Source organism: Triturus cristatus, chromosome 4_1 (assembly GCF_964204655.1).
Source record: "Triturus cristatus chromosome 4_1, aTriCri1.1, whole genome shotgun sequence".
Lineage (NCBI taxonomy): Eukaryota > Metazoa > Chordata > Amphibia > Caudata > Salamandridae > Triturus > Triturus cristatus.
Window position 1 is genome coordinate 492,991,948 of NC_140585.1, and position 144,179 is coordinate 493,136,126.

Here is a 144,179-nt window from a genome sequence, read left to right on the forward strand (position 1 = left end):
CCCTACATAATGTGCATCCCTGCCAGACGGCGCAGCGGGCTGGCGCAGCGGGCGCGCCGGATGCGCGCCAAAGCCGCGCCAAAGCCAAGCCCGTCTGCGCCCGTCCGCGACCGGACACGGCCCAGGGCCCCAACCCCTGGCCCTGATCGTAAGCTGACCTGGAGTAGGAGTGACTTAGTTAGTTTATCCTCGATCGTGTGCACCCGAGGCCACCATAGTGTAAGGGTAGGGGAGAATGAAGGGTGTAGCTATTGTCAATTCCGCTTTAGCTCAGCCCTACCAGACACCAGGGCAAGCAATCCCTCGCTGTCCTGCGGCCTCGTTAATGTTAGGTCGCTTAGCCGTCACAAACATGACGTATATGACCTCCTCACTGATAAACATTATGATCTGCTGTTTATTACCGAAACGTGGCTAGACGCCAATTCTGATCCTGATACCATTCAGGCTTTACCTGATGACTATCAGCTGGTGCGCCTGGACAGACCGATAGGCAGAGGAGGCGGGATTGCGATCGCCTTTAAACAACAATGGCCATGCAAACTAGAACTAGTTGACCTGGCGGGATGCGAAGCGGGTGTTTTCACCATAGCAATTGATGGGAGCATGACTATAAAGGGCCTGATAATTTATCGCCCACCGGGACCTGTGGCCAGTTTTAAAAGAAACCTCCTAGAGTGGGTCACAGAAACAGCGATCAGGAGGGACAAGTTTTTGCTGTTGGGAGATTTAAATATACACCTGCAAGACGCACTAGACAAAGGAGCAGTGGAGTTCCGGGAAGAACTTCACACCCTACAGCTAGAGCTAAAAGGTCAGCTGCCAACACACAACCGTGGGCACCTGCTCGACCCAATATTCGCCAATTGGGAGGGTGTTTTAGCCGCTCCCCCAGTGCCCTTGCCCTGGACAGATCATTTTCTCGTTCCGTTTACTATTTACTTGTCTAAGCATATAGCTAGCGCTCCCACCCCTCTTAACTACCCTCGACGTAGGTGGGCAAGATTCTCCCTGCGAGAGTTTAATAAGGCTCTTACCGTGGAAGGGCCCCCAGGAGGAAATGACGTGACAGCGGCAAATAAATTGCTGAATGACCGTATCACGGCTGCTCTGGACCACACAGCCCCATTGGGTTGGTCTAATAAAGCTGTCCACAGACAAAGAACTGCTCCCTGGTTCAGCGCGGTGCTGCGCTGTGCCAAAAGGGACTGCAAATGAGCAGAAAGACAATGGAGAATGGCTTATGATGATCGGATGAAAGAGGCTTACCTCACAAAACGACGATCCTATCATAATAAAATCCGTATAGAAAAAGCCACCTACTATGCAGATAAAATTCACGTGGCTGAAAACTCGGCTAGGGAATTGTTTAGCATATATAAATCCCTTTCCACCCCAATAACCGTTACTCGAGATGAAGATCACTCAGTAACAGCATGCAATCGCATTGCTAACTACTTCGGAGACAAAGTGCGCAAGATTTACTCTGCTTTTCCCGACACGCCACCCTTAGCGGAACAACCCGCAGATTTAGCAGGAGATGAAGCTGACTCAGATCTGCTACTTCATTTCACCACTCCTCTATCGGAGGATCTCGTTAAAATCTGCAGATCCGTCAGATCTGGCTCCCCACGCGATCCTGCTTCCCCAAAAAGGCTGAGTGACAGCATAGAGACACTGGAACCTTACATCAGGCATTTGCTAGATGTCTCCTTTCTTTCCAGTTCTCTACCCGTGGACTGGAAACAGGCTGTGGTGCTTCCCCTCCGCAAGAAGCCTAACATTGGCTTCGATAAGCTGGATAACTTACGCCCCATCTCTCTCCTGCCTTATTTTTCGAAGGTAGCAGAGAAGGTGGTAAATAAGCAGCTAATGAAATATGTGGAGGACAGTAACCTTCTTCATCCGACTCAATTCGGGTTTCGGCCACGCCACTCCACCGAGTCTGCCCTTCTTAGGGCCTCCGAAACTATCAGGCAGGGTGCTGACGAGGGTCAAACCATGGCTCTCATCCTTTTAGACCTTAGCGCGGCGTTCGACACTGTGGCACATTCCATCTTGCTACAGTGTCTGAGCAAAGGTGGGGTGAGAGGGGCAGCGTTGAAATGGATTTATTCATTTCTCGCAGGCCGAGGCTTCCAAGTGAGGCAGGGTGACTATTACTCTGAGCGAATTGCTCTGGACCAGGGGGTGCCGCAGGGCTCGTCCCTGAGCCCAACACTTTTTAATCTCTACGTAGCCCCGATTGCCTCCTTGGTAGAGAGCTACGGCCTCCGAATGGTTTCTTATGCCGACGACACGCAGTTGGTGATCTCCCTGTCGCGCGCACCCGATCTTTCGGCGGACATCTTCAGAGCCTGTATGCAAGACCTAGCTGCCTGGATGTCCGCACACTGCCTTAAGCTTAACGGAAATAAGACCGAGGTGCTTGTCGTAGGGGGAGACCGATCGGCGTGGACGTCGGCATGGTGGCCTCCATGCCTTGGCTCAACACCTATCCCATGCCTTAAAGCAAAGAACTTGGGCATTTGGTTCGACTCCGACCTGACCTTCAGCCCTCAGATCAACCGGGTGGTCGGATCATGCTTTGAGACCCTCAAAAGTCTCAGGAAGGGATTGAAGTTTTTACCTGTAAAGGCCCGTCAAACCCTTGTGCATGCACTAGTCACCTCAAAGATGGACTATGGCAACCTCCTCTATCTAGTGACTCCGAAGAAGAATCTGAGCCGTTTACAGGTCCTACAGAATGCCGCTGCCAGGCTAGTACTTAGACTACCCAGAAGAGCCGCATCCTCGGTGGCCCTTCGGTCCTTGCACTGGCTCCCGATCAGAAGTAGGGTTGATTTCAAAGCACTCTGCATGTGCCATCAGATCATCAACGGGAGGTCTCCTCTCCCTTTGAAAGGACTGTTGACGCCTTATGAACCGTCCCGCTCCCTCAGATCCTCTGGCTCGGGACGCCTTGTTGTCCCCAAGGTGTCCAGAGCACGGATGGGCGGAAGATCCTTTAGGTACCTTGCAGCCGTCAGATGGAACACATTACCCTTAATATTGCGTCTCGAACCATCTGAACAAATCTTTAGAGCCAAGCTCAAAACTACACTATTCGAACGGTAAAGTATTCCACTTCTGTAGGTTCCAGTTAGCAGCCGCTCCTTAGCGCGGGGACACGCCGCTGTGCGTCACCAAGCGCTTTACAAAACTCCCTAAATAGAAATAGAAATAGGTGTCAGAAATGTACGCAGGTGTGGATGACAAAGTAGACGCATATTATTTGGCAGACACCTTAGTCGCTCGCTTATCTGACAATACAAGGATTCAAAATAACATTGTGTCACATCCACATTACATTACTGCCTCAATTTTGGATCCACGTTACAAATTATTGCTGCGCAGTAATGAAGTAATTCCTTTTTCAGAAGTGGATGTTGCCCAGTACAAAACTTTGATAGCTGAGGAAGCCACTGACTTTGAAAACAAAAGGATCTTAATTAGAGGCCCGCCCCCCCCGGGGCAGAAAAAGTACTGCAGGGCACCCAAAGTCAAGTTCTACTTCAGAGGCCGAGAGCAGTGCGTTTGCCTCCCAGCAGTCAACAACACTGCCAGCAATAACATCAACAGCACCAACAGGATCATCAGGCACATTTAAAAAAACGGCAGGTGATTGGTTTCTACGGAAAGGGTTTTGTACGTCCATGACTGATGCAAAGGCAAAAGAGGCCAAGCAAATCGGAGCACCCCTGAACATTGAGCGGATGGTTCAGGCCTATCTAGATGACACAACAGAGGTCTTCATGGAGCAAAGCCCATTGGTGTATTGGTATGGGAAAAGAAGCCAATGGCTAGTGCTCAGCAGGCTGGCGATAAAGTATGTGGCTTGCCCTGTTGCAAGTGTCTCTTCAGAGCGTGTTTTCAGTGCTGCTGGTGCCATTGTTACTGTCAAAAGGACCAGTCTTTCGCCCAAAAGCGTTGAGTGGTTAACCATGATCAAAATGAATCAACACTTTATACCACCGGAGTACAAAATACGTGAATCACAGCAGGAAGAGGAGAGCGACTTCGATGACATAAGTAGTGGGTTGTTAGACGTACTTCTGTCCGAACCACCAGAGTTTGAGGACAAGCTCCTCTTCCCTGACAACTAGGCTTTCAAATTGTTCTCCCTTCCTTTATTTGTGTGTGACTGTGTATCTGTTTTTCTGGTTCAAAATCTAATCACAACAAATCCATCAACAGTCTCCTCTTTTTATTTCCCTATTGGAGTTGCACGTCTGTGCATAACTGTCCACTCCACTCCTCAGCTCCATCTTCCTTACTCTCCCTAAGTACATATCAAGCAAGCCAGACATTGGATGGAGATGGAGAATAGTACAATACATGTTGCCTCTAACAGTCCCTCCATAAGAAGTGAAACATGACTCCAGCTATATTCTATTTTGTTTCCAAGCCGAAAGAAACTCATCACTGACTGCCAGAAGGCTAGGCAGGCATCAGATCAGACAGCCAAAGAGAACACCAAGACAGGTAATGAGTGATTATTGTGAATGATGGTGGCATGCATTGCATTGGATGCTGGCTGACTACGAATAATTGTGCATGAAGTAGAACTATACTAGTTTATCAACAAAGTAAAAGTGACTCAGGTGTGGTGACAGTTAATGTTTCCTTGTTGTTTAATAATAACCACATTGTACTCCTACCACTGCAGGTGCCGGACAATATCCGTTGCAATTTTGTAATATGGAATATATTATAAACTTAATCAGTCACTACAGACTGAGTTGGTGTTGGAGAATACGTACCACACGGTCATCATCATGATGCTGCTGAGCATACTATCTTTGCACACAGTCAGTTGGATCGGAGAAAATTGATGGAATAACTGCGTTTCATGGGCTGACTTAAAAGGTAAACAGTTTGAACAAGAACCACAGCAGACCTAGGCTAGATGTCCGTGTAGGGGTGTGGACTGGAGTAGAGTGTAGTGGTATGAGGGACAGTGGCGCATTGATTTAGTCACTTCATTTGGAAAATGCTAGGTTGCTGCAGTGCATGATATGACATTTCTCTGGCTCGGTCAAAATGTAAGTAAGGGGTAGGGTGCCTGGCCTGTGCCGCGGTTCTCCGGTTCTGTGGCTGTGCTGGCTTCTGAGTCCTGTCCCGTTGTTGTTGTACCTTAATGCTGTAGAGTAGACACTATGTATCCTATCCAAGCTGCGTCAGTCTGAAAGTGTTCTCTCCAGAGTGTTGTCTTCTCGTCTTGCACTCCACTGTAATTGAGTTTATTATTTTAAATGCAGTAATTTTTCAATACCCTGTTTGTTTTTCCATCTACACTTACAGGCCGGCCTTTAACCTGTGCTATAGTGGGAGAAATGACTCACACTCCGGCGGAGCAGCTGGCGGCGAAATGCCCTGCAGTTACATGCAGGGTGGGGGGCAGCAGGGCTTGAAATCAAGGCGCGGCGGCGGGCGGATGCCAGACCACGGCGCCGTGAAAGTGGAGGTAGGGCCTGACTGGGGCCCGGGGCATTGGAGGAGGCTGTAGCTGCAGCCGCCTCCTCCTCCTCCTCCTCCGCCTGAGCCACCAGCCGGTGATGATGTTCGCAGATGGCCTCCAGTTTCCGGCGCCGGGCACTAGCGGCCAACTCCTTCCTTGATGGTTTAGTGGATGTGGAAGGAGTATCTATATCAAGAAAGAAAAAGTACATGTTGTAGCCAATACTCTTAGCAAAACAGAAACACTAAAATCATTCAACACATAGTGTCACAGTATCACTAGCAAGCACAGTTCATAACATTTGTGATTTGGTGTTAAGTATCTCTAATCCTACTTCCTTGGACTCTAACATTTGTGGGAGTTTCCGACATTATAAATATAATCTTGCACCCAAGAGAAACAGATATGAGCCACATGATGCAGACTCACGTTAGTTTTATTTACTACTACTGTCTGCAGGTGGGGAAGCTCATATTTTTGTATGACGCCTTACGGCCGTTGGCACTGGTCATACTCTGTTACATGAGGGCAAATGGCATGCACAATTTCACTTACACCCTGCCATGGGTACTACAAAAAGGCTGATTATGTATCTGATCCAATGATCATTGCTTATATTCATATTATAGATGCTAATACGATACGACATCAGGTCGGTAGCGGTTGGTGGTGGGAGTGCTGCCGGGCGGTGAGTCGGTGACGTGGGAAGGTGCAGGGTGGGGATAGTAAACTATGGATTAAGGACAATCACAGGTAATTAAACAATACATTAAAAAAAAAAAATTGTTGCACGCACTGCACCGCATTCGGCGGTGCAGTGCGCACATTGAAAATAATTTTATTTATTTTTATGTTGATTACCTGTCTTTGGCCGTAATACACAGTTTACTTGCCAGTGCCACCTACCCTCCCCATGTCACCGCCCGCCAACACTCCCACCACCAACCACTACTGCAGAGGGTACTTTGCTTTCATTGATTGTGTAACCAATAACCATAAACAACAGATAGGCCACCCTTTTCAGGCTGGCTGCCCCAATTGAAAATACATTAATAATAATAGGTAGGGAGTGGTCCCCAGAGTGGGAGGAAGGGGCTTCCGCTTGATAATATAGATATATATAAATATATATGACGTGCTTGCAAACTACTGCAAGTGTACTGTATTCTGATAATACTACCTATATTCCCCTAGGCTTTGCTACTGTCGCGCAGTTTCTTTTACATTTTCTTCAAAGTAAGAATCTCCAGTGACACTTTCCACCTATACTGTCTCTTGATGAAAGTACATCCAGGCATACATCCATTAAAGTAAACGTTTATCCTTCTTTTTTATATCTCTCATACTTAGTTGGATTCACCAACAACCAACCATGCTTCCGCTCCTTTCTTGCTTGCCTTGGCTTTGAATTTGAATCAAACAACGCTGATTTTTGCTATCTAGCACTATCCACCCATACTGTTTCGCCCACCCAGGCAGGCATTGTTTCACTTTCCACCCATCCTTCAACAACCCATGCATCTGATCTGATTACTATCAGCCACCTATGCATGCTTCCAACAACATATCCTTCTCTGCCAGTCAGTCATATTATTTACCTCGCCCGTCCTTCCACCCTTAGTTCTTTCCCTCTTTGTTCAACACATCCATCAAGGCCATCTGATCTGAGTTTGTCTTCTCCACAAAACTTTCACAGCTGATTTTGGAGTCAAATAGAAGAGGCCATTGGTTACTCTACTCACACTGCTAATGCTAAGTAAAGGGTGTCTTCTTCAACCGTTGTATAATAATAAGTCGCACAGTACAGTGAAATAGTGAACACACTTCCATCTAGCTGTAATGTCAAGAAGTAATGAATATAACTTACCGCCGCCGGCCACTGCTGCTGGATACCCCCCTGTCTCTCCTGCAGGTGCCGCCAGTTCGCCTGCCCCCTCCGGAATGGCCGCATCGCTGGCCCCGACGGCACTGGTGGATGGTAGTGTGCCTAGAAAAAAACATCACAAATTATTAGATGCCTGGAAACCTCCCCCTATTTTAAGTGTTCACTTGGAACATTGAAAAAAAAGTTAATGCAACATACATCAACACTAGACAGTAAGTACAGTCAGTAGACAGACACAAGTAGTGATATGGTTTCACTTCCTAGGGTCATCTAGTCCTACTCTACTCTTTTGAAAGTTAGCCTGAGCCATGTGTAACCCTTTTAGATTTATCATGTCTACTATTACTCTTTTGGCGCATATTTAATTATACCTGCCAGCTTATTGACATGTGCAGTAGATGCCTTTGAGGCCACTTGACTGTTGCGTACAAGTGAAGAGGTCTAAAAACAACCACTTATTGAGTTTGTTTAGTTTATATTGCTTAGCCATCACATACATGTTACACTTTTTGCCATGACTGCAAAATGCTTGCATTCACCAGTATTCTATCTAACGGCTAACTCGCAGCATTTTTCTCATATAATAGGCGGAAGATTCCCTTCTACAAACCAGAGATTTACAGAACATATTATGATGCAAGATGATGTAACCAGTATTTCTACGTTCTACGGTGAGGGGTCTTCCAGAATTCTGAAGATCTTGGCTCTTGTTCTTGTTGTCATGCACTTGTAAATGTTTACTGTTTTAATCTTAGACTTTTTGCTGGCTTATTGACTATGGCTGTAGTAAACTAAATTTCATATTAACGATGTACAGAGTTTGATACTTGTTTCAAATAAACCTTTTGAACTTACACATAGACTCTGTGGTATTTGGTGTGGTGGGGTGGACTTACACAAGTGAGTGAGCAAAATGGTGTTATTATGTTCTGGGTTGTCTGTCTCAGTCATCATCAACATTGTGTATCTTCTTCGTGGGGGGGTCGGGAGTGGGACCCTAATGTGAGACACTATAGCTAGTCGGTCAGGGGATCCTGGGTTCTTCGGACTGAGGTGTGATCAGTAAGGTCCAACCTCCCATCAGCAACATCCTATTTTGTTGTGCATAGTTCTGTATGTGACTCTGCAGAATCACTAGACAATAAAAGTATCATGTACTATCCGATCAAAAATACTAGTCAAAATACTAGTCAAATATCTGGTTGGCCATTTTGTTTGTGGTAATTGTCAAAGCTTCAGGACACAGTGGCTAGAGCTATTGGTCAATCAGAGTTTTATTATTCCAAAGAAAACCTTCTATAAAGAGTGGACAACTGTGCAAGCTTCGCTACACACAGAGTAATAATAGTAATAGTAGTAGTAGTAGTAGTAGTACAGAGAGTCATAGCAGAGGCAGTTAGAAGCAACTTAGTTAGAGGCAGGGATAAACAGAATTTGGAAACAGATAGTCAAGGTCAAAGAAGTAAGCTTTTGTAAAAAATAGAATTAGAAAGTGGAACCATAATTTATAGTTCGGAAAAAAAAGATGCAATAAAATTTAGGGAAATATAAATGTCAATATGACCACTGGAGGACTTACTGGGGCCAGCAGCAGGAGCCTCGGTAGAGGAGCGGTCCTGTGGTTCCCCCGCCGACTCCGACCCCGTCTTCTTGCCCCTGGGTGGTGCTGATGATCATGTAAAATATAATAAAGAAAGAGACAAACATTAAGGAGTGCTGTGAAACAAATAATAATAAATCATTTGGAAAAATAAGTTAAACACCATTTTAGGAAACAAACAACAATTGCAATAAAATTGACCTATCTAATCAGATGGATCGACTACTGGCTTCTTCCTGCATTCACGGATCATCTACTTATTTATGAACACTCCAGTGTTCCATAATCATTCTAATTACAATACGAAGCCTAGTAAGTACCACCTGACCTACACCACCTATTCCAGACGGGCCAATTGTTCACTAAGTCTGCATTTCCATTTTTTTCAGCCATCAAATGCATAGATGAGATGGAGGACACATGCATACATTAGTGCATACATACATACAACAAATTGTGGGTTGGTTGCATGATTCTGATCTAGTTTTGCTACTGACTGACCATGCTAAGCCTACCACTCACTAAACAAAGTACAAAAGGTTCGACGGGGTACTGGGGTAAGCAGCACTCAGTGACAGAGGAGGCGTCACGCAGACCGCATAAAACAATTATTAACTACTACTAACAAACTAAACCTAGTATCCAATATCCATCCACCACTATTTCACAGTAGGACAATGGAAGGACTAGAGTCTCTCTAGCAAATCGCATTACCTAACTTCAGTTCTTTAAAATAAACTCTTACATAATCAGCATCAGCACAAGCTAGCTCAAACTAAGTTGCAAACAAGTAAGAGTACCACCGAGCACCTGGGTCCTTAAATCAAAGAACATTTTGCTTTTTGGAACGTAATTTACCAGCAACGCTTGGCACGCAGCAGTAATCTTGTTGTTCATCAAATTTAATATACACAATCAGTTACTCACCAAGCCCGACGACCTCGACACCTAGCAGGTCCAACAGGTCCTGCTCCCGGTCCAGGATGTCAGACCACCGGTGGGCTAGCTGGTTGTGGGTGCGCTGGACCCCAGAGCACCGGAACACGGCTCGGCGCACCTTCGCCCACCGACGGTGCCGCTCCTGGGTAGCGTACCCGGAGCCGGGCCTGCCGCCTGCTGCCAAGGTCAAGGGGAGGAGGCTCTGGATGAAGAAAACAAGGGCCGCCACCTCCTCCTCCCCAAACAGTTGCCGGGCCTGCACCCCTGCAGGACGCATTCTGCCGCAAGGCAGGCGGCCCTTCTCTGCTCCTGCAGGTCCCTTGCCCTTGGCACTCGGTGTGCCCTTGGCCATGGTTCTGGGGTGGGTGGGAGGCGAAAAAGAAAAGTTAGAAGGGTAAAAAAAAGTTAGGGGGAAGAAGATAGAAAGAACTTTATAAAAGTAACAAAAGCACAGTAAAAGTAGTAATAAAATGCAAAAGATAAACTTAGGCAAAGAGAGAGATAGATAATAACTAAAAAAAGTCAGAAAAAATGCTTTAAAGACAAAGGATTGCAAAGATAAAGGGAGGATACAAAAGTAGGCCCAGAACCATAGCATAGTGTGAAAAACAAGGTGGCCGCGCCCATTCGCGACCGCGTGGGTAAGTTTGCGCCATATTTCTCGCCGATATTTCTCGCGAACATGTACTATTCATCGCGAACAAGTAAAATGCGCTCCCGAACACGTCAATGCACATCGCGAACACGCTATCCGCGACCCGGAACAGGAAATAAGGCATCGCGAGCGGGCAGGACAATTGAAAAACAAGATGGCCGCGCCTGTTGGCGACCGCATGGGTAAGATCGCGAGATATATCCCCCGAGCATGCAAACAACTCCCCGAACACGCTCACCGCGCTCCCGAACAAGAAAAAGCCATCGCGAACGGGCGCACCAAGCAACTACGCAAGCTTGCGAAGCTACGCGAAGGTCGCGTAGTGCAAGTACATCTTCATGAAGCTTCGCGGAGCGCGGCTACGCGAACTACGCCCAGGGTTAAACATAACATAACATAACTTTACCTTAGTATCAAGTCTATTAAATCTCACATTATGATAATAAGTCCTAGAAACACTAAAAGCAGAACCCATGATTTCAAGGGCCTCACACTTACCATAGTCAAAACTTTTCCATGTCCTAGCATTATGTTTGAGTCTCCCATCACCTGCTCCCCATTGATTAGGGAAAGGAGGCACTTTTGCCAGAAGCATTGCCATGGTTTTAGACTTTGTTGCAAGGTTAGGGCATACTTCGTTGGGAGCTATGCTTGAGATTTACAGAGCAAAATGTGTGCCGATAGTGTCTTCTGGTTATGACATTTGGGGTTATGCCAATATCACCTCTTAACAATTTGTTGAGAGCATGTTTTTGAGAAGGCTCCTTGCACTCCTCAGTAGCACATCTACCTTTATCATCCATGACGAGCTGGGGCGGGGCTTTTTGGATGATATGATTCGACTGAGACCCCCTCTTTCTATGGCTGTCCATCTGGCTAAAGTCAGAGCTAGAACTCAATAGGACGTTTTTAAAGGACTGTGAGGGTTGGATCATGTTGTTTGTATACTGTGAATTTCTTACTTTAGGTAATGTTTAATAAAACTAGGCTGATCCTCTCTATTCAGCAATCCTGAGAGCATCATGAAAGCAGATCTCATCTGGGTAAAGGACCGTTTCCTTAGCCAGTTATGTGAAGAGAAGGAATCTCTTGCTTTATCAAAGGTTTCAGATATGTTGCATGCTCTCGTGCAGACTAGTCTATATATAGAAGCATATCTTTTATATGATATGTCTAATTCTCGTTATTTATTAACACGTTTTAGTTTAAATATAGTTCATCCTTATTGAGCACTGCCAAGGGTTGGTGTTGTGATGTGGATTACCCATCCTGTGCTTATGAGTCTATATCTAATCAAGACACTATGCACTTGACCTTATTCTGTCCCATTTATAAGCATAAGCATCTCAGATCTCATTTCCTTAGGCCACTTTTAGTTGGAAGAATCTTTACTTAGGCTAGGCCTGCTTTCCTGCTTTTACAGTTATTAAGTGCTCCTTTAATTTGCTGGTCTGCTGCTCGTTTTTTAAACTGTGCTGTCAGAATATAGTTATTACGTTTGGAGTCTACAGAAAGATGCTTCAGAGGGAGGCTTTTCTGCTAATGTTTGTTCTCGATTGCCATATGAGTACACAATGTATGTGCCAAACACAAGGAGATGATGGACAGAGCGCTGAAACGATTCAGGCACTCACCCCCAGTCACAGATCTGGGTTGAATCCATCATCGTTCTTTACTCACTTTGCCACCTCAGTTCAGACACAGCCAAGTGCAAATCAGTCTTGACACTGTGCCTTGAGGGAACAGTCCAATCCGAACTGCTAAGCCTGGTCTTCCCTCAACCAGAAACAAGCATCCTGGGACCGATTTCGGACTTACAGCCCTAAGCAGCAAGGCTAGCTTGAATTCAGTGGCAAAGTGAGCAAGGGACCCACGTCTGGGCATACCCTGCCAACTTAAGGCGAACAAAGCAAACACAAGGGGATGATGGACGGAGCCCTGAATCTTTTCAGACACACAACCCCTGCCACAGATCTGGTTTGCATCCATCATCGTTCGTTAGCTTACTTTGCCACCTTAGTTCAGACCCAGCCATATGCAAATCAGTCTTGACACTGTGCCTCATGGGACCAGTCCAGCCCGAACTGCCAAGCCAGGTCGTCCCAGAACAGGAAAGAAGCATCCTGGTACCGGTTTCGGGCTAACAGCCCTCATCAGCCAGGCTAGCTTGAAACCAGTGACAAAGTGAGCAAGGGACCCACGTCTAGGCATACCCTGCCAACTTAGGGCGAACAATGCAAACACAAGGAGATGATGGACGGAGCGCTGAAACTTTTCAGACACTCACCCCCAGTCACAGATCTGGGTTGAATCCATCATCATTCATTAGCTCACTTTGCCACCTAAGTTAAGACCCAGCCATATGCAAATCAGTCTTGACACTGTGCCTCATGCGAACAGTCAAGCCCGAACTGCCAAGCCAGGTCTACCCTGAACTGGAAACAAGCATCCTGGGACCAGTTTCAGGCTAACAGCCCTCATCAGCCGGGCTAGATTGAACCCAGTGGCAAAGTAAGCAAGGGACAAACGTCTGGGCATACCCTGCCAACTTAGGGTGCACAAAGCAAACACAAGGAGATGATGGACAGAGCGCTGAAACTTTTCAGACACTCACCCCCAATTTGGCAGGTTATGCCCTGACGTGTTTGCATTGTTCGCCCTAAGTTGGCAGGGTATGCCTAGACGTGGGTCCCTTGCTCACTTTGTCACTGGTTTCAAGCTAGCCTGGCTGATGAGGGCTGTTAGCCGAAACCGGTACCATGATGCTTGTTTCCGGTCCAGGAAAGACATGTCTTTCCAGTATTTGTGTTTGTTTATATCCAAAAAACTTGCTGATAAATTAAATATTGAACCTCTGTCTGGCTGGATAAGTTAACCAATACTGCACTGATTGGGTCTGTATTCATTTGTTACTTCCTATCCCTACCTCCCTAGGGACCATTGTAGCACAAAATAAGTACTATTCCCATGAGGCACAGGGTCAAAACTGATTTGCACATAGCTGTGTCTGAACTGGGGTGGCGAAGTGAGCTAAAGAATGATGATGGATTCAACTCAGATCTTTCACTGGGGGTGAGTGTCTGAAAACTTTCACCGCTCAGTCCATCATCTCCTTGCGTTTGCTTTGTTCGCAGCAAGTTGGCAGGGTAAGCCCAGACGTGGGTCCCTTGCCCACTTTGCCACTGGATTCAAGCTAGCCTGGCTGATGAGGGCTATTAGCCCGAAACCGGTCCCATGAGGCATGTTTCCGGTCAAGGGAAGGCATGGCTTGGCAATTCAGGCTGGACTGTTCCCATGAGGCACAGGGTCAACAATGATTTGCATATAGCTGTGTCTGAACTGGGGTGGCGAAACGAGCTAAAGAACTATGATGGATTCAACTTACATCTGTGTCTGGGGGTGAGTGTCTGAAAACTCTCAGCACTCTGTCCATCATCTCCTTGTGTTTGCTTTATTCACCTGAAGTTGGCATGCTATGCCCAGACGTGGGTCCCTTGTTCACTTTGCCACTGGATTCAAGCTAGCCTGGCTGATGAGGGCTGTTAGCCCAAAACCGGTCCCAGGATGCTTGTTTCTGGTCCAGGGAAGGCATGGCTTGGCAATTCAGGCTGGACTGTTCCCATGAGGCACAGGGTCAACAATGATTTGCATATAGCTGTGTCTGAACTCGGGTGGCGAAGCGAGCTAAAGAACTATGATGGATTCAAGTCAGATCTGTGACTGGGGGTGAGTGTCTGAAAAGTTTCAGCCCTCCCTCCATCATCTCCTTGTGTTTGCTTTGTTCTCCCTAAGTTGGCAAGGTTTGCCCAGACATGGGTCCCTTGCTCATTTTGCCGCTCGATTCAAGCTGTACAAAAGGGGGTGGTAATGGACGGAGCATCAGAACCAATCAAACACTCACACCCAGTCAACAGATCTGGGTTTGATCCATCACCGTTCTTTAGCCCACTCTGCCACCCCAGTTCAGACATGGCCATATGCAAATCAGTCTGACCCTGTGCCTCATGGGAACAGTCCAGCCCGAACTGCCAAGCCATGCCTTCCCTGGACCGGAAACAAGCTTCCTAGGACCGGTTTCTGGCATTTCAGCCGTCTTCAGCCAGGCTTGCTTGAATCCAGTGGCAAACTGAGCAAGGGACTCACGTCTGAGCATACCCTGCCAACTTATGGCGAACAAAGCGGTACAAAAGGGGGTGGTGATGGACGGAGCATCAGAACCAATCAAACACTCACACCCAGTCAACAGATCTTGGTTTGATCCATCACCGTTCTTTAGCCCACTCTGCCACTCCAGTTCAGACATGGCCATATGCAAATCAGTCTGACCCTGTGCCTCATGGGAACAGTCCAGCCCGAACTGCCAAGCCATGCCTTCCCTGGACCGGAAACAAGCTTCCTAGGGCCGGTTTCTGGCATTTCAGCCGTCTTCAGCCAGGCTTGCTTGAATCCAGTGGCAAAGTGAGCAAGTGACTTACGTCTGAGCATACCCTGCCAACTTATGGGGAACAAAGCGGTACAAAAGGGGGTGGTGATGGACGGAGCATCAGAACCAATCAAACACTCACACCCAGTCAACAGATCTGGGTTTGATCCATCACCGTTCTTTAGCCCACTCTGCCACCCCAGTTCAGACATGGCCATATGCAAATCAGTCTGACCCTGTGCCTCATGGGAACAGTCCAGCCCGAACTGCCAAGCCATGCCTTCCCTGGACCGGAAACAAGCTTCCTAGGACCGGTTTCTGGCATTTCAGCCGTCTTCAGCCAGGCTTGCTTGAATCCAGTGGCAAAGATTGCATATGGCCATGTCTGAACTGGGGTGGCAGAGTGGGCTAAAAAACGGTGATGGATCAAACCCAGATCTGCTGACTGGGTGTGAGTGTTTGATTGGTTCTGATGCTCCGTCCATCACCACCCCCTTTTGTACTGCTTTGTTCGCCATAAGTTGGCAGGGTATGCTCAGACGTGAGTCCCTTGCTCACTTTGCCACTGGATTCAAGCAAGCCTGGCTGAAGACGGCTGAAATGCCAGAAACCGGTCCTAGGAAGCTTGTTTCCGGTCCAGGGAAGGCATGGCTTGGCAGTTCGGGCTGGACTGTTCCCATGAGGCACAGGGTCAGACTGATCTGCATATGGCCATGTCTGAACTGGGGTGGCAGAGTGGGCTAAAGAACGGTGATGGATCAAACCTAGATCTGTTGACTGGGTGTGAGTGTTTGATTGGTTCTGATGCTCCGTCCATCACCACCCCCTTTTGTACCGCTTTGTTCGCCATAAGTTGGCAGGGTATGCTCAGACGTGAGTCCCTTGCTCACTTTGCCACTGGATTCAAGCAAGCCTGGCTGAAGAAGGCTGAAATGCCAGAAACCAGTCCTAGGAAGCTTGTTTCTGGTCCAGGGAAGGCATGGCTTGGCAGTTCGGGCTGGACTGTTCCCATGAGGCACAGGGTCAGACTGATTTGCATATGGCCATGTCTGAACTAGGGTGGCAGAGTGGGCTTAAGAACGGTGATGGATCAAACCCAGATCTGCTGACTGGGTGTGAGTGTTTGATTGGTTCTGATACTCCGTCCATCACCATCCCCTTTTGTACTGCTTTGTTCGCCATAAGTTGGCAGGGTATGCTCAGACGTGAGTCCCTTGCTCACTTTGCCACTGGATTCAAGCAAGCCTGGCTGAAGATGGCTGAAATGCCAGAAACCGGTCCTAGGAAGCTTGTTTCCGGTCCAGGGAAGGCATGGCTCGGCAGTTCGGGCTGGACTGTTCCCATAAGGCACATGGTCAGACTGATTTGCATATGGCCATGTCTGAACTAGGGTGGCAGAGTGGGCTAAAGAACGGTGATGGATCAAACCCAGATCTGCTGACTGGGTTTGAGTGTTTCATTGGTTCTGATGCTCCGTCCATCACCACCCCCTTTTGTACTGCTTTGTTCGCCATAAGTTGGCAGGGTATTCTCAGACGTGAGTCCCTTGCTCACTTTGCCACTGGATTCAAGCAAGCCTGGCTGAAGATGGCTGAAATGCCAGAAACCAGTCCTAGGAAGCTTGTTTCCGGTCCAGGGAAGGCATGGCTTGGCAGTTCGGGCTGGACTGTTCCCATGAGGCACAGGGTCAGACTGATTTGCATATGGCCATGTCTGAACTAGGGTGGCAGAGTGGGCTAAAGAACAGTGATGGTTCAAACCCAGATCTGCTGACTGGGTGTGAGTGTTTGATTGGTTCTGATGCTCCGTCCATCACCACCCCCTTTTGTACTGCTTTGTTCGCCATAAGTTGGCAGGGTATGCTCAGACGTGAGTCCCTTGCTCACTTTGCCACTGGATTCAAGCAAGCCTGGCTGAAGACGGCTGAAATGCCAGAAACCGGTCCTAGGAAGCTTGTTTCCGGTCCAGGGAAGGCATGGCTTGGCAGTTCGGGCAGGACTGTTCCCATGAGGCACAGGGTCAGACTGATTTGCATATGGCCATGTCTGAACTAGGGTGGCAGAGTGGGCTAAAGAACGGTGATGGATCAAACCCAGATCTGCTGACTGGGTGTGAGTGTTTGATTGGTTCTGATGTCTGTCCATCACCACCCACTTTTGACCTGCTTTGTTCGCCATAAGTTGGCAGGGTATGCTCAGACGTGAGTCCCTTGCTCACTTTGCCACTGGATTCAAGCAAGCCTGGCTGAAGACGGCTGAAATGCCAGAAACCGGTCCTAGGAAGCTTGTTTCCGGTCCAGGGAAGGCATGGCTTGGCAGTTCGGGCTAGACTGTTCCCATGAGGCACAGGGTCAGACTGATTTGCATATGCCCATGTCTGAACTAGGGTGGCAGAGTGGGCTAAAGAACGGTGATGGATCAAACCCAGATCTGCTGACTGGGTTTGAGTGTTTCATTGGTTCTGATGCTCCGTCCATCACCACCCCCTTTTGTACTGCTTTGTTCGCCATAAGTTGGCAGGGTATTCTCAGACGTGAGTCCCTTGCTCACTTTGCCACTGGATTCAAGCAAGCCTGGCTGAAGATGGCTGAAATGCCAGAAACCAGTCCTAGGAAGCTTGTTTCCGGTCCAGGGAAGGCATGGCTTGGCAGTTCGGGCTGGACTGTTCCCATGAGGCACAGGGTCAGACTGATTTGCATATGGCCATGTCTGAACTAGGGTGGCAGAGTGGGCTAAAGAACAGTGATGGTTCAAACCCAGATCTGCTGACTGGGTGTGAGTGTTTGATTGGTTCTGATGCTCCGTCCATCACCACCCCCTTTTGTACTGCTTTGTTCGCCATAAGTTGGCAGGGTATGCTCAGACGTGAGTCCCTTGCTCACTTTGCCACTGGATTCAAGCAAGCCTGGCTGAAGACGGCTGAAATGCCAGAAACCGGTCCTAGGAAGCTTGTTTCCGGTCCAGGGAAGGCATGGCTTGGCAGTTCGGGCAGGACTGTTCCCATGAGGCACAGGGTCAGACTGATTTGCATATGGCCATGTCTGAACTAGGGTGGCAGAGTGGGCTAAAGAACGGTGATGGATCAAACCCAGATCTGCTGACTGGGTGTGAGTGTTTGATTGGTTCTGATGTCTGTCCATCACCACCCACTTTTGACCTGCTTTGTTCGCCATAAGTTGGCAGGGTATGCTCAGACGTGAGTCCCTTGCTCACTTTGCCACTGGATTCAAGCAAGCCTGGCTGAAGACGGCTGAAATGCCAGAAACCGGTCCTAGGAAGCTTGTTTCCGGTCCAGGGAAGGCATGGCTTGGCAGTTCGGGCTAGACTGTTCCCATGAGGCACAGGGTCAGACTGATTTGCATATGCCCATGTCTGAACTAGGGTGGCAGAGTGGGCTAAAGAACGGTGATGGATCAAACCCAGATCTGCTGACTGGGTGTGAGTGTTTGATTGGTTCTGATGCTACGTCCATCACCACCCCCTTTTTGTACTACTCGATTGAAGCTAGCATGGCTGATGAGGGCCGTTATCCCAAAACCGGTCACAGGATGCTTGTTTCTGGCCCAGGAAAGACATTGCATGTCAGTTTGGGCTGGACTGTTCCCATGAGGCACAGGGTCAACACGGATTTGCATTTAGCTGTGTCTGAACTGGGGTGGCGAAGTGAGCTAAAGAACAATGATGGATTCAACTCTTATCCGTGACTGAGGGTGAGGATCTGAAAAGATTTAGCGCTCCGTCCATCATCTCCTTGTATTTGCTTAGTTCGCCCTAAGTAGGCAGGGTATGCCCAAACGTGTGTCCTTGTTCATTTTGCCACTGCATTCAAGCTAGCCTGGCTGATGTGGGCTGTTAGCCTGAAACCAGTCCCAGGATGCTTGTTTCCTGTCCAGGGAAGACATGGCTTTGCAGATCGGGCTGGACTGTTCCCATGAAGCACAGGGTCAAGACTGATTTCCATATAGCTGTGTCTCAACAGGGGTAGAGAAGTTAGCTAAAGAACGATGATGGATTCAACTCAGATCTGTGTCTGGGGGTAAGTGTCTGAAAAGTTTCAGTGCTCTGTCCATCATCTTCTTGTGTTTGCTGTGTTTGCCCTAATTTGGCAGGGTATGCCCTGAAGTGGGTCCCTTGCTCACTTTGCCACTGTATTCAAGCTAGCATGGCTGATGAGGGATGTTTGCCTGAAACTAGTCCCAGGATGCTGGTTTCCGGTCCCTGGAAAAAATGGCTTGGCAGTTCGGGCTGGACTGTTTCCATGAGGCATAGGGTCAAGACTGATTTGCATATAGCTGTGTCTGAATTGGGGTGGTGAAGTGAGCTAAAGAACAATGATGGATTCAACTCAGATCTGTTACTGGGGGTGAATGTCTGAAAAGTGTCAGTGCTACGTCCATCATCTCCTTGTGTTTGCTTTGTTCGCCCAAGTTGGTAGGGTATACACAGACGTGGATCCCTTGCTCATTTTGCCACTGGATTCAAGCTAGTCTAGCTGATGATGACTGTTAGACTGAAAATGGTCCCTGGATGCTAGTTTCCGGTCCAGGGAAGACATGGTTTGGCAGTTCGGGCTGGACTGTTCACATGAGGCAAAGTGTCAAGACTGATTTGCATATAGCTGTGTCTGAACATGGGTGGCAAAGTGGGCTAAAGAACGATGATGGACACAACTCAGATCTGTGACTGGTAGTGAGTGTCTGAAAACTTTTAGCGCTCTGTCCATCATGTCCATGTGTTTACTGTGTTCGCCCTAAGTTGGCTGGGAATGCCCAGACGTGGGTCCCTTCCTCACTTTGCCACTGGATTCAAGCTAGCCTGGCTGATGAGGGCTGTTAGCCCGAAACCAGTCCCAGGATCCTTGTTTCCTGTCCAGGGAAGACATGGCTTGCCAATTCGGACTGGACTGTTCCCATGTTGCACAGGGTCTAGACTGATTTGCACATAGCTGTGTCTTCACTGCGGTAGCAAAGTGAGCAAAAGAATGATGCTTGGTTCAATTCAGATCTGTGACTGGGGGTGAGTGTCTGAAAAGTTTCAGAGCTCTGTCCATCATCTTCTTGTGTTTGCTGTGTTCGCCCTAAGTTGGCAGGGTATGCCCAGACGTGGGTCCCTTGCTCAGTTTGCCAATGGATTCAAGCTAGCCTGATGATGGCTGTTAGCCTGAAACCGGTGCCAAGGATGCTTGTGTCCGGTCCAGGGAAGGCATGGCCTGGCAGTTCAGGCTGGTCTGTTCGCATGATGTACAGGGTCAAGACTGATTTGCATATAGCTTTTTCTGAACTGGGGTGGCGAAGAGAGCTAAAGAACGATGATGGATTCAACTCAGATCTGTGACTGGGGGTGAGTGTCTGAACAGTTTCAGGGCTCCGTCCATCATCTCCTTGTGTTTGCTTTGTTCGCCCTAAGTTGGCAGGGTATGCTCAGACGTGAGTCCCTTGCTCACTTTGCCACTGGATTCAAGCAAGCCTGGCTGAAGACGGCTGAAATGCCAGAAACCAGTCCTAGGAAGCTTGTTTCTGGTCCAGGGAAGGCATGGCTTGGCAGTTCGGGCTGGACTGTTCCCATGAGGCACAGGGTCAGACTGATTTGCATATGGCCATGTCTGAACTAGGGTGGCAGAGTGGGCTTAAGAACGGTGATGGATCAAACCCAGATCTGCTGACTGGGTGTGAGTGTTTGATTGGTTCTGATACTCCGTCCATCACCATCCCCTTTTGTACTGCTTTGTTCGCCATAAGTTGGCAGGGTATGCTCAGACGTGAGTCCCTTGCTCACTTTGCCACTGGATTCAAGCAAGCCTGGCTGAAGATGGCTGAAATGCCAGAAACCGGTCCTAGGAAGCTTGTTTCCGGTCCAGGGAAGGCATGGCTTGGCAGTTCGGGCTGGACTGTTCCCATAAGGCACATGGTCAGACTGATTTGCATATGGCCATGTCTGAACTAGGGTGGCAGAGTGGGCTAAAGAACGGTGATGGATCAAACCCAGATCTGCTGACTGGGTTTGAGTGTTTGATTGGTTCTGATGCTCCGTCCATCACCACCCCCTTTTGTACTGCTTTGTTCGCCATAAGTTGGCAGGGTATTCTCAGACGTGAGTCCCTTGCTCACTTTGCCACTGGATTCAAGCAAGCCTGGCTGAAGATGGCTGAAATGCCAGAAACCAGTCCTAGGAAGCTTGTTTCCGGTCCAGGGAAGGCATGGCTTGGCAGTTCGGGCTGGACTGTTCCCATGAGGCACAGGGTCAGACTGATTTGCATATGGCCATGTCTGAACTAGGGTGGCAGAGTGGGCTAAAGAACAGTGATGGTTCAAACCCAGATCTGCTGACTGGGTGTGAGTGTTTGATTGGTTCTGATGCTCCGTCCATCACCACCCCCTTTTGTACTACTTTGTTCGCCATAAGTTGGCAGGGTATGCTCAGACGTGAGTCCCTTGCTCACTTTGCCACTGGATTCAAGCAAGCCTGGCTGAAGACGGCTGAAATGCCAGAAACCGGTCCTAGGAAGCTTGTTTCCGGTCCAGGGAAGGCATGGCTTGGCAGTTCGGGCAGGACTGTTCCCATGAGGCACAGGGTCAGACTGATTTGCATATGGCCATGTCTGAACTAGGGTGGCAGAGTGGGCTAAAGAACGGTGATGGATCAAACCCAGATCTGCTGACTGGGTGTGAGTGTTTGATTGGTTCTGATGTCTGTCCATCACCACCCACTTTTGACCTGCTTTGTTCGCCATAAGTTGGCAGGGTATGCTCAGACGTGAGTCCCTTGCTCACTTTGCCACTGGATTCAAGCAAGCCTGGCTGAAGACGGCTGAAATGCCAGAAACCGGTCCTAGGAAGCTTGTTTCCGGTCCAGGGAAGGCATGGCTTGGCAGTTCGGGCTAGACTGTTCCCATGAGGCACAGGGTCAGACTGATTTGCATATGCCCATGTCTGAACTAGGGTGGCAGAGTGGGCTAAAGAACGGTGATGGATCAAACCCAGATCTGCTGACTGGGTGTGAGTGTTTGATTGGTTCTGATGCTCCGTCCATCACCACCCCCTTTTGTACTGCTTTGTTCGCCATAAGTTGGCAGGGTATTCTCAGACGTGAGTCCCTTGCTCACTTTGCCACTGGATTCAAGCAAGCCTGGCTGAAGATGGCTGAAATGCCAGAAACCAGTCCTAGGAAGCTTGTTTCCGGTCCAGGGAAGGCATGGCTTGGCAGTTCGGGCTGGACTGTTCCCATGAGGCACAGGGTCAGACTGATTTGCATATGGCCATGTCTGAACTAGGGTGGCAGAGTGGGCTAAAGAACAGTGATGGTTCAAACCCAGATCTGCTGACTGGGTGTGAGTGTTTGATTGGTTCTGATGCTCCGTCCATCACCACCCCCTTTTGTACTACTTTGTTCGCCATAAGTTGGCAGGGTATGCTCAGACGTGAGTCCCTTGCTCACTTTGCCACTGGATTCAAGCAAGCCTGGCTGAAGACGGCTGAAATGCCAGAAACCGGTCCTAGGAAGCTTGTTTCCGGTCCAGGGAAGGCATGGCTTGGCAGTTCGGGCAGGACTGTTCCCATGAGGCACAGGGTCAGACTGATTTGCATATGGCCATGTCTGAACTAGGGTGGCAGAGTGGGCTAAAGAACGGTGATGGATCAAACCCAGATCTGCTGACTGGGTGTGAGTGTTTGATTGGTTCTGATGTCTGTCCATCACCACCCACTTTTGACCTGCTTTGTTCGCCATAAGTTGGCAGGGTATGCTCAGACGTGAGTCCCTTGCTCACTTTGCCACTGGATTCAAGCAAGCCTGGCTGAAGACGGCTGAAATGCCAGAAACCGGTCCTAGGAAGCTTGTTTCCGGTCCAGGGAAGGCATGGCTTGGCAGTTCGGGCTAGACTGTTCCCATGAGGCACAGGGTCAGACTGATTTGCATATGCCCATGTCTGAACTAGGGTGGCAGAGTGGGCTAAAGAACGGTGATGGATCAAACCCAGATCTGCTGACTGGGTGTGAGTGTTTGATTGGTTCTGATGCTACGTCCATCACCACCCCCTTTTTGTACTACTCGATTGAAGCTAGCATGGCTGATGAGGGCCGTTATCCCAAAACCGGTCACAGGATGCTTGTTTCTGGCCCAGGAAAGACATTGCATGTCAGTTTGGGCTGGACTGTTCCCATGAGGCACAGGGTCAACACGGATTTGCATTTAGCTGTGTCTGAACTGGGGTGGCGAAGTGAGCTAAAGAACAATGATGGATTCAACTCTTATCCGTGACTGAGGGTGAGGGTCTGAAAAGATTTAGCGCTCCGTCCATCATCTCCTTGTATTTGCTTAGTTCGCCCTAAGTAGGCAGGGTATGCCCAAACGTGTGTCCTTGTTCATTTTGCCACTGCATTCAAGCTAGCCTGGCTGATGTGGGCTGTTAGCCTGAAACCAGTCCCAGGATGCTTGTTTCCTGTCCAGGGAAGACATGGCTTTGCAGATCGGGCTGGACTGTTCCCATGAAGCACAGGGTCAAGACTGATTTCCATATAGCTGTGTCTCAACAGGGGTAGAGAAGTTAGCTAAAGAACGATGATGGATTCAACTCAGATCTGTGTCTGGGGGTAAGTGTCTGAAAAGTTTCAGTGCTCTGTCCATCATCTTCTTGTGTTTGCTGTGTTTGCCCTAATTTGGCAGGGTATGCCCTGAAGTGGGTCCCTTGCTCACTTTGCCACTGTATTCAAGCTAGCATGGCTGATGAGGGCTGTTTGCCTGAAACTAGTCCCAGGATGCTGGTTTCCGGTCCCTGGAAAAAATGGCTTGGCAGTTCGGGCTGGACTGTTTCCATGAGGCATAGGGTCAAGACTGATTTGCATATAGCTGTGTCTGAATTGGGGTGGTGAAGTGAGCTAAAGAACAATGATGGATTCAACTCAGATCTGTTACTGGGGGTGAATGTCTGAAAAGTGTCAGTGCTACGTCCATCATCTCCTTGTGTTTGCTTTGTTCGCCCAAGTTGGTAGGGTATACACAGACGTGGATCCCTTGCTCATTTTGCCACTGGATTCAAGCTAGTCTAGCTGATGATGACTGTTAGACTGAAAATGGTCCCTGGATGCTATTTTCCGGTCCAGGGAAGACATGGTTTGGCAGTTCGGGCTGGACTGTTCACATGAGGCAAAGTGTCAAGACTGATTTGCATATAGCTGTGTCTGAACATGGGTGGCAAAGTGGGCTAAAGAACGATGATGGACACAACTCAGATCTGTGACTGGTAGTGAGTGTCTGAAAACTTTTAGCGCTCTGTCCATCATGTCCATGTGTTTACTGTGTTCGCCCTAAGTTGGCTGGGAATGCCCAGACGTGGGTCCCTTCCTCACTTTGCCACTGGATTCAAGCTAGCCTGGCTGATGAGGGCTGTTAGCCCGAAACCAGTCCCAGGATCCTTGTTTCCTGTCCAGGGAAGACATGGCTTGCCAATTCGGACTGGACTGTTCCCATGTTGCACAGGGTCTAGACTGATTTGCACATAGCTGTGTCTTCACTGCGGTAGCAAAGTGAGCAAAAGAATGATGCTTGGTTCAATTCAGATCTGTGACTGGGGGTGAGTGTCTGAAAAGTTTCAGAGCTCTGTCCATCATCTTCTTGTGTTTGCTGTGTTCGCCCTAAGTTGGCAGGGTATGCCCAGACGTGGGTCCCTTGCTCAGTTTGCCAATGGATTCAAGCTAGCCTGATGATGGCTGTTAGCCTGAAACCGGTGCCAAGGATGCTTGTGTCCGGTCCAGGGAAGGCATGGCCTGGCAGTTCAGGCTGGTCTGTTCGCATGATGTACAGGGTCAAGACTGATTTGCATATAGCTTTTTCTGAACTGGGGTGGCGAAGAGAGCTAAAGAACGATGATGGATTCAACTCAGATCTGTGACTGGGGGTGAGTGTCTGAACAGTTTCAGGGCTCCGTCCATCATCTCCTTGTGTTTGCTTTGTTCGCCCTAAGTTGGCAGGGTATGCCCAAACGTGGGTCCCTTGCTCACTTTGCCACTGGATTAAAGCTAGCCTGACTGATGAGGGCTGTTAGCCTAAAACCGGTCTCAGGATGCTTGATTCCGGTCCAGGGAAGACATAGCGTGGCAGTTCTGGCTGGACTGTTCCCATGAGGCACAGGGTCAAGACTGATTTGCATATAGCTGTATCTGAACTGGGCTGGCAAAGTGAGCTAAAGAACGATGATGGATTCAACTCAGAACTGTGACTGGGGTTGAGTGTCTGAAAAATTTCAGCGCTCTGTCCGTCATCTTCTTGTGTTTGCTTTGTTCGCCCCAAGTTGGCAGGGCATGCCCAGACGTGGGTCCCTTGCTCAGTTTGCCAATGGATTCAAGCTAGCCTGATGAAGGCTGTTAGCCCGAAACCGGTGCCAAGGATGCTTGTGTCCGATCCAGGGAAGGCATGACTTGGCAGTTCAGGCTGGACTGTTCCCATGATGTACAGGTTCAAGACTGATTTGTATATAGCTTTGTCTGAACTGGGGTGGCGAAGTGAGCTAAATAACGATGATGGATTCAACTCAGATCTGTGACTGGGGGTGAGTGTCTGAAAAGTTTCAGGGCTCCGTCCATCATTTCCTTGTGTTTGCTTTGTTTGCCCTAAGTTGGCAGGGTATGCCCAAACGTAGGTCCCTTGCTCACTTTGCCACTGGATTCAAGCTAGCCTGGCTGATGATGGCTGTTAGCCTGAAAATGGCCCCAGGGTGCTAGTTTCCGGTCCAGGGAAGAATGGTTTGGCAGTTCGGGCTGGACTGTTCACATGAGGCAAAGTGTCAAGACTGATTTGCATATAGCTGTGTCTGAAATGGGATGGCAAAGTGAGCTAAAGGAAGATGATGGACTCAACGTAGATTTGTGACCGGTGGTGAGTGTCTGAAAAATGTCAGCGCTCTGTCCGTCATCTTCTTGCGTTTGCTTTGTTCGCCCCAAGTTGGCAGGGCATGCCCAGACGTGGGTCCTTTGAACACTCATTCACTGGATTCAAGCTAGCCGGGCTGATGATGGCTGTTAGCCAGAAAAGGTCCCAGGATGCTAGTTTCCGGTCCAGGGATGACATGGCGTGGCAGTTTGGGCTGGACTGTTCACATAAGGCAAAGTGTCAAGACTGATTTGCATATAGCTGTGTCTGAACTGAGGTGGGAAAGTGAGCTAAAGAACGATGACGGACTCAACTCAGATCTGTGACCGGTGGTGAGTGTCTGAAAACCTTTAGCGCTCCGTCCATCATCTCCTTATGTTTACTTTGTTCGCCCTAAGTTGGCTGGGTATGCCAAGACGTGGGTCCCTTCCTCACTTTGCCACTGCATTCAAGCTAGCCTGGCTGATGAGGGCTGTTAGCCCGAAACCAGCCCCAGGATCCTTGTTTCCTGTCCAGGGAAGACTTTGGCTTGCCAATTCGGGCTGGATTGTTCCCATGAGGCACAGGGTCTAGACTGATTTGCACATAGCTGTGTCTTCACTGGGGTAGCGAAGTGCGCTAAAGAATGATGATGGCTTCAACTCAGATCTGTGACTGGGGGTGAGTGTCTGAAAAGTTTCAGAGCTCTGTCCATCATCTTCTTGTGTTTACTGTGTTCGCCCTAAGTTAGCAGGGTATGCCCTGATGTGGCTCCCTTGCTCGCTTTGCTACTGGATTAAAGCTAGCCTGACTGATGAGGGCTGTTAGCCTGAAACCGGTACCAGGATGCTTGATTCCGGTCCAGGGAAAACATAGCGTGGCAGTTCGGGCTGGACTGTTCCCATGAGGCACAGGGTCACGACTGATTTGCATATAGCTGTGTCTGAACTGGGCTAGCAAAGTGAGCTAAAGAACGATGATGGATTCAACTCAGATCTGTGACTGGGGGTGAGTGTCTGAAAAATTTCAGCGCTCCGTCCGTCATCTTCTTGTGTTTGCTTTGTTCGCCCCAAGTTGGCAGGGTATGCCCAGACGTGGGTCCCTTGCTCAGTTTGCCACTGGATTCAAGCTAGCCTGATGATGGCTGTTAGCCCGAAACCGGTGCCAAGGATGCTTGTGTCCGGTCCAGGGAAGGCATGACATGGCAGTTCAGGCTTTACTGTTCCCATGATGTACAGGGTCAAGATTGATTTGCATATAGCTTTGTCTGAACTGGGGTGGCGAAGTGAGCTAAAGAACCATGATGGATTCAACTCAGATCTGTGACTGCGGGTGAGTGTCTGAAAAGTTTCAGGGATCCGTCCATCAACTCCTTGTGTTTGCTTTGTTCGCCCCAAGTTGGCAGGGTATGCCTAGACGTGGGTCCCTTGCTCAGTTTGCCACTGGATTCAAGCTAGCCTGATGATGGCTGTTAGCCCGAAACCGGTGCCAAGGATGCTTGTGTCCGGTCCAGGGAAGGCATGACTTGGCAGTTCAGGCTTTACTGTTCCCATGATGAACAGGGTCAAGATTGATTTGCATATAGCTTTGTCTGAACTGGGGTGGCGAAGTGAGCTAAAGAACCTTGATGGATTCAACTCAGATCTGTGACTGGGGGTGAGTGTCTGAAAAGTTTCAGGGCTCCGTCCATCTTCTCCTTGTGTTTGCTTTGTTCTCCCTAAGTTGGCAGGGTATGCCCAAACGTGGGTCCCTTGCTCACTTTGCCACTTGATTCAAGCTAGCCTGGCTGATGATGGCTGTTAGCCTGAAAATGGTCCCAGGGTGCTAGTTTCCGGTCCAGGGAAGACATGGTTTGGCAGTTCGGGCTGGACTGTTCACATGAGGCAAAGTGTCAAGACTGATTTGCATATAGCTGTGTCTGAACTGGGGTGGCGAAGTGAGCTAAAGAACGATGATGGACTCAACTCAGAGCTGTGACCGGTGGCGAGTGTCTGAAAAGGTTCAAAGATCCAACCATCATCTCCTTGTGTTTACTGTGTTCGCCCTAAGTTGGCTGGGTATGCCCAGACGTGGGTCCCTTCCTCACTTTGCCACTGGATTCAAGCTAGCCTGGCTGATGAGGGCTGTTAGCCCGAAACCAGCCCCAGGATGCTTGTTTCCTGTCCAGGGAAGACATGGCTTGCAGGTTCGGGCTGACTGTTCCCATGAGGCACAGGGTCTAGACTGATTTGCACATAGCTGTGTCATAACTGGGGTAGCGAAGTGAGCTAAAGAACGATGATGGATTAAACTCAGATCTGTGACTGTGGGTGAGAGTCTGAAATTTTCAGCACTCTGTCCATCATCTCCTTGTGTTTGCTGTGTTCGCCCTAAGTTGGCAGGGTATGCCTTGACGTGGGTCCCTTGCTCACTTTGACACTGGATTCAAGATAGTCTGGCTGATGAGGGCTGTTAGCCCAAAACCAGTCCCAGGATGCTTGTTTCCGGTCCCTGGAAGACATGGCTTGGCAGTTCGGGCTGGACTGTTTCCATGAGGCACAGGGTCAAGACTGATTTGCATATAGCTGTGTCTGAACTGGGGTGGTGAAGTGAGCAGAAGAACAATGATGGATTGAACTCAGATCTGTTACTGGGGGTGAATGTCTTAAAAGTTTCAGTGCTACGTCCATCATCTCCTTGTGTTTGCTTTGTTCGCCCAATTTGGTAGGGTATGCACAGACGTGGGTCCCTTGCTTACTTTGCCACTGGATTCAAGCTAGCCTTGCTGATGATGGCTGTTAGCCCAAAAATGGTCCCTGGATGCTAGTTTCCGGTCCAGGGAAGACATGGTTTGGCAGTTCGGGCTGGACAGTTCACATGAGGCAAAGTGTCAAGACTGATTTGCATATAGCTGTGTCTGAACTGGGGTGGCGAAGTGAGCTAAAGAACGTTGATGGACTCAACTCAGATCTGTGACCGGTGGTGAGTGTCTGAAAACTTTTAGCGCTCTGTCCATCATCTCCATGTGTTTACTGTGTTCGCCCTATGTTGGCCGGGAATGCCCAGACGTGGGTCCCTTCCTCACTTTGCCACTGGATTCAAGCTAGCCTGGCTGATGAGGGCTGTTAGCCCGAAACCAGTCCCAGGATCCTTGTTTCCTGTCCAGGGAAGACATGGCTTGCCAATTCGGACTGGACTGTTCCAATGAGGCACAGGGTCTAGACTGATTTGCACATAGCTGTGTCTTCACTGGGGTAGCAAAGTGAGCAAAAGAATGATGATTGGTTCAACTCAGATCTGTGACTGGGGGTGAGTGTCTGAAAAGTTACAGAGCTCTGTCCATCATCTTCTTGTGTTTGCTGTGTTCGCCCTAAGTTGGCAGGGTATGCCCAGATGTGGGTCCCTTGGTCAGTTTTCCACTGGATTCAAGCTAGCCTGATGATGGCTGTTAGCCCGAAACCAGTGCCAAGGATGCTTGTGTCCGGTCCAGGGAAGGCATGGACTGGCAGTTCAGGCTGGTCTGTTCGCATGATGTACAGGGTCAAGACTGATTTGCATATAGCTTTGTCTGAACTAGGGTGGCAAAGAGAGCGAAAGAATGATGATGGACTCAACTCAGATCTGTGACCGGTGGCGAGTGTCTGAAAAGTTCAACGCTCCAACCATCATCTCCTTGTGTTTACTGTGTTCGCCCTAAGTTGGCTGGGTATGCCCAGACGTGGGTCCCTTCCTCACTTTGCCACTGCATTCAATCTAGCCTGGCTGATGAGGGCTGTTAGCCCAAAACTAGACCCGGGATGCTTGTTTCCTGTCCAGGGAAGACATGCTTGCCAGTTTGGGCTGGAGTGTACCCATGAAGGCAGACGGTATAGACTGATTTGCACATAGATGTGCCTTAACTGAGGTAGCGAAGTGAGCTAAAGAACGATGATGGATTGAACTCAGATCTGTGACTGGGGGTGAGTGTCTGAAATTTTCAGCGCTCTGTCCATCATCTCCTTGTGTTTGCTGTGTTCGCCCTAAGTTGGCAGGGTATGCCTTGACGTGGGTCCCTTCCTCACTTTGCCACTGCATTCAAGCTAGCCTGGCTGATGAGGGCTGTTAGCCCGAAACCAGTCCCAGGATCCTTGTTTCCTGTCCAGGGAAGACTTTGGCTTGCCAATTCGGGCTGGATTGTTCCCATGAGGCACAGGGTCTAGACTGATTTGCACATAGCTGTGTCTTCACTGGGGTAGCGAAGTGCGCTAAAGAATGATGATGGCTTCAACTCAGATCTGTGACTGGGGGTGAGTGTCTGAAAAGTTTCAGAGATCTGTCCATCATCTTCTTGTGTTTACTGTGTTCGCCCTAAGTTAGCAGGGTATGCCCTGATGTGGCTCCCTTGCTCGCTTTGCTACTGGTTTAAAGCTAGCCTGACTGATGAGGGCTGTTAGCCTGAAACCGGTACCAGGATGCTTGATTCCGGTCCAGGGAAGACATAGCGTGGCAGTTCGGGCTGGACTTTTCCCATGAGGCACAGGGTCACGACTGATTTGCATATAGCTGTGTCTGAACTGGGCTAGCAAAGTGAGCTAAAGAACGATGATGGATTCAACTCAGATCTGTGACTGGGGGTGAGTGTCTGAAAAATGTCAGCGCTCCGTCCGTCATCTTCTTGTGTTTGCTTTGTTCGCCCCAAGTTGGCAGGGTATGCCCAGACGTGGGTCCCTTGCTCAGTTTGCCACTGGATTCAAGCTAGCCTGATGATGGCTGTTAGCCCGAAACCGGTGCCAAGGATGCTTGTGTCCGTTCCAGGGAAGGCATGACATGGCAGTTCAGGCTTTACTGTTCCCATGATGTACAGGGTCAAGATTTATTTGCATATAGCTTTGTCTGAACTGGGGTGGCGAAGTGAGCTAAAGAACCATGATGGATTCAACTCAGATCTGTGACTGCGGGTGAGTGTCTGAAAAGTTTCAGGGATCCGTCCATCATCTCCTTGTGTTTGCTTTGTTCGCCCCAAGTTGGCAGGGTATGCCCAGACGTGGGTCCCTTGCTCAGTTTGCCACTGGATTCAAGCTAGCCTGATGATGGCTGTTAGCCCGAAACCGGTGCCAAGGATGCTTGTGTCCGGTCCAGGGAAGGCATGACTTGGCAGTTCAGGCTTTACTGTTCCCATGATGAACAGGGTCAAGATTGATTTGCATATAGCTTTGTCTAAACTGGGGTGGCGAAGTGAGCTAAAGAACCATGATGGATTCAACTCAGATCTGTGACTGGGGGTGAGTGTCTGAAAAGTTGCAGGGCTCCGTCCATCATCTCCTTGTGTTTGCTTTGTTCTCCCTAGGTTGGCAGGGTATGCCCAAACGTAGGTCCCTTGCTCACTTTGCCACTTGATTCAAGCTAGCCTGGCTGATGATGGCTGTTAGCCTGAAAATGGTCCCAGGGTGCTAGTTTCCGGTCCAGGGAAGACATGGTTTGGCAGTTCGGGCTGGACTGTTCACATGAGGCAAAGTGTCAAGACTGATTTGCATATAGCTGTGTCTGAACTGGGGTGGCGAAGTGAGCTAAAGAACGATGATGGACTCAACTCAGAGCTGTGACCGGTGGCGAGTGTCTGAAAAGGTTCAACGCTCCAACCATCATCTCCTTGTGTTTACTGTGTTCGCCCTAAATGGCTGGGTATGCCCAGACGTGGGTCCCTTCCTCACTTTGCCACTGGATTCAAGCTAGCCTGGCTGATGAGGGCTGTTAGCCCGAAACCAGCCGCGGGATGCTTGTTTCCTGTCCAGGGAAGTCATGGCTTGCAGGTTCGGGCTGACTGTTCCCATGAGGCACAGGGTCTAGACTGATTTGCACATAGCTGTGTAATACCTGGGGTAGCGAAGTGAGCTAAAGAACGATGATGGATTAAACTCAGATCTGTGACTGGGGGTGAGTGTCTGAAATTTTCAGCACTCTGTCCATCATCTCCTTGTGTTTGCTGTGTTCGCCCTAAGTTGGCAGGGTATGCCTTGACGTGGGTCCCTTGCTCACTTTGACACTGGATTCAAGATAGTCTGGCTGATGAGGGCTGTTAGCCCAAAACCAGTCCCAGGATGCTTGTTTCCGGTCCCTGGAAGACATGGCTTGGCAGTTCCGGCTGGACTGTTTCCATGAGGCACAGGGTCAAGACTGATTTGCATATAGCTGTGTCTGAACTGGGGTGGTGAAGTGAGCTAAAGAACAATGATGGATTCAACTCAGATCTGTTACTGGGGGTGAATGTCTTAAAAGTTTCAGTGCTACGTCCATCATCTCCTTGTGTTTGCTTTGTTCGCCCAATTTGGTAGGGTATGCACTGACGTGGGTCCCTTGCTTACTTTGCCACTGGATTCAAGCTAGCCTTGCTGATGATGGCTGTTAGCCCAAAAATGGTCCCTGGATGCTAGTTTCCGGTCCAGGGAAGACATGGTTTGGCAGTTCGGGCTGGACAGTTCACATGAGGCAAAGTGTCAAGACTGATTTGCATATAGCTGTGTCTGAACTGGGGTGGCGAAGTGAGCTAAAGAACGATGATGGACTCAACTCAGATCTGTGACCGGTGGTGAGTGTCTGAAAACTTTTAGCGCTCTGTCCATCATCTCCATGTGTTTACTGTGTTCGCCCTATGTTGGCTGGGTATGCCCAGACGTGGGTCCCTTCCTCACTTTGCCACTGGATTCAAGCTAGCCTGGCTGATGAGGGCTGTTAGCCCGAAACCAGTCCCAGGATCCTTGTCTCCTGTCCAGGGAAGACATGGCTTGCCAATTCGGACTGGACTGTTCCCATGAGGCACAGGGTCTAGACTGATTTGCACATAGCTGTGTCTTCACTGGGGTAGCAAAGTGAGCAAAAGAATGATGATTGGTTCAACTCAGATCTGTGACTGGGGGTGAGTGTCTGAAAAGTTTCAGAGCTCTGTCCATCATCTTCTTGTGTTTGCTGTGTTCGCCCTAAGTTGGCAGGGTATGCCCAGATGTGGGTCCCTTGGTCAGTTTTCCACTGGATTCAAGCTAGCCTGATGATGGCTGTTAGCCTGAAACCAGTGCCAAGGATGCTTGTGTCCGGTCCAGGGAAGGCATGGACTGGCAGTTCAGGCTGGTCTGTTCGCATGATGTACAGGGTCAAGACTGATTTGCATATAGCTTTGTCTGAACTGGGGTGGCAAAGAGAGCGAAAGAACGATGATGGATTCAACTCAGATCTGTGACTGGGTGTGAGTGTCTGAACAGTTTCAGGGCTCCGTCCATCATCTCCTTGTGTTTGCTTTGTTCGCCCTAAGTTGGCAGGGTATGCCCAAACGTGGGTCCCTTGCTCACTTTGCCACTGGATTCAAGCTAGCCTGGCTGATGAAATGGTCCCAGGGTGCTAGTTTCCGGTCCAAGGAAGACATGGTTTGGCAGTTCGGGCTGTACTGGTCACATGAGGCAAAGTGTCAAGACTGATTTGCATATAGCTGTTTCTGAACTGGGGTGGTGAAGTGAGCTAAAGAATGATGATGGACTCAACTCAGATCTGTGACCGGTGGCGAGTGTCTGAAAAGTTCAACGCTCCAACCATCATCTCCTTGTGTTTACTGTGTTCGCCCTAAGTTGGCTGGGTATGCCCAGACGTGGGTCCCTTCCTCACTTTGCCACTGCATTCAATCTAGCCTGGCTGATGAGGGCTGTTAGCCCAAAACCAGACCCGGGATGCTTGTTTCCTGTCCAGGGAAGACATGGCTTGCCAGTTTGGGCTGGAGTGTTCCCATGAGGCACACGGTATAGACTGATTTGCACATAGATGTGTCTTAACTGAGGTAGCGAAGTGAGCTAAAGAACGATGATGGATTGAACTCAGATCTGTGACTGGGGGTGAGTGTCTGAAATTTTCAGCTCTCTGTCCATCATCTCCTTGTGTTTGCTGTGTTCGCCCTAAGTTGGCAGGGTATGCCTTGACGTGGGTCCCTTGCTCACTGTGACACTCGATTCAAGATAGTCTGGCTGATGAGGGCTGTTAGCCCAAAACCTTTCCCAGTATGCTTGTTTCCAGTCCAGGGAAGACATGGCTTGGCAGTTCATCTGGACTGTTCCGTGATGCACAGGGTCAAGACTGATTTTCATATAGCTGTGTCTGAACTGGGGTGGCAAAGTGAACTAAAGAATGATGATGGATTCAACTCAGATCTGTGACTGGGGGTGAGTGTCTGAAAAGTTTCAGTGCTCTGTCCATCATCTCCTTGTGTTTGCTTTACACAATGTATGTCTTCATTTGCCTGCCTTGGTAGCTGAAGGAGTCACTTATATTCATATTTCACTTTCTTATGGCATCACTTGTAGTATTTTGCTCAATCTTCTATATTGACAGGTACTCCTTGAATATTATTATTTGAATTTTGATACAATACTCTCTGAAGAGCCTGACCCCACATTCTGAGGCAGATGAGATAGATACTGCTTGGTATTTCTTTCGACCCCATCCTAATATAGACACTGATCATGCCCATAGATTGAATCGACTGCACCTGTTGTGATTACCCGTTATAGTGTAGCAGTACTGCTGTGAAGGCTATAATACAATATTCTGTCACGTTTAATTTATTATGCCCGATAGGGTTATTCCGACTTATTCTGAGGAGTATATTGCAAGAATCAAAAGTGGTCCTTCATTATTAGGACTATCCAGTAGCTCCCAAGTTATGAGTGAGGCTCAGGCATGATATTATGAATGGGAGAAACATCACAAAAAGCATGTGTGCACTACACTCCATCCATTGATGATGACATAATATCTGAGGTCTGATACAATTCCATTAGGATTACCAGTACGTAATGCACCTGTGATTTTCACTAATGACCTGAGGTTCCGTGAAGGCTTTCGTCATATTGCTGTCACATGCTCTCGTCATTGGCTAGTTTTAGGCACTGAAACAGCACTGGAACATGGCAAGAAGGAAATAGAGATTATTGTTGAATTAGAAAAAAACATTTTGGAAGGCAATATAATAGCTGATGCTAAATCTGCGATTGAGAAATTGAACAAGACTATTTATAGTTTGAGATATTAGAACAAAATATAAAGATCAACAGAATTCAGAAGGACATCAATAATGTTAGCCAGGAAAAGCTTCACCCTTACCTGCTAGACAAATGTTTACCCCACCCAAACAGCAATACTTTGACAACCCTAGGCCGTGGGTTAGATTTAATGAACAAAAAGCAATCACTTTCTCTGAATCCTCCGGAAACTCTGTGGAGGACCCTGAAAGAAGGCACTAGTGCTAGTCATCAACAGACACCTGGATGACCCTGTTTTTCAGGCAACTGATGGAGGGGGAGTGGTAGGGGCAGAGACTGGGCCCAACATTGGAATTTCCAACCAGGGGAGAGACACACAAAGAGAAAGTTTTACCAATGAGGACATCCCCAATACTTGATGATTATGTTTCTGAGCTTCTTACTATTTTTAATTTGTCAGGTCATGTTTTGTCTTCTGCTGGTGTCTCTTTATTAAGCAAGGTTTTGAGTTTTGTACCAACAGAAGAGACCCTTTTCTTAACATCGAACTTGAGTTACTCCAGTTTTTCTGTAAACTCAGACTGAAATCTATTTTAATCCTACTAAATTGAGGCCCCCCTATCTACTTTCAATCCCCCTAGTAGCAAAATGCCTGTAGTACTTCTGCCATTTGAAACCATGGTTCTTAAAAAGGTAACTAGTGTAAAGGAAAAACATGATTATATTCCAGACAACATAACTTGGGAGGAGAGGCAGGTGTTATTGGCTCTGCGAGAAAAGAAGACCCTAATAATAAAACCTGTTGACAAGGGTGGGGGTCATAGTCATCCAGAAAGTGGCTACCTATAAAGAGAAGAGCCAATGTAAGCTAGCTAATCCAAACCACTACTTACTTCTTAGGGGCAGTCCCTTGTCGGACATTCAGAAAAGAATAAAAGGTATCACTCTGAAACAAAAAGATAATGGCTTTCTAAGTTCTCTAGAGTTTGGCTATCTCAACTCAAAATATCAGAGGAGACTGATTTTGAACACCCCTAATATTCATTAGTATCAGCAACGCCCACCTGGAAGACCTGTTGTATATGAGTGCGGCTCGATCCTTGAACCCCAAGAGAAATATATAGATTTTTTTTATCAAGGATTTTGTTGAACATACCAGGAGTGATGCTCGTGACAATGGCGACATGATTAATCAAATAGAGGACACAGGTTTTATCCTGATAATGAATTATAGGTATGTTTAGATATTTAATCTTTATATACCAACATTCCACAGGTAGAAGGTTTCAGGGTGATAAGAGATGCCCTGTATAGCTGTCCCAACCCGGTGATTGTCGCTGCGGAATTTATAATTGACCTGCTAAATATTCCTCTCACGCATAAATATTTTGAATTTGATTGGCAGTTTTACATGCAGATAAAGGGCACATATATGGGGGCTTCTTATGGCCCCCAACTTTGCAATTCTGTTTGTTGATGATTTAGAAAGGAATCTATAATCCGGGCACCAATTCTTTTTGGGAGAATATACACTTGCAGAAATGTTACACAGATGATATTTTCTTTATTTGGATTGGCAACCATTTTTTGCTTGCTGATTGCTCAGTGTCTAAACTCTTTCTCTATGGACCTCAAATTTACATCACATTTTATCAACAGCTCCATTGACTTTCTAGACCTCACTATTGCTGCCTATGAAGGTGAATTGGCCACAAGGTTATACAGCAAACCTACTTCTCATAACCCCTTGCTCAGTACACGAGCCATCACCCAAGGGCTCTTGAGGATGGCCTGCCATTTGGTCTGTTTTTCTGCATCCAACAGGGCAGCCTTTGACCTCCATGGTCACTGATCACCGCTCTCCCGCTGCTGCTCACATCTGCTTTGGCTCCCTGGGATAGTGACTGTGCTGCAGTCCCTGATCCTCCAGATCAATTCGGTTGTGGGAACCTTGACTGCCCATAATTATTTACTTTATTGCTTTCTTTTGCCCTTAATTCTATTTTCTCCACTTTAGCAGCTACTCTACTTTATTGGTACTTTTAACTTTGCAGATTGCTATTTTTTTGGACTCCATTTTCTCCCGACATTTACCTGATTCCCTCTTCCGCCTCCCTGGACTACTCATGGAGGCCACTTCGCGACCCATGTGAGCAGCCCTTGACCTCCGTGGACCTGGTCGCTGCTCTCTTGCTGCTGCTCACATCTGCTTTGGCTCCCTGAAATAGTGACTGCACGGCAGTCCCTGAGCCCCTGGATCGATCCCACCATGGAGACCTTGACTACCCATAATTATCTACTTTATTGGTTTGTTTTGCCCTTAACTCTATTTTCTCCACCTTAGCTTTTACTCTACTTTATTGGTACTTTTTCTTTTGCTGGTTGCTATTTTGTCTGGGCACTGTTTTCTCCCACCATTTCCCACACTTTCCTCCCTCCTGCCTCCCTGCTGGCCACTCCTACTTCCCTGTCGGCCCCTCCCACCTCCCAGGACTACTTAGGCCGCACAGTAGCCACACAGTGGCCATGCATAGCAGGCATGCTACCGGCACATCAAAGGAAAGCCTGTCTATGCACATCCATGCCTGCACCACATCCAGTGCCAGGATCCCTGGCTCTTGCACCGCCGCAGACCTTCGAGCCCTCGACTCCGGATGCACCAACAATCTCTGCTGCCGCACATCCCCATGGACCACCAATGGACCATTCTCCTGCTGGCATTGCCACCTCAGCTTCAGCACTGAAGCAACCAACATCACCAGCAACACTGCTAATGCAACTGCACCCACTAAATCAACTGAGACCCCCACAACAACATTCCAGTGCATCCTACGCAATGCACAGTCTCTCAGGAAACACACCATGAAGATCTGAGACACGATCTCCTCCCTCACCCCGGACATCATCTTCCTCACTGCACTTCTCCTGAAGGGACTCCAAACAATACAGAACTCCGTGGCAAGATCCATACTCGACCTCCCCAGAAGGACCACCATCACACTCCATATCAAGAAAGTACACTGCCTTCCGATTCAGAAGATACGCAAGTTCAAAATGCTGCCCCATGCCTACAGGATCCTGCACAACGAAGGAACAGCATACATCAACAAACATCTAACCTTCCACCAACCATCCAGACACTTCTGATCAGCCTCCCTCTCCATTGCAGACACCCCACAGATCCATCGAGCCAAAAGCGGAAAACAATTATTCTCGCACCAGGCAGTCAAGGCTTGGAACAACCTACCCCTGCACCTCAGGAACGCACCGTCACATCAACAATCCAGAAGAGATCTAAAGACCTGATTGTTTGAATAATCAACCTCCACAGAGCAGTGAACAGTTCCAGTGCCTCGAGACTCTCACAGGTGATTTGCCACACTCTATAAATGATTGATTAATTGAATTGTAAATTTAAGGATGATTGCTTCCTGGAAACCAATATTTTGGCTAAGAAACTAGAGGCTCGAGGTTATCAGGGTAAACATCCTTTAAAACGACTGCGTTGCCCGCATTTTTTACTCTGCAAAATCTTTTACAACGCAGAGCTTTACACCGCAAACCAACGCATTCCCCATTACAACGCCCCGGCGGAGATAGAAAAGTTAATTTCATTGTAATGGACAATTTGTTGTAATGAATTGCGTTGTAAAGCCCTGCGTTGTAAAAGATTTTGCGGAGTAAAAAATGTGGGGTAATGGCACGCGTTGTAAACGCGTGCGCAGTATAGTGTCATATTCGCTTATCACATCAGATTTCTAAAGCACTCCCTGAAACACGCTTGATTTTACCATAGAGAATTCATATTGACCCCTAAGCCTAAGAAAAATATGAATACAATTGTATTTGTCACTACTTTCTGTACACAGAGTAATGCTATTACCAGGATTGTGAAAAAACATCGGTCATTGATTAGATCTATTAGCAGTTCAAATGACTTACCCGTGTTTTCCTTTAACAATGAAAATAACCTTAGGGAACATTTGGTCCATGCTGATATTTCCAAAGCATCATCTTCTGATCTAGCCTCATTGTGGGTCCAGAATAAAATTGTGGGCCACTTCAAGTGTGGTAAGTGTACAATGTGTTCATCGGCTAACAATAGTAAACAGTTAATTCATGGTGATGCTACATACAACTTGAGAAATCACACCAATTGTAAATCAGAAAATGTTGTATATGCTATTTGGTGTACGTGTAATCTGATTTATGTTGGTCAAATAACACAGAAGCTGAAATCACGTCTACCACAACATAAAAGGAGAATCCGCTGCAAGCCATTTCAGCACCATTGGTTTCCCATTTTCTGGAACTAACTAAGCCTGGGCATTGAACTACGCTCCGTTCGCGGAGCTTGCGAAGTTTAGGTAACTTTGCGATTCACGTAGAGCGCGAAGTTGCAGATTGCGTCGCAATCTAGCGCGTAGTGTAGTAGTTTTGCTTCCTCGCGTGCTCAATATTCATTCTCGCACGCGCGGTAACGTCTTACCGTGATTCTGCGATCGCCAACTTGCTTTTCTGTCCGTTCGCGAGCGCCACGAGATTTGTAATATGGCTGCCCAAGCCCGCGAGAGTGTGCGATCGCGAACACGTCATTCGGGCGCGCGAGCTGGCTTCCGGCGGCTGTCTTGGTAAGATCGCGATCCCGAACATGCAAAAACTACAATCTGGTGAAGAATATCTCGCGAGCTTCATAAAACCTTCTCTAAAATGATCATTTTGCTCAGAAAAACTCCTCAGATTGTGATTTTGCTGTAGTCTTTTGTGTAAGGAGGAGTTCTTTAATTTGTTTAACTCTTTTTTTCAAGAGAAAGGAAGTGCCCCTGAGTCTACAACTTCCTGTTCCTGTCCAGCAGGCTCCTCCCAGTGCTTTGTGCATGTGCTGTTCACTTTCATTTGGATTTGGAGCTGGAAGGTTCACTTTTTGTGTCTGTCTGCTGCATCATACAATTGGATTGGATTTGAGGACTTTTTGATTTGAGATTAATTTACTACAAGTAAGTTGGAGAATTGGTGTGTTTGTTTCATTGGGGCTTGTTTGTGTACCTACATTTTTCTGGGATTTTCATTGTTTTTTAAAATTATTGTTGTGGTGGGTGGCCTGTACTTTCAATAGGGGCCTAGTTGTTTTTCTCTGCAATTTCTGCCAGTAGGGTACCCATGGGTCCATGTTTCGTGGTGTCTGTAGAATTTTCAACATCATGTAAGGCATGGATGGCATAGGATTGAAATGCTAAATATGGCTGTGGTGTATTTGACTGTTGGTGTGTGTATGTGTGTGTGTGTGAAATACCTTTGTTGGATGTGTGTGCTTGATGTGTAACTTCTTTCCAATCCTTTCGTAGACCTGTTGATTTTCATTTTTGTATTAAAGCTGTGTTGTTTAGCAGACCTCCTTTGTCCCGTCATCTATTATAGGCCTGCTTCAGTTAATTTTTTTCCATGGCCTGTTGTGACTGTGAGTGCCCATGTGGCTTGTGGCAATTTTGTGGTGGTAGTTTAGTAGTGTGTGCTTCTTTTTCCATAAAGGCCTGCATTTCTTTTCTTTGTTCCCCTTGGCTTATGCTTGTTGTTGTTGTGTCCTCCTGGCCATGTGTGTGGCGGCCATTTTGTGAAGGCAGGCATTGTGCTTTTGCCGTAGGCTTACATTGACTGTTCCAAGCTTGTGGCCTAGTCTGCCAGTAGGCCCAGTGTTAGTAAGCCTCAAATCTTGGGGCGTTATTTAAATTTACAGTTTGTGTTGTCTGGGGTGGGATAGCAGTTTTTGGGTGTGTGTTAAATAAATAGAGCTTTTCAGCCAGTAGGTAACACTCGGGATTCAGCTCGCGTACTTTCGATAACTCTGCACAGCGCGGCAACGCGGACTTACAGTTTTCGGCATTTTCGCGCTCTCAATATGCGTGTTCGCGCACGCGATAAAGCATTTTTGTACAGTTCGCGATCCCGAACACGCAGCATTTGCAATCTGGCAAACAATATCTCGCGAGCAACATAAATCCCTCCTGAAAACGCTGATTTTGTGCATTTTGCTAAAAGACTCCTCAGGTTGTCATTCAGCTGTAGTTTTGGAGCACGGAGAAGCTTTTACTTTTTAAAAAATATTTTTTATGAGAGTAAGTAAGTTCCACTGACACTACAACTTCCGGTTCCTGTCCTTTGTAATCACTTTTTGGTTATTATTGTGGTGGGTGGCCTGAGCATGTGTGGCGGCCATTTTGTGGAGGCAGGCATTGTGCTTTTGCAATAGGCCTGCATTGTCTGTCTTGTATTCCTGACCTTTTCTTGTTTTTGTGAGTGGCCTGGCCATGTGGTGGTGGCCATTTAGTGGTACCAGCCACTGTGCTTTTTCCATAGGCCTCCAAGCTTGTGGCCTAGTTGTACAGTAGGCCCAAGGGTACTACTCATCAATCATTGGAGCATGGAATTTAAACAACTGTTTTTGTGTTGTGCGTTAAATTTCAACATCATGTATGGCTTTGGATGGAATTGTAAAATGTGGCCTTTACTTTTTTTCGGGGGTAGATTTTACTTTTTGGGTGTTGTAAATAAATGCCTTTAGTTTTTATGTGTATATGTTCGCTGTTGTTGCTCCCTGATGCTGCATCCATCCCATAAGATGCACACATTTTTATTTAGGGCAACCAGGTTAGACTACATTTATGTTTTTGTTCTTTGCTATTCTTCTTCCTGAGTGTACACAGTACAAATACACCAGGATCCCTGGCCTTGTCAGTCTCTTTAATGGCTGGCTATACTGTTGTTGTTCACTGACTTCACAAAATGTACTAATTGTGACCACCCACCAGACACTAAGAAGTTATTTATTATATTATTGATCTTTTGACTGGTGTTCTTCTGGCTTTTTTGCTTTTAGGTGCACAAAAGACAGAGGAGGTGTGTCATCATCATCGACCGTTGTGGTGCCAGACCGACGTCCTGCTGCTGTACACGAGTCACACGACGTGACGTGTGAGTGACCTGACCAGGCATCTCTGCAACTTGTGCAACTGAGTACTGTTTTGACATCTGAAGAAGATGCCCCCAAAGAAAGCAGGTAGCAGGTCCTCCGGTACCAAGAAAGTTGCCATGGAGAAGAAGGAACAGAAGAAGAAGGAAGTGTTACTTAAGTCTGGTGTGCCTCCCAAAACCTTTTTTGGGACACCAAAAATGACGCCTGCAGCAGCGGTGTCGGGGGGCCAAGCTGGGGGCAGCACCTCCACATCATTGGGCCCAACCCACCAACCCAGGCCCAAGCAGATGAGTTTGGAAGAGGTAGCCAGCCTTATGGTGGAAAGCAGTGATGTTGAGCCTGAACTAAACTTATCGCTATCTCAAAGTAGTACACAATCAACGCAGAAGGGGATACAGCAGATAAGTGGTCAACAGCCGCAACCACTGCCTGCAATAGTACCTGTAGTTCCTCCCGAAGTAGGGGCAGTTCAGGAAATTGAGCCTCATGCGGAGGAAGAAGAGGAAGCCACTCCTTTAGAAGTTCCATTGGCTTCCAAATCACCAGCAAGGAAAAGGAGGGTTAGTACATCAAGTTCTTCACCAAACCTCCTTCTGATGATCTAGATGCCACTTGGAAGCCACAAACTGAGTCTGAGAGGGAAACACGTCACAAGAGCAGGCATGGGAAAAGGAAGGTTCCAGAAAGCCTTACACTTATGGAGGTTGATGTAGAAGAGCAGGAGGATGATGATGATGATGATGATGATGAGCCAGTCATCACGAACATCACGCCTGAGGAGATGGAGACCAACATTTTTACACTATCCAAAATGGCTGCGAGGGATGTAGCACGCATACCTCCAACACAGGTAACACCAACACGACCTCCAGCTTCCATATTTACATTAGCAAAGGGCCGGCAGCGTCCTACATCCAGCACAAGCACCACCTCAGCAGAAGTAGGTAGTGGTACTGCACAGAGTCAAATTCAACACACACCCTCCAGTTCATCCGGCATTGGAAGTGGGAGTGGCACCTCCAGCAGGAGACGAAAGTTAAGCTCCCCAGTGTGGGACTTCTTTACGGTTAGCGGAAAGGAGGAGAACATTGCTATATGCTCCGTTTGTCATACCTCTGTTAGTCGTGGTAAGCTTGGTACAAACTATGGTACCAGAGGCCAAATGACCCATCTGAAAAAACACCACGCAATCCAGTGGAAGGAGCACCTTAGTCGCATGAAAAAAACTGGAACCATTGCTGTTGGGCATAAACGAGTAGAAAGTCAGCTCACGGTGGAACAGGAAGAAGAGAGAGACATTCTCTGTGCTAGTGGTACACAGAGTAGCCCTGTCCCCAGCACTGCAGTGGTAATGCCCACATCCTCAGCCACATCTCATTGGCACAAGAGTAAGAGTCAGCCTGAGACACCAAGGAGTACTGCTGGCCCAAAAAGTGCGACGTTGAACACAGGAAGGAATACCATGCAGCCTACCATTCTTAGCATGTTTAGTAGGCCGGAGGGGCAGTACGAACGCAACCACCCAATAGCACGTTTTGTACAATGCGAAGCAGGCTAAAATGTTAGCACTGGACCTTCTCCCTTTTTCTTTTGTTGAAGGGGTGGGTTTTCTTGAATTTGTGACCACCATCTGCCCAAAATGGAAAGTTCCCAGCCGCTACTATTTCGCAAGAGTTGCTGTTCTAGCACTACATCACGACGTGCTGGAATTGCTTGGAAAAACCTTAAAACAGAGTGCTGTTCAGAGTATACACTTGACAACAGACATGTGGACCAGTTGCCAAGCCACTGATTACATGTGCCTCACTGCACACTGGGTCTCTTTTTCGGGTGTTAAAGATAAGATATCTGACGGTCTTGTTGACACCGCTGAGATTTTTAAAGACACTCGCAAACATGCAACTGTAGCCATGTTTGCCATGGAGAAATCATATACTGCTGCAAACATTTTGGATGAGTTTAACAGCAAGGTGTTTGAGTGGCTGCGACCAAGAGGGCTTACCATTGGTTTTGTTGCCACGGACAATGGCAGTAATGTAGTTAGGGCCATGAAAGATGGTGGCTATTTCAGGGTCCCATGTTTGGCACACTGCATTAACATTGTTGTTCAAGACTTTCTGAAAAATGAAAGCAAAGTCAGCAGCTTACTGACCACCTGCAGAAGAATATGCACACATTTCAACCATTCTTTTAAAGTCCGGAAGCAGCTGAAGGTCATTCAACGTGAGCATAAAATGCCAGTCAAAGCACTCATCCAGGAGGTGCCAACACGTTGGAACTCAACGTATTACATGCTTGAGCGTCTGTTTGAGCAGTACATACCACTTAATGCTTATGTCATGAAAAGGTCAGGGGATCCTACTGTGAAAGGCATGAGAGTTGAGATGGCCCAATGGGACCTCGTCAAATGCCTGACAGAGATGCTACTTCCTTTTGAAGTCTTCACACGTGAAGTGAGCAGGGAGGACTGTACTATGGGCCATGCTATCCCATTGTTGTACATGCTAGAGCAAGAGCTGAAGGAGGTGTCAGAAATGTACGCAGGTGTGGATGACAAAGTAGACGCATATTATTTGGCAGACACCTTAGTCGCTTGCTTATCTCACAATACAAGGATTCAAAATACCATTGTGTCACATCCACATTACATTACTGCCTCAATTTTGGATCCACGTTACAAATTATTGCTGCGCAGTAATGAAGTAATTCCTTTTTCAGAAGTGGATGTTGCCCAGTACAAAACTTTGATAGCTGAGGAAGCCACTGACTTTGAAAACGAAAGGATCTTAATTAGAGGCCCGCCCCCCCAGGGCAGAAAAAGTACTGCAGGGCACCCAGAGTCAAGTTCTATTTCAGAGGCCGAGAGCAGTGTATTTGCCTCCCAGCAGTCAACAACACTGCCAGCAATAACATCAACAGCACCAACAGGATCATCAGGCACATTAAAAAAAACTGCAGGTGATTGGTTTCTACGGAAAGGGTTTTGTACGTCCATGACTGATGCAAAGGCAAAAGAGGCCAAGCAAATCGGAGCACCCCTGAACATTGAGCGGATGGTTCAGGCCTATCTAGATGACAAAACAGAGGTCTTCATGGAGCAAAGCCCATTGGTGTATTGGTATGGGAAAAGAAGCCAATGGCCAGTGCTCAGCAGGCTGGTGATAAAGTATGTGGCTTGCCCTGTTGCAAGTGTCTCTTCAGAGCGTGTTTTCAGTGCTGCTGGTGCCATTGTTACTGTCAAAAGGACCAGTCTCTCGCCCAAAAGCATTGAGAGGTTAACCATGATCAAAATGAATCAACACTTTATACCACCGGAGTACAAAATACCTGAATCACAGCAGGAAGAGGAGAGCGACTTTGATGACATAAGTAGTGGGTTGTTAGATGTACTTCTGTCCGAACCACCAGAGTTTGAGAACGAGCTCCTCTTCCCTGACAACTAGGCTTTCAAATTGTTCTCCCTTCCTTTATTTGTGTGAGACTGTGTATCTGTTTTTCTGGTTCAAAATCTAATCACAACAAATCCATCAACAGTCTCCTCTTTTTATTTCCCTATTGGAGTTGCATGTCTGTGCATAACTGTCCACTCCACTCCTCAGGGTCCTGCTCCATCTTCCTTACTCTCCCTAAGTACATTTCAAGCAAGCCAGACATTGGATGGAGATGGAGAATAGTACAATACATGTTGCCTCTAACAGTCCCTCCATAAGAAGTGAAACGTGACTCCAGCTATATTCCATTTTGTTTCCAAGCCGAAAGAAACTCATCACTGACTGCCAGAAGGCTAGGCAGGCATCAGATCAGACAGTCAAAGAGAACACCAAGACAGCTAATGAGTGATTATTGTGAATGATGGTGGCATGCATTGCATTGGATGCTGGCTGACTACGAATAATTGTGCATGAAGTAGAACTATACTAGTTTATCGACAAAGTAAAAGTGACTCAGGTGTGGTGACAGTTAATGTTTCCTTGTTGTTTAATAATAACCACATTGCACTCCTACCACTGCAGGTGCCGGCCAATATCCGTTGCAATTTTGTAATATGGAATATATTATAAGCTTAATCAGTCACTACAGACTGAGTTGGTGTTGGAGAATACGTACCACACGGTCATCATCATGATGCTGCTGAGCTTACTATCTTTGCACACAGTCAGTTGGATCGGAGAAAATTGATGGAATAACTGCGTTTCATGGGCTGATTTAAAAGGTAAACAGTTTGAACAAGAACCACAGCAGACCTAGGCTAGATGTCCGTGTAGTGGTGTGGACTGGAGTAGGGTGTAGTGGTATGAGGGACAGTGGCGCATTGATTTAGTCACTTCATTTGGAAAATGCTAGGTTGCTGCAGTGCATAATATGACATTTCTCTGGCTCGGTCAAAATGTAAGTAAGGGGTAGGGTGCCTGGCCTGTGCCGCGGTTCTCCGATTCTGTGGCTGTGCTGGCTCCTGAGTCCTGTCCCGTTGTTGTTGTACCTTAATGCTGTAGAGTAGACACTATGTATCCTATCCAAGCTGCCTCAGTCTGAAAGTGTTCTCTCCAGAGTGTTGTCTTCTCATCTTGCACTCCACTGTAATTGAGTTTATTGTTTTAAATGCAGTAATTTTTCAATACCCCGTTTGTTTTTCCATCTACACTTACAGGCCGGCCTTTAACCTGTGCTATAGTGGGAGAAACGACTCACACTTACCTTACCAATCCACATCTGGCAGGCAGTGGTACCCAAGATTGATGTGCGGAGTGTCCATGGAAGGGAGGACCAAGAGGAATGACGAGAATGATGCAACTTCACATTTGGACCAGGATAATACAATAACTTTAGTATCATTCATCATTCGACTTTAAATTTATTTGATTGCTTTTTTCTCTTCAATCATTACGACTGTGTGTTGTGGTTTGTTTGGTAATTGATCCCTACAACTATTTTTTCATTTCCTTTGCTAGCTTGAAAAATAAAAGTAAGCCCGGTACAGCATGTAATTGGGTTCGGTCTGCGCTCTGAGGGCGGCAGACAGGCAAGGCAAATTTCAATTTCTTCCCTGACTGTACTGTCTCATTGGGTAATAGTAGTTATAGTAAGTACAACTCATTATCATTAACCATCAAGTTCTCTTCCTCAGCATGCATGCATTTGCTTTTTCTCACTTTATACTTTGATTTCTTTGATAATGGATCATGGTCGTCTTACAAGATTGTGTTTTACTTTTGTTGTGTCCATGCATACTGTCTGTTTTTCTTTCTCAAACCTTTCCCAAAACCCCACTTCCCATCCATTCATCAATCCCTAACCCTCTTTCCCCGGGCTGTGTGATTTATATTGAGGTGTGATGTGATGACTACATTAAATGTACACCAATTGATCACACGCTTGCTGGGGCAGATGTGGTGAAAGCAACACTAATTGGATTTCAACTAAGGCAGGGCAAGGATCTTCTTCTGCTTGCCCACCCATGCTGTAGTTTACTTTGTGTTCTGTTCCACAGTCTCTCAGTCAAGTGACTTTCTATTTCTTTTTTCAAATGCTATTGCCAGTGTCTACTACTACCACCACAATAATGGCATCTTGTCCGTTAATTTGGGAAACCAACCATGCAGCCATCAGTGTGCCGAACTTCATCATCAATCACAGGTAAGATAAGTTTGGTGGGAGGTATGGACTAGGAGGAGAGACTGACAGTACTATTATGACAATTAAAAATAACTCAGTGAGGGGTACTGCAACTATCGGTTTGTGTGTTACAAAATCGGCAGATCTTTTAAATCAAACACTGGCTGTGGGCATGCAGCAGCACGGAAACAAAGTAACAAACCATGTAACTTAGATTGAATTCGGAAAACTGTAACCCACCACAAAACATTAACTTCGTATAAGTAAATAGTAAATAGTATATAATTTAATATCCCCTAACAAAAATAAACTAACCCACTCTGACCAAACCCACCCCCCTCCCTAACCCCAACCAATGTCCAAAAAGAAACGAAAGTTGAAGAGTCCCAATGTCCGAATCCCCAACGCCCAAAAACCCACCCACCAACAAAAGGAATTAAAAAAGGGGCAAATGTGACGAGGTCCTCTATTGTCGGCGGGCCTTAAGGTGTTTGTCCACCAGGATCTTTTCCCGCTCCTCCATGTTCTCCTCTAAGCGGGCCATCCGGCGGAGCAGCTGGCGGCAAAATGCCCTGCAGTTACATGCAGGGTGGGGGGCAGCAGTGCTTGAAATCGAGGCACGGCGGCGGGCCGATGCCGGACCACGGCGCCGTGAAAGTGGAGGCAGGGTCTGACTGGGGCCTGGGGCATTGGAGGAGGCTGCAGCTGCAGCCGCCTCCTCATCCTCCTCCGCCTGAGCCACCAGCCGGCGGTAATGTTTGCAGATGGAAGGAGTATCTATATCAAGAAAGAAAAAGAACATGTTATAGCCAATACTCTTAGAAAAACAGAAACACTAAAATCATTCAACACATAGTGTCACAGTATCACTAGCAAGCACAGTTCATAACATTTGTGATTTGGTGGTAAGTATCTCTAATCCTACTTCCTTGGACTCTATCATTTGTGGGAGTTTCCGACATTATAAATATAATCGTACTATGTACTCCGGTACACCAGTCGTGTTGTTCTTATCTGTAGTTTAGCCCAATTACATAACCTTGTTGTAGCCGGAATGCCAGCTCCGTCAGCTAAGCTTGCACCCAAGAGAAACAGATATGAGCCACATGATGCAGACTCACGTTAGTTTTATTTACTACTACTGTCTGCAGGTGGGGAAGCTCATATTTGTGTATGACGCCCTCCGGCCGTTGGCACTGGTCATACTCTGTTACATGAGGGCAAATTGCATGTACAATTTCACTTACACCCTGCCATGGGTACTACAAAAAGGCTGATTATTTATCTGATCCAATGATCATTGCTTATATTCATATTATAGATGCTAATACGATACGACATCAGGTCGGTAGCGGTCGGTGTTGGGAGTGCTGCCGGGCGGTGAGTCGGTGACGTGGGAAGGTGCAGGGTGGGGATAGTAAACTATGGATTAAGGACAATCACAGGTAATTAAACAATACATTAAAAAAAACAATTGTTGCACGCACTGCATCGCATTCGGCGGTGCAGTGCGCACATTGAAAATAATTGTATTTATTTTTATGTTGATTACCTGTATTTGGCCGTAATACACAGTTTACTCGCCAGTGCCACCCAACTGTCCCCTCCCCATGTCACCACCCGCCAACACTCCCACCACCAACCGCTACCGCAGAGGGTACTTTGCTTTCATTGATTGTGTAACCAATAACCATAAACAACAGATAGGCCACCATTTGCAGGCTGGCTGCCCCAATCGAAAATACATTAATAATAATAGGTAGGGAGTGGTCCCCAGAGTGGGAGGAAGGGGCTTCCGCTTGATAATATAGATATATATAAATATATATGACGTGCTTGCAAACTACTGCAAGTGTACTGTATTCTGATAATACTACCTATATTCCCCTAGGCTTTGCTACTGTCGCGCAGTTTCTTTTACATTTTCTTCAAAGTAAGAATCTCCAGTGATACTTTCCACCTATACTGTCTCTTGATGATAGTACATCCAGGCATACATCCATTAAAGTAAACATTTATCCTTCTTTTTTATATCTCTCATACTTAGTTGGTTTCACCAACAACCACCCATGCTTCCGCTACTTCCTTGCTTGCCTTGGCTTTGAATTTGAACCAAACAACGCTGATTTATGCTATCTAGCACTATCCACCCATACTGTTTCACCCACCCAGGCAGGCATTTTTTCACCTTCCACCCATCCTTCAACAACCCATGCATCTGATCTGATTACTATCAGCCACCTATGCATGCTTCCAACAACATATCCTTATCTGCCAGACAGTCATATTATTTATCTCGCCCGTCCTTCCACCCTTAGTTCTTTCCCTCTTTGTTCAACACATCCATCAAGGTCATCTGATCTGAGTTTGTCTTCTCCATAAAAAATTCACAGCTGATTTTGGAGTCAAATAGAAGAGGCTGTTGGTTACTCTACTCACGCTGCTAATGCTAAGTAAAGGGTGTCTTCTTCAACCGTTGTATAATAATAAGTCACACAGTACAGTGAAATAGTGAACACACTTCCATCTAGCTGTAATGTCAAGAAGTAATGAATATAACTTACCGCCGCTGGCCACTGCTGCTGGATCCCCCCCTGTCTCTCCTGCAGGTGCAGCCAGTTCACCTGCCCCCTCCGGAATGGCTGCATCGCTGGCCCCGACAGCACTGGTGGATGGTAGTGTGCCTAGAAAAAAACATCACAAATTTTTAGATGCCTGGAAACCTCCCCCTATTTTAAGTGTTCACTTGGAACATTGAATAAAAAGTTAATGCAACATACATCAGCACTAGACAGTAAGTACAGTCAGTAGACAGACACTAGTAGTGATATGGTTCCACTTCCTAGGGTCATCTAGTCCTACTCTACCCTTTTGAAAGTTAGCCTGAGCCATTTGTAACCCTTTTAGATTCATCATGTCGACTACTACTCTTTTGGCGCATATTTAATTATACCTGCCAGCTTATTGACATGTGCAGTAGATGCCTTTGAGGCCACTTGACTGTTGCGTACAAGTGAAGAGGTCGGAAAAAAAAACACTTATTGAGTTTGTTTAGTTCATATTGCTTAGCCTTCACATACATGTTACACTTTTTGCCATGACTGCAAAATGCTTGCATTCACCAGTATACTATCTAACGGCTAACTCGCAGCATTTTTCTCATAAAATAGGCGGAAGATTCCCTTCTACAAACCAGAGATTTACAGAACATATTATGATGCAAGATGATGTAACCAGTATTTCTACCTTCTACGGTGAGGGGTCTTCCAGAGTTCTAAAGATCTTGGCTCTTGTTCTTGTTGTCATGCACTTGTAAATGACTATGGCTGTAGTAAATTACATTTCATATTAACGATGTACAGAGTTTGATACTTGTTTCAAATAAACCTTTTGAACTTACACATAGACTCTGTGGTATTTGGTGTGGTGGGGTGGACTTACACAAGTGAGTGAGCAAAATGGTGTTATTATGTTCTGGGTTGTCTGTCTCAGTCATCATCAACATTGTGTATCTTCTTCGTGGGGGGGGTCGGGAGTGGGACCCTAATGTGAGACACTATAGCTAGTCGGTCAGGGGATCCTGGGTTCTTCGGACTGAGGTGTGATCAGTAAGGTCCAACCTCCCATCAGCAACATCCTATTTTGTTGTGCATAGTTCTGTATGTGGCTCTGCAGAATCACTAGACAATAGTAGTATCATGTACTATCCGATCAAAAATACTAGTCAAATATCTTGTTGGCCATTTTGTTTGTGGTAATTGTCAAAGCCTCAACATTGAGAAGACTTGAAGAGGACAACCCAAAGGACAGGACACAGTGGCTAGAGCTATTGGTCAATCAGAGTTTTATTATTCCAAAGAAAACCTTCTATAAAGAGTGGGCAACTGTGCAAGCTTCGCTACACACAGAGTAATAATAGTAATAGTAGTAGTAGTAGTAGTAGTACAGAGAGTCATAGCAGAGGCAGTTAGAAGTAACTTAGTTAGAGGCAGGGATAAACAGAATTTGGAAACAGATAGTCAAGGTCAAAGAAGTAAGCTTTTGTAAAAAATAGAATTAGAAAGTGGAACCATAATTTATGGTTTGGAAAAAAAAGATGCAGTAAAATTTAGGGAAATATAAATGTCAATATGACCACTGGAGGACTTACTGGGGCCAGCAGCAGGAGCCTCGGTAGAGGAGCGGTCCTGTGGTTCCCCCACCGACTCCGACCCCGTCTTCTTGTCCCTGGATGGTGCTGATGATCATGTAAAATATAATAAAGAAAGAGACAAACGTTAAGGAGTGCTGTGAAACAAATAATAATAAATCATTTGGAAAAATAAGTCAAACAACATTTTAGGAAACAAACAACAATTGCAATAAAATTGACCTATCTAATCAGATGGATCGACTACTGGCTTCTTCCTGCATTCACAGATCATCTACTTATTTATGAACACTCCTGTGTTCCATAATCATTCTAATTACAATACGAAGCCTAGTAAGTACCACCTGACCTACACTACCTATTCCAGACGGGCCAGTTGTTCACTAAGTCTGCATTTCCATTTTTTCAGCCATCAAATGCATAGATGAGATGGAAGCCACATGCATACATTAGTGCATACATACATACAATAAATTGTGGGTTGGTTGCATGATTCTGATCTAGTTCTGCTACTGACTGACCATGCTAAGCCTACCACTCACTAAACAAAGTACAACAGGTTCGACGGAGGACTGGGGTAAGCAGCACTCAGTGACAGAGGAGGCGTCACACAGACCGCATAAAACAATTATTAACTACTACTAACAAACTAAACCTAGTATCCAATATCCATCCACCACTATTTCACAGTAGGACAATGGAAGGACTAGAGTCTCTCTAGCAAATCGCATTACCTAACTTCAGTTCTGTAAAATAAACTCTTACATAATCAGCATCAGCACAACTAGCGCAAACTAAGTTGCAAATAAGTAAGAGTACCACCGAGCACCTGGGTCCTTAAATCAAAGAACATTTTGATTTTTGGAACGTAATTTACCAGCAACGCTTGGCACGCAGCAGTAATCTTGTTGTTCATCAAATTTAATATACACAATCAGTTACTCACCAAGCCCGACGACCTCGACACCTAGCAGGTCCAACAGGTCCTGCTCCCGGTCCAAGATGTCGGACCACCGGTGGGCTAGCTGGTTGTGGGTGCGCCGGACCCCAGAGCACCGGAACACAGCCCAGCGCACCTTCGCCCACCGACGGTGCCGCTCCTGGGTAGCGTACCCGGAGCCGCGCCTGCCGCCTGCTGCCAAGGTCAAGGGGAGGAGGCGCTGGATGAAGAAAACAAGGGCCTCCACCTCCTCCTCCCCAAACAGTTGCCGGGCCTGCACCCCTGCAGGACGCATTCTGCCACAAGGCAGGCGGCCCTTCACTGCTCCTGCAGGTCCCTTGCCCTTGGCATTCGGTGTGTTCTTGGCCATGGTTCTGGGGTGGGTGGGAGGTGGAACAGAAAAGTTAGAAGGGGAAAAAAAAGTTAGGGGGAAGAAGATAGAAAGAACTTTATAAAAGTAACAAAAATACAGTAAAAGTAGAAATAAAATGCAAAATATTAACTTAGGCAAAGAGAGAGATAGAGAATAACTAAAAAAAAGTCAGAAAAAATGCTTTAAAGACAAAGGATTGCAAAGATAAAGGGAGGATACAAAAGTAGGCCCAGAACCATAGCATAGAGTGAAAAACAAGACAGCGTGGGTAAGTTCGCCCGATATTTCTCGCGAACATGTACTATTCATCGCAAACAAGTAAAATGCGCTCCCGAACACGTCAATGCACATCGCGAACACGCTATCCGCGACCCGGAACAGGAAATAAGGCATCGCGAGCGGGCGGGACAATTGAAAAACAAGATGGCCGCGCCCGTTGGCGACCACATGGGTAAGATCGTGAGATACATCCCCCGAGCATGCAAACAGCTCCCCGAACACGCTCACCGCGCTCCCGAACAAGAAAAAGCCATCACGAATGGGCGCACCAAGCAACTACGCAAGCTCGCGAAGCTAAGCGAAGGTCTCGTAGTGCAAGTACATCTTCGCGAAGCTTCGCGAAGCGCGGCTACGTGAACTACGCCCAGGGTTAGAACTAACCCATTGGGCAAATGAAATCAACTGACAAATCATTGAACTGATAAAGAGACCTCCACAACGTGGTGAAACCCAAACTATTCTCAATCGGCTGAATGTCGCTGGGTCCTGAGGTATGATGGCATTCTACAGGGACTCCATACAATGGCAGAATGTAATTCTGTGACGCTGCTATGATGCATATGCTTCTCCATACTTCTGCACCGATTCCTATTATTGCATGAAGGCTTTACATTGAGCAATTTATTGTTGCTAGTTGATGGCACTTTCATTCAGATAATGACATTCACTGAAATACTTAAGTTTCAATTTGAATATTTACATTGTCATAACTACACGGGACTGCGAGTTTGACGCTGTTATCAAATCTATGTTTTCCACATTTGCATCCATCTTGATCAGTATATGCGGTTCTTACACTACGCCACCATTTTCGGTATCTCTGCATGACTTCAGCTTTAATATTAATTATAATATGAATATTGATTGTTCAAAAAGGATGTACGAAATGTGTTTTTCATGATTAGAACGATTTAAGAATAGTGTAATTTTGCGATTTTTTCCTTTCTTTTTCCTTTTTCCTTTCTTCTCTTTTCTTCTTTTCTTTTGTACGTGTTTTGTTAATCACCATAATGGAACATGATAATTAAGTAATTTTGTAAAGAGTATTATTTCTTGCCAGGGCAGACGCTGTTAGGATGGGTATATTTCAGGCATGACCTCTCTGAAAAAGAGGAATTTTCACGTTTGCCATGGCCCAATGCTTTGAGGCTTTTCTAACTTGGTAAGCAGTTGTTTAGGTTGAGCATCAGCGATGACCTGTTGTATCTCTCTTTGTGGCTTTGTCAAATTCACCGATTGCTATTGGCTGTTAGCTCCAGCATTCAGAAATGCTGTTTTCTTATTGGTGCATTTCTGTTAAAGTCCCTCCTTGCTCTCTTTCCAGAGATATCACTGAGAGAACCTTTTTGGTTGGCCATCACACTGAACAGCTGTGATGGCCCCTCCTCTTCCCTCTCCCATTGGGTGTCTTCCTGTCACATGACATTGTGAAAACCTATCAGCGATGATGTTTGTTGATGTGCATTTCCCCCCACAGCAATGTTGGTTACGTCGCATCAAGTACTGTTGCGGTCGACTGTTTATTTAAATTTAAATGAATAGTTAAAGAAGACTTGTTTGTATGGGAGACTTGAATTAGGACACCCTGAAAGGTGCCAGCATCAAGTACTACGTGTCTTACTTAGCCCTGGTGAGCTTGTCAAGATGGCGCAGCGATCACCAGCCATTCTGCTCCGTTGCCGTTTATCACGGTTGATTGATTGATGGTTTAAAGGAATAAAGCAAGAAAGGTCAGCTTCAGGGTTCAAGGCAGATCACTTGCACCGTGAGTAATTAAGATGAGTGTGTGAGCATAATTCATAGCCCCTTACTGGTATCCAGTTCTTAAAACAGGACGGAAGCAGATGATAATAAATAAAAATACAAAAAACACCCCCACGTCTATCACAAATCCACCTTTAAAAAAACTGAAATTAGAACGCATTTTGGTACTACTTCATAGATATAGGTATCCCCACCTCCGTGTCAGAGCATGCCCAACTTAATTCGCCTTCCAGATATCTGGAGCCTGCATGTAAATGGCATCAATCCGTCATTGTTTACCATGGCATTTTATGCTGCATTTCATGAATGCCTAAGCCAGACAAGGTTCACGGGAGTCTTTTGATGACCACCCACATGCCCTCCTGGCTGCCATGTGACTGGCACTGCTGAGGGATAAGCCCCGGCATTTCTGGAGACAGGTGTCAGAATGGTGCAGCAGGCAACCGTCAGCGGTGCTAATTTCAGATGTGCGCTGTGTTTTACAATCAGAGTGTATGCACTCCTCACAACCAAATAACTGTATTTTGTGGAACATTTGATATTACCACTACATGAAAGGGCTCCGTTTATTATTAAACTGTTATCGACAACATCAAAACACAAATGCGCTTCATGAGCAGATTTAAATGGTTGTAGTTGCGAGTGGCAGCGCAAAAGAACACAGGCCAGTTTAGATAATGCACAACAGACTGCAAGCCACATGCTTTCCAATATCAACCTACAGAAAGTACCCAGACCACAACTTTCCAGTGATGGAGCAAGGACTCATATATAAGAGACTTGCTTGGAAGCAATCTTCTAAGATAACTCGTAATACCGTAATAATAGTGTTCGTAAAAAACTAATAATGCATCATAAAATTCGTACACTTAAGCTTAGGGGAAGCTTGCCTATGTGTCGTACTAACAAGTAACCGGAGAGTGATTAAAATGGCTGCTAACGCAGGAATCTTTACTGCGCACGTGGTAATGACGTTCCTATGCTTTTGAGATAAATCTTTGCAGCTGCGCATTCGCTTTCAAAATGGCCGCTTGGAACTCACATGTTAATGCGCATGCTTATGCTGAAACTAATCCCTGCAAATTTAATAAAATGCTAATGCGAAATATTTATATAAGTAAACGGGGTTAGAGGAGAGATAGGTGGTATACAGTGAAATCATTTTATTTTGAATTTAATATGTTTCTTTCTGACTTCTTTATTAGTTCGTATTTTGCGCCTCAAAGGATGACAGATGTCCATGGCCCTGTGTCTCCTGCACATGCGTATTTGTAACCCACCAGGAACCAAGACGAATTAATTGAAACTCATCCAAGGCCACGACTTGTGTTTGTCCTGGAAACAGAATCCTCTTCCTGACCAGTGAATGGAGAAGTTATTAAATTGTATATTTTTGATTGATAAAAATGTGAACTCGGGTGGGATATAAAGCATGGGAAAATACATTAAGGGGCGGGAACATAGAAAAATGAGCTTAAAGAAAAATATTAAACTTAGCATGGTGTGATAATCATCTCCCCTTTTCCTGCCCAATCAGAGTTAGAAGTTTCATAAACTTGAAATATTTAGGGGTGGTACATGCCATTAGAAAGTTATAATTGAGGTAATTTAGTTAGTTCAGTTACCCACAGCGAGACGGAGAATGCTGAGAGACCGAGATGCTGTCCGAGAATTAAGAGAATACTGAAGAAGATCCATTTCCAGAATTGGAACTTTTGAGCCAATTAATTAGAAGAACATCACAGAAGAATCGAGGAGGCAAATAATAGAAGAAGTTCAAGGAAGAATCGAGGAGGAACAGAAGTTAGTGTCAGAGAGGGGTGCGACGCAGGCGTCGTATCTAGAAGAGGTCATCCATCCTGTCCTGAATCCTGTCCTGAGTTTTTGTCACCTGATCTGTCCCAGGGGACCATTTCCAATTCCTTGGCCAAGGAGTTGGTTTCCACACCATTCTAGGTAACTAAAATTCTGTGTAGTATGTCATTGTACTGCTCTCTCTGTTTCCTCCCTATTCAGGTTCTGTCATTGTGATAACTTTGTTTAACGATTATTCTAATTAAATTTCATTCCCTTCCTCTCCTTGGAGAAAACTGTGTTCTAACTGTGTCTTGGTTCTTGGCTCACATGAATTTACAAGATACACTTTTAAAACTCTCCAGAGTCTGTGGTTATTTAAAGAAGGTTTATTCTATGTAACTTTCACCTATTCAGTTAGCTAAAAGGTCCAGTAGCTGAGGTTGGTAACCCGCTGGGTCACCAGCACCAAGTGAGTGAAGGCAATACAGACCACAACCTTTTGCAGTAGCAACCAAGCTGAGGCACTGTAGGTCACGAACTCCCTAGTGCAAACTGAGAGTAGGCACTGCAGGCCACAGACCTTACAATACTAGCCCAAGGAAGCATTATATACCACTGACACAACAATATCAGCTTAAAGAGCGCTTTGCTTATCTCATTAAGTCACACTGCATTTTCTTGCTGGGCGCCTCGGGTCACTAAGAGTTGAAAAGAATCATGCAAAGGTTTGAACACAATATAAAACGGTATGGCATATACACCGCACATACCTTAATTTACTGTAGCAGTGCACACTATGTAAGAGGCAAAAAAATATAGGTACCTTGTTTTTTTTCTCCAAAAATATTTTTATTGAAATGTAATTATAAGCAAAGACAGGACAGCCCATCACAGATCGTATCACAACTGCCCAGCACAGCGTCACCAGCTCTGCTATCTCAACAGCTGTGTGCAAATCCACCACATATGAAGTAACAGCCCCAAACAAAAAGCCCCTTCATTGTGAGTAGCCGCAGGCCTCGCTTTTCTTTCTGCATAAATCTCCCCTCCCGTCCACCTGCCTCCTCCAGTTGCATGTTATCTGCATAACATGCAGTGTCTACCTGTTATATCACTTCTTACCACGAAAACTCCCACCGGCAACAAGAACCTGTTTATTCCTCAGGTCCACTACCCTTTCCACCCATCCTCCTTACCTGCTGCCTTCACCCTAGGCTTCTATACTCTACCTTTCCCTTTCTAGTTGGCTGTGGTGTACATTGGCAAATATTCCAGCTTCTAGTTTTGCACGCATAAAATAATACCTTTCCCGTAGGTACCTCAAGCGCGCCCTTTAACCCTACATATGCCTTTCCTCTATTGCTCTCATTCCTACATCTCTCGTGCTTCCTAGCTCTCACATCCTTATCGGCCTTTCTTCTATTCTCCTCATACATGACCCCCCTTTTTTCCCTAATGATTACCTTCTGTCGTGCTCCCATATCTGCTTCTCTTCTGATGTGCCCCATACCTAGCTTTTGTTTCCCTCATTTGTCTCTCTTCTGTCATGACCCCTTAGCTGCTCTCCCTCTGTGGCCCTATATATGCCCCTGCTGTTGCTGTCATATCTGTCTTTCATTTGTGTCCCTCTGGGGCACTAATATCTGCTTTTCTTCTGCTCCATATATGCCTCTTCCTACATACACCTGCCTGCTTCTCCGCTGCTGCCCCTGTCTGAGCCCTCTATTCCTGGTGCCAAACCTTCTCACTACCTATGGTGCATGCAGGCTCGCCCTACGTGCCCTGAAGTGTATTATCCTGGGGAATTAACCTTTCTGACACCTTTTTAACATCCATATCCCTCTTTCATTGTATAGAAATATATAATTGGCATTGGCGTACTGCACTGTATGTCAGTACAATGGGCTTCCAGCACATTTGGTTGTGTGAAATTCAGGACACTATTCTGAGATATCCATCGCAGACTGCATTTAATTAGGTTTCCAGATGTGTTTAAATTGTAATGTAATTGCATTATACAGTGCTTACTACCCCTGACGAGGCGTCGAAGCCCTGTTTCGGTGAGTAGCCTGCTACTCCAGAAGCACTAAAGGACTGGTGATGAATTAGTATAGTGAAATATGGAAGTAATTTGAGTGGTGGATATGTTAGTCAGTTATTTGGATTAAGAAAGATAGCGGAGGGATAGAAGAGGAAAAAAGATTATAATTTATATAGCACTTGCTACCCCTGATGAGGTGTTGAAGCGCTTTTTTATTGAGTAGTACGCTACTCCAGACCTGAACCCATAAAGGATTAGTGTTGAATTAGTATAGTGAAAATGAAATTTATGTGAGAGGTGGACATGTTAGTCTGTTATTTGGCTATATAGTTGGCTGAGGGGCAGAGTTGATATATTGCACTATTTCAGTAGCACTTTACTACTTCTCATTTTGTTTTAATGTGCAACTGTTTGAATACCAGCCTGTATTTTAGGCGTCTATCTTTTGTTGCCGATTAGCTATGATTACCTTGCAAGTTCTTGGTATTTCTTCTGTGCCATGTGGCTGTTTTTTGGTATTCACTGTGGGTTCTCTCCTAGAACATCATTCTCTGCATTTTCAGCTCTAATGCAAGCAAGGAAAATAAAATGGCCCCTGACAGCAGGGTCGGACTGGCCTACAGGGAAATCAGCCAGTGGCAGAAATAACGGCCAAGCTCCTGTGTGACATCACCAATGCCCTTGTCACTGCTAGAAGCAAATGCAAAGGGCTACAACTCAACAATACACATTTCCATTCCACACCACATAATTTGACAACAAACCACATATTTCAAATCAACAACACAATTACACAACACACCACATGCATCCGAACTACACTACAGATTTCCACACTATGCCACAAAATTCAACAGCACACCACACAGTTATGCTCCACTACATACAAATCTACAACACAAAATGCCATTCTGTAAAATTACACTCTATGACACACAATCCCACTCCACATAATTGGAGTACACTCAATACACATATTTCCACTGCACACCATCCCACACAATTCAACTACACAAATCCACTCCAGGCAACACATTTCCACCTAACACAATGCCACAAATAACAATTCCAATCCAACCCACACAATTCCACTCCACACCACATACATCCACTCCACTCTCCTCTAATCCAAAATACATGGGTAAAAGACATTCAGGCACATGCATCGAAAGAAAAACCGGTCGCAAACGGGCAGATTCTTGCCCCTTTGTGAACTGTATTTTTGCATTTTGGATGCATCATCTCAAATGAAAAATCGCAATTAAAGTAATCTCTAAATTGCGATTACTTAAATTGCGATTGCATTTAAGGAATTGCAAATTGAGATTCCTTAAATGCAAAGCATTAAAGAAAAAAAATCGCGATTTCGCTAATATGGGGCGCAAATTACCATGAAGTTGAACTTCATGGTATTTTGCAAAACCTTTGAAAAAGGCACTTATGTGCATTATTCAAAGTTTCATGTTGCGCACACACATGTCCTTAGGGCATGTGTGTGCGCAACATATGTGCACAGATCAATTTCAGGGGTGCAACAGGGTGTCCTTTTGACACCCTTGCACCCTGAAATTGCATGAGCAATTTGCGAGGACCTATTGGTACGTCCCTGAAACCTACGTTTTTTTCAGTGAATTTCTAAGGTTTTTTAAATGCTAATTTCTAACTATAACGTGCCTGAAACCTATGGTTTTTTCAGTGAATTTCTAAGGTTTTTTAAATGCTTATTTCTAACTATAACGTGCCTGAAACCTATGGTTTTTTCAGTGAATTTCAAAGGTTTTTTCAAATGCAAATTTCTAATTATAATGTTCATAAAACCTATGTTTTTCTCAGTAATTTTGAAAAAAAAATGTGATTTTTGTAACTTTAATATCCTTGTATTTTTTTTTTATTATTTAATGTCTTCTTGATTTTTAAATATTAAACAACCACATACAGTATGAAAGGGAGCCCAGCCCAGAACCACATCTGAAGACCAACACATGTCATAGACCTACTGATGAAGCAGCTCCGACCCCCAAGAACGCCACAACACCCACCACCACCCCCAGGACCACCCCCCTCTACCACCGAGGCAGCGCAGAGCAAGACAGCGAACGTTCCGAAAACACATGCCACAGCCACACAATAGCTAAATATTGGGACAGGTGTGAACAAACTATATGTGAAGGAAGCAATTCACCCACGAATAACAATGCACTCAATGCAAAGTGTAGCGGTGATGTGCTGGGCACATCTCAGTATGCAGAACACACACCTCTCCATGTGCACAAATACTACTGGTGCTCGTAGTGTTGTGGACAGTGGACCCAACCATGTTACATCAAACACTAGTGACGATCTCAGTCATATAGCTGTATCATCCCTCCCTGTAAGCATAAGGGCATCCAGAGTGGGCTGGTCTGACGTATGCCACTTCAGTGCAGGAGTGTGAATAAATAGGCCGGGGCTCTGGGCGTGGTTCACTTGTGAACTGCGAAGACCAACGACTGTGCCAGAGCAGCGGGCCTCACCCTGCCACGAGGCTGCTGCCATGACCGCAGGTCTCCTCAACACTGGCCCCCTGTGAACCCAGCGGCACAGCACCGCAGACTTATGTCTGTACAGACTACTGCATTCGATCTACACTGCGGACAGCAGGCCTCACAAGTCAGATGGAGTAGCGATTGCAGATGACGCAGTGCAGTACGCAAGATACATTGCTCCCAGTGTGGCCCTCTCGGACCACACATCATCGCAGGGTGTGCCCACGCCGAATACTTCAGATGCCACTAACTCAGGACACCACAAGTTTTCGCCACGTGGCCTTACCGGGGCAGAATTCAATAGACAAAAGACATTGGTCCAAGTGCGGCCGGACAACGCATCATCGCAGGGTACGTACACGCTGAGCGTCAAAGGTACTACTAACTCAGTGCACCACAAGACATTGACACGTCGCCTTACTGAGGCAGAATTAAATAGACAAAAGACATTGCTGCGAATGCAGCCCTCCTGGACAACGAATCATCGCAGGGTACGTACACACTGAGCGCCAAAGGTACTACTAACTCAGCGCAACACAAGACATCGACATGTCGCCTTACTGCGGCAGAATTCAATAGACAAAAGACATTGCTCCGAATGCGGCCCTCCCAGCCAACGCATCATCGCAGGGTACGTACAGGCTGAGTGCCAAAGGTACTACTAAGTCACTGCACCATAAGTCATCGCAAGGAAGAGTGAACAGTTTTATGTCAGCAGTGAGGCATACTATCACTCGAAAATCACCCAAAAATACTTTTAATATAAAAAGAACAGAAGAATCAAAGTACATTAATGATTACAATATAGTAATTTTGAAGATGTAGAATGCAAATATGGACATACAATATGTTGCAGATAACTCAATTCCTGTTCCTCGCATACTATCCAAATAGAAGTCCATACCTGGAAAACATATGTCTATATGAAATACTGCAACATTATAGTTTTAGAAAAAATGTTACAGAGAAAATAAATAAAGGGAAATATGCTGTAATTGGATCTGATGAATGTTTCTTAAAGAATGTCAAAGGAAATTTGATTAATCACAGAAATTAACTTGTGATACTCCAGATAAGAGAGAGTTTTTCTATTTAGCTCTTCTCCAACTCTTCTAACCTTGGAGGACTGAAATGGAACTACTTGGAGATTTTGACTGCTATGAAGATTCTTTCAAAGCATGTAAAGACATTGCTACCAGTTAGGCCCGCCCGGACCACGCATCATCGCAGGGTGCGCACACGCTGAGTGCTTCTGGTGGCACTAACTCACTGCACCGCAACTCATCACCACGTGGACTTATTCAGGCAGAATTCAACGCAAGCCGCAACACATAGTGCCACTAACCCTGTTCAACACAATCCGGCGAAATGTGGTGCCACTAACCCTGTTCAACACAAGCCATACGATCCCACATGTGTAACTGTGTCCTGAGTCCTGAATGGCAGTGACCCCAAGTACATGGTAGTGACCACATCACCAGACTTCCTCTGATTAGTTAGGCATATTTCCTTTTTCAAGGCCGGCGACATGTGGTGCCACTAACCCTGTACAACTCAAGGTGTGACACGTGGTGCCACCAACCCTGTTAAACACAAGCCGATCCCATATGTGTAACTGTGTCCTGAGTCCTGAATAGCAGTGACCCCAAGTCTGTGGCAGCGACCACAGCAGCATACTCCCTTTGATCAGTTAGGCATATTTCCATATGCAAGGCCGGCGACACGTGGTGCCACTAACCCTGTTCAACACAAGCCGATCCCACATGTATAACTGTGTCCAGAGTCGTGAAGGGCAGTGACCCCAAGTCCGTGGCAGCAACCACAGCAGCATACTCCCTTTGATCAGTTTTGCATATTTCCATTTGCAAGGACGGCAACACGTGCTGCCACTAACCCTGTTCAACACAGACCAATCCCACATGTGTAACTGTGTCCTGAGTCCTGAATGGCAGTGACCCCAAGTCCGTGGCAGGGACCACAGCAGCATACTCCCTTTGATCAGTTAGGCATATTTCCATATGCAAGGCGGGCGGCACGTGGTGCCACTAACCCTGTTCAACACAAGCCAATCCCACATGTGTAACTGTGTCCTGAGTCCTGAATGGCAGTGACACCAAGTCTGTGGCAGCGACCACAGCAGCATACTCCCTTTGCTCAGTTAGGCATATTTCCATATGCAAGGCCGGCGACACATGGTGCCACTAACCCTGTTCTACACAAGCCGATCCCACATGTGTAACTGTGTCCTGAGTCCTGAATTGCAGTGACCCCAAGTCCGTGACAGCGACCACAGCAGCATACTCCCTTTGATCAGTGAAGCATATTTCCATATGCAAGGCCGGCGACACATGGTGCCAGTAACCCTGTTCAACACAAGCTGATCCCACATGTGTTACTGTGTCCTGAGTCCTGAACGGCAGTGACCCCAAGTCTGTGGCAGCGACCACAGCAGCATACTCCCTTTGATCAGTTAGGCCTATTTCCATATGCAAGGCCAGCAAAACGTGGTGCCACTAACCGTGTTCAACACAAACCGATCCCACATGTCGAACTGTGTCCTGAATCCTGAATGGCAGTGACCCCAAGTCCGTGGCCGCAACCACCAACCTATGCATGTGGCTGTGGGCCCTTGCTCACCACTACATCTGGCCTACACTGCAGTCAGCAGGACTCACAGTTTACATACAGTCACGATTGCAGATGACGCAGTAGGCAAGAAACATAGCTCCCACTGCGGTCCATCCGCACCAAGCAGCATCACAGGCTCACACACTTCGACAGTGTATTCTATATATATTTAATCTTTTCATGGTAAGCCTACACTGCGGTCAGGGCTCACAATTAAAACTAAATCTTGATTCATTAATTACAGAGTCCACTAGGCAAATAACTATCACAGGCCTTAAACCTACAGAATATGCTTTTAGTATCCTTGCTTCAAGAACTTTTTTTATATCAGTTATACCTTTAGTACAATCAACAAATTCATCTTCAAGTGCAAACAAACACTCAACAACAGTGTACACAGTAGGCAACAGAGCTCGCAATTTGAAATTCTGGCACGTGGTGCCACTAACCCTGTTCAACACAAGCCGCGACACGTGGTGCCACTAACCCTGTTCAACACAAGCCGATCCTACATGTGCAACTATGTCCTGAGTCCTGAATGGCAGTGACCCCAAGTCCGAGGCAGCGACCACAGCACCAGACTCCCTTCGATATGATTGGCATATTTCCATATGCAAGGCCGACGACACGAGGTGCCACTAACCCTGTTCAACACAAGCCGGCAACACAGCACCAGACTCCCTTCAGTTTTATTTGTTGTTGTTTTCTTTAAATAAAATGTTTGATATGTAAACCTATACAAGACTAAGATTCTTATTTGTCCAACTGCACAGGGACACTTCTGGGCCCAAGAAGGTTGTTGGGGGTATGTTGGTAATGTGGGAAGAGGGTGCGTTACCTGCTGATTTGGGAAGAGGCAGCGTGAAAGGGGTATCTCTCACAGAAAGACCTCCGATATGTTTTCAGAAATGCTTCAGACAGATGCCAGCTGACGGACTGATTCACAAAATGGTTTTTCAATGCTTATGTAGTGGGAGTTATGAACAGTTCGCACCCAGACTCGCCGAGGAACAACTGCTGCCCGTCCGCTCGACTCACAAGACGCAGTACTACGAGCCGTCCGCTCCCAAAGGAACAGCACCGTAGTAGTTCGCAGAGGTACAGGCACAGTAGCGTACTAGCTCACAAAGGTAGGGAGCTACTAGCCGACGGACTGGCTTCTAACGGCATAGCTGCAAAGTGGTGATGTTGGGCAGAGGCAGCGTGAAAGTGTTATCTTGCAGAAACAGAGCTCCGGTATATTAAATTGCCACCGAGACCTTTCTTTCACTCGATGCGAGAAAGCCCGCTTTCTGGATCAAGACCTTGCTCCCTGCCAAATTTGGAGTAATTCCGTTCAGCAGTTTGACCTGTAGCCTTGTCCAAAGTTTCCTATGGAAAATCCATTGAGAAAACACGTTTTCACCCCCCCACATAGCTACCTGACGCAGGGGTACTTGCTGTTGGTGTGCAGGTCAGTGCTCTAGTTGTCAACATGTCACGGTCACTTCCTGAGGGCAGGTTTGCACACACACCACAACCATCCAGCACATGCGTCGCAGGTCATGTGACCACACAAATATAATGCATCGACAATGTCACATCCTTTATTACTGGTGGTGACTGGATGGCAGACACTCCACGAGTCTGAATCATAAATAGTCCAGTTGCGAAGAGGGTTAGTCGCACCCTGAGCTGCATGGCCATCAGGGGCCTACTACCATGTGGCGCGGACTTGACTTGCACAGGGTTAGTGCCACCTGAAGCTGATAGGGCCGTCAGGGGCCTACCACCACTTGAGTTGCACAGGGTTAGTCGCACCCTAAGTTGTATTGCCATCAGCGGCCTACCACCACGTGGCGCTGACTTGCGTTGCACAGGGTTACCGGTCCCAAAAGCTGATGTGGTTTCCGCCATTGATGACTCAGGACTCAGCGACATGTGTAAGATCTGTCGGGCCGCAGAGAAGCTGATGTGGTCTCCATCATTCATGACTCAGGACTCAGTGACATCTGTGAGATCTGCCGGGCCGTGAAGCTTTGACGGGCACGTGGAGTGCCCACTGGTAGACACTCCGTTGGCAGCAGGTAATTATTTGGTCATGGATGCGCAGGGACGGCAGTATCTCTCTCTCTCACTTTCCTCTCTTCACTCTCTCTCTCACTCTCTTCCTTCCTTTCCTTCTATCTTTCTCTCTCTCTCTCTCTCTCTTCCTTCTCCCTTTCTCACTCCCTTTCTTTCCTTCCCTCTCGTTTTCTCTCTGCCTTTTTTCCGTTCTCTCTTTCTCTGTGGCTCACTCCTCTGATATGCGCATTACACACGTCCTTGTTTTGTGCTTTATTTTCCAGGCTGTGTCATCGACATTGATGGACCCGACAGGAGTCTTCCGCCTTGTTGTTTTGTATTGAATTTGTTAAATTTCAATAAAGTTTTTGGTTGTTACTTATGTGCTGTGTCACTCTTTCTCGTTCTTATTACTGTTATTTGGCGGTGTCCACCATGGTGTTAAATTTTGGGGCAGTTATCGCGGAAATACTGGTGATGTCTGCAGTTTGCACCAGCTTCTGAATAGTGTGTTAGATTTATCTCAGCTTTAGTTGCATTAAAGTGCTGATAATGAGATGCAGAGTAGTCGTTCCCGTGCAAAAACACACGAGGTGCACCTTTGCGATATATTCTAATTACTAAAATCCTGTATTGAATTCCACTGTGGTAGTGGGTGCATTTACAGTGTACACACAAAATAAATAAAGAAATCTCATTGTATTTATATTGATTGGGAATAGTGGGTCAGGTGCTGGATCTTGACAGGATACACTGCCCAGTTCGTTTATTTTTCTGTACACGAAAAAACCACACCACAACTTTCACACCGAAAGCCAAAAAGTTCGAAGCGAAACAAATTCCGTCGATAAGCCACGTTAGCACCAGAGATTTTACACCCGCTTTCTGCTGGTATTAAGTAGGACGACTACCTGCAGCATGAAAAGGAACACAGCCAAGAGCCACACCTGAACACCCACAGGTGCCATAGAGTCAATGAGCATGATACATGGATACCCATGAGGGCCATAACACTCCTCGCAACAACCCCAGGACCGCCAACGCCCCCGAACCTGCATCTGAGCAAGTATGTCCGTGTGGTCATTGTGTTAGCATGATAGGCATCGGCCCTGCAACATCACACTGTGCTGTCTTCAGCGGACGTTACCATGTCACCCCAGCATTGGCAGTGAGCCTGGAGATGTAGCTACGCACGCATCCTCCTGCATTCACAAGCGGCAAAGGGAACGGGGTGTCTCACACATGTCTGTGTGCAAGAAGTGCAGTAAGTGTGTCTCTGTGTTCTGCTGTGGCCGCCACAAGGGCCGCAGCAGTCGATGTTGTAAAGTGGCATGCACCACCTCCAATTAGCAGTGTCTCAATGTGATTGGAATGCCTCAGGACATGTGTCAATAGGCATTACAAAGGTGTGCCGTAGGAGTGCACAAGATACAACAGCGCAGCGCACAAAAGTGTGGGGACTTGTTGGAGGGAGGAGGAGCTGTTTAGCAATGTAACACACAGTGAACCCGCCCATGTGCCATATGCTGGGCATCTCATCCATGATGACCAGGTTCGCAGACATCCCACAACACTCACCACCGGTCTTTGTACGCATCCTGTATGAATGCACCTGGAGAAGTTACTGTAAGGATGAAAGGTTTTTTGTCTGAGCTATCTTGCGCTAACACATCAGCTGCTCTGAGAAGGAACTTGCAAGTAGCCAGACTCCCCTGACAGATACAATAATATTTGCATCTGTCTCCCACACTACCCACTGCCCAATTTGAGAACAACAAGTGGACATCCCACACTCAAAAGTCCTTTGTCATAGTTAGCGTGCGTGAAATGGCCTTCACACGTACTTCCACCACAACCCTGCCCTGCACCCATTGCACACAACCCGGCTCATTGCACCAAGATGTGCCCTTTCATCCACAAGACTGGCACACAGCAAGCCAGTGCTGCTACAAGCCGAGCCAATGACGCATAGCAGGGCATCCCGAACACATGGTCGACTCCATTCACGTCCACCTATACCTTGCACGTCTGCTGCATGTCCTGGGTGCACTGCCTTTGCAAGTGCTGAGGATCACTTACCAGCACCATATACAAGTTACCGTGTTCCAAACCCAGAGAACATGACTTCACAGCATAGGACACACAGTTTGGGCTTACGGTTTCATCCCCGAGTCCAGCAGCAGCTCAATTTAGCAGCATAATACTAGGCAATACCTCACTTAATTTCTGTACAGTGCACTTTCAGACCGGTAGGAGTCAGTAGTTCAGTGCCTTTATCCCCGAGTCCGGCAGCAGCTCAGCTTATGCCCTTAGCGCCATCAGACCCGTACGAGTGAGTAGTTGGCACTTTCCATATACCGAATTGATTTGATACGCGTGAATTTCCCTTCGCACTCACTGTATAACACCCCCTAAACACCATACACAACTTACAATATTTGAAACAAAAGTTCCTCCGAGTAGGTATAACTACATGCTGACACCTCTTGCACAGATGTAGCACGGCAGCCAGAGCACATGACTCAACAGCATATGAACCACAGTTTGGACTCACGCTTTCATCCCCGAGTCCGGCAGCAGCTTAGCAGCATGAGACTCTAGACAATACCTCACATATTTCCCGTACCCCAGCACTTTCAGACCAGTAGGGGTCAGTAGTTCGTCCTAGTAGGTATAAACACATGCTGACAATACTTCCACGGGTGTGGTGCAATGGTGAGGGCACCTGACTTCACAGCATAAGACACACAGTTTGGGCTCATGCTTTGATCCCCGAGTCCCGCAGCAGCTCACCTTAGCAGCATCAGACTCTAGGCAATACCTCACCTAATTTCCGCAGCCCAGCACTTTCAGCCTGGTAGGGATGAGTAGTTCACTTCGCACCCCTGTATAGCACACCCTAAACACCCCACAGAGGTTACAGTGCTCCTACCCTGCTCTTTCCTCTTTTTTGCCCTCATTTCCCCTTACTCACTTCAACAGAATCACAAAATGGCTGCCAACACTTCTTAGTTGCAACCGCTCGCACCGCTTGCAACCAATAAGCAGCAAGCTCGTGCTCGTAATGCCTCAGCCAATTAGATGTCAGAATTCCCAAATATCGATATCTGTAAATTTTGATATTTCTCCAAAACTACTGAACGGATTTACACCAAATAAACAAAGGGGTGCTTTCTAGACCAAGCCCCTACTCCCTGCCAATTTTGGGGTAATTCCATTCACCCGTTCGACCTGTAGCCTTGTCTAAATATTTCTTTGGAAATTGCATGGAGAAAACACATTTTGGGACACCCCCTATTTTCTCGGCCCCCCCCTTGACAAATCACCCCCAAACATTCAACATAGGAGCTGATATGAACAAAGAATTAGTTAGGAACATTTCATGAAGGTTCATCAAACAACGCCAAAGTTATAAGCAAAACAAAAAATTGCTCTTCCTATGGAAACTTGGTCCTAACTATAACTACCTACTGGCGGCCGCCCGTAGGTAATATATATATATATATATATATATATATATATATATATATATATATATATATATATATTCACTGAAAAACCATGGGTTTCACACACGTTATAGTTAGGAATTAGCATTTAAAAAACCTTAGAAATTCAATGAAAAAACTAAAGGTTTCACACATGTTATAGTTAGCTGGACATTTCACTCGTAAAAAACCATTGAAATTCCCCCGTTATAGTTAGTTCAGCTAACTATAACTCGCGCGCCCGCAATGCACTGCTGATGACGTCACATATTACATCACTCATGACATGGTCAGTGACATCACTCATGACATCACTGATGACATCTCAAATGACATCACTGATGACATCACTGATGACGTCATCCATGTGATAGAGTGGCAGACCTCCTCTCACCCTAATATAACCTTTGATACACACATTCAAAAATAGAAACTAAAATTTTCAAAACAATGGACATACCAATACCAGTTACAACAACCTCTTCAGTAATTCTAAGAACCACATACATATCCACTCATTCACCAACAGTCCTATACAGTCACTCATACATGTACTCACTCATCATATGTACTCATACACCTATACATCCTGTTACACAATGCCACTCATCCATAGAGTTACTCACACACATAGTCACTCATGCTAATAAAGAATCAAACATACATTTACTTGCATATACAGTTATACACACACCACCACACTTACTTCTACGGAAACTTACACATACTTTGTCTTTTAAACAATCACTTATAGAAACACATACTTATTCATAGAGGGACTCTTTCAATCTCTCACTCTCACATATACTCGCTTATATACACCAATAGTCACATATACTAGTTTAAAACATATGTAGTTACTCATAAAGACACTATTGAGACAGTCATTCACTCACTAACACACGCATACACTCACTCATCCACCCATAGAGTCCTGCACACATGCTGTCTTCAACACATACAAAGAGTGAGTCACTCATTCATGCACCTATGCACTACGTAATACCCCCACTGAACCATGCAGACACTCATACTGATACTCATAAAACCAACTAATAACCTATATAGACACCCATGTAGCTACTCTCCAACCCATGCAGCCACTTATACACAAAGTGAGAGACTGATACAGATATTTACATATTAAAACATTACTCACTAAGCCATGTATTCACTATGATACACTTAATCAGTCAGTTACACAATCAATTTTTCAAAAACAAATCATCCATTTAGACACTTATATACCCATTTATTCTTCCATCGACCTTGAGATATACATATATAAAACATACTTAATTGTCAGAAAAACACACATTCACTGGATGATGTCATCAGTGATGTCATCAGTGATGTCATTTGAGATGTCATAAGTGATGTCATGAGTGATGTCACTGACCATGTCATGAGTGATGTAATATGTGACGTCATCAGCAGTGCATTGCGGGCGCGCGAGTTATAGTTAGCTGAACTAACTATAACGGGGGAATTTCAATGGTTTTTTACGAGTGAAATGTCCAGCTAACTATAACATGTGTGAAACCTTTGGTTTTTTCATTGAATTTCTAAGGTTTTTTAAATGGTAATTCCTAACTATAACGTGTGTGAAACCCATGGTTTTTTCAGTGAATTTGCAAGGTTTTTTAAATGCTAATTCTTTTTTTTTTTTTTTTTTTTTTTGCAATATTTTTTACATATTTTTATTTTAAATTTATATCCTCTTTAAAGATTATGTTTAAATTTTAAAAATTCTACAATATATTTTTTATTTTTACCTTTTTTTTAATCTAAACAGCTAAGATTTAGTAGTATAACATAGTGAATCTTTTTTTCCTTTTTTTTTAGTATTTTTTTAACGTGCGCTTACCGTACGCGCACGTCTTGCTTTTATTACGTTAGATTTCTACGCTGTTTGCGTACAGTTACGCAATTTGCGTAGACGTGCATCACGCGCACGCGGCGCGTAACGCGTACGCTGCACGCGCATGTTACGTGGAAGTGAAGGGGCGTGCCTGTTTTGCGCATGCGCGCGTGCGCGTGTCTTTTTTACGCGCATGCGTACTTTTACCGTAAGCGCTCCGTAAGCGCACCGTAAGCGTAACGTACGCGCACGTTGGGTCATGTGATCAAGAAACAACACTTTTGATTGGTTTAAACTACTTTCAGTTCTAGAACTCTCCTACACCACACCCATTCCCCTCATTTCTGCTTGTGATCCCTTAGGAGAAGGAGTTGAGTTGTCTTTGTGATACGATGGCAGAACAGCAGACCTCTTCAGAGAGTGAGGCTAGCAGCACTACCTTGAGGCAGAGAAGGAGGAAACAAAAGAGCTCTTTCATATGGGAGTATTTTTCTTTTCCAGAGGGCAAGAAAAAGGTAAATGCACCTTAAGTGACTTGTAAGCTTTGTGACCGTGTACTTTCAAGAGGGAATCCTAACAAGAAGTATTCCTTCGGGAATCACACTATGTTGAGACACCTTCATGATGTACACGGTAGGACATATGCTCGACATACTGGAGGAAACCCTTCAGTAAGTCAACCAAGCACATCCACAGCAGCTCAGCCTGGTCCATCATCTGCAGGGCCGAGTCCATCTTCGGCAGGTCAGCTGAGCCCTTCATCTGTGGGGGGAGCATCTCCTTTTTCTGGTCCTCTGGAAACCAACCATCGGTTTGCGAGGGTTACAATGCGGTGTGCCACTTGTTATGGTCTAATTTGTCACAGGGAGACCAGTGTTGCCCTAGTTAACAATAAAATAGACCAGCACATTTGTCCTACCGACTAATATTCCCATTCTTTCTTTCCTCTGTCCCTGTACGAAAAAAACGGCTCTTTTAAGAGCCAACCTTACCTTTCAACTTTTTTTTATATATTTTTTTAAACTTTGTTTTGATTTTTTTTTTACCGTACGCGTACGGTACGCGTAATTTTTTTTTTTTTTTTTAAAAACACTAAAAATCAATTATCACATTACAAGGTCCTTGAGACATTACAATGAAAAACTGAAAATGTGATTGTGGAGAAGTGGAAAAAAGGGACCATGAAATTTCTGACTTACCATACCCACTCAAAAAATGATTTGTTAATTAAAAATTAATTTTAATTGCTATAAAAATGGTTCAAGTTTTCGAAAATTTTCTTTCTCAATCTGAAAAAAAAGAAAAAAGTATTAATATTTAATAAAACATTTTATAATACAGTACACATATTTACATATTTTCCAAAAACAATTTTTTGCCTTTTTTTTGCTGTTTTCAGAATATATTGCATTTCACTATAAATCGTGAAAGCAATTGCATTCATCACTTAACAGCGGGCAAAAAAAAAATGACAATCTCAAAGATTGTTTAAAAAAATCCCAGAATCTCTTCTCAGTTAAACATAACATTATCGAAATGCAAAATATTATTCATTAAAAATATCATCTAATAACAAAAACTATTTCTAAAAAATACCGTCTGACAATTTTCTTACAGAAGCATAATCTCAAAAAAAATATATCTCAAATAAATCCACAATACATCTAGTTTCCTTTCTTTTAGGCCAAATGTTAATTTTTTAAATTATTTTTTGATTAAATTTCCAACGATAATCCAATAAAATTTCAAAATTTAAATTGTACAGATGTTACCGATTCTCTCTAAAATTTTGGTTTCTGAATGATTAATTAGGATTTAATTAAGTCCACAATACAATTGGATACCTTTCCTTTAGGCCAAATGGTAATTTTAAAAATCTTTTTTGATTAAATTTCCAACGGTAATCCAATAAAATACAAAAATTTAAATTGTACAGATGTTACCGATTCTCTGTAAAATGTTGTTTTCTGAAACATTAATTAAGAATTATATAAGTCCATAATACAATTGGTTACCTTTCCTTTAGGCCAAATGATAATTTTAAAAATCTTTAAATTTGAAAATTCCAATGGTAATCCAAAAAAATGGTAAAATTGTTTTGTACAGATCTTGCCAAGTCTCTCTAAAATTTAGGTTTCAGAAAGATTAGATAGGAATTTGCTAAATCAAAAGGCAAACGTTGCTTGAAAATCAATTTTGAATCATTACACAGTGTCCAGCCATTTTCACATTTAAGATAAACTGTGTAATGTCCAGAAGTAACAGTAGGTCCTTCATGGAAAATTATTGCAACTGTTACAAAAGTTTTTCCTGAAATTGATAATTGCTGTCCTGTAAACTTCTTTATTAAAGTATCCAATTTTGAACCATCAGCTCTACATTGTTGCATCATTAAAATTACATACTGTCCGTATTCCTTTAAAATTAACGTTGAAAACATGTCAGAATTACACTCACCGCATTGCATGCTATGATTAGCATCTTTAACTAATTTAGCAAAAGTGACTGTTTTACTCTCTGGCAATGTTAAATAAATAAACCTTTCAGAATCAACATTAGAGCCACATGTATTGAAACAGTTTTCACAACTATGTTCCCATTTATAAGACAGACCAAACAAATTTTCAATGTGTACACCTTCTTCTTCCAGTACCTGAAGAAAATACAACAAGAATTCCTGTGCGTCTTGCTGTACATTTTGAGAAAACTGTGTACATGCTGAACATACATCTAAAAGTTTTCTAATTTCAGTAGCACTTTCTATTTGAGTTTTATCATTACTCAGCTTTTGAAAAAGGAGACTCAACTCAGAACAGAATCTTTTTCTCTGATTTACTATTATCTGCTCTTGCAAACTTTCCAGATAAAATGCAACATTCAGCACTACATTAGCGTAGCAGTTGACACCAGAGCTATTTTCAAAATGACATCCTACAACCTCTTCTTCATTTTCCTTTTTCTTTTTGCTTGCAATTACATCACTCCTCTTTTTTTTCCTCCTCTCTACATCCTCATTACAGATATTCTCATTTCTCCTTTTACGAGAAACTACACGTTTCTCTAACACAGGATACTGACCTAAATGAGGAGCATAGGTTCTTCTTAATCTATTGTACTCCTTTACACAATTTGCATCAGCACTAACTTTTGAATCATCAAAGTCTATCATGAATAAACCAGATAATGTTTTCACTCGTGACAAAGCTACATAAGCCATACCTTCTTTGAACACAGATGAACCAATGTTTACAAATGCACAATCTACAGTCAATCCTTGAGACTTGTGAATAGTTACAGCATATGCTAGAGAAAACGGAAACTGTTTCCTTTGTACATATAAGTCTTTCACAAGCATAAAACGAACTGTACAACGACAAATGTCTATAACTTCTTCTATCTGATCAAATTTTATTTTTAAACATTCAATTCCATCTTTTTTCTGATAATTAATAAAACCCACAACTCTTCCCATAGCTCCATTAACTAAACCTTTTTCAACATCCAAATTTCTCCTTAAAAATACTCTACAGTTCATGCAAACATATAGATTTTTTTCTAATCCAGCAGTTTTGGAAATGTTCTTCTCTAGTGAATCCAATTTATTTTTCAGTTTACCTGTTAATGTGATAGTAATTCATCCATCCTGAATTTTGTCCACTGCTTCCAATTTCCTGATATCTTCCTTTTCCAATTTCAAAAGCTCCTCATTGAATATTGAGCATTCACGTAGAGTTGGCATTAAGCAGATGACACTTTTCTTTTCTGCAATGTTCTTGTATATCTTCTCTGCAACTATTTCTTCCTTTGGAAATAAATTATGTAGCAACCGACTCTGTAATGCTTTTGTGCCAGCTTCAGTGAGTAGTCCAATTCTGATATCTTTCAGAATACTTCCATATTCTTCATCGTTTGCTTGTCTCATATTAGTAGTAAGTTCCTTGTACTCAAAGAAGGACCAAATATTTGCATTACCGATGCTTCCCAATGACTTCTTTGTATCTTCATGTGTCACAGTATTAAACACTGGTTGTCCTTTAACTGGAGTAAGCTATAGAAGATCCCCAAAAACTATGACATGTTTTCCACCAAATAACACGTCATAGTCTGTCCTTAGAGTTTGCTGCATTCTTAAATGCACAAAGGCAAGCATTAAGTTTGATACCATGCTCACCTCATCAATAATGAGAACTTGCATCTTCTTCAATACTCTTGAAACTTCCAAGCATGCTTCTCCAGTTAGCTTGTGGTATTGTATTTTGTTCTCATGCTCCACTGGTAACATTAGCAAACGATGTAAGGTGATTCCTTTTATGTTATATGCTGCTAACCCAGTTGGAGCAGTAACCACACAAGACAAAGTAGAATCCGTTTTTTGCTGTAGGTAGCTTCTGATGACTTTTATTAGGAAACTTTTTCCAGTTCCAGCTTGTCCGCTTACATACATCCTGATTGGATGAAATGATGTGCATGAGCACTCTTTTTTTTCATGTAGTAATCCGTGATCAATTTTGTTTCTGATTTCTTCATAAATTTGTTGCTGCTCTTCATTCAGTTGTCTTTCCAAATTTGGTAAGTCTATAAATTCTTCTTGAGCTTGATTCATAGCCGTTTCCACTTCATTCATGGCTATTGCAGCTTCATTTTCAACGATTGGTTGTCCTAGGGGATCTTGACTGAGTGTTCCTGAACTTTGGCTGTCTTGAGAACTGTCTCTAGCTACTTCAGCTGCAATTGTAGTTTCCTGTTCAATTTCTTCATTTAACATTTGCACATAAATTGTGAATGTACTGCATTGTATGCTGTCTTTGCAAGCATTAAATGAATCTTCATAGCTTTGAAATTCTCCCAGTAGTTCATCCTCTGTACGCCATGGTTTAAATAGCTGTAAAAGAGCCAAGTAGTAAAATCCCTTTTTGGCAGTAGTGTCACAACTCAGCTTCCTGTGATTTATCAAACTTCCTTTTGTTTGCTTCACCAAACATCCTTCCTCACCAATGACTTTATATTTTCCATTGTTGATGTCTTCTGCAGCTTTCCGTGAATAAATGTAGTTCTGCAGCACTTCATAGAGACACATGTTCTCCAGATGATGACTTCTCTTGGGATAATATGTGTCCAACATGTTTGATTTCAAAATATCTGTACTTTCTGGGTCATTCTCGGCCAAATATTCAATTCCTCCAACAGATTTCTGTACCCGATTTCTCATTGCTGCAAGGCCTAAACTTGCACAAATTATTCTTCTTGATTTCGAGTAGAGACTTGCAGAAGATAACCTATCTGAACATTTGTAGGATCCAATTTCTCGATGCGATAACATCTTTAAACTGAAACTGTACAGCTTCTTACTGACAGTCTTCTTGTGAGAAATCTCTTCCCACATTTCCTTCAATTCAGTTTTTTCTGATTTAGTAATGTAAGACGTTACATATCGAGCAACAGCAATGGAATTGTCAGCTACATACTGTATATCCATGTTAGCATTCCACATGGATAAAATGACTGGGTTGTAGTCATTTATATTTTTTGATTCTTCTTTTCTTTTAAGGTTGTAGGTATTCTTAGGTGATATTCTTGTGATAGTATGTCTCACAGATGACATAAAACTGTTTACTCTTCCATTTGAAAGAACAGGTCTAGGAAATCCAAATCGACATTTAGTGTAGTATTTATCTTTGCTCTTGTATTTCCGTCGACAGTATTTTCCACACCGATGACTTTGGAAACGTAAAACTGGCTCCTTTAGCTTTTTCTCTTCTGTGCTTTTTGGTATAGCACATGTTGCATATTCTTCAATGAAAGATAACACTGCTTCATCAGTATCTGTTCCAAACTTTGGGGCATCCTTGATCCACAACAGCATATGAATATGAGGAGCACCTCTTGCCTGGTACTCTTTTCTCCAAAAGAAATCCTCTACTTCTCCAAGAGGTGGATTTTTTTCATTGCAGATGAAGGACATCATAGCCTCAAATCTATGATTGAAATATCTGCAAACATTAACCGGATCCAATGAGCACAGTTCTCCTTCTGTCTTGTATTCGATGTTTTTAATGTTTGAATTTGCCTCTCGTAGAAAATCCAGTAAATCATCCCAAGCGTACTCAGCACAGCTTAGGGTAAGGAACCATGTAGGTGTTCCTAAATTTCGTAACATGCATTTTAATTCACCATGGCGTCGGTACCAATATTCATTTGTCCCACGCTGACAAGCCATCAGATTGATGAGTTGTGTTTCCAAATGATCATCTCGGTGCTGCACTTTCTCCATAAAATCCTTAGCAGACACATTTTGTAAATGTACTCCACTTTTTAAAATGTGATTTACTGCATATGATAATGCAGACAAGTCGCTTTCAAATAAAAGATGGAATAAATAAGGAATACTTTGGCGAAATCTTGGATCTTCTGCATATAGTCTTGTAGTCCGATACTCAGAAGCTGGAATCTGTTCTGGACGTTCATCGTATTGTCCTCCTTTTCCTGTAGGAAACAACTGGGGAAAACATCGAGCTTCCAAGCTCTCCTCCCATACACTCACGGGAGTTCCTTTTGCTTTCCTCATCTGAAACAGATCAATATTGTCTCCCATAACTTCTTTTGAATGAAAAGGATGTATGCTAAAATGTTCATAAATTTCTTCTTCCTTTGACTTGTCCACTTTTTCAATTTGTCCAGTTGGTGTTTCTGTGTCTTCTTGTAAATCTTCTTCTTCTTCTTCTATATAAATTGATTCATACCATTTGTAATTCCTTTTCAAATACAAATTTGCTCTTTGAACTTTCCGTACATCTACCAGCTCCTGCCAAATCTTTTTATTCTTTGTAGGTACACCATTAACCAGAATAACTAATGGTTCAGTTTCCAAAGTATCTGCATCAATAGTTTCCATATTTTTTTTCAAATCCAAGGGCAAATACACCACTCTACCTTTTAAACCTCTCAGTAAATCAGAAGGAGGTAATTTACCAGTTTTGGGCTCCATACGTACTATGGTCTGGAACGGATGAACACATTGAATAAGTATAGACTCATATGTATTTAATTCAGAAAGTTCGGCAGGAATAACATCCAATTCTAAATTATTATGTACAGCTCTGGTCGGGATTCTATTTTCTTCTAACTTGTTGTAACAGTATTGTTGTAAAGTAAGGTTCGACAGACTCCAAGGCTGGTAAGTCCAAATCACTTTATTACTGATCATCCACTCTCCATCTGACAGGGGAGAGTCCCCAACATTCTAAGATGAACTCCAGTGGAAGGGACCACTTACGGGGGATGTAGGGGGGGCGGGGCATACCAAAAGATAACAACAAGTGTGATAAAGAGAGAACGAACTACACACTTACAGTATTGATAACAGTATTGATTAATTACAACACATCTCCCTCTGTGGGGAAAACAAGCTTGACATCTGTAACATTTCAGAGCTGCAAACCCCTCAGGGTTATGTTGCCTTCACCACTCTATCCTTACTCCATGTCTGTCCGCTTTCCAGACGCACTACATTTTTTCCTGTCTTTTCTACTTTCGTGGAGTCCCCGTACTTACTCGCCCCTGGTGTTACATGAGTAGGTTTCTTAACCCTTACGAGCGTACCTTGCTCAAACTCCACATCCTTCACCCCATGTTTTCCATCATACCATGCTTTATACTTTTGTTGATGAACTTCAACTTTCCTTCTGCTCTGTTCTAGATCATGACCAACACTTTTACCACTGCCCAACCACCTGGGATGCATCTTAGTACCCGGCTCCCTCCCTCTTAGGAATACAAAGGGAGACATTCCTGTAACCATGTTGGGTGCAGTATGGTATGCCCACAACCATTCTCGTAACGAGTCTTCCACATTGAACCCATTGGTGAGTGCTAGTTGGATGTGTTCCTTCACCATCCTGTTCACCCTTTCCACTAGGCCATTCGCCTTCGGACAATAAAGTGCAGTCCTCTCGTGTCTTATATTGAGCTCCTCCAAAAACTCCTTCATAGACTCCGAGACGAATTGCACCCCATTGTCCGTGACCAAAGTGCTAGGGATACCTTCATATACAAAAATGTTCTTCAAAAATGTGATGAGGTTATTGGTTGTTGTAGATGCCGTGAACTTGAAATTGACCCAATGGGAGGTATAATCCACCAGGACAAACATGAACCGCTTCTGTGGGCCTAACTTGTCCATGGGCCCTACGATGTCTACAGCTAACTTTGTCCATGGGATCGTAGGGACACTGACGGGTGACAGAGGAGTTCTGTGGGGGATCTTACTTTTGTCACTCCTAGCACAGCTAATACACTCCTTCACTTTTACCTCAATCATGGAATCCATCTTCGGAAACCAATAACAGCTCCTGACCTTGTTCTTCGTAAGGCTTCTGCCCAGATGCCCCTCGTGGGCCAAGTCAATTATTTTGCTTCTCATCTCCCTTGGAGGAATGATCTTATCCCCACGGTGTATGCGACCCTCGAGGATGAACAATTCTAGCCTCACTTCCCAAAAGTCTTTGATACTGTCAGGAACTTCCGATATTTTCTCTGGCCATCCTTTGATAATGAAATTCTTTAAAGTTTCCATGGCTGTGTCCTCCTTCATTCCTTTTTCCCACTCACCATTTGTAATGGACGTGAGATGGATTGGGAATATGGGAACATCTAGCACTTCATCATTAGGACCTCCTTCCACAGGTGCCCTCGAAAGGTAGTCTGCTATGACATTTTCCGGGCCCGGCAAGTACTCTACCTTGAAACAATAGTTTTCTAATCCTAGGACCCATTTACTTATGCGAGGCGATACACTCTGAGCCTGTTTGGGGGAAAACATGAAGGTGAGAGGTTTGTGGTCAGTGTGTATTACAAACTTCGTTCCCCACAGAAAAAACTTAAAATGTAGCACTGCCCAAAAACAGGCCAATGCTTCCCTCTCAATAACTGAGTAGTTACGCTCAGATGAAGTCAACACACGGGACGCAAAAGCGATGACCGTTTCTTCTCCGTCTCCTTTCTGTGACAGCATGGCCCCCAGTCCTTTATTGGATGCATCTGTCGTTAAAATGGTTTTTTTTTTAGGGTCAAAAGTGCCAAGGGCTGGGGACTCGACAATTTTCTGTTTTATCCTTCCAAACATCTCCTCATGTCTACTTTCCCACACAAATTCTGCATTTTTCTTGAGGAGCTCCCGCAACCCTTCACATAACTCTGAAAAGTTCCTCACAAATTTTGACATATACTCCACTAGACCCAGGAACGATTTGAGCTCCTCTTTGTTGGTTGGGTGTGGGGCATCCTCAACTGCTTGAATAAGGCTGTATTTAGGTCTAAAACCTTCCCTGGATATAGTGTGGCCTAGATAGTCAACGGAAGTAACCTTAATCTTGCATTTGTCCAACCGCACTGTTAGCCCCGCTTCTGAGAGTTTACAACACACCCTGTTGAGCGTGTCATCATGCTCCTCCTCTGTGGCCCCATACATCAGTATGTCATCTTGGAAACAGAGTGTGTTCCTAACTCCCTGCAGCACCTGTTGCATTATTTTCTGAAAAACGGACGCCGCCGAAGCTAGGCCAAACGGCATCCTCTTGAACATATATGCACCAAACGGGGAGCTGAAAGCAGTTAACGGTCTAGAATCAGGGTGCAGTTCCACCTGGTGATAAGCCATGGACAAGTCAATGACCGAAAAGAAACTGGCCCTCCCCATGGTACTCAACATTTCATTTATATTGGGGAGAGGGAACCTTTCCACCCATATGTTGTCATTAAGAGAGCGGAGATTCACACAAAGGCGGATGCCTTGCCCATTGCCTTTAGATGCTAGAACCAAAGGTGCGAGCCATTCTGTGGCCTCCACAGGTTGGATGACTCCCATCTCATTGAGTTTGTCCAGCTCTTCTTTAAGCATGTCTCTGAGGCGAAAAGGGACAGGGCGTGTCTTATGCACCACAGGTTTTGCACCTTGCCTGACCTTAATCTTGTGTTGGAAGTCCCTTAATTTGCCCAGCCTATCTGTGAACAACTTCGGGAAAGTCTCTTGCAGGTGCCTATTGTTAACCGGCTCCTTGACCAGCAGTACTTGGTTCTTGTTATTAGGATCCAAAATTATCCCCAACTCCCTCTGATGCTGCCACCCTAGCAAGTTGGCCCCGCTCTCTACCACATACACTTTACCTACTGTGGTCCTTCCCATAAAGTTCAAATGGCTGTTTGTCATGCCCACTAAGGGAATGGGCTCTTTAGTGTAACCTTCTGGAGATATATCTGGCATGCATAACTTCATTGTACATCCTTTTAGCGAACCCTCAAAATCCTTAACATTTATCAACGTAAATGGAGAGCATGAATCAGCAAATACTTCAAGAGGTTTGTTATCAAATAACACAATACACTTTGGATAGTTAATCTCTGTACTTGTATCACTGTCCTTGACTTGGAACACATATCTAGCCTGTGGCTCTTCTTGAGTGCTGACCACACTGACTGTGTTACTTATGCCCTCTCTACACACCCTTGCCAAATGCCCCCTCCTGTTACATTTCTTGCACAGAACCCCTCGTGCAGTACATACAGGATTGTTTGCCAAGTGGTTGCTGCTACCACATCTAAAACACTTTAAAACATGCCCCTCAGTATTATGTCTCACTATGGCATTCTCCTTACTACTTTTTTTCTCTTGGATCTTATGAACACTATTTTCACCAGACTCGGCTTGTACCACCGCAACAATCTCCTCCTTGACTTTCATCTCCTTTACACATTTAGCTGTGTGCTCAACAGATTGCGCAATTGAGATGGCCTCCCTTAAAACGGGATTCTTAGCTAGCAGTTTCTCTTGTACCCTGCTATTGTTCGTGCATCTGACCAGTTGATCTCTAATGAGCGAATCATTGAGATCCCCAAACTCGCACAGTTGCGTAAGACCTCTTAAGGCTGCAATGTAATTGTTAATGGACTCATTTTTCCCTTGAGCTCTGGTGAAAAATTTGTGACGCTCCAGAACTACATTTACCTTGTCCCCAAAGTGTGTTTCCAACTTCATTAAAGTGATATCGTAGATATCACACTCATCATCAGCCTCCACCTCAGGTTCCGGTAAAGTTTCATACACTTTGCGACCATGTACCCCCAAATTGTGCAATAGAATGTGTTGTTTCCTGAGGGCAGAGAATCTTTCCCCCCCCATTGCGATTAGGTAGGATTAAAAAAGTTTTGTCCAATCCTTCCAATGTATCTCCGGGTCCCCACAATCATTGAGGAATGTGGGTGGCTGGCTGATTCCTGGGGTACCCATTTGAAAACGCGCGCAAAAGAAAACCCTCCACACAGCAAAATCTGCACACTGTAAAGTTGGTTGCTTTAGCCCCGGTGAGTTGGGGTTAACCAGGTAGCCCACGCACTACAGGTATGAAAAGCCCGTATGATACCACCAATGCTCCCCCACCCAAACGTGGGGCCGACGCCACTAACACTGAGCCCCGGCAGGGCTCCTGGACAAGATTCAGGTAAGCAAACCCAGCCTTACTTGACGGAGCGCGATTCTCAGAACTACCACAGAAACGTCTGACTCACCACCACACAGCCGTAGAAGCTTGGTGCATCGGAGACTGAAGGAAGCGGAACACAAAGTCCTCTCCCCGACTCACCGTGACTGCAGGACCACGGGCTCGCACAACTCTCTGGCTCTGAAGGTGGACACTGACGAAAGAATCACGCTGCCGATTCTCGAAGGCAGAAGCTCCAGAAAACGCCGATCAGAAGACGGCGGAACCGCCCACGACACACCCCCGGAACCAGGGGTGGGGCGATGCCGTCGGAAGGTTCTCGGGCGACTGAAGCGCCGGAAGGTGAAAGCTGAGGTGAAGAGGAACACACCCTCAGCCTCCTGGGTGGAGCCAACCTTTAAAGCGAGATCCCCGTCCTCCGCTTGCTGCACGCTGACGAAGACGTGTGGGAATTCTACTCTCCATCTGACAGGGGAGAGTCCCCAACATTCTAAGATGAACTCCAGTGGAAGGGACCACTTACGGGGGATGTAGGGGGGGCGGGGCATACCAAAAGATAACAACAAGTGTGATAAAGAGAGAACGAACTACACACTTACAGTATTGATAACAGTATTGATTAATTACAACAAGTATTTACAAATACGCTGATCTTCACCCAATTGAAAACAATTTTCAAGAAATATATATGTGGCAAAATCCTTCCACTTATAATTATCTTCATTTTCACTTTTTCTGTAGAGCTCAACATTCCTGGTTTGTTTTCTATAATGAGTTCTGCGGCAACAAATACAAGTAATATTTGGTCTTTCATTAGAGATTATTGCAAATTTTGTTATGTGATCATTAAATGTCTTACTTACAGAGGGTTCTACATTCTCTTCCACTTCTTCCTCATTTACTGTGTCCTTTTCTGCACTTTCTTGTTCTGGACCAAAGTAACAAAACTGAATTTCATCAATAACCTTCTCTACATCTGATACCGTTCCACGGAACAGAGCCCTATTCAATTCATCTAACTTTATTGCTGGACTTTTAGCAAAATACAACCGTCTCACAAACTTTCTCAATTCAGTATGATGAACAGCCAGCATCCTAAAATGATGAAAAACACTTTTACACACTTTTCTAGATAGAGAAGCCAGAGAATGACCCTGCAAACCAGTATTCTCTCTCACTCTGCATGGATCTAGACTTTGAAGCACCTTAATCTTCTGTTTTACACTTTTTTTACTATATTCTCTTAGAAACTCACGAAATTTATCAATAGATTCCTGACGCACAGTGCAAATACTACTACAATTCCAAGTGTACACTGGGGCTTTAGGACGTCTCCCCATAGCCTCATCCGCCATCACTTGTACCTCATCTCTTGGAACCATTTTCTCCTTCTCCATTATACAACCATTTTTCACTTCGTAAGCACGACCTCTGGTGTCAACTGCATGCAGCAAAGTATTACTTTGAAAATAACTCTCTTCATTAAAAAAAGGTTCACTACTTGAACTATGCATCCATTCTCCTAAAAACACTTTGCAAAAGTTTGTTCTTTTCACTTCTCTTTTCCTTTTGGTTTGTGATTTCAGTACATTAACCATTTTATCTAATGTACGCATCCTATTCAAAATTAAAATGAATAGTTTCCTTTTTAATTCTAATGCCTTAGGTGCAATGGCTTCAATTTCTTTTTTTCTCTTATAAAATTTAGCCTTTTGCTTATATTTCTTCACATCCTTTATCAAATTGGACATAACTCTTCTCTGAAACATTTTTCTACGTATCTCTTTAAACGCTGTTTTTCTGTTTAAATTAATCTTTATTGTTTCTGAAGGTATATTTGCATTAACTAAATGCTCAATTTTTTCCTGTTCTTTTTTATTTAAAACATTCTTTCCAGTACAGACATTTTGTACATTTTTCCTTTTTTTGAAGATGTTCTTTAAAAAATCTTTTGTCTGCTTACCAGAAGACTTTCTCTTTTTCCCAACATGAGCATCTCCAGCTAACTTAGGTCCTCCAGTCGTCTTCAAATATAGATTTTTTTTGTGGTTTTTCCTTTGTCTGGATTTTGTAGGCATCTTAAATTTTGTTCACTGCTCTTCAGTAATACCTGAAAAAAACTAAAAAAAAATTCCTTTATTTTATTTAAATATATTACTACATTTTTTATGATCTTTTCAAATCTTAAAATACTATGTACCCCTTTCCTACAAGTGAAAATCACAATAACACCTTCACAAATTAAATATCTAAAAACTATTCCTGTGTGCACACAGAGTCATGGTTTGAAATTAGGCAGAAAACGAAATTTCTTTGCCATTTTGAAAGCACACTTACTACTCTTTTTTTTGGCAAGTGATAAGTACTTTTACAATCTGACACATTTCTAATCTACTTTTCATATTCTCAAAAAAGCACATGTCCAAACAGCTTTTTGAGACCAGCAACATGTGTAACCTGGGTGACTGACTACACTCCAGCAAGGGCAACCAGCCTTAGTGATGCTGAATGTATTTGCATTACTGACTGCAACCTCAAACCCCACTCAGTTGTGAATACTGTGCATGATTCCACAGGATAAGCAGCTGGCTGTGTGCTAAGAGTCTGCTTCTGCACAAAAAAAATAGCTCCCCCTTTCCATCTAATGCAACTGTAAAATTACCAGAGCAATACGCAAAAAATCTCTGCCTGTAATTCCTCTTTGCACGCAGAGTCATGTTTTCATATTAGTCAGACAACGAAATTTCTTTGCCATTTTGAAAGCACACTTACTACTCTTTTTTTTGGCAAGTGATAAGTACTTTTACAGTCTGACACATTTTGAATCCACTTTTCATATTCTCAAAAAAGCACATGTCCAAACAGCTTTTTGAGACCAGCAACATGTGTAACCTGGGTGACTGACTACACTCCAGCAAGGGCAACCAGCCTTAGTAATGCTGAATTTATTTGCATTACTGACTGCAACCTCAAACCCCACTCGGTTGTGAATACTGTGCATGATTCCACAGGATAAGCAGCTGGCTGTGTGCTAAGAGTCTGCTTCTGCACAAAAAAAATAGCTCCCCCTTTCCTACTAATGCAACTGTAAAATTACCAGAGCAATACGCAATAAATCTCTGCCTGTAATTCCTCTTTACACAGAGAGTCATGTTTTCATATTAGTCAGAAAACGAAATTTCTTTGCCATTTTGAAAGCACACTTACTACTCTTTTTTTTGGCAAGTGATAAGTACTTTTACAGTCTGACACATTTTGAATCCACTTTTCATATTCTCAAAAAAGCACATGTCCAAACAGCTTTTTCAGACCAGAAAAATCTGTAACCTGGGTGACTGACTACACTCCAGCAAGGGCAACCAGCCTTAGTAATGCTGAATGTATTTGCATTACTGACTGCAACCTCAAACCCCACTCGGTTGTGAATACTGTGCATGATTCCACAGGATAAGCAGCTGGCTGTGTGCCAAGAGTCTGCTTCTGCACAAAAAAAATAGCTCCCCCTTTCCTACTAATGCAACTGTAAAATTACCAGAGCAATACGCAATAAATCTCTGCCTGTAATTCCTCTTTGCACACAGAGTCATGTTTTCATATTAGTCAGAAAACGAAATTTCTTTGCCATTTTGAAAGCACACTTACTACTCTTTTTTTTGGCAAGTGATAAGTACTTTTACAGTCTGACACATTTTGAATCCACTTTTCATATTCTCAAAAAAGCACATGTCCAAACAGCTTTTTCAGACCAGAAAAATCTGTAACCTGGGTGACTGACTACACTCCAGCAAGGGCAACCAGCCTTACTAATGCTGAATGTATTTGCATTACTGACTGCAACCTCAAACCCCACTCGGTTGTGAATACTGTGCATGATTCCACAGGATAAGCAGCTGGCTGTGTGCTAAGAGTCTGCTTCTGCACAAAAAAAATAGCTCCCCCTTTCCATCTAATGCAACTGTAAAATTACCAGAGCAATACGCAATAAATCTCTGCCTGTAATTCCTCTTTGCACACAGAGTCATGTTTTCATATTAGTCAGAAAACGAAATTTCTTTGCCAATTTTGAAAGCACACTTACTACTCTTTTTTTTGGCAAGTGATAAGTACTTTTACAATCTGACACATTTCTAATCCACTTTTCTGATTCTCAAAAAAGCACATGTCCAAACAGCTTTTTGAGACCAGCAACATGTGTAACCTGGGTGACTGACTACACTCCAGCAAGGGCAACCAGCCTTACTGATGCTGAATGTATTTGCATTACTGACTGTAACCTCAAACCCCACTCAGTTGTGAATACTGTGCATGATTCCACAGGATAAGCAGCTGGCTGTGTGCTAAGAGTCTGCTTCTGCACAAAAAAAATAGCTCCCCCTTTCCATCTAATGCAACTGTAAAATTACCAGAGCAATACTGACTGCAACCTCAAACCCCACTCAGTTGTGAATACTGTGCATGATTCCACAGGATAAGCAGCTGGCTGTGTGCTAAGAGTCTGCTTCTGCACAAAAAAAATAGCTCCCCCTTTCCATCTAATGCAACTGTAAAATTACCAGAGCAATACGCAATAAATCTCTGCCTGTAATTCCTCTTTGCACACAGAGTCATGTTTTCATATTAGTCAGAAAACGAAATTTCTTTGCCATTTTGAAAGCACACTTACTACTCTTTTTTTTGGCAAGTGATAAGTACTTTTACAGTCTGACACATTTTGAATCCACTTTCCATATTCTCAAAAAAGCACATGTCCAAACAGCTTTTTGAGACCAGCAACATGTGTAACCTGGGTGACTGACTACACTCCAGCAAGGGCAACCAGCCTTACTGATGCTGAATGTATTTGCATTACTGACTGCAACCTCAAACCCCACTCGGTTGTGAATACTGTGCATGATTCCACAGGATAAGCAGCTGGCTGTGTGCTAAGAGTCTGCTTCTGCATAAAAAAAATAGCTCCCCCTTTCCATCTAATGCAACTGTAAAATTACCAGAGCAATACCAAACAGCTTTCTGAGACCAGCAACATGTGTAACCTGGGTGACTGACTACACTCCAGCAAGGGCAACCAGCCTTACTAATGCTGAATGTATTTGCATTACTGACTGCAACCTCAAACCCCACTCGGATGTGAATACTGTGCATGATTCCACAGGATAAGCAGCTGGCTGTGTGCTAAGAGTCTGCTTCTGCACAAAAAAAATAGTTCCCCCTTTCCTAATAATGCAACTGTAAAATTACCAGAGCAATACGCAATACATCTCTGCCTGTAATTCCTCTTTGCACACAGAGTCATGTTTTCATTTTAGTCAGAAAACGAAATTTCTTTGCCATTTTGAAAGCACACTTACTACTCTTTTTTTTTGGCAAGTGATAAGTACTTTTACAGTCTGACACATTTTGAATCCACTTTTCATATTCTCAAAAAAGCACATGTCCAAACAGCTTTTTGAGACCCGCAACATGTGTAACCTGGGTGAATACTGTGCATGATTCCACAGGATAAGCAGCTGGCTGTGTGCTAAGAGTCTGCTTCTGCACAAAAAAAATAGCTCCCCCTTTCCATCTAATGCAACTGTAAAATTACCAGAGCAATACGCAATAAATCTTTGCCTGTAATTCCTCTTTGCACACAGAGTCATGTTTTCATATTAGTCTGAAAACGAAATTTCTTTGCCATTTTGAAAGCACACTTACTACTCTTTTTTTTTGGCAAGTGATAAGTACTTTTACAGTCTGACACATTTTGAATCCACTTTTCATATTCTCAAAAAAGCACATGTCCAAACAGCTTTTTGAGACCAGCAACATGTGTAACCTGGGTGACTGACTACACTGCAGCAAGGGCAACCAGCCTTAGTGATGCTGAATGTATTTGCATTACTGACTGCAACCTCAAACCCCACTCTGTTGTGAATACTGTGCATGATTCCACAGGATAAGCAGCTGGCTGTGTGCTAAGAGTCTGCTTCTGCATAAAAAAATAGCTCCCCCTTTCCATCTAATGCAAATGTAAAATCACCAGAGCAATACCAAACAGCTTTCTGAGACCAGCAACATCTGTAACCTGGGTGACTGACTACACTCCAGCAAGGGCAACCAGCCTTAGTGATGCTGAATGTATTTCCATTACTGACTGGAACCTCAAACCCTAAAAGTATTCCTTATTTATACCAGTACACCTTAATTTATGGTGAAAACATAGTCCATATTATTTTACATGTTCCTCACATTTAAATTTCTCCCAAAACACAAAATGATAAACACAACTTCAACAAAAGGAATTCCAATGCTATTATTCATTTCTTAATTTACCATATACATCCCCTCTCAATCTCTTAACTCACCTTTAAAATTAGTTAGTTGTGAAAGAAATGTGCCACTCAAACAGCAGATTATCAGAGCCAGGATCTCTGTTCTATACACCTCTCTCCTCTCAGCAGAACCAGATAATGGCAATGTTTCCCTCTCTTTTTCCACACATATACATGTTAGTTTCAAATCTCAGTGCTTCCCCCTTTTTTTCAAATGTAATCACACATTTCTATTGGTTGAAAACCAACCCTTTTCAAAAAGTACCCTTCCCCCAACTTGACTTCTGCCTAGTACCCTTCCCCCAACTTGACTTCTGCCTGCTACCATAGCAACAGCTCATGGAACACTGCTGTGTGGAGTCAGGTCAGAAGTTCAGCAGACAATGTTTCATTTTCAAAGTGCAAGAGTGCTTGACTTTTCAAACCTAACAGCAAATCCATAGTACTGTTCTTTGGTAACACATTTTTCTTTACCAATACAAATCATGCTTCTATAAATTGACACACACAGCCTAGTTTTTAGTATAGAATGGTATGAAACAGCCAATCAGTTCTTTTTATTTAAAAAAAATATGTATGCCTCCATTTCCAAACTGTCTTTAATTTCTTTTTACCATTCTACTGAATTACACCTCCTCCTGAGTGCATCCAGATCTCCTTGGAAGATGTTCACAGTGTGGATTGTAGGGCACAGCTATGTCTTCTGGAGTGAAAAGTATGCAGAGAAAACAGGTATGGTGAGAGACCTTGCTTTGCCAAATGTAGACATTAAATGGATTGGTCAGAGAGGGTGAAAGTGGCACCAATTGATGCCATTGGTGAAATCCTTCATGCAAATCCAACACCCTGACCTCATGATAGTGCACTGTGGTGGCAATGACCTAGGCACTTTGACTGGGGTAGGTCTGGAAATGCTTATGAAGGAGACCTTTGCACAACTGTTTTCACTTTTCCCTAAAACTGCCTTTGTGTTTTCTAACATATGCCAAAGGCAAAAATGGAACTGGTCCAATCATTTTTGTCCACAGATTGACAAAGCAAGAAAGCACGTCAACAAATCTGTTTCTGCTTTCCTCCGTGACTATGGTATGGGTTCCATTTACCACAACAACTTGCGTTACGACATGCAAGACATTTATAGAGGAGATGGTGTACACTTCACTGATGAAGGGAACAGAGTCTTCCTCTTGAACCTAAGACTCTGCATCGGTACTTACTTGTAGGTACCACTAAAAAATCACTCAATAAACACAACGGCTCTTTTTAGAGCCCCCTAATATCTAAACACTTAAATCTGCATTTCATTTCATTTTTTTTTTTTTTTATCGTACGCGTACGGTGAGCTTACCGTACGCGTACCCCGCGATATTTTTTAAAATTAATAAATGTTTTTTTGTACTTTTCTGTCCTTCTTTGACCCCCTTTCAAATGTTAGGGGGTCTGTAACTCTCTTCCTTGCCCCCTTTTCAAGTTATCACCCTTTATTTTCACAGTGAAACACACAAAATGGCGGCCGCCGCTTCCTGGTTTCGACCGATTTGAATGTTTACTAAGATCTAACAGCCAATCAGAATCGCGCACGTCACCGTACGCGTACGGTAAGCGCACCGTAAGCGCACCGTAAGCTGGCTCAGATATATATATTGATTTAAAGGCTATTTTCTCTGAATCTACTGAACAGATTTACAACAAACCTACAAAAGGCACTTCCTTGACCTGTAGACTACCTCTCTGCCAAATTTCAAGGAACTCTGTTCAGCCGTTCGGGCTGTAGCTGTGTCTAAAGGTCCTATGGAAAAATGCATGGGAAAAACGCGTTTTGGGACCCCCATTTCATCTCGGCCCCCGCTTGACGAATCCCCCCGAGACTTTCAGGGTAGGAGCGGACCGTAGCGCCCCATTAGTTTTGAAAATTTCGCGAGGATTCGTCGACCGGCGCCAAAGTTATTCAAAATAGAAGGTTGCGGTTTTCCTATGGAAACAGGGTCCTAACTATAACTACCTACTGGCGACCGCCAGTAGGTAATATATATATATATTACCTACTGGCAGTCGCCAATAGGTAGTTATAGTTAGGACCTATTTACCATAGGAAATCTGCAACATTCAATTTGGAATAACATTGGCGCCGATTGACGAATCTTCGCGAGATTTTCCAAACTTTTGGCCAGCTCCGGTCCACTCCTATCCTGAAAATTTCACAGTGATTCGTCAAGTGGGGGCCGAAAAAAGGGGGGTCCCAAAACGCATTTTCCCCGTGCATTTTCCCATAGGACCTGTTGACGTAGCTACAGCCCGAATTGCTGAACGGAATTACACCAAATTTGACAAAGAGGTACTCCTCAGTTCAGACTCATGCCTTTTGCTAAATGGTGTAAATCCGTTCAGTAGTTCCTGAGAAAATTAGAGTTAAAAAGATAGATATATCTGGGCGGAGCCTAACCACACATCTCATCGTGAGATCTTATTGGCTGTCAGTACTTCATCCAAGAAGTGTTGGCAGCCATCTTGGGACCAATATACATGATAGCACCTCATTAAAAAGCATTGCAGTTAAAAGAAGGTTTTAAGACTTTAGTTACATTATAAATCATTTGTTGATGGTACCATACTCATTTTAGGAATTTTGGTGTGTTCTAAGGTGATTTTACCATGTGAAAAGCCTTCTGCTGTGATATCATGAATCATGTTTGAGGGAAAACTATTTTCTCATGCTTTTTCCAGAGAGGTTTGGAAGGTGATCTTTAATCTAAAGTGAGAGCATATTTTCTGTAAATTCACATTATCTGTCTCAGTCATGTGAAAATGAAGTCTGACATTCTCAGTAAAACATTTACATCAAACAAGGGCAGAGACTGTCAGTTGATTCCTTTGTGTTCTACTGCAGCTTCCCAGAGTGTTCTAAATAACAACTAGAGCGCTAACAGTCCTACTTATGACAAACGTATTGCACATCTGAAGCCATCTTGATTGGAATAAAGTGGTAACTCCTAAAACATTTAATTTAAAAATGAACAAAATGAGGGGGTTAATTTTGCCATAGAAAGTATGATTAGTGCTGCAGAAAGAAAAATTAGGGCACATTTTGAGTGACTTCTCAAATCCTCTTCTATTTCATTAAAAAAATCTGACATGCAGGCTGAAATATGCACTTTCAATACCAGCAGAAGACTTCCCTGGTGAGCAGTAGCTTTACTACAGTGATCTAATAAGCAACTAGAGTGCTAACATTCTGAATTTTTTGGCAAATGTGTGACACATCTGAATGCCTTCTTGATGGAATCAAAGTAAAAAACTGAAAGTATTTCCTACTGAGGAAACTGTAGTAAATGAGGAAATTAGGAAACTTCATAACAAATAAGTCTCCCAAAATGGCCACCAGAGACAAAAGAGCCCAAATGTAGCCAAAATATCACCCAGATGTAGCCCAAGTATAGCCCAATGACAGAATGTCCCAGAGTGTTCTAACGAACAACTAGAGCGCTAACAGTCTTACTTATGACAAAAGTATGGCACACCTGAAGCCATCTTGATTGGAATAAAGTGGTAACACTTAAAACATTTAATTTACAAAGGAACAAAATGAGGGGGTTCATTTTGCCATAGAAATTATGATCATTGCTGCAGAAAGAAAAATTAGGGCACATTTTGACTTCTCAAATCCTCTTCTATTCCATAAAAAAAATTCTGACATGCAGACTGAAACATGCACTTTAAATACCAGCTTCAGACTTCCCTGGTGAGCAGTAGAGTTACTACAGTGAACTAATGAGCAACTGGAGTGCTAACATTCAGAATTTATGGCAAATGTGTGACACATTTGAAGGCCTTTGTGATGGAACCAAAGTAAAAAACTGAAAGTATTTCCTACTGAGGAGACTGCAGTAAATGAGGAAATTAGGAAACTTCATAACAAATAAATCTCCCAAGATGGCCACCAGAGACAAAAGAGCCCAAATGTAGCCCAAATATCACCCAGATGTAGCCCAAGTATAGCCCAATGACAGAATGTCCCAGAGTGTTCTTAAGAACAACTAGAGCGCTAACAGTCTTACTTATGACAAAAGTATGGCACACCTGAAGCCATCTTGATGGAATAAAGTGGTAGCACTTAAAACATTTAATTTACAAAGGAACAAAATGAGGGGGTTCATTTTGCCATAGAAATTATGATTATTGCTGCAGAAAGAAAAATTAGGGCACATTTTGACTTCTCAAACCTCTTCTATTTCATAAAAAAATTCTGACATGCAGACTGAAACAGGCACTTTGAATACCAGCAGCAGACTTCCCTGGTGAGCAGTAGCTTTACTACAGTGATCTAATGAGCAACTAGAGTGCTAACATTCAGAATTTATGGCAAATGTGTGACACATCTGAATGCCTTCTTGATTGAACCAAAGTAAAAAACTGAAAGTATTTCCTACTGAGGAGACTGCAGTAAATGAGGAAATTAGGAAACTTCATAACAAATAAATCTCCCAAGATGGCCACCAGAGACAAAAGAGCCCAAATGTAGCCCAAAATATCACCCAGATGTAGCCCAAGTATAGCCCAATTACAGAATGTCCCAGAGTGTTCTTAAGAACAACTAGAGCGCTTACTGTCTTATGACAAAAGTAGGGCACACCTGAAGTCATATTGATTGGAATAAACTGGTAACACTTAAAACATTTAATTTAAAAAGGAACACAATGAGGGGGTTCATTTTGCCATAGAAATTATGATTAGTGCTGAGGAAAGAAAAATTAGGGCACATTTTGAGTGACTTCTCAAATCCTCTTCTATTTCATTAAAAAATTCTTAGATGCAGACTGAAACATGCACTTTTAATACCAGCAGCAGACTTCCCTGGTGAGCAGTAGCTTTGCTACAGTGATCTAATGAGCAACTAGAGTGCTAACATTCAGAATGTATGGCAAATGTGTGACATATCTGAATACCTTCTTGATGGAATCAAAGTAAAAAACTGAAAGCATTCCCTACTGAGGAGACTGCAGTAAATGAGGAAATTAGGAAGCTTCATAACAAATAAATCTCCCAAGATGGCCACCAGAGACAAAAGAGCTCAAATGCAGCACAAATATCACCCAGATGTAGCCCACATGTAGCCCAATGACAGAAGTGTGCAAAACACTTATTTTTTGTGCATTTGCAGTTTTATATAGTGCAGACTTGTCAGGTATTGGAGTGCTTTACATGAGCATTGGTTACATCACACAAGATCAAATTCATTTTGGTTGTAGACATGGGGAGATTAAGTGATTTCACCAGAATCGCAGAATGTTGAGCTGAAGCAGAAACTCCAACCTGGTTCCCCAGTGGCAAAGTCTGCAGCTCTGGAAGTAACACCACATCCTCTCCCTTAGGTGCAACATTTAATCAAGTGGTCAACTGGATAAAAAAACATAAAGATTACAAATAATTTAAAAGTTCTTTGTCGCTATTTGAAAACTCAGAAAATATGTCCTCATTTTAGTTTTTAAGAGCACTAACCATAATTTTGATGCAAACAAGACCCTCTCATATATGTAATTTCTAAAGGAAATGCTCTAGGTATTACCGTTTTGATTACATCAAGCTGACGTCAGGCGTTCCACACTTTTGTAATAAATATAGAATGTTTGCAATCTAGTTGTTCATTGGGATACTGTTGAGAAGCAGAGGCCAGGGGCACGGACTCTGAAAATTGAAGGCAGGTAGGAGAGTGCAGAGGCAATAATTTGACCACACTGGGCAGACAGGAAGGGCCGTGGCAGCACAACAGACTATGGAGGGCAGTGGAAAGGGGGGCAGGGGAAACAAACCAACAATACAGGACTGGCAAGAGAGGCTGTGGCAATATAATAGACCATTGTGGGCAGAAGGAAGAGGCAGTGGTAGTACAACCATACATGCCAACAGACCCGATTCAGCCAAGAAACGTACAATGTTTTTAAGCTCAAATGGGCTTTATTTGATCTGTCTCCTGTCTACAATATCCTCTTTTTCAATGTAACTCAAAGGAGAAAACCAATACCCCAGTTTTTTTTCAAAATCTCCCTCTTACCAAGTTCAAAATGTTCGCAAGTATGATACATTGGATCATGGTAGGCAGGAGGAATTGGGGTAGGGACATGGACTCGGATAACAGAGGACAGGAGGGACATGGAGAGGTGCACCAAACTGACCCTACTGGGCAGGCATCAGGGTTTGCAGCAGCACAATACACCACACAGGGCAAGCTGGAAGGGAGTGCAGCACAGCAATCCATAGAAAGCAATAGGGAGGGGACAGGACCATGCACATAGACAACAGAGATCAGAGGGGAAAGAGGCAATGGTAGCTAGCTGACCATAATGGACAGACAGGAGAGAAAGCTGAAGCATAACAGACCATAAAGGACAGGAGGGACGGATCAGGGGCAATACAATGGAACAGACAAGCCAGGAGGGAGGGAATAGGGGTCTGCACATGGAAACAGAGGGCTGGGGGCAAGGGGGCAGGGCAGGAGCAGCAAGATGACCATGGAGGTCAGGCAGGATGGGCACTAGAAACAAGACACACCATGGAGAGCAACAGTGAGACTATGATGGCATATACACAGACCATGGAGGGAAGGTGGGAGGGGGTCAGGGGCAGCTAGCTGACCACACAGGGAAGGTGGGAGGGGCCATGGCAGCACAGAAGACCATGCATGGCAAGCGGGAGGGTTAGTGGCAGCACAATGGCTATGATGGGCAAGAAGGAGGGTGCAAGGGCATGCACAAAGGACCATGCAGGATAGAAGGGAGGGTCAGGACCTGGGCACAGACAAGAGAGTTCAGGGGAAGGGGCCTCACAACAGATCGCGCGAGGCAGGCAGGAGGAGCAGTTGCAGCACAACAGACCAGGGAGGGCAGAAGGGTGTGGCAGTAAAATGGACCATGGAGGATAGGAGGAAGGGGATGGGGCATGTCATGTGGACAGGCAGGGTGGAGGTGGCAGGGACAGGTTACAGTCATCTGACAATGCTAGGCAGGTGGGAGGGGAGTAGCAGCTCAACAGAACACTCAGAGTAGATAGGAGTGGCAGGTCCATGGAACATGGTGGGCAAAAAGGATGGAGCAGGGGCATGCACAAAGACATCGGAGGGCAGGGGGAAGGAGAATAGGGGCAGCAAGCTAAGCACAGAGGCTAAGCAGGAGGTCAATGATGGGCCATAGAATTGGGCAATGGAGGGCAGGAGGAGTGGACTGGTACATCATGCTAAATGGAGGGCAGTGGCAGCACATCAGACCATGCATGGCAGGAGGGAGGAGGGTAGTCCATGGATTCAGACAACAGAGGATAGGGAGGAGGTGGATGGGGCAGCAAGCTAACTGTTCAGAGAAGGTGGGTATTAGGAACTTTATTGGTTTTAAAATGTGTGTCTGTGCGAACTACTTAAAATATGAACAAGTATGTAGCATAATCTCACTTTTATTCAGGAAGAAGAGGACGTTTGTGACTGTGACTCTGGGCTCACTTGGCAGAAACACCCCTGACCCTCCACCCCCATCGCAAAATGTAATGCCTGTGAAAAGGGTAGGTGGACGCAGTGGTATATAGAACATAGTCCTGAGAGCACGATTGAAAATGAAAACTAGATACAGTATATGGTATAAACTATGCACCAAAAAGTGTGATATAAGATGAACCGGGGCGTGAAATATAATATGCAATACATTGTGCGCAATGACAGATTCATTGGAGAGCGCGAGATAGCACAAGCACTAGCGCGTGCAATGCGATATGCGCCTTGGAGTGTAATATTCACAGGGCAGTGTTGTGTAACCTAACTAGTCTCTAAAGTTGTAATATAAAATATGTGCTGGGGAGTGCAACGTTGCATATGCACTGTGAGAAAGATATGGATCCCAGATTGTAATATGCATGGCATAGCGCTGTGCGTTATAACATAGGCATCGAGGAAGGCAAGTTAGATGGGGCAATATAACCCGTGCGAACGCAAGTGTGGCATGACATATTCACGAGGCGGTGTTACAGTGCACATGGGCTAGAGAGTGTCATAGCATACGCACTAGCTGGTGGAATACAACACAGAGGTGTGTGGCACTCGGCTGGCACTGGTGGGTGTAACACAGCATTGGGCTCAGCCAGGAGCACGCCGTGACTCTCAAGTGAGGTTTGTCTCCTTTCCGGAGAGTAAAATAAAAAGTATTACACATCCAGCGGTGGATGTGTGTTTTATTAACCGTGAGGGGGTTTTCTTGCATAGTTTGGTTGAATTTTTGTCGAATCCCCTTTGAATGGCTTGGTGTGCATGTGTATTAAATGTGCCCGTCAATAGCTACCCATGTTTGTATAAATAAACGACAAGCGTGTCTACTTGGAGAGTACCCACCGGCGGGGGCACCGGGATTAGGCACGGTAGGGCATCAGACACGTCAGAGCTTCATTAGCGTTGTAAATACATTCCACATGGATTCATTGTATGCATAGTCGCTTTTAATCAATATCACGCAAATCGTCATGGTGATAGGTACATACGGTTTGTCAAGCATGTCCTAGGTGTTTCTATAAATATATATATTTTTTAAGTAATAAAAAACAAAGGCCGGTCCCCGGGGACATTAGTGGCCTGAGGAGGGGAGCAACGTAGGTGTTTCCACTGTATTCTGAGTGTCTTTTAACATAGCACTGGCTCTAGGACTGGTTAGTCAGACTCAGTTACCACCAGTATCCGTCTGAAAAAGTTGAGGGTACAGGATGATTTTGCAACAAGGCTTCTTTCTGCTCTTCTGTTTGTTCTTTCTGCACGTTATCCTTCTTCCTGCACTTTACTTCGTCTTTGAGGACTTCTGTTGCTTCTTTTTGCATTTCTTTTGTTTATTTCTGTGCGTTTTTTCTTCTTTCTTCATATGTCCTATCTCTATAGGCATAGTTATAAATTAGCATTTAAAAAACCTTTGCAATTCACTCCAAAAACCATAGGTTTCAGGCACATTACAGTTAGGAATTAGCATTTAAAAAACCTTAGAAATTCACTGAAAAAACCATAGGTTTCAGGGGCATTATAGTTAGCTGGACTTTTCACTCGTACAAAACCATTGAAATTCCCCCGTTATAGTTAGTTCAGCTAACTATAACTTGCGCGCCCGCAATGCACTGCTGATAACGTCACATATTACATCACTCATGACATGGTCAGTGACATCACTCATGACATCACTGATGACATCTCAAATGACATCACTGATGACATCATTGATGACATCATCCTTGTGATAGAGTGGCAGACCTATATAACCTTTGATACACACATTCATAAATAGAAACTAATATTTTCAAAACAAAGGACATACCAATACCAGTTACAACAACCTATTCAGTAATTCTAAGATCCACATACACATCCATTCATTCACCAACAGTCCTATACAGTCACTCATACATGTACTCACTGATCATATATACTCATACACCTATACATCCTGTTACACAACACCACTCATCCATAGAGTTACTCACACACATAGTCACTCATGCTAATAAAGAATCAAACATCCATTTACTTGCATATACAGTTATACACACAGCACCACACTTACTTCTACAGAAACTTACACATACTTAGTCTTTTAAACAATCACTTATAGAAACACATAATTATTCATACAGGAACTCTTCCAATCTCTCACTCTCACATATACTCACTTCTATACAACAATAGTCACATATACTAGTTTAAAATATATGTAGTTACTCATAAAGACACTATTGAGACAGTCATTCACTCACTAACACACCCATGCACACACCCATCCACCAATACAGTCCTGCACACATGCTGTATTCAACACATACAAACAGTGAGTCACTTATTCATGCACCTATGCACTACGTAATACCCCCCACCGAACCATACAGACACTCAGACACTCATACTGATACTCAAAAAACAAACTAATAACCTATATAGACACTCATGTAGCTACTCACCAACCCATGCAGTCACTTATACACAAAGTGAGAGACTGATACAGATATTTACATATTTAAACATTACTCACTAAGCCATGTATTCACTAACATACACTTAATCAGTCTGTTATAAAATCAATTTTTCAAAAACAAATCATCCATTTAGACTCTTATATACCCATTTATTCTTCCATCGACCTTGAGATATACATATATAAAACATATGTAATTTTCAGAAAAACACACATTCACTGGATGATGTCATCAGTGATGTCATCAGTGATGTCAAGAGTGATGTCACTGACCATGTCATGAGTGATGTAATATGTGACGTCATCAGCAGTGCATTGCGCGCGCGCGTTATAGTTAGCTGAACTAACTCTAACGGGGGAATTTCAATGGTTTTGTACGAGTGAAAATTCCAGCTAACTATAACGCCCCTGAAACCTATGGTTCTTTCAGTGAATATATGTATAGATAGATAGATAGATAGACAGATAGATAGATAGATAGATAGATAGATAGATAGATAGATAGATAGATAGATAGATAGATAGATAGATAGATAGATAGATAGATAGATAGATAGATAGATAGATAGATAGATAGATAGATAGATAGATAGATAGTCAGTGCTTTTTAGCAGTGAAATAAAGGGAAAATAAAACGATAACTCGTGTTTTGATCATTTATTTTGTCCTACTTCCAGCAGCTTTGCTTGCAGGGGCAGGGGAGGAGTGGTAGGAGCCTCGTAAGTGCACAGTGACTGCCTGGCCGACCCTCTCGGGCCGACCAAACAGTCTTGTGCACTTCACATGTTTTCCATGCAGGCTGTATTACAGCCTGCATGGAGAACATGCCCAGGCTCCCAGTCAGCATCTGAGCACCGAAGCACGGTGCTTAGACCAAACACAAGTCAGCATTGTGATTGGCTGACTGGGAGCCGGGGTGTGATTTCTTTTCAGGCCAGCAGGGGAGAACTACAAAGGAGAAACGCGGCGAGAAAACATTGAAGGTAAGGTTTAAAGATTGTATTTTATTTTTTAATGCCTGCTTTCCCCACATCCTCCCGCCTCTGCCCCCTACCTACAATCAGTGCTGGCTGCCCCTATGTATATATATATATCTATATATATATATTCACTGAAAAAACCATAGGTTTCACACACGTTATAGTTAGGAATTAGCATTTAAAAAACCTTGCAAATTCACTGAAAAAACCATAGGTTTCACACATGTTATAGTTAGCGGAAATTTTACTGATAAAAAACCAGTGAAATTGCCCCGTTATAGTTAGTGCTGGCAACTATAACTCACGCGACCGCAATCCTCTGCTGATGCTAATACTGTATTTAGACACTTATTTGCCCATGTCTTCTTCCATACATTTTTAGCTATACATATATTACAAATATTTTTTTTTCATAAAGACACATATGTCATCAGCAGAAGATTGCGGTCGCGTGAGTTATAGTTGCCAGCACTAACTATAACGGGGCAATTTCACTGGTTTTTTATCAGTAAAATTTCCGCTAACTATAACATGTGTGAAACCTATGGTTTTTTCAGTGAATTTGCAAGGTTTTTTAAATGCTAATTCCTAACTATAACGTGTGTGAAACCTGTGGTTTTTTCAGTGAATTTGTACGGTTTTTTAAATGCTAAGTTACTTTACGCCATTCGAGGCGTGCGCGCCCACTTAACGCAGTTCGTTCCGTGCACGGTTTTTATCAACTTTAATAAGCCCTGTACATTTGGTGGCCTTCGGCCACCAAAAGCACAGGGGGTGGGGTCAATGTGGATAGTGTTTTTTTTATTTCGATTTTATAATTTCATGTTGCCAAAATTTAGTTTTTTTTACCTATTAATAAGCACAGTACATTTGGTGGCCTCCGGCCACCAAAAGCACAGGGGGTGGGGTAAGTGTGGATAGTGTTTTTTTTTTTTTTTGGTTTTTTTACCGTACGCTTACGGTAAGCGTACGGTAAGCGTACTCGGCGAAATTGCCGAAAAAAAAATAAAACCGTTTTTGCTCTTGGGGGATGTTTGGGGACTCCCTCAACATGACTGTGTGGGAGGGAGTTGTCAAAAATGCCCCGTAACATGTTTTTGGGCATCAAGTTTGAGAAATAACTCTCAATGCGAGAGACAAAATGGCGGACACCGCTTCCTGGTTTCGGCCGATTCGAATGTTTACTAAGATCTAAGAGCCAATCAGAATCGCGCTCGCGCACGCCACCGTACGCTTACGGTAAGCGTACGGTAAGCGTACCGTAAGCGGGCTCAGATATATATATTGATTTAAAGGCTATTTTCTCAGAATCTACTGAACAGATTTACACCAAACCTACAAAAGGCACTTCCTTGACCTAGGGACTACCTCTCTGCCAAATTTCTAGTAATTCTGTTCAGCCATTCGGGCTGTAGCTCGTTCTAAAGGTCCTATGGAAAAATGCATGGGAAAAACGCGTATTGGGACCCCCCTTTTATCTCAGCCCCCGCTTGACGAATCCCCCCGAGACTTTCAGGGTAGGAGCGGAGCGTAGCGCCCCACCTATTTTGAGAAATTCGTGAGGATTCATCGACCAGCGCCAAAGTTATTCAAAATAGAATGTTGAGGTTTTCCTATGGAAAAGGGGTCCTAACTATAACTACCTACTGGCGACCGCCAGTAGGTAATATATATATATATATATATATATATTATCTACTGGCGCCAGTTGATAGTTATAGTTAGGACCTATTTTCCATAGGAAATCAGCAACATTCTATTGGGAATAACTTTGGCGCTGGTTGACGAATCTTCGTGAAATTTTCGCGGTGATTCGTCAAGCGGGGGCCAAGGAAAAAGGGAGTCCCAAAACGCATTTTCCCCATGCAATTTCCCATAGGACCTGTTGACACAGCTACAGCCCAAACTGCTGAACGGAATTACACCAAATTTGGCAAAGAGGTAGACCTCAGTTCTGACTCGTGCCTTTTGCTTAAATGGTGTAAATCCATTCAGTTGTTTCTGAGAAAATTAGAGTTAAAAAGATAGATATATCTAAGGCCTCTGAGGATCCGAGGCACCCTCCCGATCAGGAGCTTTATGCTAATTGGCTGCCAACACTCTGAATCAGGAAGTGTTGGCAGGCATCTTGTGCCTCGGTAGAACCGAGGCACAAGAAAGCACAAAAAAAACCGCGAAAAATGAAAAAACGGGGCAGGGTAGAAACACTCTGACCCCCTAGGCCTGCTCAGGGGGTTCCACAAGGACCCCCAAGGCCAAAAAAACCTTTTTTTTTTTTTAAATGGCAGGATGCGCTTAGGATCTGCGCATCCCGCTCCCGAAAAAAAAACGAAGCGCGGGCTGCCGCGCTTCGTTTACAATTAGCCCCCGGGGGGCCAAGTCCCGGGGGCAATATTTTATAGTTATGGGGGACCAGAAGGGCCCCCAGCCCCGGGAACCGCCACCCCCGGGGCTTTGCAAAAAATGGGTGGGGGGTCTAAAAGGCCCCCCAAAGCTGCGTTGCAGAGTGTTGTAAAAAGGGGCGTGGCCTCTGAACACCTCTCTGCAATGCCGCTCCCTGGCACATACTGGAGGTACCTGGTGGGCTACTTGGCCCCCAGGGGACCTCAGGATTGAAGAGGAATTAATTCCCCAACTTAAAACGTGCCACAGGGCGTGTTTGCAGACATGTCACCTCAGGCCCGCCCCCTTCCTTCACCATTGTGCAAACGCGCCCTGTGGCACGTTTTAAGTTGAGGAATGAATTCCCCTTCAATCTTGAGGGTCCCTGGCGTCCAACTAGCCCACCAGGTACCTCCAGTATGCACCAGGGAGCTGCGTTGCTGAGAGGTGTTCAGAGGCCACACCCCTTTTTACACCTCTCTGCAAAGCAGATCTGTGGCGCTTACTGGAGGTACCTAGTGGGCTAGTTTGACCCAAGGGACCCTCAGGATTCAAGGGGACTTAATCTCCCAACTTAAAATGTGCCATGGGGCGCGTTTACACACTGGTGAAGGGAGGGGACGGGGCTTGAGGTGACGTGTGCAAACACACCCTGTGGTGCATTTTAATTTTGGGAAAAAATTCCTCTTCAATCCTGAGGGACCCTGGGGGCCAAGTAGCCCACCAGGTGCTTCCAGGAAGTGCCACTGCGCTGCGTTGCAGAGAGGTCGTGCAGGCCGTGCGCCTTTTTACATCTCTCTGCTACGCAGCTCTGTGGCGCTTACTGGATGTACCTTGTGGGCTAGTTGGACTCTACGCACCCTCAAGATTGAAGGGGAATTATTTCCCCAACTTAAAATGCGCCACAGGGTGTGTTTGCACAGTGGTGAAGGGAGGGGATGGTGTGGGAAAGTGGCTCTATATATACTGGACTGAAGTAAAATCAGCCGAACTACGAATTCCGATTTACTCACCTGTTATCAGGAGAGACCTCAGTGCTGCATGTTTGAGCCCAGTACTGATCCTGAAAAGTAATTCTATCTGTACTTACCAGTAACTTCAATTTCCTTACATAGGATATCATTGCCTGCTTTTTGCTGAAAATGTTTCAAAGTGTCGATTTTTGAAACTTACAAATATTCCTCTAAAATCAGCCGAACTACGAATTCCGATTTACTCACCTGTTATCAGGAGAAAACTCAGTGCTGCATCTTTTAGCCCAGCACTGACCCTGAAAAGTAAATCTTAGCGTACTTACCAGTAACTTGTATTTCCTTCCATAGGAATCCATTGTGTGGTTTTCAGCAGAAAAGTTTCGAAGTGTGGAGTTTTGGAACTTACAAATATTGCTCTACAATCAGCCGAACTACTAATTCCGATTTACTCACCTGTTATCAGGAGAGAACTCAGTGCTGCATCTTTTAGCCCAGCACTGACCCTGAAAAGTAAATCTAAGCGTACTTACCAGTAACTTGTATTTCCTTCCATAGGTATCCATTGTGTGGTTATCAGCAGAAAAGTTTCTAAGTGTGGAGTTTTGGAACTTACAAATATTCCTCTAAAATCAGCCGAACTACGAATTCCGATTTACTCACCTGTTATTCGGAGAGAACCCAGTGCTGCATCTTTTAGCCCAGCACTGACCCTGAAAAGTAATTCTAAGAGTACCTACCAGTAACTTGTATTTCCTTTAATATGAATCCATTGTGTGGTTTTCAGCAGAAAAGTTTCTAAGTGTGGAGTTTTGGAACTTACAAATATTCCTCTAAAATCAGCCGAACTACGAATTCCGATTTACTCACCTGTTATCAGGAGAGAACCCAGTGCTGCATCTTGTAGCCAGGCACTGACCCTGAAAAGTAAATCTAAGCGTACTTACCAGTAACTTGTATTTCCTTCCATAGGAATTCATTGTGTGGTTTTCAGCAGAAACGTTTCTAAGTGTGGAGTTTTGGAACTTACAAATATTCCTCTAAAATCAGCCGAACTACGAATTCTGATTTACTCACCTGTTATCAGGAGAGAACCCAGTGCTGCATCTTTTAGCCCAGCACTGACCCTGAAAAGTAATTCTAAGCGTACTTACCAGTAGCTTGTATTTCCTTCCATAGGAATCCATTGTGTGGTTTTCAGCAGAAAACTTTCTAAGTGTGGAGTTTTGGAACTTACAAATATTCCTCTAAAATCAGCCGAACTACGAATTCCGATTTACTCACCTGTTATTCGGAGAGAACCCAGTGCTGCATCTTTTAGCCCAGCACTGACCCTGAAAAGTAATTCTAAGAGTACCTACCAGTAACTTGTATTTCCTTCCATAGGAATCCATTGTGTGGTTTTCAGCAGAAAAGTTTCTAAGTGTCCATTTTTGAAACGTACAAATATTCCTCTAAAATCGGTCATGTAGGAACTACCTCACCCATTGCAGGAGTGGAAGGAAAATCTACCCTGTTGTTTTCAAACATGTTAGCATTTGCCTCTCATCTGTGAGATGGTGATGTGTGCTGTATGCTAACCATCACAGTTCAAGAAAACAAGCTGCCCCTTTCCTACGAGTGCAAGTCTTACAGAACAAGAGCAACAAGAATTAAATCTCTGACAACAATTCCTGTGTGCACACAGACTCATGGTGTGATTCTAGGCAGAAAACGATATTTTATTGGCAATTTCAAAGCACATTTACTACTGTGGCAGAGCAAGTGATAATTACTGTAACAGCCTGACACATTTTCCTTATAGTTTAGAGAGGCAGAATAGAGCACATGTCCTAACAGCTACTTTTGACCATGAGCATGTGGAACCTATGAGTGATTAGACTAGAGCAAAGGAAATGTGCCTTGGTGATGTTGAGTGTGTTAGCATTACACACTGCTATCTGAAATACCACACAGTGCTGAATAGTAAGCATGGGAGCGCAGGAGAAGCAGCTGACTGTGTGCTAAGAGTGTGTTTCTGGAGACTGTGTATTGTCAGGTGCAAGAGGGATCTGCATGGACGCTTGCACAACTGCCTAAAGACTGCAGAGATGTATGTAAGAGCACATTTGGTAAGGGTTAATTGGGCTTATGAACATGTAGGAACTACCTCACTCATTACAGTACTGCAAAGAAAAACTACCCTGTTTTTTTCAAATGTGTTAGCATTTGCCTCTCATCTGTGAGATGGTGATGTGTGCTGTATGCTAACCATCACAGTTCAATAAAACAAGCTGCCCCTTTCCTACGAGTGCAAGTCTTACAGAACAAGAGCAACACAAATTAAATCTCTGACAACAATTCCTGTGTGCACACAGACTCATGGTGTGATTCTAGGCAGAAAACGATATTTCATTGGCAATTTCAAAGCACATTTACTACTTTGATAGAGCAAGTGATAATTACTGTAACAGCCTGACATATTTTCCTTATAGTTTAGAGAGACAGAAAAGAGCACATGTCCTAACAGCCACTTGAGACCATGAGCATGTGGAACATGGGTGAGTGATTAGACTAGAGCAAAGGAAATGAGCCTTGGTGATGTTGAATGTGTTAGCGTTACACACTACTATCTGAAATACCACACAGTGCTGAATAGTAAGCATGGGAGTGCAGCAGAAGCAGCTGCCTGTGTGCTAAGAGTGTGTTTCTGGAGACTGTGTATTGTCAGGTGCAAGAGAGATCTGCATGGACGCTTGCACAACTGCATGAAGACTGCAGAGATGTATGTAAGATCACCTGTGGTAAGGGTTAATTGGAGTTTTGAACATGTAGGAACTACCTCACCCATTGCAGGAGTGGAAGGAAAATCTACCCTGTTTTCAAATGAGTTAGCATTTGCCTCTCATCTGAGAGATAGTGATTTTTGCTGAATGCTAACCATCACAGTTCAAGAAAACAAGCTGCCCCTTTCCTACGAGTGCAAGTCTTACAGAACAAGAGCAACATGAATTAAATCTCTGACAACAATTCCTGTGTGCACACAGACTCATGATGTGATTCTAGGCACAAAACAGTATTCCTGGGTAATACCAGTACACCTTAACTTATGGTGAAGACATACTCCATAATATCTTGCAAGTTCAAGGCAGTTACATATCTTCCAAAACATAAAATGTAAAACACAACTTTAAAAGAAGAAACAAATTTCTATTATTTATAGCAAAATACACCACATACATCCTCATAACTCAACTTAAAAAGTAGTTAGTTGAGAAAGAAATGTGCCACTCACACAGCAGATTATCAGAGCCACAATCTCTGACCTGCACTCCTCTCACCAGAACCACTAAATGGCAAACTTTCCCTCTCTTTTTTCACATATATACATGGAAACTTCAAATCACATTGCTTCCCACATTTTTTTAAATGGAAACACACATTTCTATTGGTTGCAAATTTCAACCCTTTCCAAATGATTCCTACCCCCAACATCACTTCTGCCTGCTACCATAGCAACAGATCATAGAACACTGGTGTGAGCAGAGAGGTCAGAAGTTCAGCACACAATGTTTCTAATCCAAAGAGCAAGAGTGGTTGACTTTTCCAACCTAACAGCATATCCAAAGTAATCTTCTGTGGAAACACATTTTTCTGAACCAATACAAAACATGCTTTTAAAAATGTAAACATACAGCCTAGTTTTTAGTGTTGAATTGTCCGAAACAGCCAATGAGTTATTTTTATTAAAAAAAAGTATGTAAGCCTCCATTTTACAACTATCTTTCTTTTCATATTGCCATTCTACTGAAAGACATCTTCTGAGTGCATCCAGATCTCCTTGAAAGATGTTCACAGTGTGGATTGTAGGTCATAGCTATGTCTACTGGAGTGAAAAGTATGCAGAAAAAAGAGGTATTGTGAAAGACCCTGCTTTGCCAAATGTAGACATTAAATGGATTGATCAGAGAGGGTTAAAGTGGCACCAATTAATGCCTTTGGTGAAATCCTTTCTACATCTCCCACAGCCTATCCTTATAATTGTGCACTGTGGTGGAAATGACCTAGGCACTTTAACTGGGGTAGGTCTGGAAATGCTTGTTAAGGACACCTTAACTGATGACATATGTGTCTTTCTGAAAAATAAATATTTGTAATATATGTATAGCTAAAGATTAATGGAAGAAGACATGGGTAAATAAGTGTCTAAATACAGTGATGTAATATCTGACGTCATCAGCAGAGGATTGCGGTCGCGTGAGTTATAGTTGCCTGCACTAACTATAACAGGGGAATTTCATTGGTTTTTTACGAGTGAAATGTCCAGCTAACTATAACATGTGTGAAACCTATGGTTTTTTAAGTGAATTTGCAAGGTTTTTTAAATGCTAATTAGTAACTATAACGTGAGTGAAACCTATGGTTTTTTCAGTGAATATATATATATATATATATATATATATATATATATATATATATATATATATATATGTGTGTCAAGGTGTATTGAAGAATGAGTGGGTGTATAAGTGTCTGAATGGATGATTTAGTAGGTGCGTGTATAAGTGGGTGATTAAACGTGTCTTACTGAATGCATCGGTTGTGACTAAACTGTGTCAATATCTGCATCAGTCTGTCTGTTGGTGTGTAAGCGGCTGCATGGGTTGGTTAGTAGCTACATGAGTGTCTATATGGGTTATTAATTGGTTGTCTGAGTATCTGTATGGGTGCCTGAATGTCTGTGTGGGTGTGTGGGAGGTTGTGACTCTGTGCATAGATGTGTGAATGGGTGATTCACTAGGTGTATGGGTTGAAGAGTGCATCTGTGAAGGGCTGTATGGGTGGGTGAGTGTGTGTATGGGTGTGTTGGTGAGTTAATGGATGTCTCAGTGGTACATGTGTGAGTAACTGTATACGTGAAAGGCAGTATATGTGAGTGTTGGAGTATATAAATGACTATATGTGATAGTGAGTGATTGTGAGACTGGCTGTATGGATGAGTGTGTGCTTGTATCAGTGATTGTATAAGAGAGTAAGTATGTGTTAGTATCTGAATAAATAAGTGAGGTGGTGTGTGTATAACTGTATAGGTGAGTAAATGGGAGTATGATTGATTCTTTGCATGACTGACTTGGTGTATGAGTAACGCTATGGATGAGTGGCGGTGTGTGAGTGTCTGTATAGGTGTATGAGGGCATATGATAGTGTATTGGTGTTTCAAAAGTTATATTAGGGTGTGAGGAGGTGCATCAGATTATAACGTGGATGATGTCATCAGTGATGTCATCAGTGATGTCATTTGAGATGTCATCAGTGATGTCACTGACCATGTCATGAATGATGTAATATGTGACATCATCAGCATTGCATTGCAGTGGCACGAGTTATAGTTAGCTCAACTAACTATAACGGATGAATTTCTCTGGTTTTGTGTGAGTGAAATGTCCCCTGGATTGCATTGATTGACTGGAGTTAGACTCTGACTCCAAGTCCATAGCCACATTGCAGACTGAGCTAACTGAGAGCTCGGTACCATCATTACAGCCTCAGGCATTTAAGGGCTCAGACAACTGGGCATTCCCGGATGTTGGCTGTGACCCTGGAATACGGAGAACTCTTATAAGCACCCCAGTAGCGCTGCTTGATTGTTTGAAACCCTTGGATGATAGGAATCCCTCTCCATCAGGTACCGACCCGGGTATTCCACCCGTCTTGATTCCGACGCCATATCTGGGTGGAAGTCCCAAGATAGGGTTAATATTTCAAACAGAGCCGCAGTCAATGGATATACTCCCCCCAGAGAGAATAGTGTTTTGTCCTGACACTCTCTCTGACAATACCCCTTCTTTTGTTTGCCCTACACAATTAGGCCTCATATTAACCACTACTTGTGGCAACCTAAGTACACCCCCGGCCATAACATCTACTCCTCCTAGGCCACATCTATCCACCAATGAGGCTACGGGGCTGAAAGTTTTGTCCTGGAATGTGGCAGGCCTATCACGTTTGTTAGAATTCCCTGATTGGGGGGAATTCATAGATGGCTACGACATCTGCCTCTTCCAGGAGACTTGGGCATTGAAGCCCCTACATCGTCTAGGGTTTGCTACCTTCTGGGAACCCGCAGTAAGGCCAAATGGGGGAAGGCCCTCTGGAGGGATGACCATTCGGGTACAAACTCACCTGGGATGTGTACCCAAGAGAATTAATACCGACTCACCGGATATTATGTGTTTAGAAGTGTCCACATGGGAAAATCAGGTCCTGACCCTCATAAACATATATTCCCGTCCTGTGAGCTACGGCCAGGAGTCCACTACCTTGACTAGTTTGGATGTTTTTCTGAGCACTACTATTAATACCGATTTCCTTATAATCGGTGGGGACTTTAACTGCCATTATGAACCTTTGAATGGGCTAATTTCCCCTGTATCCCAGGAAGAGGACCATGCGTGGGCCATACCGCCCTCCAACACCTACCCCACGAGGGCTTGGACGCCATTGGTTCTTCAACTTACCCAATTAACACTTACTTTCTCATTAAGGGCATGTAATGGCAGGTTCCCTGCGGATAACCCAGGTAACCCAACATTTGAAAGAAATGGCCAAACTTCCATTATCGATTACATTATGTTTAGTACGAGACTCTGGCTAAGGATCCTGGACTTCCAAGTTATTAAACGCTGCGAAAGTGACCACAATCCCACTGCTGCTACTGTGGAGGGGCTTACAAACCACCACCTTCCGCCCATAGATCGATTTAGTGCAGTTCCCCTGATTAAAACTGATGGCTCCCGAAGAGTTAGATGGGAGAAGATCGCCCTATCTGATAGGAAACTCGGTGCAATGTACTCTGAGATCTATCCCCTTTTGGAGAAATTAATGGGAGCACCAACTACACCAGAGGCTCACCTTGATTTCGAGTTGATCGGAGTGACACATATAGAATTATGTGCCACCCTTGAGATCCACTTTAGCCGGGCTATCAAGAGGAACTTACAACCTACAAGGGAGAACCCTACCTGGTTTAATAAATCGTGTAGGGAAGCAAAGCTATTCCTTTTGATAACCCTTAAAAACGGCATTAAGCCAAAAATAAAGGAAGCAAGGGCTCTGTTTAAGAAAACTATCAACGACGCAAAAAAAGAGTGGGAAATCAGCAGATGGGAGGAAATCTCCCACGCACTAAAGAACAGGGACCAAAAATCATTCTGGAACTTAGTCAAAACTGGGACGTCTGGTTCAACTCGAGCGCTCCAACCCAATCTAGGACAAGAAATATGGCGTACCTATTTTAAAGAACTCTACGCTTCTACGGCTTCATTATTGATCATTCCCCTCCTCCATCCTAGTCCTTGCCCTCCCCTAATTCAGGCCTCGACCCCGATGTGCACCCTTAATGAGGTTAGAGTTGCCCTCAGCAAAGTTCAACCCAATAAAGCCCAAGGCTTAGATAGAATCCCAGGCGATCTTTTTAAAAGTTAACCTGACATTTGGGCCCCATACTTATTTGGCCTCTTTAATGCAATTCTAGCAGGAATGCCGCTACCACCCACCTGGGTTGGAGTGGAGATCATACCAATACATAAAAAGGGTTCTCCACTTGATCCGGCTAACTATAGGCCCATAAGCCTAATAGATGTTGCCCAGAAGATCTTTGCCCGCATCCTCTTAGGGAGACTACAAACTTGGATGGAGGAATCTAACATTTTGACTCCTCTACAGGCGGGATTTAGAGCTAGAATGTCAACTGTGGACCAACTGTTTAGGCTGCAAATGATCCACTGGAAAAGTATAATCTTAGAAGGGGGCAGTCTTTACCTCACGTTTGTCGATCTAAAGTCTGCCTTCGACATGGTGGACCGCAGCCAACTCTGAGAGTTGCTAAAAGAGATCGGTGTACCCCTTTATCTCTGTGACCTCTTTGAACGACTCCATAAAGATACCTTCGCCAGAGTCAGGTTCGGACTCCATGGAGAACTTACAGAACCATTTCAGGTAGAAAAGGGAGTTAGACAGGGCTGCGTTCTAGCCCCAATGCTCTTTGCCCTCTTCTTGAATGGACTGGTTGAAGATATTCTGGCCCTAAGCAATATAGATGCCCCCAAGCTGGCAGGTAGGAAAATTCCTACACTTATGTTTGCGGACGATACTCTGCTTTTATCCAGATCACCCATGGGTATGGTTAGAGTCCTGGATGGCTTTGCCTCCTTCTGTAGGAAAAGGAACCTAATCATTAACGTGAATAAGACCAAATACATGGTGTTCCATGCAGACACTACTAATCGTCCTATACCAAAACTGGACGGCCTGCCCCTAGAACGGGTGAACACTTTTGATTATCTCGGCTTGACCCTTAATAATAAAATGACCTGGGCCCCCCAGATCTCAAAAGTAAACTTAAAACTTGTCCAGATATCAGGGGGGATTCTAAAGATGCTTAAAAACAGCCACTTAAAATTAATCAGCCCTCTGATAGAGATTTATAAAACCCAGGCTAGGGGGGTGGCCGCCTACGGTGCTGAACTATGGGGCCATAACCCATCCTTGATTTTAACCAAGTCAGAAAATCAATTTTTTAGACAACTATTTGCACTCCCGATGAGCACCCCCATCCAGCCGCTCAGGATGGACCTGGGTATTCAACCAATTGCGGACATGGTCGCCTCCAGACCTGTAATGTACTGGCGACGACTATGGAGCACTCCCGAACTTGCTAATTTTCAGGAGGAACTGAAGTCCATTTTATTGCTACCCAAGGCAGGTGTCATCCCTTGGTTAGCCCATGTCAAAAAATCACTCAGGGACATAGGGAGAGAAGATCTTTGGCTCTCACCTGTGGATACTTGCTCCTCCCTACCAAAAAGATCATTGGCAAAAATTCTGGAGGAACATAAGCTGACTCAGATCATTCGTTCAGCTAATAATGCAAATTTGACCTCGGCTTTTCTCGAGGCCAAAATTAATTATAGATTTGAGTCTGCAATAGATTTGATTCATCCGGTAATTGCCAAAAAATTATATCTACAATTTAGATATGGGTCCCTTCCCCTCCGTTCAAGAACAAATAAATGGGTTGGCTCAACTACGCAATCTTGTCCTGGGTGTGGTGCCATTGATGAAACCGAGGTTCATGCTATAATCTTCTGCCCGGCATATAAAATTCCCCGTAGAAAATGGATAATTCAACTAGCCAAGAATTTAGGGGTTACGAATCATAGAGATCTCTTTAGGATGTTGAAATACGATTCGTCCCCCGTATATGTCATAGTGATATCCAAATTTCTTTTTTCTATGTGGCTAATTAGAAGACAACTATTACCTTATTAAGGTAATTTTACCTTATTATTTATTGTCACTATTTTGTTTTTATCTAATGTATTATTGAATGCCAGAATCATGTTTTTATCTTTGTTTGTTTATTCTTTCTATGCAATCATACTATGCTATTTTATGAACTTTTATGGCTTGTAGCCGAAATAAAGTTTTTCTGACTGACTGACTGACTGAAATGTCCAACTAACTATAACGTCCCTGAAACCTGTGTTTTTTTCAGTGAATTTCTAAGGCCTTTTAAATGCTAATTTCTAACTATAGCGTCCCTGAAACCTAAGGTTATTTCAGTGAATTTCAAAGGTTTTTAAAGGCTAATTTCTAACTATGCCTACGGAGGTAGGATTTGTGCAGAAAGATGAAGAAAAGCACAGAAAGAAGCAAGAGAAATGCAGAAAGAGGCAACAGAAGTCCAGAATGACTAAGAAAGGTGCAGAAAGAAGCAAAAGATATGCAGAAAGAACCAATAGAGGGGCGGAAAGAGGCCTTGTTGCAAAGTTATCCTGTATATCAAACTTTTTGCTGACTGGTACAAGTGGTAACTGACTCTGACTAACCAGCCCGGAGCCAGTGATAGGCTGAAAGACACTTAGAATACAGTGAACACACCTACATATGCTAGGTTACACTATGGTTTGGGGTCCCTTTGTGATTGATATGAACTCCCCTGTAAGGCCCTAGTAGATAATAGGGTAGGGGGATAAAGACTACCTCTAAGTCAGAGGTGAAGAAAGAGGCAGGAGAAGTGCAGAAAGAAGCCAGAGGTGCCGAAAGAGGCAAGAGAGGTGCAGAAACAGGGAATAAAGGTGCAAAAATAGGGCATAGGGGTGCAGACAGAGGTAATAGGGATACAAAAATGTACAAGAGAGGTACAGAAAGAAGCAAGAGCAGTGCAGAAAAAAGCAAGAGAGGTGGAGAAATAGTGAAGAGGGTGCAGAAAGCGGCAAGAGGGATACAGAAATCTGCAATAGGAGTGCTGAAAGAAGCAAGAGCAGTGCAGAAAGAACTAACAGAGGTGCAAAAAGAGGCAATTGGGGTGCAGAAAGATGTAGGACAGCTGCACAAAGAGGCAGGAGAGGTACAGAAAGAGGCAGGAGGGGTGCAAAAAAAAGGAAGAGAAGTGCAGAAAGGAGCAACAGAGGTGCTGAAAGAGGCTCGAAGGGTGCAGAAAGAGGCAAGAAAAGTGCAGAAAGCAGCAACAGAGGTACAGAAAGAGGCAAGAGATTTCAGAAACAGACAGGAAAGGTGCAGAAAAAGGGAACAGGGGTACAAAATTAGGCAAGAGAGGTGCAGAAAGAGGGGTGCAGAAAGAGGCAAGAGGAGTGCAGAAAGAAGCAAGTGAGGTGCAGAAAGAGGCGACAACAGAGGTGCAGAAAGAAGCTAGCGAAGTGCAGAAAGAAGCAAAAGAGGTGCAGAAGGAGGCAAGAGGGGTACAGAAAGAGTCAAGAAAAGTGCAGACAGAAGCAAAAGAGGTACTGAAAAAGGCAAGAGATCTGCAGAAAAAGGCAAGAGATGTGCAGGAAGAGGCAGGAGAGGTGCACAAAGAGGCAAAAGGGGTACAGAAAGAGGCAAGAAGGGTGCAGAAAGAAGCAAGAGAAGTGCAGAAAGAAGCAAGAGAGGTGCTGAAAAGGCAAGAGGAGTGCAGAAAGAGGGAAGAGGGGTGCAGAAAGAAGCACGAGGGGTGCAAAAAAAGCAAGATAAGTGCATAAAGAAGCAATAGAGATGCAGAAAGGGGAAAGTGGGGTGGAGAAAGACGAAAGAGGGATACAGAAAGAAACAAGAGAGTTGCAGAAAGAAGGAACAGACATGCAGAAAAAGACAGCAGGAGTGCAGAAAGAGGGAACAGGTATGCAGAAAGAGGCAAGAGGGGTGCAAAATGAGGGAAGAGGGGTGCAGAAAGAGGCATGAGTGGTGCAGAAAGAAGCAAGAGAGGTACATAAAGAAGCAACAGAGGTGCATAATAAGGAAAGAGGGGTGGAGAAAGAAACAAGAGAGGTGAGAAAGAAGCAACAGATGTTGAGAAATAGGGAAGAGGGGTGGAGAAAGAGGCAAGAGGGGTGTAGAAAGAAGCAAGAGAGGTACAGAAAGTAACAAAAGAAATACAGAAAGAAGGACCAGAGGTGCAGAAAGAGGGAAGAGGAGTGCAGAAAGAAAAGAGGGGTGCAGAAAGCAAGAGAGGTACAGAAAGACACAAGATAAGTGCAGAAAGAAGCAACAGATATGCAGAAAGGGGGCAGAGGGGTGGAGAAAGAGGCAAGATGGGTGCAGAAAAAGAAAGAAAGGTACAGAAAGAAGTAACAGAAATGCAGAAAGAGGCAAGAGAGGTACAGAAAGAAGCAAGAGTGGCTTGCACACCACCAATTTAACACCCACATTTAGCAATCAGTAACATGTGACCATTCTAGGTTTATAAAGGACCTTCCACCATGTTGTAACTCTTGTTGCTGCATTTTTGGTAACGTTTGAGCCATTTGAGCTAGAAACAAGGCTTTTTTGTTCAAATCTGCAGATTAGGCAGCAGATGATGAATTATGTGGCTCATGCGGAAAATGTATAATTGTGAAAAAGTTGGTTCAGCCAAACAGTTGCATAATTCCAGTGGCACTGCTCATACCTCTGACTAGGTCCAGAAGTGCTCCTCAGTGATTCCTTCTTTTATTGTCTCATTGAATTCATAGTTTAGCTTCTCTGGAAATGAGGAAGACTAAACCTGAGGTTACCACTCCACAACACAGACTACCATACCACATAACTACTCTCCATAACACATAACCCCACTCTACATAATTCCTATACACTAAATACCAAATACTTTCTATCCACATAATTTCACTGCACAACATACAACATAATTCCACTACACACAGCATACATCCACTCCACTCTGAAAAACATTATTAAAAAACGTTTACTTTTACATCGCCATAGCTCTAACTCTCGCACATGCGAAACCTATTGCATTGCAAACACTTCTTTAACAAGTAGTCACCTTTGCAGAGTGCTGAAGAAAGGGTGCTGGGCCTCCGACCAGTGCTCAGGAATTCCACTGCGTAGGACCTACTGGAGGTACCAGGAGGGCTTCTTGGCCCCCAAAGTCTCTCAGGAGTAAATTGGACTTCATCTCCCATTCCGTAGTCTGCCAGGAGGTGCGTTTGCGGAGATGTGGAGAAAGGGGGGCATGGCCTCCGAAGACGTCTTAGCAATCCCACTGTGTGGGACTTACAGGAGGTAACAAGAGGGGTAGTTGGCCCCCAAGGACATCCTGGGGGGCCAACTCCTCCTCCTATTATCTCCAGTAAATCCCACACAGCAGGATTGCTAAGCTGTCATAGCAGGCCACGCCCCCTTTCCCCACCACTCTACAAACGCACTTCCTGGTGCACTTTTGGATGGGGATTAAAGTCCCCTTTGCTGCTGGGAGTCCTTAGGGGCCAACTAGCCTACCTGATACCTCCAGTATGTCCCAGATAGTGGGATTTCTGAAAGCTGGACACAGGCCACGCCTCCTTTCTCCACCACTCTGCAAACACCCCTCCTGGCGCGTTCTAAGTTGGGGGATTATGTCCCCTTAAATACTGAGGGTCCCTGGGGGCCAACTAGCCCACCAGGTACCTCCAGTAAGTCCCACACAGCTCGATTGCTGAGAGTGGTCTGAGGCCATGCACCCTTTTTACACCACTCTGCAAACACGCCTCCTGGCGCACTGCTATTTGGGGGATGAAGTCCGCTCTAGTCCTGAGGTCCACAGGACACAAGAGGACATCATCAGCCTACCAGCAGTGCGCCACGCGCTTAATTGTCAAAGCCCCAGGGAGGAGGCAGTCCCTGGGGCAGCGTGAGGTGCAGCAGCCCCCACGCATGTTATGTATGTAAATAAGCCCCGGGGAGGTGGTGTTCCCCAGGGCTACGGGGGGCTGCGTGCCACCCCCGCAAATCATGACTCAAGCCCCGGGAAGGTGGTGGTCCCCGGGGCAGCAGGGGCCACCACTGTGGGCCCCCACTAGATAATTGGGCATTGCCCCAGGACATGCACGGTCCAGAATACAACAGAAGGTTTGATAAGAACCAGACTCAGTTGTTCTTGAAGGTCCCTTTCCAGGGTTATCCATTGTCCAAGCGTCTAGTGCTTGATCATTCTTGTAACAACATACTGTATATTTCAATATAAAATATGAGGTGAGCATGGCATGAAGGGTCATGTGGAGACCGCTAGTGGCAGCAATGGCAGCGGGTGGGAATTGAATGCTAGGAGGCCTAGGCAACAAGTGAAAGTCGGAGCTTCAAAGGATGGTATTTTTCGTACCTTTCTCAGGGTCCCTGCCCATCTTTTGGTGCCACCGAATCGATCCCAAAATAAATTCTGTAAAAGGTTTTCTTGCAAAAACCTCCAACTCCTTTTAAATTATTACTTGCATACCGAAGGATACAAGACATTTTACAATGTATTCTCTTTTACTAGATGAGGCACCACGGCAACTGGTTAAGGCATTGGGGACAGAATTCAGGGGCGTAGCTTCAAGAGGTGTGTTTGGGGTTTTACACCCCCCTGATAAATTTTCTTTCTGATAGTTGGATACAAATGCTTTCAGTTGGGTATGGCGAAGTGTCTGTTGGATTTCACCAGGGACTTTTACATATACGCATATCCTAAAGCATTGAAGAAGGCTTCAATTCTCCCACTGTTGAAAAAAACAAAACCTCGACCCTAAAGACGCTAAAGACCTTAATACTTTTCAGCCTATTTCTCGGTTCCACTTCCTGGCAAAATTGATGGAAAGGGTCATGAACTTTCAACTCACAAGTTTCATTCAGGAAAATTATATTTTAGATTCAACTCAATACGGCTTCAGGGGTGGCCATATCACAGAATCAGCGCTTATTAAATCCACAGAAGAAATTAGGGAGTCATTTGATATGAGAGGCAATGCAGCATTGATAATGTTGGATCTCTTAGCAGCCTTCGACATGGTCCACCAAGGTCTCTTAATGGACCGATTTGTCGGAGTGCGACATTCAAGGTCTGGCCTGGAAGCTACTGCGCTCCTTCCTGACAGACAGAAAGCAAACTGTGACCTTAGACATATTTATCTCCAAACCTTTCTCGCTCCCCTGTGGGGTCCCATTGGGATCCTCACTGAGTCCAATTCTTTTCAATGTATATTTCTAATATTTGACCCCATTGATTAAAACAGTGGTTCCCAAACTGGGGTCCGCGGACCCCCAGGGGTCCGTGACACATTCCCAGGGGGTCCGCAGGCAGCAGTTTTAAAAGCACTGCAAAGTTCCTTGTATAATCAGCAGTTTTGGGGCAGCAATAAAAGTGTCAAGATAACTCTGGTGATTAATGTACCTGCCGAAGAGAGATGAGGGTCCAGTGGAAGCTTTGACTCATCTAAGGAAGCGTAGATGGTTAATATGCCTGTTGCGAAGAATCTCTACAATGCAATTTTTAAAAAGCAGTATTTGTATAATGGCCATCAAAGAGCTGCATGCAAACTGCATGATACAAGTTAGTAAGTTATGCTATTTCCCGGTCTTTCATTATACCATCCCAATGCTGCTAAAAAGGTTTGTTTGGGTAGAAATAAATCCTTAATATTAAAGTCCACGCTAACCCCTGTGTTATGTTCTGAATCCTCAGTTTGTGTTTCTCAAGACCAAGCACTCTTAAAAAAGGCTTATCCGTATGGATATCATGTGAATCCTACACCTTGTAGTTCCCTTTGCCTTATGTAACATTTTCTATTCACTGATTTACACAAGTATGATTCATTGTCTCTGTATGTGTGTGATGTAAAATGCTCTAACACACTACAGTGGTATGAGAGGTGCTATCAAATAAATTAAATACATGCAACAGTGGGGCTATGGAGAGATTAGAGGCACTTTGGAGGGTAGTAGTGAGGGAATCATTGAAGACTGTCAAAAGATTGTTGTATCCTGGTGCATAGTCAAGTCATTATTTACTATGCTTTAAAAGCTAATACAAATCAATATATAATGACAAATGTGTTGTAAAATACACCATTTTCCCCCAAATTTTCTTTGGGGAGAGCCCCTCAAAGCCCCCTTTGTAGTGGTCAGGCTCACTCACTGCACTTGGTGTGCACTGTACAGGGACTGCTGGACAACATTTTCCAGGGCTGCATTGGGTTTTCAGTCCAGCCATTGGAGCCTCGAGCAGCGAAATCAAACCAAACAAGGTTAAGTTAGTCTCAGGATGCAGCACCAACATTCCCATTAAGGTTTTTTGATTTTTGCAAATAATTTTAATATAAAAATACTAAAATCGTTAGTAATTCAAGTCTAGTCTTTGCTTAATGTGCACACGTGTGTGGTTTTTTTTTTGAATTACAGTTTTAATGTTTGACATTTAAATCATACAAATTGCTTGGGGGTCCCCGGCTTCCAGTAGTGACTCAAAGGGGTCCTCAGGGGTCCTCAGGAGTGAAAGGTTTGGAACCACTGGATTCATTTAACCTACCTTCTTATGCAGACAACACTCAAATAGTGGTGTCTCTGCTACAAAATCAGGAAACAGAGAGTAGTGAGAAATTCCATGACTGCATGAGGTCGGTAAAGACCTGGATGATGGAAAATTGTTTAAAACTGAATTCGAGCCCTAGGTACCGGGTACCCTTCCAAAGCCTGTCAGGAAATCTAAGAACCTATGAGTAGTAATTGACAATAGGCTCACCATTGGAGATCAGGTGAACGTGGTCATCTCCACAACTTTCCAGATGCTTAGGATGATAAGAAAAATATTACACCTATTACCAACAAATAGTGATTACCTCCATCATTTTATCTAAAGATGATTATTTTAACAGCTGATACCTGAATATTCAACAGCAAAATATGAACAAACTTCAATTATTGCAAAATGTGGCAGCTAGGCCGCTAATAGGTTTTCCGAAATTCACATCAGTTAAATGAGAAATTAGAAAGCTCCTCTGGCTGCTAATAAGGCAATGGGTCAGAATAAAATCACTTTGTACTGCCTTCAAAGCTTTGCAAGGTGACCATCTTAGGCAATGTTTCAGTTGGTATACCCCCACCAGAACTCTTCGCTCCTTAGGAGCGAAGATGGTGATAGTGCCTAAATTCAAAAGAGCTCATTGGGGCCGAAGATGCTTTGTTACCTGCAACGCCAGGGTATGGAATGAACTTCCTTTCCATATTCGGGCCTCCCCTGAGCTGTTGTCATTTAGGAAAGCACTGAAGACTTGGCTTATCAGCAATTAGTTCCATCTGGGTCTTTCACTGTAATCTGCTTTTCGGCTGTTGAGCTAAGCGCCAGGTCACCTCCAGGTAACCGTTGCGCTTTATAAATTTAATCAATATAACATAAAATAACATAACAAAACGCACACCCTCTCTCCCTCTTTGTATTGAAAGTCCTAAAAAATATTGGTTATTTTACAAAATGTTGTGATTTTGCTCTTAGTACTCCTATTCCCGCTCCCTCTCCACTGCCCTTTAGGCCCCTCTTGTGCACCCTGTTTGTAAAATAATGAATTTTAACATTATATACCAACCTGATTGTTGGAAAATCTGAAGACCCCATAACCCCCATGTTACTGACCAAGCTATGCCGCTACCAGATTTATTGTGTTTTCATGCAACTCAGGCCAGCACCATGCTGTACTGCATTACACAAGGGGGAAACAGTGCCAAAACATATCTACTAAGATTCGGCTGGTGCTGCTGTCATCGCATGTGCTGGAGCTATAACAAGGCTGCCTTGTGCACTGTATAGCCTTGTACCATGGTGTAGGGGTGTGAGCTGTCCAGCATAGGATTTGGACTGGAAGCATTCCCTTCAGGTTCACATTCATGTGCCTAGACAAGCCCTGGATGTGTGCTGTGGCACTTCAGCGCATATTCAATGCATGAATATTTTTGAGAAATTAAGGGGCATATCAGCAACAACCGGCAATAATTATCGCTAAGCTCACTTAGTGCTCCGATAATTATCGCCAGCTAGCGTGGATTTTTATCGCTGAGATAGCGTGCTATTAGCAACGCTTATCTCAAAAGCGATAAAAATCCTCACGCTAACTGCCTAACGTGAGATTATCGCTGGAAACCCAGCGATAATCTCACGCAATGTGGTGTTAGCTTGATGATAAGGACTCACAAACTTAGCCATGATATCCACCTTCCATAGGATCCTTCCATAGGATATCATGGCTAAGTCAGTCCTGAAGCAGGCGTAAGGAAAGTAGCGATAACAGGGGTTATCGCTAATTTTCTTGCCGCTATGCTTCATAGCGTGGGGCTTGATAATAGGAGAAATGTCGCTTAGCGACATTTCTCCTTTCATGTCAGGTCAGGAACACCCACTTTGCATCTCATTAGAGATGCAAAGCTGGGCGTTAGGAATTCCTACGCCAACGCAAGTGTTCACGCGTTAGCGTGAGCTTGCTAATTAGGCGATAAAATTGTCGCCGCTTTTCGGCCGAAAACAGCCGCAAAAGCGGTGATAATTCTATCGCCTTTCCTTGCTGATATGCCCCTAACACCTTTTTGCGTCAAACCTACAGTTGTTTTTGCTGATCTGCACTATTAACGCCCTAGTAACACCAACCTTGACTCCAAGCACATTTTGTGCTCAGAAAAGGGCACCTTTCTCACGCAAAATATCTTGGCATTTTGCGCAGGAAAGCAAATATCAGTGCCTCGCTTTACGTTGATTTGTGTCTGTTTGCACACTTAGGGAAAGTGCAAAGCCATAGTAAATCTGATTCTATGCGCTCAAAACACACTCACTTGAAGATTGACTCATTCGTTCACCTGTTACGTCACTCGGGGTACAACAGGCTAGTAAAGCAGCACTGCTGTCAGCGATTGCTGTCCCAACTTATCTTAAAAGTGTGAGCTTTGCAATGTTTGTAATATAAGAAAATTTGTGTTTTTTAACACAAATATGATAAAAAATGTGTTGGTTCGGGAAGTATCCGTTATATAAAAAGATATTAAATTTCTATTTTTCTTAATTTTGTTAGTGGTGTAGCAACAAATAAAAAAATTGAGGTGGGTGCTTCGTATGTATTATTTAATCAACACAGTAGTGTACTTGCTTGAAAGGTCTATTTAATTTCAAAATGCAGTACAAGTTTTCCCTGTTGTAAACATCAAATACCACTAGATGACAGTAGAGCATCGTTGGTCCTTTCATCGGAGACCGCCTGAAAAACACTTGTACTTCATTGAAGGGCACATGGCGAAGGCACCGTTTCACACGGGGGGCATTGTGTGAGTTGGAAACCAGGAGCGTCCCTCAAGAGTTTTTAGCAGGTGCAACACTGAGACTGGAGTCGCACGGCCCCCGGTGCGCTCACATTTAAAACCTTTTAGCAGAGGTTGGCGTGTGTGCTGCCCTGGATATTGCTACTTATGAGAGGGCTGCCTGCGTCATACAGCACTGGCATAATCATTAGATCGCACCCACTCCTGAATATGTGGTTAAACTAAGAATCAGCATCAACAGCAGGCTGTAAATGACCTTAGATCGTTATTTTTCTTCCCTTCCGCATCGCAGCACCCCATGTTTCATCTTGAAATCTTCACACTGATTGTACTATTCTGGAGAGAATTAATTTTTCTAGACCTCATTAACAGGGCCTGAAAGCTGACATTGCCTAATTGCGTAACACGTTTTTTCATCAGGACAAGTTTGAAAAACTTTTCAGGCAGCATTTCAACTGGTGATATGGAGAGAGTAATACACTCAGCCGTCCTTGTTTTTAGCGTTTGTGTAAGTGAGAGAGAGGGAAAAAGAGAATGTGTGTGAGAAACAGATGAAAACAGTTAGCATATGCACGAGAGAAGGCAGAGTGTAAGGGAAGTTAAGAAGTGAAAGAGGAAAGAACAATAAGGTGTGAAAAAGGTGTAGGAGAAGATGCATGGGAAAGGTGCATTTGAGAGATGGCGGGTTATCTCTGTGTGTGCACCAATGCTGCTGAGGCATACACTCTATATGAAGAGAGCAGGTAGGGAAGCTTCACCATAGAGTTCTCATTGTGTAGAAGGGGATTTTCATCACATTGTATACCTGACTTTCAAGTGACAGTTTGGAGTCCACAGTCAAAGGTAAGGTCTTTATTTCTAGGTATTTTTTTTTGGGGGGGGGGGGATAAAGGGGGGATGGTATTTTGTATAGCCAAACTAAATCTGAAGGTATCAGAGCGCTTTACCTGGCCACCAGTTGCGTTTCAGAGGGACACATTCATTTTTGTTAGGCGCAGGGAGATTATGTTAATTTTCTAAACTCACAGGATGTTGAGCATCCCTGCCGAGACTCGAACCCGGTTCCCCAGCTTCAAGGTCAATTGCCATAGCTGTTCAGCCACATCCTCTCTCCATTAGGCCACATCCTCTCCCCTATACCTTCTATTGATGTGGCCAGTGGTGATCCAATCTCCTCTTGCAATGTTTTTTAGGTTGAGCCTAGCGGCAGCGCGCATCCACTGCTCGCTTTGCGAGGCATGCTGTAGTAGGGTATGCTGTGGAAGCCTCGTCCACTCTCTGCCCATATTTGTCATTGACTTTGCGTCATTGTCCTTCTTAAATGCTGGCTTTTGATTGGTAAATAGGCTTTTTAGTCCCTCCTTGGTACCGCCTTGTCTCCATTTGTTACTTCCCATAAGGACTGGACCTTTTACTGGTCATACTACACGGTCTGCTTTATCTTGGCTAACAGCACTATTTTGTTTATTTTTTTTATTTACAGCGCAGTCCGCTTTCACGTCAGCGGCCGCGCTTGTTTATTTAATTAATTTGCAGCGCTGGCCACTTTCACTTCAGCGGCCGTGCTTGGTTATTTAATTAATTTGCTGTTTTCTCCTGCATGAGGGGCACAGTCGGGGCTAGAGCAAGGCACGTCACGCGAGGCTTGGCTCTGTTGTGGTGAAAGGCAGGCACTTTTACCTTAACAAGCATTTGCAATGCAATAGGTCCTGCATTTACGCAAGTTTGAGCTATTGACATTGCAAATGACAATGACTTTTATTTTTGTTTTCGTTTTTAAAACATAAATAAAAGGCATTGTCCTTAACAATGCTAATAGCTTAAACTCGCGTAAATGCGAAACCTATTGCATTGCAAATGCTTGTTTTATGAGTCGCAGGTTTTATATAGTCTGCATTTTAGGATCTCAGTTTTCAAGGGATTTAGTTGCAGGTCACTTTCTAGCATCCAGGTGTCGATTGACTGCATGGATTCTGTAAGTCTCGATGCCCCAAGATCCCCTGATCATTTTTCCAATTTAAGAACCATTTGGGTGTTGTCAGCACAGTTATATCAAATAAGTTCAAATAAATTAATTGTCCCTTGAAGTGCAATCACTGAACATCGAGGTACACCTATATCTTGTGAGAAGGTTGATGCTATAAATGGAAATAGTGAGATGGTTTGTGTTCTCTAAGTGATGTGTGACTAAATCCGTTTTAATGCAGGGCCCTCTATTGCTGGATTGTTTAGTCTTTTGAGCAGTAGTTGGTGGTTCACAGAGTCAAATGTTGCTGAGAGGTCCAGTAGAATTAGTTCAGCGACTTGAGCTGAGTTTACTGTGTTCTTGAGGTCAACCCAGATAGCAGCCACTGCTTATTTGGTGCCTGTCAGGCCAGAATCCTGCCTTTGGTAGCCAGGATATGGTTTTCACACTGAACTCTCAAGTTAGAAATGTTCCATTTGATATATAGGTGTCTAATTTGTTGGGTCCTCTGAATCCAATCTTTGCTTCTTCAAAACATGTTTTTTGTATGATAGAGGATGCTTTTTGTTCACTGGAAGTTCTCAAAATGATAATGATTAATTGATGATCACTCTGGTCGGTATGTCCACAGAGGTATAATCGAGACAGACACAAATGGATTCAGACGGCATGTCACAGTGTTGTAAGAATTGAGTTTGCTGAAAGAAGCAGCAATGGAAGAAAACTGGTAGTAGGTCTGGTCCTTTGCTGAGCAAAATAAAGCTAGCATCATCATCACAAATTGTCACATTACAACTTCTTCACAATGCCACTGTAGCAAAATCTATATGATCCCAAGTGGGTTACTACATCATTGAATCTATGTGGCATATATCTCGTTATCAAAAATAAAATATACAAATTTTTTATAATTCATACAGAAATTTCAAAAATAACCATGTCCTTTTCTTCTCAGAAAATTATAAACAATAACCCAGTTCAATTCGTAGTTTCACCCAAGTGGGCGGCACAAGTTTCATCTTCTATTATATACACCTCCAATCATAAATATGATCTCTATAACTTCTCCACTACTGACATCACCTATATAGGAAATGAATACAAAAATAAGAAAATAAGAAAAGAAAAAAGAAAAAAAGAGAACAAAACAAAGAAAATAAACAATGTATCATATAAGGCCTGCCACAATATTCACAAAATAAGCTACGCTCATGTATGAGTGAATTAAAATCCATAGTTACTACAAAAAGTCACATAAGTAGACATTTCAGAAAATCATTCCCATTTTAAAAAAGGAAACCCAAACATTACACTAGAGTCCATGATGCACAAGAAAGCTTCCAAAACCTGCAAAATAGCGCAAGTAACTGCATACACCAAACAGACTAGGGATTGGCTATTCCCCCAAATGCCAAGACATTTCTTCTTCAGAATTCAGACCTCCTGGGACCTTTGTATTGAGGTCTAAAATGTATCTAGATTCTAGTTGATGCAGTCTGCGAATTCAGTCTCCACCTCTATTCGTGGACGCCACTCTGTCAATGACAAAGAATCGCAATAAATTGCGATTACTTTTATGAAATTCCTCAAAGTGTCTTGCAACAGGCGACAGTTTGTCTCTGTTTTGAATAGCTCTCAGGTGCTCAAGAACACGTTTCTTTGCTGTAAGCATCGTGCTTCCTACATATTTTTTAGCACATGGGCAAACCAGCACATAGACACAATAGTCTGACAAGCAAATGAGATGTTTGCCTATCCGTCTCTCTGTTTGACTAATAGGATAATAGACATTCTTGACATTTGTACTAAATTTACACGCTTTGCATGTCATACAAGTAAAAAATCCTTGTATGTCTATATTAGAATTTTTAGTGCGTGTCACCTCATTATTACAGAGTCTATCTTTAAGGGAGTCTGCCTTCCTATAGGTGATATTAGGTAAAGCTCCCACAATTTCTTTCAATGTGGGTTCTGTTAATAAAATTTTCCAATGTCTATTGAGGCATTTACGTACCTTCCAAGAATTTGAATGAAAAGTAGTTACAAATCTTATAGCTTTATCATTCTCATCTTCCTCTATCCTTTCTTTAGGTACCAAAAGCTCACTGTGTTTAAGCTTACTTGCCTTCAAAAAAGCTTCCTTGACTATATTAGGGTTGTAGCCCCTCTCCAAAAATCTTTCTGTCATGCATTCACTTTCAACAATGAAATCTGATTCAGTGCTACAGTTTCTCCGAGCTCGGAGAAACTCCCCATAGGGTATGCTCCGGATCAGTGTTTGAGGATGCCCACTGTCTGCATGTAGCAGAGTGTTACCCCCAGTGGGTTTTCGAAAAAGTTTAGAAGCCAGATTATTATCTACCACCTCTATGCATAGATCCAGAAATTCAATGCTTTGGTCACTCATCTTACCCTCAAATCTTAAATTCAGTTCATTGTCATTCAGGATAGAAATGAAATCACTAGCTTGTTCTTGAGATCCTTCCCAGATGATAAAAAGGCCAAGTTTTCCCATGGCCACGGTATAGTTCTTGTGTCCTGGACACCTGCTGCTCCCAGCAGCCCATAAAAAGATTGGCAAAGCTGGGAGCAAAACAGGTGCCCATAGCAGTGCCCTGCGTCTGTCTGTAGAAAACTCCATCAAATATGAAAAAGTTTTTTTCCAGACAGAACTTACTCATCTCATTTCATTGTGTCTTAGAAAGGAGCTAGAGCGGGAACTAAGAAACTGTTGGCAGGCCTTGATGCCCTCCGTATGTCTAATTGAAGTGTAGAGGCTACACACATCCAAAGTAATCAATAAGTAGGTCTCCTGCCATTCAAAATCCTTAATTTTACTCAAAAAATCCCTACTGTCTTTGAGATATGGTGGTAACCCCTCCACATAGGGACGTAACAAATGATCAATGTATTTAGTGGTTTTCTCTAATAAAGAGCCCATTGAAGAAACAATGGGTCTTCCTGGTGGTTTAACATTATCTTTAATATTGTTTGGGTTGTAAGTAAAGGATTGCGATTTTAGGATTGCGGTTAAACAAAAATGAGTATTCATCCCATTCCAAAATGCCTTGTGAATGCCATTGTTTTAACATGCTAAAATAGATAGTATTTGATTCTTCAATAGCATTTTTTGTTACTCGTTCATAACAATCCTGACAATCTAGCTGTCGGACACCTTCCTGCATGTAATCATCCACATTGAGTATAACAACGTTTCCACCCTTATCCGACTGGCGGATAATAATATTTGAGTCAGTTTGCAAAGATTTAACCACCAGTCGTTGCTGTTTCGTCAGGTTATCATGAATCCACACTTGCTTTTTGGCTAGATTTTTCAAATCATTTACAACCAGTGTTTCAAAAATATCTATGCCACGTGGAGGTAAAGTGGGATTGAAAACAGATTTAGGTTTAAATTTATTCGGACAACTTAAATCAACCTTAAAGCCCAATGTCAGAGCATCAATCGGTCCCAATTCTACATTGTCAATAAGAGTGTCCACCTCATTGATAGTCTCGGCAACTGGGATATCATTACTCCCTTGCCTAGGTGGAAAAGCGTTTTTCGCTTTTAACTCATACCATCTATGCCACCGCTTTTTTTTCACTTTTCAAAGTTTAGTCCACTGTCTGTGTCTATGCACGCTACGTTGCACGTAACTTTTGATGTTTGTTTATATGTGTTGGCGTATCCATAACAGATTACCCGTGATCAAGGCGATTCCCGCCGAAACATGTAGGGCAATTTTTTCTGGCTTTATGCGTTGCAAATAAATCCACTTTGACCGATTTATTTTGGATTTGGTGGCTAATTTTGGATGGAGTGCAGCTGCACAGCAGTGCTTAGTGAAAATAATATATGAAAGACAATGTGCTCAGAAGCATCGAGTGAGCACTCCACAGCGCCCAAACCATCCAGTTGTAAAGCCTCGCTGCAGCTCCCTTTATGTATTCCCAAAATTCAAGTCTGCCTCTGCCGACGCGTTTCGAGGCCAATACGCCTCTTCATCATGGGCTGGCAAACAGACACTGAGCAGTCGTCTCCATTTTAGCCATGTTTTATTTAGTATACATCCCTCAGTGGGCGTGGCCAAATTTATCAGCACAACAGTGTGCTGGGAGATGTAGTCCATGTGGGGGTAATAGTTATATCCTATCGTAGGTTCAGTGTCATATTACCAATTTATTACAGTCATTGAAATACCTTTAGTAGGAAGGGGAATATGTCCAAGGGAGCTCCGCAGCAGAAAGGCGCTGTGCTGCACGGGTGCGGAGTAATTCCATCCCACAGCCTCTTGTGTTGACGAGTGGTGCTCTTCTCCACGGCATGAGCGGCCGTGATTCAAATGAAAGACAATGTGCTCAGAAGCATCAAGTGAGCACTCCACAGCGCCCATACCATCCAGTTGTAAAGCCTCGCTGCAGCTCCCTTTATGTATTCCCAAAATTCAAGTCTGCCTCTGCCGACGCGTTTCGAGGCCAATACGCCTCTTCATCATGGGCTGGCAAACAGACACTGAGCAGTCGTCTCCAATTTAGCCATGTTTTATTTAGTATACATCCCTCACTGGGCGTGGCCAAATTTATCAGCACAACAGTGTGCTGGGAGATGTAGTCCATGTGGGGGTAATAGTTATATCCTATCGTAGGTTCAGTGTCATATTACCAATTTATTACAGTCATTGAAATACCTTTAGTAGGAAGGGGAATATGTCCAAGGGAGCTCCGTAGCAGAAAGGCGCTGTGCTGCACGGGTGCGGAGTAATTCCATCCCACAGCCTCTTGTGTTGACGAGTGGTGCTCTTCTCCACGGCATGAGCGGCCGTGATTCAAATGAAAGACAATGTGCTCAGAAGCATCGAGTGAGCACTCCACAGCGCCCATACCATCCAGTTGTAAAGCCTCGCTGCAGCTCCCTTTATGTATTCCCAAAATTCAAGTCTGCCTCTGCCGACGCGTTTCGAGGCCAATACGCCTCTTCATCATGGGCTGGCAAACAGACACTGAGCAGTCGTCTCCATTTTAGCCATGTTTTATTTAGTATACATCCCTCAGTGGGCGTGGCCAAATTTATCAGCACAACAGTGTGCTGGGATATGTAGTCCATGTGGGGGTAATAGTTATATCCTATCATAGGTTCAGTGTCATATTACCAATTTATTACAGTCATTGAAATACCTTTAGTAGGAAGGGGAATATGTCCAAGGGAGCTCCGTAGCAGAAAGGCGCTGTGCTGCACGGGTGCCGAGTAATTCCATCCCACAGCCTCTTGTGTTGACGAGTGGTGCTCTTCTCCACGGCATGAGCGGCCGTGATTCAAATGAAAGACAATGTGCTCAGAAGCATCGAGTGAGCACTCCACAGCGCCCATACCGTCCAGTTGTAAAGCCTCGCTGCAGCTCCCTTTATGTATTCCCAAAATTCAAGTCTGCCTCTGCCGACGCGTTTCGAGGCCAATACGCCTCTTCATCATGGGCTGGCAAACAGACACTGAGCAGTCGTCTCCGTTTTAGCCATGTTTTATTTAGTATACATCCCTCAGTGGGCGTGGCCAAATTTATCAGCACAACAGTGTGCTGGGAGATGTAGTCCATGTGGGGGTAATAGTTATATCCTATCGTAGGTTCAGTGTCATATTACCAATTTATTACAGTCATTAAAATACCTTTAGTAGGAAGGGGAATATGTCCAAGGGAGCTCCATAGCAGAAAGGCGCTGTGCTGCACGGGTGCGGAGTAATTCCATCCCACAGCCTCTTGTGTTGACGAGTGGTGCTCTTCTCCATGGCATGAGCGGCCGTGATTCAAATGAAAGACAATGTGCTCAGAAGCATCGAGTGAGCACTCCACAGCGCCCATACCATCCAGTTGTAAAGCCTCGCTGCAGCTCCCTTTATGTATTCCCAAAATTCAAGTCTGCCTCTGCCGACGCGTTTCGAGGCCAATACGCCTCTTCATCATGGGCTGGCAAACAGACACTGAGCAGTCGTCTCCATTTTAGCCATGTTTTATTTAGTATACATACCTCAGTGGGCGTGGCCAAATTTATCAGCACATCAGTGTGCTGGGAGATGTAGTCCATGTGGGGGTAATAGTTATATCCTATCGTAGGTTCAGTGTCATATTACCAATTTATTACAGTCATTGAAATACCTTTAGTAGGAAGGGGAATATGTCCAAGGGAGCTCCGTAGCAGAAAGGCGCTGTGCTGCACGGGTGCGGAGTAATTCCATCCCACAGCCTCTTGTGTTGACGAGTGGTGCTCTTCTCCACGGCATGAGCGGCCGTGATTCAAATGAAACACAATGTGCTCAGAAGCATCGAGTGAGCACTCCACAGCGCCCATACCATCCAGTTGTAAAGCCTCGCTGCAGCTCCCTTTTTGTATTCCCAAAATTCAAGTCTGCCTCTGCCGACGCGTTTCGAGGCCAATACGCCTCTTCATCATGGGCTGGCAAATAGACACTGAGCAGTCGTCTCCATTTTAGCCATGTTTTATTTAGTATACATCCCTCAGTGGGCGTTGCCAAATTTATCAGCACAACAGTGTGCTGGGAGATGTAGTCCATGTGGGGGTAATAGTTATATCCTATCGTAGGTTCAGTGTCATATTACCAATTTATTACAGTCATTGAAATACCTTTACTAGGAAGGGGAATATGTCCAAGGGAGCTCCGTAGCAGAAAGGCGCTGTGCTGCACGGGTGCGGAGTAATTCCATCCCACAGCCTCTTGTGTTGACGAGTGGTGCTCTTCTCCACGGCATGAGCGGCCGTGATTCAAATGAAAGACAATGTGCTCAGAAGCATCGAGTGAGCACTCCACAGCCCCCATACCATCCAGTTGTAAAGCCTCGCTGCAGCTCCCTTTATGTATTCCCAAAATTCAAGTCTGCCTCTGCCGACGCGTTTCGAGGCCAATACGCCTCTTCATCATGGGCTGGCAAACAGACACTGAGCAGTCGTCTCCATTTTAGCTATGTTTTATTTAGTATACATCCCTCAGTGGGCGTGGCCAAATTTATCAGCACAACAGTGTGCTGGGAGATGTAGTCCATGTGGGGGTAATAGTTATATCCTATCGTAGGTTCAGTGTCATATTACCAATTTATTACAGTCATTGAAATACATAAAGGGAGCTGCAGCGAGGCTTTACAACTGGATGGTATGGGCGCTGTGGAGTGCTCACTCGATGCTTCTGAGCACATTGTCTTTCATTTGAATCACGGCCGCTCATGCCGTGGAGAAGAGCACCACTCGTCAACACAAGAGGCTGTGGGATGGAATTACTCCGCACCCGGGCAGCACAGCGCCTTTCTGCTACGGAGCTCCCTTGGACATATTCCCCTTCCTACTAAAGGTATTTCAAAGACTGTAATAAATTGATAATATGACACTTAACCTACGATAGGATATAACTATTACCCCCACATGGACTACATCTCCCAGCACACTGTTGTGCTGATAAATTTGGCCACGCCCACTGAGGGATGTATACTAAATAAAACATGGCTAAAATGGAGACGACTGGTCAGTGTCTGTTTGCCAGCCCATGATGAAGAGGCGTATTGGCCTCGAAACGCGTCGGCAGAGGCAGACTTGAATTTTGGGAATACATAAAGGGAGCTGCAGCGAGGCTTTACAACTGGATGGTATGGGCGCTGTGGAGTGCTCACTCGATGCTTCTGAGCACATTGTCTTTCATTTGAATCACGGCCGCTCATGCCGTGGAGAAGAGCACCACTCGTCAACACAAGAGGCTGTGGGATGGAATTACTCCGCACCCGGGCAGCACAGCGCCTTTCTGCTACGGAGCTCCCTTGGACATATTCCCCTTCCTACTAAAGGTATTTCAATGACTGTAATAAATTGGTAATATGACACTGAACCTACGATAGGATATAACTATTACCCCCACATGGACTACATCTCCCAGCACACTGTTGTGCTGATAAATTTGGCCACGCCCACTGAGGGATGTATACTAAATAAAACATGGCTAAAATGGAGACGACTGCTCAGTGTCTGTTTGCCAGCCCATGATGAAGAGGCGTATTGGCCTCGAAACGTGTCGGCAGAGGCAGACTTGAATTTTGGGAATACATAAAGGGAGCTGCAGCGAGGCTTTACAACTGGATGGTATCGGCGCTGTGGAGTGCTCACTCGATGCTTCTGAGCACATTGTCTTTCATTTGAATCACGGCCACTCATGCCGTGGAGAAGAGCACCACTCGTCAACACAAGAGGCTGTGGGATGGAATTACTCCGCACCCGGGCAGCACAGCGCCTTTCTGCTACGGAGCTCCCTTGGACATATTCCCCTTCCTACTAAAGGTATTTCAATGACTATAATAAATTGGTAATATGACACTGAACCTACGATAGGATATAACTATTACCCCCACATGGACTACATCTCCCAGCACACTGTTGTGCTGATAAATTTGGCCACGCCCACTGAGGGATGTATACTAAATAAAACATGGCTAAAATGGAGACGACTGCTCAGTGTCTGTTTGCCAGCCCATGATGAAGAGGCGTATTGGCCTCGAAACGCGTCGGCAGAGGCAGACTTGAATTTTGGGAATACATAAAGGGAGCTGCAGCGAGGCTTTACAACTGGATGGTATGGGCGCTGTGGAGTGCTCACTCGATGCTTCTGAGCACATTGTCTTTCATGAAAATAATACATATATATTATCTACTGGCGGTCGCCAGTAGATAGTTATAGTTAGGACCGTGTTTCCATAGGAAATCCGCAACATTCTATTTGGAATAATTTTGGCGCCGGTTGACGAATCCTCGCGAAATTTTCAAAATAGGTGGGGCGCTCTGCTCCGCTCCTACCCTGAAAGTCTCGGGGGGATTCGTCAAGCAGGGGCCGAGAAAAAAGGGGGGTCCCAAAACGCGTTTTCCCCATGCAATTTTCCATAGAGACCTTTAGTCCAAGGTACAGCCCGAACAGCTGAACAGAATTACTTGAAATTTGGCAGAGAGGTAGTCCTCAGGTCAGGGAAGTGCCTTTTGCAGGTCTGGTGTCAATCTGTTCAGTAGTTCCTGAGAACATCAAAAGTAAAATCATATATATATGTGGGCGGAGCCTAACCACACATCTCATCCTGAGATCTGATTGGCTGTCAGCACTTCATCCAAGAAGTGTTGGCAGCCATCCTGGGACCAATATACATGATAGCACCTCATTAAAAAGCATTGCAGTTAATAGAAGGTTTTAAGACTTTAGTTACATTATAAATCATTTGTTGATGGTACCATACTCATTTTAGGAATTGTGGTATGTTCTAAGGTGATTTCACCATGTGAAAAAGCCTTCTGCTGGGATATCATGATTGAGAGAAAACTATTTTCTCATGCTTTTCCCACAGAGGTTTGGAAGGTGATCTATAAGTTAAACTGAGAGCATATTTTCTGTAAACCCACATTATCTTTCTCAGTCTTGTGAGAATTAAGTCTGACATTCTCAGTAAAACATGTACATCTAACAAGGGCAGAGACTGTCAGTTGATTCCTTTGTGTTCTACTGCAGCTTCCCAGAGTGTTCCAAAGAACAACTAGAGCGCTAACAGTCCTACTTATGATAAACGTATGGCACACGTGAAGCCATCTTGCTTGGATTAAAGTGGTAACTCTTAAAACATTTAATTTAAAAAGGAACAAAATGAGGGGGTTCATTTTTCCATAAAAAGTATGATTAGTGCTGCAGAAAGAAAAATGAGGGCACATTTTGAGTGACTTCTCTAATCCTCTTCTATTTCATTAAAAAATTCTGACATGCAGACTGAAACATGCACTTTCAATACCAGCAGCAGTTTTCCCTGGTGAGCAGTAGCTTTACTAAAGTGATCTAATGAGCAAAAAGAGTGCTAACATTCTGAATTTATGGCAAATGTGTGACACATCTGAATGCCTTCTTGATGGAATCAAAGTAAAAAACTGAAAGTATTTCCTACTGAGGAGACTGCAGTAAATGATGAAATTAGGAAACTTCATAACAAATAAGTCTCCCAAGATGGCCACCAGAGACAAAAGAGCCCAAATGTAGCCCAAATATCACCCCGATGTAGCCCAAGTATAGCCCAATGACAGAATGTCCCAGAGTGTTCTTAAAAACAACTAGAGCGCTTACTGTCTTCATTATGACAAAAGTATGGCACACCTGAAGCCATCTTGATTGGAATAAACTGGTAACACTTAAAACATTTAATTTAAAAAGGAACACAATGAGGGGGTTCATTTTGCCATAGAAATTATGATTAATGCGGAAGAAAGAAAATGAGGGCACATTTGAGTGACTTCTCAAATCCTCTTCTATTTCATTAAAAAATTCTGACATGCAGACTGAAACATGAACTTTTAATACCAGGAGCAGACTTCCATGGTGAACAGTAGTTTTACTACAGTGATCTAATGAGCAACTAGAGTGCTAACATTCAGAATTTATGGCAAATGTGTGACATATCTGAATACCTTCATGATGGAATCAAAGTAAAAAACTGAAAGCATTTCCTACTGAGGAGACTGCAGTACATGAGGAAATTAGGAAACTTCATAACAAATAAAACTCCCAAGATGGCCACCGGAGACAAAAGAGCCCAAATGTAGCCCAAAATCACCCAGATGTAGCCCAAATATAGCCCAATGACAGAAGTGTGCAAAACACTTATTATTTTGTGTTTTTGCAGTGTTATATAGTGCAGACTTGTCAGGTATTGGAGTGCTTTACATGAGCATTGGTTACATCACACAAGAACAAATTCATTTTGGTTGTAGACATGGGGAGACTAAGTGATTTGACCAGAATCACAGAATGTCGAGCTGAAGCAGAAACTCCAACCTGGTTCCCCAGTTGCAAAGTCTGCAGTTCTGGAAGTAACACCACATCCTCTCCCCTAAGTGCAACATTTAATCAAGTGGTCAACTGGATAAAAAAACATAAAGATAACAAATAATTTAAAAGCGCTTTGTCGCTATTTGAAAACTCAGAAAATATGTCCTTATTTTAGTCTTTTAGAGCACTAACCATAATTTTGATGCCAATAAGACCCTCTCATATATGTAATTTCTGAAGGAAATGCTCTAGGTATTACAGTTTTGATTACATCAAGATGACGTCAGGCGTTCCACACTTTTGTAATAAATATAGAATGTTAGCAATCTAGGTGTTCACTAGGATACTGTTGAGAGGCAGAGGCCAGGGGCACGGACTCTGAAAATTGAAGGCAGGTAGGAGGGTGCAAAGGCAACAATTTAACCACACTGAGCAGGCTGGAAGGGCCGTGGCAGCACAACAAACTATGGAGGGCAGTGGAAAGGGGGGCAGCGGCAACAAACCAACAATACAGGACTTGCAAGAGAGGCTGTGGCAATGTAATAGACCATTGTGGGCAGAAGGAAGAGGCAATGGTAGTACAACCATACATGCCAACAGACCCGATTCAGCCAGGAAACGTCCAATGTTTTTAAGCTCAAATGGGCTTTATTTGATCTGTCTCCTGTCTACAATCTCCTCTTTTTCAATGTAACTCAAAGGGGAAAATCAATACCCCAGTTTTTTTTCAAAATCTCCCTCTTACCAAGTTCAAAATGTTCGCAAGTATGGTACATTGTATCATGGAAGGAAATGGGGTAGGGACATGGACTTGGATAACAGAGGACAGGAGGGACATGGAGAGGTGCACCAAACTGACCCTGCAGGGCAGGCATCAGGGTTTGCAGCAGCACAATACACCACACAGGGCATGCGGGACGGGAGTGCAGCACAACAATCCATAGAAAGCAAGAAGGAGGGGACAGGACCATGCACATGGACAACAGAGAACAGAGGGGCAAGAGGTAATGGTAGCTAGCTGACCATAATGGACAGCCAGGAGAGAAAGCTGCAGCATAACAGACCATAAAGGGCAGGAGGGACGGATCAGGGGCATTACAATGGAACAGACAAGCCAGGAGGGAGTGAGTAGGGGTCTGCACATGTAAACAGAGGGCTGGGGGCAAGGGGGCAGGGCAGGAGCAGCAAGATAGCCATGGAGGTCAGGCAGGATGGGCACTAGAAGCAAGACACACCATGAAGAGCAACAGTGAGACTGTGATGGCATACACACAGACCATGGAGGGAAGGTGGGAGGGGGTCAGGGGCAGCTAACTGACCACACAGGGAAGGTGGGAGGGGCCATGGCAGCACAGAAGACCATGCATGGCACGTGGGAGGGTTAGTGGCAGCACAATGGCTATGAATGGCTATGATGGGCAAGAAGGAGGGTGCAGGGGCATGCACAAAGGACCATGGAGGATAGAAGGGAGGGTCAGAACCTGTGCACAGACAAGAAAGTTCAGGGGAAGGGGCCTCACAACAGACCGCACGGGGCAGGCAGGAGGAGCAGTTGCAGCACAACAGACCAGGAAGGGCAGAAGGGTGTGGCAGTACAATGGACCATGTAGGACAGGAGGAAGAGGATAGGGGCATGGCATGTGGACAGGCAGGGTGGAGGTGGCAGGGACAGATTACAGTCATCTGACAATGCTAGGCAGGTGGGAGGGGAGTGGCAGCTCAACAGAACACTCAGAGTAGATAGGAGTGGCAGGTCCATGGAACATGGTGGGCAAAAAGGATGGAGCAGGGGCATGCACAAAGAAGACATCGGAGGGCAGGGGGAAGGAGAATAGGGGCAGCAAGCTAAGCACAGAGTTTAAGCAGGAGGTCAATGATGGGGCATAGAATTGGGCAATGGAGGGCAGGAGGAGTGGACTGGTACATCATACTAAATTGAGGGCAGTGGCAGCACATCAGACCATGCATGGCAGGAGGGAGGAGGCTAGTCCATGGATTCACACAACAGAGGATAGGGAGGAGGGGGATGGGGCAGCAAGCTAACTGTTCAGAGAAGGCGGGTATTAGGAACTTTATTGTTTTTAAAACGTGTGTCTGTGCGAACTACTTAAAATATGAACAAGTATGCATCATAATCTCACTTTTATTCAGGAAGAAGAGGACGTTTGTGACTGTGACTCCGGGCTCACTTGGCAGAACACCCCCTGACCCTCCACCCCCTATCGCAAAATGTAATGCCCGTGAAAAGGGTAGGTGAACACAGTGTTATATAGAACATAGTCCTGAGAGCACGATTGAAAATGAAAACTAGATATAGTGTATGGTATAACCTTTTGAGTGCCCATGACGAGATGGTCTCGTCATGGGCCGCGGTTGCGCTGTGCCCATGACGAGACTATCTCGTCATGAACCCCGCCCGCTAATGAAAGGGCCGGCACAGGGCGGGGAAAGGGCGGGGCACTCAAGGGGTTAAACTATGCACCAAAAAGTGTGATATAAGATGAACCGGGCGTGAAATATAATATGCAATACATTGTGCGCAATGACAGATTCATTGGAGAGCGCGAGATAGCACAGGCACTAGCGCGTGCTATGCGATATGCGCCTTGGAGTGTAATATGCACAGGGCAGTGTCGTGTAACCTAACTAGTCTCTAAAGTTGTAATATAAAATATGTGCTGGGGAGTGTAACGTTGCATATGCACTGTGACAAAGATATGGATCCCAGATTGTAATATGTATGGCATAGCACTGTGCGTTATAACATAGGCATCGAGGAAGGCACGTTAGATGGGGCAATATAACCAGTGCGAAGACAAGTGTGGCATGACATATTCACGGGGTGGTGTTACAGTGCACATGGGCTAGAGAGTGTCATAGCATATGCACTAGCTAGTGGAATACAACACAGAGGTGTGTGGCACTCAGCAGGCAATGGTGGGTGTAACACAGCATTGGGCTCTGCCAGGAGCGCGCTGTGACTCTCAAGTGATGTTCGTCCCCTTTCCAGAGAGTAAAATAAAAAGTATTACACATCCGGCAGTGGATGTGTGTTTTATTAACCGTGAGGGGGGTTTCTTGCATAGTTTTGGTCGAATTTTTGTCGAATCCCCTTTGAATGGCTTGGTGTGCATGTGTATTAAATGTGCCCGTCAATAGCTACCCATGTTTGTATAAATAAACGACAAGGGTGTCTACCGGGATTAGGCACGGTAGGGCATCAGACATGTCAGAGCTTCACTAGTGGTGTAAATACATTCCACGTGGATTCATTGTATGCATAGTCGCCTTTTAATGAATATCACGCAGATCGTCATGGTGATAGGTACGTACGGTTTGTCCAGCATGTCCTAGGTGTGTCTATAAATATATATTTTTTTAAAAATAATAAAAAACAGTGGCCGGCCCTGGGGATTGGGGTCAAAAAAATATAATTAGGAGACAGGCCCTGGGGGATGGGGTCATCAGGGCCAATAAATTAGAATAAGAAGGGGAACCACACAGCCCCCCTTCTTAAAAAATTAAAATAAATAAAAGACTGGCATCGTGCCGGAGGCCACGCCCCCTCCTTGCAGCACTCTGCAAACGCGCCCCCTGGCGAGTTGTAAGTTGGGGAATTAATTCCTCTGCAATACTGAGGGTCCCTGAGGGCCAACTAGCCCAACAGGCATCTCCAGTATGCGCCAGGGAGCTGCCCTGCAGAGAGGTGTTCTGAGGCCAAGCCCCTTTTTACACCTCTCTGCAACGCAGCTCTGTGGCGCTTACTGGAGGTACCTAGTGGTCTAGTTTGACCCTAGGGACCCTTAGGATTCAAGGGGACTTAATCTCTCAACTTAGAACAGCCACAGGGTGCGTTTACACAGTGGTGAAGGGAGGGGACGGGGCCTGAGGTGACGTGTGCAAACACGCACTATGGCACGTTTTAAATTGGGGATATAATTTCCCTTCAATACTGAGGGCCCCTGGGGGCTAACTAGCCCACCAAGTGCTTCCAGTAAGCGCCACTGAGCTGCATTGCAGAGAGGTGGTCCAGGCCGTGCCACTTTTTACACCTCTCTGCAACGCAGCTCTGTGGCACTTACTGGAGGTACCTAGTGGGCATGTTGGACCCTAGGGACCCTCAGGATTCAAATGAACTTAATCTCCCAACTAAAAACGGACACAGGGCGTGTTTACACAGTGGTGAAGGGAGGGGACGGGGCCTGAGTTAACGTGTGCAAAAACGCCCAGTTGCCTGTTTTAAGAGGTAGTTTTAATCCCCCTGCCCTATTATATACTAGGGGCTTACAGAGGAGGTCATACTGATCACAGGGGGACCCCAACGCATAATGTTCCCTAGTGTATGTAGGTGTTTTCACTGTATTCTAAGTGTCTTTTAACATATCACTGGCTCTAGGACTGGTTAGTCAGACTCAGTTACCACCAGTATCCGTCTGAAAAAGTTGAGGGTACAGGATGATTTTGCAACAAGGCTTCTTTCTGCTCTTCTTTTTGTTCTTTCTGCACGTTATCCTTCTTCCTGCACTTTTCTTCGTCTTTGAGGACTTCTGTTGCTTCTTTCTGCTCTTCTTTTTTTTCTTTCTGTGCATTTTTTCTTCTTTCTTCACATGTCCTATCTCTGTAGGCATAGTTAGAAATTAGCATTTAAAAAACCTTTGAAATTCACAGAAAAAACCATAGGTTTCAGGCACGTTATTGTTAGGAATTAGCATTTAAAAAACCTCAGAAATTCACTGAAAAAACCATAGGTTTCAGGGGTGTTATAGTTAGCTGGACTTTTCACTTGTACAAAACCATTGAAATTCCCCCGTTATAGTTAGTTCAGCTAACTATAACTCACGCGCCCGCAATGCACTGCTGATGATGTCACATATTACATTACTCATGAAATGGTCAGTGACATCACTCATGACATCACTGATGACATCTCAAATGACATCACTGATGACATCATCCTTGTGATAGAGTGGCAGACCTCCTCTCACCCTAATATAACCTTTGATACACACATTCAAAAATAGAGACTAAAATTTTCAAAACAATGGACATACCAATACCAGTTACAACAACCTCTTCAGTAATTCTAAGATCCACATACACATCCACTCATTCACCAACAGTCCTATACAGTCACTCATACATGTACTAACTCATCATATGTACTCATACACCTATACATCCTGTTACACAATGCCACTCATCCATAGAGTTACTCACACACATAGTCACTCATGCTAATAAAGAATCAAACATGCATTTACTTGCATATACAGTTATACACACACTACCACACTTACTTCTACGGAAACTTACACATACTTAGTCTTTTAAACAATCACTTATAGAAACACATACTTATTCATACAGGAACTCTTTCAATCTCTCACTCTCACATATACTCACTTATATACACCAATAGTCACATATACTAGTTTAAAACATATGTAGTTACTCATAAAGACACTATTGAGACAGTCATTCACACACTAACACACCCATACACACACTCATACACCCATACAGTCCTGCACACATGCTGTCTTCAACACATACAAACAGTGAGTCACTCATTCATGCACCTATGCACTACGTAATACCCCCACCGAACCATGCAGACACTCAGACTGATACTCAAAAAACCAACTAATAACCTATATAGACACCCATGTAGCTACTCACCAACTCATGCAGCCACTTATACACAAAGTGAGAGACTGATACAGATATTTACATATTTAAACATTACTCACTAAGCCATGTATTCACTATGATACACTTAATCAGTCAGTTACACAATCAATTTTTCAAAAACAAATCATCCATTTAGACACTTATATACCCATTTATTCTTCCATCGACCTTGAGATATACATATATAAAACATATTTAATTTTCAGAAAAACACACATTCACTGGATGATGTGATCAGTGATGTCATTTGAGATGTCATCAGTGATGTCATGAGTGATGTCACTGACCATGTCATGAGTGATGTAATATGTGACGTCATCAGCAGTGCATTGCGGGCGCGCGAGTTATAGTTAGCTGAACTAACTATAACGGGGGAATTTCAATGGTTTTGTACAGGTGAAAAGTCCAGCTAACTATAACACCCCTGAAACCTATGGTTTTTTAGTGAATATATATATATATATATATATATATATATATATATATATATATATATATATATATATATATTCACTTAAAAAACCATAGGTTTCACACATGTTATAGTTAGCTGGACATTTCCCTCGTAAAAAACCAATGAAATTCCCCCGTTATAGTTAGTGCAGGCAACTATAACTCACGCGACCGCAATCCTCTGCTGATGACGTCAGATATTACATCACTGTATTTAGACACCTATTTACCCATGTCTTCTTCCATTAATCTTTAGCTATACATATATTACAAATATTTATTTTTCAGAAAGACACATATTTAATCAGTGATGTAATATCTGACGTCATCAGCAGAGGATTTCGGTCGCGTGAGTTATAGTTGCCTGCACTAACTATAACGGGGGAATTTCATTGGTTTTTTACGAGGGAAATGTCCAGCTAACTATAACATGTGTGAAACCTATGGTTTTTTAAGTGAATTTGCAAGGTTTTTTAAATGCTAATTCCTAACTATAACGTGTGTGAAACCTATGGTTTTTGAAGTGAATTTGTACAGTTTTTTAAATGCTAAGGTATGTGTTTATTAATATTTTTTTTTTCAGGTTCTTCACCGTGCGCGCTGATTCGAGATTGTGTGGCAATAACGTGCTAATGGAAGTGCACCAGTCTCTCTCCACTGTTGTGCCATACTTACCTGGTTACATCGAAACTTTGAGACAGCAAATGTCAAACATCACGAAGATCACACAGAGAGTATGCTGGCTCACGAATTGCATCTTGGGAGTTTGAGTGTGGCCAATGTAGGGGCGTGTGATCAAGTACAAACTGGGACACTGCACTTAAAGAGGACACACCTTTGATAAAGGCAAATGCTGAAACGCGTCAGGTGCCTCTGTCACGTGATTACCTACCGGGTCTTGGCGCATTTCTTCTTTGGATGTTTCTTTTGCGGGAATCGCTGTCTCCCGCATTTGCTAAGACCGCCCTGCAGGGTTGGGGGTCCCTGTCAACAGCATCTTTCTGGATGATTAAAGTTGGGGGGCATGACTCGCTCGCCCAGTCACAAGCCTAAGGAATGCCGGCGATAATTGTGAGGAGTGGTGAGAAAGGGAGCGGAGCGAGGTAGATGCCTTGTTCAGCAGGTCCTGGACCCAGCGCTGATTCGAGATTGTGTGGCAATAACGTGCTAATGGAAGTGCACCAGTCTCTCTCCACTGTTGTGCCATACTTACTTGGTTACATCGAAACTTTGAGACAGCAAATGTCAAACATCACGAAGATCACACAGAGAGTATGCTGGCTCACGAATTGCATCTTGGGAGTTTGAGTGTGGCCAACGAGGGGCGTGTGATCAAGTACAAACTGGGACACTGCACTTAAAGAGGACACACCTTTGATAAAGGCAAATGCTGAAACGCGTCAGGAGCCTCTGTCACGTGATTACCTGCGCCAATTGAAATAAAGCACTTTTGTCCAGGAACCGGGTCTTGGCGCATTTCTTCTTTGGATGTTTCTTTTGCGGGAATCGCTGTCTCCCGCATTTGCTAAGACCGCCCTGCAGGGTTGGGGGTCACCGTCGACAGCATCTTTCTGGATGATTAAAGTTGGGGGGCATGACCCGCTCGCCCCGTCACAAGTCTAAGGAATGCCGGCGATAATTGTGAGGAGTGGTGAGAAAGGCAGCGGAGCGAGGTAGATGCCTTGTTCAGCAGGTCCTGGATCCAGCGCTGATTCGAGATTGTGTGGCAATAACGTGCTAATGGAAGTGCACCAGTCTCTCTCCACTGTTGTGCCATACTTACCTGGTTACATTGAAACTTTGAGACAGCAAATGTCAAACATCACGAAGATCACACAGAGAGTATGCTGGCTCACGAATTGCATCTTGGGAGTTTGAGTGTGGCCAACGTAGGGGCGTGTGATCAAGTACAAACTGGGACACTGCACTTAAAGAGGACACACCTTTGATAAAGGCAAATGCTGAAACGCGTCAGGTGCCTCTGTCACGTGATTACCTGCGCCAATTGAAATAAAGCACTTTTGTCCAGGAACCGGGTCTTGGCGCATTTCTTCTTTGGATGTTTCTTTTGCTGGAATCGCTGTCTCCCGCATTTGCTAAGACCGCCCTGCAGGGTGGGGGTCCCCGTCGACAGCATCTTTCTGGATGATATATATATATATATATATATATATATATATATATATATATATATATATATATTCGACGATCCAATTCAAGCAGTACTGAAAAGGCGCTGACTCCGTGGGAGATTTCATCAAGAAAATGCTTTATTCACACACCAAAAGCCAAACGCGTTTCGACGGACTTGCCGCCTTGGTCACTGAACATAGGTAAGACGTAATTATCACGTTTAAATACACTCTTGTCTAGTTTACCTAAAGAGGTTATTCATGAACATAGAAAGAGTCACTACTGCATCTGCGAGTCTTAAAGGAAACGGTGATCACCTAAATGTTGACTCCCATCGTAAAACATAAACATTACAAATATACACATCAATGTTATTAAATTGGCTTGCTGAAAGAAAAATTAAACCCTAGTGGGTAGGGGTGGGCGGAATTTGCGGAATTAACCTTCGCAAATTATCGCGAGAATGTTTAAAATTATCGCAAACAAGCAGAAATATCGCGAAGATGCGGAAGTTTTTTTCCGGCATGTTCGCGCGATTTTCTGCATGGTTGCGGGTCGCCAACTTACCCATGTGGCTGCTTGCGGGCGCGGCCATCTTGTTTTGAGTTGTTCTCGCGGTGCATGATCGCGAGAAGAAAGACGTGATCGCGCGACGCATGACGTCACTGCGGGCGCGAACTGTCGCGAGACAGCGCAAATGGCTAAAAACAATACAACATCTCATGGAGAACGCGACCGGATCAAGAAAACTTGTCGGCGAACGCAGGGATTCAGGTAAGGCGATCGCGCGCGCGCGAGAATGTATCATTTTACAGCGCGAGCAAGAAACAAATTATCGCCAAGCTGCGGAAACCGGAATTTTTGACATTTTCGCGCTCTCCGCGGAACGCAAAAATGTCAAATTATCGCAATTTCCGCGAACGGAACGAAATTTTTGCCCAGGCCTACTAGTGGGTAGTGGCTGCATGTGACTCCAATGTTAGGATTCAGAACATCTAAAGGAAAAACAAGCTAAAGTTAATCTTGGCTAAACTAAATGTCAAAACCTGTGTTTTAGAGGAGTGGGCAAAACTCAAAAAAGAGGTCTTTGAAATATATAGTGATACTACAGTGCTGTGTGTACTGT